At 41.8% G+C, this 121,896-nt stretch overlaps 1 protein-coding gene across 1 annotated transcript; it reads left to right on the forward strand.

Moving 5' to 3' along the window:
* Positions 1-13,989: 13,989 nt before the first annotated feature.
* On the forward strand, positions 13,990-104,089 carry LOC110526373 (polypeptide N-acetylgalactosaminyltransferase 18). The gene is made up of 11 exons (XM_021607289.3): positions 13,990-17,491; positions 61,434-61,629; positions 62,360-62,526; positions 71,354-71,537; positions 74,526-74,723; positions 75,187-75,301; positions 82,214-82,399; positions 85,324-85,461; positions 87,507-87,602; positions 99,429-99,593; positions 103,388-104,089. The coding sequence occupies exons 1-11, from the start codon at positions 17,254-17,256 to the stop codon at positions 103,532-103,534; spliced, it is 1,830 nt and encodes a 609-aa protein (XP_021462964.2). The 5' UTR covers positions 13,990-17,253; the 3' UTR covers positions 103,535-104,089.
* The last annotated feature ends 17,807 nt before the right edge of the window (positions 104,090-121,896 follow it).

Raw genomic sequence — 121,896 nt, forward strand, 5'->3', positions numbered from 1 at the left:
GAAGCTCAACAGTACTTTTGTGCTTATATTCTGTAGGAGGAACAAGAGCTCAAGCAGTAGAACTTTTTAGGTGTCGGTGAGCTCAAGTCAAGCACTGGTTGTTCAGTTAAATAATATCCCCCATGCACATGGGTCAGAACACTAATAATCTGTTCATGTAATTCTATCCCTGCTCATGGGTCTATCTTTATTGTGTTAATAATTCAGAGACTCAAAAAGCATCAATCAAATGGGCTAAATCATTAAATTGTCGAGAAGTCAGAGCCAGGAGAATCCTCACAATTGATTTTCTTCTCAAGTGTTCCTGCTATGCCTGTACTTAGATGCTATTACCGCTCAAACCCATAGGCTATTAGATTATCAAAGATCATGGTGACCTGATCAGGAAATTCAGTACATTTCTCAGGAAAATGCTATTGTTGTTCAATCCTCCCATAGCCGCTTGGTTACGATTTATATCCTCAAAATGGGATTTTCCTTTAAAATTGCATTTAAATATACTCACCATTGCTACTGGGTGTTCAGTCAAAGACAAAGTGTTATTTGCACACACTGATTTGTAAAAGCCTCTCTTCAGGGACAGAGTTTCCTCTCGTGTCCTTGTTTTCTGCTGCCCACAGAGAACATGGAGATAAGTGACAGTAACAAATTGGTATGAGAGATGAAGTGGCAGACACAAGGACGGGCAGGCAGGCGGCAAGCACCGACTGGTAGGCGGCCCTGAAAGCTTTTGTTTCACCAAGGCCTGTCGCAGACTTCTTGGTCACAGTTCTCAAGCTTTACAAGCTTTCCCCAATAGGTAAAGAGCTTTTCAACAGCAAGCTAGCTAATCACCATACCGTGGCAATTACAAAGACACTCACTGAAGATAAATGAGTGATATCATCTGTAATATTGTCAAACATTTATATGAATATGCTATATTGATCTGATATGTATGTCAATTGCTTTATAGGTCTAGGGAGAAATGAAAACAAGTTCCGCTGAGAAGGATCTGAGTCACGGTGGATGCAGCAATGACAGACAGGTATTAGAACAATGTTACATTTACCCTAACCCCTGGGTGCCTAGAAATGACTGAGGTAAGATTTAGGAGTGAAATAGGGCAAAAGTGACCAGGGGCTTGGAAGATCACTCTCAAATAGGCCTAGTGTACAATATTTGGTAAAAATGTCCTTTCCCCCTTGCAGAGATGGCGATGCATTAGGACAGAGGCAGCAGTGTTCCTTTCCTGTCTAAATGTCTCTACGCTATAGAAAACCCCCATGCAGTCATTATTACTGACATGATCTCCTGAAGAGGATCCTCTTGACAATGGAAATTTCCTCAGATGAGGCCGATAGGAGTCTGTTGAGAGATCAGGCACTGAGAATCATGGGTCAGTAATTAGACGCTGATCTACTCTGACCACATGATGTCTGGCTGCTCCTTGCACTGCTGATATGTGACTCACCGCTCACCCTGACATGTGAGTGAAAATGTGAGAGGCAATAGTACATTCAAGAGCAGATTGTGTCCTCTCCTCAGTGCTCTTCTTACTGTATACACCAGAGAAATGGAGCGGAATTGCTGCTTCCGCCTGCAACTCAAACTGAAAAAGAGGGGCAGAGGGATTTTCTCCCAGGTGTTAGTCCACTACTGTCATGTTATTATTGCTACTTTCTGGTTACTGGGAGAGAGCAGAGCAGAATTTGTACAATTTTTGTGAATGCAAATGTCGCGTTATCTCATAAAGGGCCATAAAAGGTAAAGAACTGCAGTATCAGCAAGAACCACAAGCTATAAGCACAGCACTATCTACACATAACATTCCAGTAGCATAGAACTGACATGCAGCTGTCTCCATGCATTGTTGGCCGGTTACTCGAAGTCTGTTGATCAGGAGGAGAGTTCATTGGATTGGATTAGAATAATTGATTAACCCAAAGCTGTACTTGACAAGGCTTATCAATTGGTTGTTTTTCCTCCACATAAAAAAAAGCACATTATGATTCAAACTAATACATCACACATCCAGCACAGATTAACCTGACAAGCATCTTTATATATCTATGTGGGACGAACACAGCATAAGTGTGCGGTTGTTCCTACATGATGCAAGGCGACATGCAGATGCAGTACTAAAACACCTCAGAGATAAATTGCAGTTTATTTGCCAAAACTTTAGTCTTATTTTGATTCTATTACAAGAGACCCCTATGATGTACAGTGGGGCAAAAAAGTATTTAGTCAGCCACCAATTGTGCAAGTTCTCCCACTTAAAAAGATGAGAGGCCGGTAATTTTCATCATAGGTACACTTCAACTATGACAGACAAAATGAGAAAAAAAATCCAGAAAATCACATTGTAGGATTTTTTATGAATTTATTTGCAAATTATGGTGGAAAATAAGTATTTGGTCAATAACAAAAGTTTATCTCAATACTTTGTTATATACCCTTTGTTGGCAATGACAGAGGTCAAATGTTTTTTGTAAGTCTTCACAAGGTTTTCACACACTGTTGCTGGTATTTTGGCCCATTCATCCATGCAGATCTCCTCTAGAGCAGTGATGTTTTGGGGCTGTTGCTGGGCAACACAGACTTTCATTGTCTCAATAACTCGAGCTCAGTGATAAGGTATCCTTATTTGACTCCTGACTGCCTGCAGAGAGAAAGGCCCCAGACTTTTGTTCCAGGGGACCCAACTATGCCCGTTAATGCTATTACCTTCAAATCCCCTGTGACATCACAGATGATTCTCTTCACATATTAATGTTCCTGCCTGTTGTTTCTCCTTGTTTCCTGATTATTTTCCACAATCTGAAGCAATTTTTTTTAAAGGCTCACATCTGGCCCCACTGAGCTTTCCCAGCATGCAGCATGATGAGAAAATTAAAACATGTCCCCTGCTAACTCCCCTCGTTGGTGACCTAAAGTGTCTGTTCCTCCTGTCTGAAGGCCTCTGTTTCCCTCCATTCTCTGGGCTCATTTATTGTGAACTTATCTGAAGCCAGTGAAGTCAGAAGAGACTGGCCAAGGGCAGGAAATGTAATATCCCTGTTCCACCTTAATCTCATCAGTGACCACCCATCCAACAGCTCAACAGAATGGGGCACAGATAGTAATGAAAAACAAACAGACATTCTCCTCTGGGTCCATTTACAGCTTAGATCAAGATGACGTATAACTCAGAGCTCTGCATCTGATATTATTATAGACGTATGACTTGTATGTGAATTTTGAATTTAAAAAAAACATATCTCTAAACATTGCAACAGCACTTTAGAAGTATGCCAGACTTCCAAAATACACATACACACACACACACACACACTGAGCTATACTGTCCAAAGAGGAAATTGGAGTCCATCCCCCAAAGACCTACCACGAAGACCAATAAAACTGCTTAGCTATTCAAACAACCTACACAGATCTCTTTAAAGGTGTTAGGGAAGATACTGTATAAAGTGAATTAGTTATGTATGCCAAACGCAGCGCCGTAATCCCTGCAGACGCACAAAAGGTACACATAGCACCTGGCTCCTTCCTGTTGCCTTTTAGTTTTCACGCTGTAATAAGCTGTGAGCTCATTAACGTGGAGCTGTGTGTTTGTGTTTACTATTAAGAGGATCCATTTCAAATCTTTAAAACCTCCATATAAAACCCTAGTCCACTCTTAATAATTAATATGCACAATGTGGAGAAGTTTAGAAAAATGACTCGAGCTCCTTGAGTTTATTTATTTCATCTGTGCCTGTGGCCTATAAACTGTGTGGATTGTTCATGCATGCAGAGAGTGGATTAGTCCCATGAATTATTCTTTGAATCACCCCACCACCACATTCCCTAGCTAAGAATCAATCGGTTGATTACTAAAGGGACTCATGGGACCCCAGAGCTTCCATCACAGTAGAGGATGCCATAACCCCATAATTAACCTGTATGAGTCCCATCAAAGTATTGCTCATGGAGATTGGCCATCATTGAACATTTTCTGACATGATAACGAAGTATGAGTGTTCTCTGGGGCTCAGAGGAAGGAGAGTGTCTGCAGACCAGCAGCCAGAGGAATACAATTACATCAGCACTGTTCACATCTGTAGGATCAAGTATCGTATTGTCAATAGTGTAAAAAGTACCCAATTGTAATACTTGAACAAAAGTAAAGATAACTTAATAGAAAATTACTCATGTAAAAGTGAGAGACCCAGGAAAATACTACATGTGTAAAAGTAAAAAAATATTTGGTTTTAAATATACTTATATATTGTATTTTTTTATTTAGTAAATTTTTTTGGGGGGGGGGATTTTGTCCTATAAGGAGCATTGGTGGCAAATCTGATGGCCGAATGGTAAAGAACATCTAGCCACTTGAGAGCACCCATACCGGCCAATCTATAAATTACGTCTCCGTAATCTAGCATGGTAGGATGGTCATCTGAATCAGGGTTAGTTTGGCAGCTGGGGTGAAAGAGGAGCGATTATGATAGAGGAAACCAAGTCAAGATTTAACTTTAGCCTGCAGATTTGATATGTGCTGAGAGAAGGACAGTGTACCATCTAGCCATACTCCCAAGTACTTGTATGAGGTGACTATCTCAAGCTCTAAACCCTCAGAGGTAGTAATCACACCTGTCTGGAGAGGGGCATTCTTCTTACCAAACCACATGTCCTTTGTTTTGGAGGTGTTCAGAACAAGGTTAAGGGCAGAGAATGTTGGACACTAAGAAAGCTTTGTTGTAGAGCGTTTAACACAAAATCTGGGGAGGGGACAGGTGAGTATAAGACTGTATCATCTGCATATAAATGGATGAGAGAGCATCCTACTGCCTGAGCTATGTTGTTGATGTAAATTGAGAAGAGCGTGGGGCCTAGGATTGAGCCTTAGGGTACACCCTTGGTGACAGGCAGTGGCTGAGACAGCAGATGTTCTGATATTATACACTGCACTCTTTGAGAGAGGTAGTTAGCAAACAAGGCCAAAGACCCCTTAGAGACACCAATACTCCTTAGCCGGCCCACAAGAATGGAAGGGTCTACCGTATCAAAATCTTTGGCCAAGTCAGTAAAAAAAGCAGCAGAACATTGCTTAGAATCAAGGGCAATGGTGACATCATTGAGGACCTTTAAGGTTGCAGTGACACATCCAAAGCCTGAGCGGAAACCAGATTGCATACCAGAGAGAATACTATAGACATCAAGAACGCCAGTCAGTTGATTATTGACAAGTTTTTCCAACACTTTTGATAAACAGTGCAAAATAGAAATAGGCCTGTAACAGTTAGGATCAGCTTGATCTCCCCTTTAAATAAATAAAGGATGAACCATAGCTGCCTTCCAAGCAATGGGAACCTCCCCAGAGAGGAGAGACAGGTTAAAAACGTCAGAGATAGGCATGGCAATTATAGGGGCAGCAACCTTAAAGAAGAAAGGCTCTAAATCATCTGACCCAGATGTTTTTGGGGGGTCAAGTTTAAGGAGGTCCTTTAGCACTTCGGACTCAGTGACTTTCTAGTGGGGCAGGGGAAAAAGAGGGAGGAGCATTGGGGCTTGTGGCATTAGAATGGGTGGGAGATGAGGAAATGTTGGACGGGCAATGAGGCACGGCTGAGTCAAATAGGAATCCTCACTTAATGAAGTGGTGATTAAAAGCTCAGCCATGTGCTTCATCAGTAACAACCACATCATCAACTTTAAGGGACATGGGCAGCTGTGAGGAGGAGGGTTTATTCTCCATGTCTTTAACCGTTTTCCAGAACATCTTGGGGTTAGACCCACAGAGAGAGAACTGCTCTTTAAAGTAACTAACTTTGGCATTCCGGATAGCCTGAATGCACTTTTTTTCTAATTTTTCTGAACGAGAGGCAGTCAGCCTGAGTATGCATGTGCCAAGCCTTTCGCCAAATGCAATTCTTGAGGTGGAGTAACTCTGCAAGATCACGGTCGAACCAGGGGCTGAACCTGTTTTAAACTCTAATTTTCTTAACAATATCACTGAAAATATCTAAAAAGAAGGTCCAAGCGTCTTCGACAGAAGGGATCAAGCTGATTTTATACCAATTTACAGAGGCCAGTTCATGAAGGAAGGCTTGCTCATTAAAACATTTTAGCAAGCGTCTATGACAAATCAGGCAAGGTAATTTCACTGTGCAGCAATTATGAACACAGCCTGTAAAACAGTGATCACTAAGGCCATTACAGAAAACACCAGACTGATACCTATCAGTATTATTTGTGAGGATAACATCCAGGAGAGTAGCCTTTTCTGGGTGTTTGGAGTCATACTTTGTGGGATTGGTAATAATCTGAGAAAGATTTAGCGAGTCCCATTGCTTTAGGACTTGGTCAGATGGTTTAAGCATGTTCCAGTTTAGGTCACCTAGCAGGACACACTCAGACTTAGTGTAAGGGGCCAGGAGAGAGGTTAGGGCAGGTAGGGTACAGGCCGGTGCTGATGGAGGACGATAACACCCAGCAACAGTCAACGAAGAGCTATTTGAAAATTGAGGCTAGTAACAGTAGATGGGCCAGGATGTATGTGTACATGCACATTTCCAGATATCATCTACAGTAATACAATCAAAGCCCGGCAGAGGACAGGGAGAGCAGTGTTGATTTATGACATTTGAATGTGCATTTGATGGCAACAAGATCATATTATACAGCAATTTCATCAAGTAACATGATTACAAAGCCAGGTGGTTAGAATAGGAAGGGAGGCCAAAAGTCAGTGTTTATTTTACTAGGCTAAGAACAAATTCTTATTTTCAATGACGGCCTAGGAACAGTGGGTTAACTGCCTGTTCAGGGGCAGAACGACAGATTTGTAGAAAATGTACCTTGTCAGCTCGGGGGTTTGAACTTGCAACCTTCCGGTTACTAGTCCAAAGCTATAACCACTAGGCTACCCTGCCGCCCCAGTGTAACCAATAGAGAGTCAGAATACAGAGTGTGGGAACAAACATAGTCTGTCCCAGAGTTGGGCAAACAAGAAAGTTCATAGTCAACAAAGCATGCAGTAGTCATGAGGAAAATAGCAAAAAGAAAAATGCAGAAGAAAAAAAAGATAACGACTTGGGGCTAGCCATTGTGAGTTCAGGGTCACTTGCCCCAACAGTGCCTGTGTGCTGGAGGTGAGCGAAAGCTCGGAGGGGGGTGTACCAGAGCAGAAGGTGACAGATCACCAGGTGGAATCCAAGCAGGAGTGCAGCAGGCAACAGGAGTAGGTGTCACGCCCAAGCTTTTATTTCTGGAGGCAGATTTCTTGTAGAAAATGCCAGTGGATGGACTGAACAGCAGGAGGAGGCTTCAAGGCCTCTGGATTTGGGTGGGGTAGCTTGCCATGTGTTGGGCTCATAGGCTTCGACACCTCTCACTTCACACCTCAGTGCTAATTGAAGTTGTATCTAGTCTGTCTGGTCTGTCTCATTTCCAGGTTGGGGCGGCAGGGTAGAGCGTTGGACTAGTAACCGGAAGGTTTCAAGGTCAAACCCCCGAGCTGACAAGGTACAATTCTGTCGTTCTGCACCTGAACAGGCAGTTAACCCACTGTTCCTAGGCCGTCATTGAAAATAAGAATTTGTTCTTAACTGACTTGCCTAGTTAAATAAAGGTAAAATAAAAAAAAACATGGTGTATTAATCCTTCCAGATCATTTTTTCCAAAATTAAGTAATAGATTTGGAGTTTTGATCTGGAGTGAATGTTATGCTGTGGAGGGTAGCATCCTGTATATGTCCCTGTCGAAAAATCCATGTTTATCTAACTCCAAATCTATCTTTTTGTAAAAAAACATGTTGAAAAATGTGAGAACTCACATGCAGCTGTGTTTCTCTCTCTCCCTCCACCTCTGTAGTAAATATAATTGCCAAAATATACTTTATATCAAAAGTAAAAGTACAAATAATTTCAAATTCCTTATCTTAAGCAAAACAGAAGGCACCATTTTTTTTACAGATTGCCAGGGGCACACCAACACTAAGTTACAAACGAAGCATTTGTGTTTAGTAAGTCTGCCAGATCACAGGCAGCAGGGATGACCGGGGAGGTTATTTTGATAAGTGTGTGAACTGGACAATATTTCTAACCTGTTAAGCATTCAAAATGTAATGAGCACTTTTGGGTGTCAGGATAAATGTATGGAGTAAAAAGTACATTATTTTCTGTAGGAATGTAGTGGAGTAAAAGTAAAGATTGCCAAAAATATAAATAGTAATGTAAAGTACAAATACAGTGCATTTGGAAAGTATTCAGACCCCTTCACCTTTTCAACATTTTGTTACATTACAGCTTTATTATCAAATGTATTAAATTAATTGTTTTACTCATCAATCTACACACAAAAGCTGATAATGACAAAGTGAAAAGGTTTTTAGAAGTTTCAGCAAATGTATAAAATATAAAAAACATAAATACCTAATTTACATAAGTATTCAAAACCTTTCGAGAATTTCCATTGATCATCCCTGAGATGTTTCTGCAACTTGATTGGAGTCCAACTGTGGTAAATTCAATTGATTGGACATGATTTGTAAAGGTAAACACCTGTCTATGTAAGGTCCCACAGATGAAAGTGCATGTCAGAGCAAAAACCAAGCCATGAGGTCAAAGGAATTGTCCGTAGAGCTCAGAGACAGGATTGTGTCGAGGCATAGATCTGGGGAAGGGTAGAAAAACATTTCTGTAGCATTGAAGGTCCCCAAGAACACAGTGTCCTCCATCATTCTTAAATGAAAGAAGTTTGGAACCATGAAGACTCAAGCTAGCCGACCAGGCCAAACTGAGCAATCGGGGGAGAAGGGCCTTGGTCAGGGAGGTGACCAAGGACCTGATGGCCACTTTGACAGAGCTCCAGAGTTCCTCTGTGGAGATAGGAGAACCTTCCAGAAGGACAACCATCTCTGCAGCACTCCACCAATCAGGTCTTTATGGTAGAGTGGCCAGACGGACGCAACTCCTCAGTAAAACAAACATGACAACCCGCTTGGAGTTTGACAAAAGGCATCTAAAGGATGATGAGTAACAAGATTCTCTGGTCTAATGAAACCAAGATTGAACTCTTTGGCCTGAATGCCAAGCGCCACGTCTGGAGGAAACCTGGCACCATCCCTACGGTGAAGCATGGTGGTGGCAGCATCATGCTGTGAGGATGTTTTTCAGCGGCAGGGACTGCGAGACAAGGGAAAGATGAGCAGAGCAAACAGGATAACGACCCTAAGCACACAGCCAAGTCAAGACAGGAGTGGCTTCGGGACAAGTCTCTGAATGTCCTTGAGTGGCCCAGTCAGAGCCCGGACTTGAACCCAATCGACATCTCTGGAGAGACCTGAAAATAGCTGGGCAGCGATGCTCAACATGCAACCTGACAGAGCTTGAGAGGATCTGCAGAGAGGAATGGGAGAAACTCCCCAAATACCAGTGTGCCAAGCTTGTAGCGTCACACCCAACAAGACTCAAGGCTATAATCGCTGCCAAAGGTGCTTCAACAAAGTACTGAGTAAAGGGTCTGAATACTTATGCAAATGTGATATTTCAACAACAACAACAAAAAAAGTTAAAAAAAGAAGTCTAAATCGGTTTTTGCTTTGTTGTTATGGGGTATTTTGTGTACATTGATGAGGTAAAAAAAAAAAAAAAAATCCATTTTAGAATAAGGCTGTAATGTATGGAAAAAATCAAAAGGTGTGAATACTTTCTGAATGCACCGTACCCCCAAAAAACGACTTACTGTAAGTAGTACTTTAAAGTGTTTGTACTTAAGTACTTTACACCACTGCATAATGTAGTTTGACAAGCATAGTTTAGTTAAGTATTGTTCTGTGTCTGGCAAGACTTTTTAGTTTTGTAATATTCCTCTCTAGCAAGTTTTCGCAAAGAGGAAATGAATTTCTAGCTAGAAGCACCATGGGTTGAGTCACATCCATGTTTGCAAGCTATAGTTCAGATTGCGTCCTTGGTACTTAAACAATAGACGTAAAACTTCCTACATCTGTTCACAGTGAATCATTGTTCTCTCTGTAATGTAAAGGTCAGACTATAAATATACAGCACCCGCTCCAGTGTAAGGTATGTTGATTAATGGACCCTGTCTCTACTGGCTTAGGGCAGTTTCTCTGAACCCCGCAAAGTCTGGGTCTCTGTCGAGATTGGGAGGCTGCTAGTGTTAGCTGCTGCATGACTAGGCCTACTAGCTTCCAGCTGTGATGGTGTTTCATCAAACGAGGACGATGGGGTAGCTTTGCTGATGTGATAATTTGGCACGAGCTTGATCAGATAAAGCTTTTTTTGGTGGCGTATTTGTGCACCAATTGGTCTTGACTATTGTTTATCCACCTTGAACAACTCACTCACTCTCCATCCGAGTTCGATCCGATTCACCTAACCTTTTGGAACTTGATAGGCAATAAGGTGATGAGGCCGAGGCGGGCTGCTGCCGGCGCTGTTGAGAAATAGGCTAATTCGATTCATGGAAACTATATTGTCTGACTCACCTACTGTAGATTGGACAACACAAGAATTTTAACAGTAACCCTCCTTTTTAATTTACATGTGAAAATTAAAAAGGAGGGTTACTGTCAAAATTATTTATTAAAAAAAATATATATATACAATTTAGACATAAATGTGAGATGACAGGCACATGGGCCCCAAGATTAATGACAACACACTGCTATGTCACTGCGGAAGCACTGTCAGGACTAGATGTATTGGGTTAAAGAGGATGGAGTATATTTGCATCATGGGCTGGAATAAGCAGCATGGGCTGGAATAAGCATAAATCTATTTAGACATTAGCACTTCATGATTTGATGGCCTCAAAACCTAAGGGCCATCTGTCAGCCATGTCTGTCATCAGAGTGATTAAAGACAGAGAATATCATATTAATAATACGGTGGTCTAAACCCAAGGAGAGTTGCCATCTGCTTTCTATACGCTTTGATTAAAGCGCTAATGCCATAACTTGAAGCAGAAGAGCTTAAGGCCAGTTCTGTACCTTGTTATGAACTGTGCAGGGTTAGAACTTAGTTTAAAAAACACTTCAACTGACCTGGAAAAATCCAAGTCTATGTTTTTTTTTAGGATAGTCTGAAGACTGATTTCCAAGACACATACTGTAATGTAGATAGATATGGCAAGGTTAAATGAAAGGAATGGAGGCTGGGCAGGAGTGGTGGGGTTGATATGAATTCTGATGTTAGTGGAAATAATCAGAGCCAGATGAAAATAAGCACTGCCATTTTACATCACACCCAGGTAGCCCTACAAGCCTCTGCCTCCACACTGTAGTAAATCACAGATGCAGTGGGCTGTATGCCTGTTAGCTGGGAGGAATGGACCACACTGATCATACTGTATAAGGGCCTGACTCATTCTCGCATGAGTGTGAAGCTGATGAGATGGAGCAGCAGAGGAGACCAGTGGTTGTTTGTCATGTCTCCTCAGGGCTGACACTGGGATCCAAAACAAATGGATCCCATCTTGCCATACAACTCTCCTTCCGTGGCCTCCAACTGCTCTTAAATGCAAGTAAAACTAAATGCATGCTATTCAACCGATCGCTGCCCGCACCTGCCCACCCGTCCAGCATCACTACTCAGGATGGTTCTGACTTAGAATATGTGGACAACTACAAATACCTAGGTGTCTGGTTAGACTGTAAACTCTCCTTCCAGACTCACTTTAAGCATCTCCAATCCAAAAATAAATCTAGAATCGGGTTCCTATTTCGCAACAAAGCATCCTTCACTCATGCTGCCAAACATACCCTCGTAAAACTGACCATCCTACCGATCCTCGACTTTGGCGATGTCATTTACAAAATAGCCTCCAAATTGGATGCAGTCTATCACAGTGCCATCCGTTTTGTCACCAAAGCCCCATATACTACCCACCACTGCGACCTGTACGCTCTCATTGGCTTGCCCTCGCTTCATACTCGCCGCCAAACCCACTGGCTCTGGGACATCTATAAGTCTCTGTTAGGTAAAGCCCCACCTTATCTAAGCTCACTGGTCACCATAGCAGCACCCACCCGTAGCACGCGCTCCAGCAGGTATATCTCACTGGTCACCCCCAAAGCCAAGTCTTCCTTTGGCCGCCTTTCCTTCCAGTTCTCTGCTGCCAATGACTGGAACGAACTGCAAAAATCACTGAAGCTGGAGACTTATATCTCCCACACTAGCTTTACGCACCAGCTGTCAGAGCAGCTCACAGATCACTGCACCTGTACATAGCCCATCTGTAAATAGCCCATCCAACCACCTCATCCCCATACTGTATTTATTTATTTATCTTGCTCCTTTGCACCCCAGTATTTCTACTTGCACATTAATCTTCTGCACATCTACCATTCCAGTGTTTAATTGCTATATTGTAATTACTTTGCCACCATGGCCTAATTATTGCCTTACTACCTCCCTTATCCTACCTCATTTGCAGACACTGTCTATAGACTTTTTGTACTGCATTATTGACTGTATGTTTGTTTATTCCATGTGTACCTCTGTGTTGTTGTATGTGTCGAACTGCTTTGCTTTATCTTGGCCAGGTCGCAGTTGTAAATGAGAACTTGTTCTCAACTAGCCTAGCTGGTTAAATAAAAAATGAAATAAAAATCTTGATGATCAAATATATTTAAATAACAATGCCCTCTATGTTCAAATGTGATGTGATTCTAATGGGATTATAAAGGAATACATTTGATATCAAATGATAAGCAGATGGTACATCTTCTAATTGTGTTTGCATAATGTCTTCCCCTACTGATCCTTACAAATTCCCCATCAACGCAATTGTTAAAGCTTTTTAATTCCCAGAGATGCTGAGGCTGCTTGGTGCTCTCTACTTGTGGCATCCTCTCTCTAATCAAGTTTGTAATCAAGGCCAGCCACACAGGCGGCCAGTAATTCATTCTGTTCTGAAGAGGCAGGGACTGTGAGTGTCCCACAACGAAGGTTGAGAGGGCAACTGCCACCTCCCTGCTGTGGCATAAATATGTTTGGTCAAACTCCTTAAGCAGTGCAGACGTCTGTCAGGGGCAAAGAACTGTCATAATTATTCGCCTTTAATCCGGTGTTGGAAACACAACTGGCCTGCTGGGGCAACATTCCCTGCCTCTCTTTCATCACATCTATTGTGAGTCTGGCCCTGCTGCAATCTTTGACTGGTGTTTGTGATGACTAAGACACTGAGTGCCAATGACCCTCTAGCTCTCCTTCAGATCATATTGAGAAATGTAGTTTTTGGTTGGATGCTGATACCAGACTTTGATACTGCCATTTATGCCCATTAGGAATCCCGAGGGAGAGGAGGCTGAGAAACTCGGTGCTTTAGCAATAGGGATCTACACAAAAGTCATATTCTGGTCACACTGCAACAAACCTCACAAGAGGACCATGGGGCCAGCGGGATTTATGAATACAACGTATAGAGTGGGCTGACCTGTAAAAAGGTATAAATTAGTTCCTCTTGATTGGCGACAGGAAAAGGGGGGTTGGAAGCTGCTCGTATCAGAGGAACAGTTGAGGCATTACACAGAGATCTGTCATCTCTAAAAGCAGCCAGCATGAAGAGGGAATCAGAATGGGTTTTGGGAAACATTTTGTTCCAACAGGTACACAACAGAAAATCCATTGGCCCCACTGCACCAAGAACATTATATTCCAGCAGATATGAGAATTACAGCATGATGCTTTGGACTGAGATTTTTACAAAAACCTCTCCACTCTGACTAGGTTCTGCGGAATAAGCCTGGCTTTCTGCTGTGCCCCTTAATTGAGTCTCCATTCTCTCCCACAGCTGCAGTGTGCTTGGCACTTACAAAACTGCCACTGAAGCCATTCACAAAGGGCCTGCACTCTGAGCAGATGCAAATACCAATTTTCCAAATTAAAGTTTCATACAACTAGACGATTTAAATTACATTAACGGCGTCACAACAAAAGGGAAAGGAAATTAGTGTACAGTGGGGCATGTCATTCGGGTTCAAGTCCAGGTTCTGGCTGGGCCACTCAAGGACATTCAGAGACTTGTCCCGAAGCTACTCCTGTCTTGTCTTGGCTGTGTGCTTAGGGTCGTTGTCCTGTTGGAAGGTGAACCTTTGCCCCCAGTCTGAGGTCCTGAGTTCTCTGGAGCAGGTTTTTTTTTATCAACGATCTCTCTGTACTTTGCTCCGTACATCTTTTCCTCGATCCTGACTAGTCTCCCAGTCCCTGCCGCTGAAAAACATCCCCACAGCATGATGCTGCCACCACCATGCTTCAACGTAGGGATGGTGCCAGGTTTCCTTCAGACGTGACGCTTGGCATTCAGGCCAAATAGTTCAATCTTGGTTTCATCAGACCAGAGAATCTTGTTTCTCATGGTCTGAGAGTCTTTAGGTTCCTTTTGGCAAACTCCAAGCGGGCTGTCATGTGCTTTTTTACTGAGGAGTGGCTTCCGTCTGGCCACCAGAAAGGCCTAATTGGTGGAGTGCTGCAGAGATGGCGGTCCTTCTGGAAGGTTCTCCCATCTCCACAGAGGAACTCTGGAGCTCTTTCAGAGTGACCATCAGGTTCTTGGTCACCTCCCTGACCAAGTCCCTTCTCCCCCGATTGCTCAGTTTGGCCGGGCGGCCAGCTCTAGGAAGAGTCTTGGTGGTTCCAAACTGCTTCCATTTAAGAAGGATGGGGGGCCACTGTGTTCTTGGGAACATTAAATTCTGCCTAATTGTTTTCGTACCATTCCCCAGATTTGTGCCTAGAAACAATACGGTCTCGGGGCTCTAGCACAATTCCTTCAACCTCGTGGCTTGGTTTTTGCTCTGACATGCACTTTCCACTGTGGGACCTTATATAGACAGATGTGTGTCTTTCCAAATCATGTCCAATCAATTGAATTTACCACAGGTATACTCTAATCAAGTTGTAGAAACATATCATGGATGATCAATGGAAACAGGAAACAGAAAGCACCTGAGCTCAATTACAAGTCTCATAGCAAAGTGTCTGAATACTTATGTAAATAAGGTATTTCTGTTTTTTATTTATAATAAATTAGCAAACATTTCTAAAAACCTGTTTTGCTTTTACATTATGGGGTACTGTGTGTAGATTCATTTTTATTGAATCCATTTTAGAATAAGACTGTAACGTAATAAAATGTGGAAAAAGTCAAGGGGTCTGAATACTTTCAGAATGCAGTGTCTATAGTAAAAGACAATGCAAAACGATGCGTCAAAGAATCGTTGTGGTGCTGAATATGTTATCTTTGCTTTACTGTGAATCCATTACTTTACAAAATAATGACACCATATCGTTCAAGCACTGAATCACTCGTTAGAGGGGAGGAAATATTGGCTTGCACCAGCACATTTGCATCCCTACGAGGCATAAAGTCAAAGTCTCAATGTCCCACTGAACTCACGCTGGCATCAGAGATCAATAGCCTTCTCAACCTTACAATATAATATTGTATATCCATCTTCCATGATGCCCCCCATTGAGCGGCTGTTGAGATGTTTCAGTGCTTATTACCGTTTTCAGGCCTGCAGGGGTGAAATCATTTTTAGGCCTGAGGGGTGACATTTCTCTCATGCTTTCATGTTCCAGAGGAATACAGGGGGAGAGGGATCAGGCCCTGTCTGATGCACACAGCAGGAGCAACTGGGCACACTGAGTTCCCCCCAGAAGGAGCCACTGTGCATGATGGGGTCAGTTCTAAGACCACTGATGGAAGGACTGGGCCAAATGCTTTCACCATGGTCCCTACCCAAACAGTTGTAGCCTGTTTCAAGTAGGCTTCTCACTCAGGGACACCTAAATGCACACAGCAAATATTGATTTCTGTGCCATTGTGCAATTAAGTATGTTGCTGTGCATGCAAGGATAATGTGTGTTCTAAGCGACTTTGATTATAATAATAATGATGACGATGAGGATGAAAATGGGAATGTGTTTCAGCACCTTATTGTTTTGTTTGGCTGTCTGTTTGTGTACTCCACTGTGTCCTCACATAGCGTAACTGTGATGATCAATCAAAATGTAGTAATTGGGTTGTCCAGTGTTCCTCCCTTTGGATAGAGAATAGACTTAATCTACGAGCAACAAGCAGGACACTGTTATGAGATAAACGTGTTCATTTTCTAACATGAACCTCTCCTGTTGAACTGATGAAGTAGTGTGAACAAACAATTATAATACACCTTGTCATTTAGGTCCCAGTGTCTCTATCTTGTGGCTTAATTAAGTATTGCTAGTGATCTCTCATGCTCAGTGCTTCATCCATTGGAAACAAAGTTGAATGTTCAATTTGCAGGGAGAGACACTGTAAAAAAAATAGGTCAAACATTTATTTGGATACAGAAACCATTAGGTGTCAACAATTACCATAAGCAATATGGGGATACTTTTATCACAAGTTCATGACATACCAACTGATTCCACTTTTCTCCAAGCCAGTCAGTCTGATTGTCAGTAAAGGTGGCTATATTTAATATGCTGTCATCTCTAGGATACGTTTACTAGGCCTACTCTTAGTATGTGACAGGTTGTGGATGACAAGAAGGCATGTGACAATAAATAAGTATTTGACAAGAATGTAAATGTCACATTTCGCTATATAAATGGTAGCCTAGGTTTAATCTTTTCCTTGATTGGAAAACAGTAAAATCAAACTTGAATCATTGTATGACTTCTTGGACTGTACAGTAGCCTACCTTGATGTCAAAATAGGAAAATATTGAAACAATTACAGTTAATAATTGCTGCGACATTGTAAACGAGCAATTACTATCTATTAATTATTAGCACAATTGAAAACGTTCACAATAAAACCCTCCCACATTCTAATCGAAATGGATAATTGTGGAAATGAATGCACAGTAGCCTATTACACAATTTCACTATCGTATCTCATTGGACAGCGGTTGAACGTATGTTCCACACGCCTTCTGTCGGTCGGTGAAATCGCGACTGGTGTGGATTTGCAAATTAAGCGAAATAGGGAACGTTCGTCACCAAGGCAATCAACTTTACTTTCCAACAACTGAGATATTTTTTAAATCTTTGACCTACCTATTTGGATTAAATCATAGCCTTCTGCGTGTGAAGACACAGTGCGGATATTGGCTCCGTTGCCCGCGTTTGCAGAACGAATTGCAACGTTGTGGAGTTGTAATTTATCCAGGTTGCTCTCAAGTGACGCGCATAGCACATTTCTATGATTTTGGTGGGCGACAGTCGCACTTGTCCTCTGGTAATCTGAATTTTGTTGGCTGTATGGAGGGATGTCGGGATGGCTTGCACCAGGAGAACCAAAACTTTGGTGTCTACATGCGTGATCTTGAGTGGCATGACCAACATCGTGTGTCTCCTCTATGTTGGATGGGTCACTAATTATATCGCGAATGTATACATCAAAGTCCCTATGCCTGTCCCAGAGAAAAAGTTAGAAGGCGACAAGAAGGGGGAAACCCTACGGATCATAGAAAGACTTGATCGACTTGAGAATGTGGTCAACCAGCACATACAAGGTAAAGTAACCACTACAGTGAGCAAGTATCCTTTAATTGGCATTTGATAGATTCTGAGTTGCATATGATTAATTGCATTGAATGCATGGTTTGTGATTTATTCATGATATAGGCTCGTTCACTTAGGTCGATATCTCCAAACGCAGCAAATAATGACATTGTTGATTTATAACATAAGATGACCATAACATTGTCCTTTGTGAATAATGTGACCGCCATTTGTCATCTCCTTACTTCGAATGGTGTGCCTGTCTGGACCATGTGACAGAAAGGGAAAAGGACAATGAGATCATTGCAAAGGCCATTGATACTCTGGGGGCAAAATTCCTAGTAGTCTATGCATTATAATTTGAACAGTGTTGGTGACCATAATAGCTTCTCCCACCATGTGAAATATACATATAATAAATGTATAGCTGCAGTTATACTCAACCTTATTGTTCCGTTTGCTGTCTCTCACATGCTGACGCTTAAAACCTTTTTCAAAACCCAAGTCTGTCTCCTTATACATTTTGGCATAATTGTCTATTTTTTTTTGCATCTGTTCATCAGGTTTATTATGAAACTCTTGAAGTTTGTTTTTATGTTAGGCCAATAGTAGAAAACAGTCTAATTCTCTCAGACTGTCTCAAGACTGTCTACAGTTTGTAGTGTAGAATGTGAAAACTAGCCCAGCATACTGTATGTATCTGCTACAATGTCATCTATTTTGAGCTATAAACTCCATGTCAAATGTACTGGGACTACATTTTGAAGGATGTTATGTCAATGTAATACGGCACACACAGTATAAACTGTACCCAAACAGACGTTGGTCTGTCTTCCCCAGACATAGCGTTGGAGACACTGTTGAACTTGCAACAAGTGAACTTCCACAGACAATTTTTTTTATACTGTACTTTATAGTATTATCATCTCACAAGCTCAAATGCAACAGAATGGTGCCATTAATTCAGTTAATCTAATGGGAAGCTGATATATATTTTTTTATTTTTAATATTTTTATTTTTTAGACCATATTGAATATCCTTTTGACTTTGGATTACTCTTGTGTTCTAGGGAATGTCTGGAATTCCCTTCTCAAATTCCTTCAGGCTTTGCCCCTCCATACTCCTACTGTAATTCTCTCCCTCCCTTTCTGTGTCATGATTTGAGCTTTACTATTGTCAACTTGAGAATAATGTTACCCAGGCTCTGATTTGAAGAGAGGACAGGTAGAGTATGAGTTACAGACAGACAGGGAGGCACCCATCCCTAGGTCACGGGCAGAGGTGGACTTCACTGAGCTATGAGGCACCGTACATAGTCAAGCCTGGCTGGTCAGTTGAGTAAACATTCTTTGTGGTGCCAAGACTACATTTCACTGTTTGGCACTGACAGAGAGCAGCCTGTTGAACAGCGCTCTGTACGTTTTCTGTGTAAGAGTGTCTGCCTATCTCCTCAGGAAATGTTTTGACTATTTGTGTTACTCAAAAGGGGAAATGTCGCATTAGGTCAGATTGTAAAGATCAATTCAATGTGGCACAGAACACAGCTGGAAGGACAGAATGCACTCTGTCTATAGCACTATACTGTATGGATGGAGGGTGGACTGATATAACATGCACTGTAACTCACCTGTACATGCATGTTGATTTGGAATGTATCATCAATCACCCTATTAGAGGTGGGCCTCAGGTTTGAGAGAGGTTTGAAGACATGGCTTGGGCAGGCATAAAATATTTTGATTCATTTTGTAGAATAGTAAACTAGGAAGACTACTACTCAGAACACATCTAGAGTTCTGTTTATCTTGCCAATGTAAGTGCCAAGAATGAAAACATTTCTAGTTTGCGTAGCTGACAAGTCCACACACGCCCACCATAAGTGCTGTTACTGCACTCTATGGCTTTCCTCATACTCCCAAAAGGCTTCATACTGTTAATGCATGTGTGTGAGGGTGCTGCTGTACTAAACGGACAACAACTTACACAGTCCTCTATTAATAAATGCGCTGCCATGACACTTGTTTACCCTGAACAAATGACTATCGTTCTAAACCATTTAGTATGTGACAACCAAATATGGACGGAGTGTTCTTGTACAGAGACATAACTGTGTCTTGCACTGTATAACACTGGGCATCATTCAGGCATCAACCACTCCGAATGATGGTGTTTTGTCTTGTAAGTGTGAAGTGTCTTTCCTCCTGCAATGTGTTTACCTGGCTTTTTATGAGCATACCAGCACTCACATTTTGAGCCACTCCGAGTGCTCCTCTACACAGGTAACTGCGAATTCACCTGAGGTCTTCTTGAGTCATCAAAAAGTGAATATGAATTTAGACATGACAGAACTCCAAAGGAGTTTTCTTCCATAAAGTACAGCTGTGCCTCAGACTTTTTTTTTTTTACTATAGATCTCCCCTCTGAACATGAGGAAATAAAAGACAGTATGGGTCTATTTAATGGTGATTGTTTTTGTGAGAAGGCAGTGGTCCTCTGGTTGATTTAACCTCAGGGGCTGTATATTACCCCTGGGGATAACTAATTAAATGGCGCTGATTCAGCGGGAGATGATGATGATGATGATGCCTCAATCAAATCAACCTGTCAAATCAATTGAAAAGCCCTCTAAATCATAATGAGTGTTTACTCTTGAGAAGAGGAGTGAGAGAGTGTGTGTGTTATACGCTCCTTGCTGGAGGGCCAGTAATACATGTTGTATAATGGAACAAGAAATGTATATCTGATGGTATTATCTTTTTGCATGGTTTTGGCTACAGAGCACTTATCTGCCTTGTTGCTTCCACTAAAATATCACTCCACATAATCTGCCATGCCAAGTCAGTTTGCCCCTATATCCTTTCAATTAAATATTGATTGACACATAACGACTGCAAGAGGCTGCAGGCGTTGATCAAGAGTCATAATGCTTAACTTGCTGAATATAGGTTAAATATGGATCGCAAACAAGTGGTTCTCTTGATCTAACATTAGGGCTGAACCGGTCGTGTTCCGCTGATCTGCTGACGGTTGGGAAGCTGCCCAAAACATTAATCAAATCATTGGCGATGCCAGGTTACTTTTGTATTTGTAATTGTTACTTCATGCATGAAAGACTAACATTTGATTGACATACTAGGGAAGTCTGTCAGAAAGTTTTCATTAGATATTTAGTTAAGTACCCTGCTTCCTTTCACTGACAGTCTTTATGTAGCCTACTCTTCAGAGACCAATGAATATCCTCATTTCAGAGCAGAATGCAGATATGCTGTAACCCTTTTCCCTCAAAGGGAAGTGCAGATACAGTATCATTCTCCCATACTTCCTTTTTTTTCTCTCAGAATTCCTCTTAGCAACTCCCACAACTCCCTTAGCAGGTTGTGGATTGGTAGAATGTGGGTGTCAGGGTAACATTAGTTCCATGATAATCAAGTAGAAATGTTGTAATTTCTCTACAGCGTGTCTGTTCTTTACAGAGCACAGCCTCAATGTATGTAGTGGTTTTGGGATTGTAAACTTACTGGAATGACAAAGATCTACCAATCCTAAGTGAATGTGGTGTCAGTGAAAGTGTGCTGAAGCAGAGCTGAAGTGTGACAGTGTGGATAGGGAGGGGAAAGGGAGTCTCCAGAATGTTGATTTCCTTTACCAGTAATGGAACGATTATTGAATTACAGTTAAACAAATGCACAGGAGGACGATTGCTAATGAAAACAATTAATTACCATGTATCCAGAGGGCAAAAACATCATGAAGAAAATCTGAATAAATTAGAAATTGTAACCTCCTTTGCAAGTATTTCAGTTCTGAGTTTCCCCTGACAATTTACTCTAAACAGGAAAATATCTATGGCACTTCTTCAAGGCTACTGTTCCTTGTTTATTTGAATTAAATGATAAAATAGTATCTTCATGTAATTGTTGTTAGTCACTACTCTGATTCTGAGGTAGATTCATGTCTCATTGCTGGAGAAGTGTAAGGAGGGGGTTATTTTTACGGTTTACTCCGTATCTGCTATAATATCTAGAAAGCAAAGTGCAGATAATTCAGGACAGCGTTTAGAAGTGTCCCACTGAAACAAAAGCGTTTGACAGCCCTCTCTGGCTTTACCTTGATTAAGATGGTCCCAATGCAGACTCTTCCTCTCCTCTACCCCACCATCATCCAAAGCAATTTGTCTCAGTCCCTCATATCTGCCCGGTCTATTTGCTAAGTGCACACATGGGCACAAAGACAGCTTGTGTTCCACCAGACAGGCTTTTTAGGGAAGGCTCATCTCCATGTGGCGAAACGAGGAAGCTGAGTGAAGGTGACAGTAACTTAGACAAATTGGAGTGCTTTGTTTTTACATGCTAGATTGTCTACCCATATTCATCTGCCATCCTATATACTTCATAATTCATGCCTCTGAGTAAGAAAGCAACATTTGGGTTTGAGCAAAAAATAACGTATTATTTCTGGAGTTCTACAGTCTTTCTAGTTTTCTAATACCCTATTAGTGTTTGTTGTATTAATTTATTTATGAGTAGGAATGTTTTCTCATAGAGCAGGAAACATACCAGGATGTACTACACAGGGGAAATGCACAAACACATTTTCTTATTTAGGAATTCATATAGAAACTCCCTGACAAGCATGAAGGAAGGGTTGGCACAGTGGTGCAAATCGAGGTCATACAGAGCACAGCACAGTCTGGCTGCATTCAAAAACAGGTCTGGAGATATTTACATATGTAGGATCTTAATTTGAGCCATTTCGCTACAGCAGGAAAATAATCCTGCAGCAACAGGAAATGTGGAGTATTATGTGGATTATCATGAATGGACATCTTTGTAGGGGTTGATGCATTTTTCAAAGGGAAAAGCAAGGGAATAAAGGGAAAATCAAAGGAAAATTCCAAACTTCAGAATCCTTTTTTAAACCTTAAATACACTACACGTTTTACATTTTCTGCATTTCAGGAAGGTTCTCCTGCAACACAGTGATCAAATTAAGATCCTGTATCTGTAATGAAGATATTATTCCGTAGGTAGTGTCTGCAGGTTAAGACATTTAAGGTAGGGTATTGCTGGAGTCTATTGGCAAAGAGGAAAAGAAGAGTTGTTCTTTATTGCATGCCTAATTTCTCTACGCCTCTCCCTTGTGAATCAGCAGATTACAGATGTAGGATCTTAATTTGATCACCCTGTTGCATGTGAACTTTCAAATGCAGTATATTTGAGGTTTAAAAGGGCTTCTGAAGTTTGACATTTTCACAGACATTTCAGACTGGATTTACCCTTATGAAAAATGTATCAACCTCTACAAAAATGTCTTAATTATAATCCACATTTCCTGTTGCTGCAGGATATTTTAACCACTGTAGCAAACTGGCTCCAATTAAGATCCTACATCTGTATTCTGCTGAACGTTGGTGTAAAACTGGATTGACAACCCAGAGACTGAAGGAAGAGATGACAGGAAGGAAGGAGGATACTCCGCAGGAGGCTGCATCACCAGTGACCTGCCCGGGGATTCATCGCTGTTAACCCTAATTGGGATGTTAATCAAAACGCGTATGTCTCATCTTGTCCCCTGCTCACTGGCTGCTCACAGGGCTCATAAAACAACCATAATAATCCATCACTGATACAGAAGTGAACCGAATGGACCTAACTAACTGTCATTGTTTGTTATTCTATGATAGTTATTAATTGGCACATGCGTAGCTGTGAGACTATTGAGGTTGTTGCTATGTCGTTGTTGAACAGTCAGTGAGTGAAACAACTCCCTCCTGCATCAGTGTTCTCATTACGGAGTGTACTGAGTAGAGAGGCTTTCTAACTTATACTAACTATTGAGTGTATGAAGCAGCCAATTACAGAGAAGCCACTTTTTTGCTCCCATATCTTGAGCAGGGGATTCTAATTAGCGGCAATGGGACCTAATTGCTGGTTAATTAGAGGGAATGAGGAACCTGTGAGTAGCTGTGAGTATCGGCCCAATCAGCCAGAGTTGAACATTCCCTGATCCTGACAGAAATTAGCGCTCCACTGCAGACAGGCATTTGTGCTGATGTATTGCAAGAGGGTGCTACTAAGGCATCTCATACCCACAGGATGTTGAAAATCAGCCTCAATTATCACCATGTCTCATTTGATAATTTTTACCCTGGAACTTAATTACTTAGTGCCGCTAAATTCTCCTGTTATCTAATTGTTTTTCAGGATTCCTCGCAAAACACCTGAAGGCAACACCCACACCACACAGGTTTATTTTCAGATGTTTATTAAAATCGCTATAGCAATTAGCATCTGGCCACTTTTGTCCACTGGGCTGAAACACGTCCTGTTATTCATAATAGTTATTACCAATCCATATAATCACAATCTGCCCTGTGCGCATTAAAGACATGCCTAAATTCATGCTGTTGTGTTTTCTCTTAGTGCACATTATTACTACCAATAATAGACTACACATTACTATCATTATATTGAACATGTTCCAAGTAGGGCTGTGGGGGTCATGACATTTTGTCAGTCGGTGATTGTCAAGCAAATAACTGCCGGTCTCACGGCAATTTACTGTTAATTAACATAAACACATTTAGCATCTCCTGGCTTCCACGCATAGCCTACAAGCCACTGATGCAACCTTTGGAACATCTACAGTTTAAAAAGTTTAATTAATCCATTTAATATAGACTACACCATCACAGTAAATCCATGATTAATTTTAGCCCGGTCTAAAGAAACATGATATGAAGAAAATGTAGTCTTTCAGAAGAACAGTACAGCATTCTGAGTTGTCCATATATTAGCCATATGGCTGTGGGCTACACTAGTTCATTTAGCAGACAAGAGTTGCTTAGATTCCACATTATTTTATAGTATGGAGAATACAATTGAACATAGCTGAATAAAAATTAAAGGATATTTTCTACAAATGATTTCCAAAGAAGTGCATGCTATTCTGTGTTAACAAAGAAACAGCTCCTGATATATGATTAATATCGAGTTATTTATGTAACTTTAGTTGTGATATAAACGTTGGGTTATATGTTTAGATTTAGGCATGAGCTCTGATTTGTTTGTTCTGCAGGCTGCACAAACTTCGTCAATCACTCATTCACAATTTGACAAGCATTTGATAATATTCTCAACAGCCCATTGTTCCAATAGCAGTTGGATATGTTTTGTCTTGTCCCGTGTATATATAATTTCTTCATATATATTTCGTAAATATTTTTTATCTCAATTTCCATCTACGGACTGAACGTACTCTCCTGCAACCCGCCTCACCCAATTTGGTACTGATCGGCTATTTTTTTTATACTTTAGAACCGGAACCCCCATCAGAAGCTTACTAGCTAGTCGTCAGTTAGCCCCTGCTAGCGGTCATCACCGTTAACTCGGACATCAGCCAGCCTCAGTCCGGTCAATTCCTGCCAGTCTGCACAGCGTGATATCAACCCAGAGCATATCGGACTGTTTTTTCTCTACTACCGCTCCGGATTCCTACTGCAAGGTCTGGACCTTTACACCGGATCATCGCAGCTAGCTAGCTCCTATCCGAGTGGCTACTCCTGGCTAACGTCTCTGTCCCGACGCAAGCACCAGTTAGCCTGGAGCTAGCCTCAAGCTAGGCCCATCTCCCGGCTAGCCGAAGAGGTCCATCAGCCAATTCTTGGGCTACAATACCTCTTTTGCCAATTTGCCTGGACCCGTTGCTGCCGACACGGAGCCCAATCCATCATGACTGGTCCACCGACGTAACCGTCCGAGGTGGATTCAACAGGCTCTTCCGTTGCGATGTCCCCTGTTTTGGTTAGTGATTGTCTTATTTCACTGTAGAGCCTCCAGCCCTGCTCAATATGCCTTAGCTAGTCCTTCTGTTCCACCCCCCACACATGCGGTGACCTCACCTGGCTTATATGGTGCCTCCTAGAGACACAACCTCTCATCACTCAATGCCTATGTTTACCTCCACTGTACTCGCATCCTACCATACCCTTGTCTGTACATTATGCCTTGAATCTATTCTTCTGTGCCCAGAAATCTGCTCCTTTTATTCTCTGTTCCGAACGCACTAGACGACCAGTTCTTATAGCTTTTAGCGGTACCCTTATCCTACTCCTCCTCTGTTCCTCTGGTGATGTAGAGGTTAACCCAGGCCCTGCAGCTCCCAGCACCACTCCCATTCCCCAGGCGCTCTCATTTGTTGACTTCTGTAATCGTAAAAGCCTTGGTTTCATGTATGTTAACGGTAGAAGCCTCCTCCCTAAGTTTGTTTTATTCACTGCTTCAGCACACTCCGCCAACCCGGATGTCCTAGCCATGTCTGAATCCTGGCTTAGGAAGGCCACCAAAAATCCTGATATTTCCATCCCTATAACATTTTCCGACAAGCGAGAACTGCCAAAGGGGGCTGAGTTGCAATCTACTGCAGAGAGAGCCTGCAGAGTTCTGTCATACTATCCAGGTCTGTGTTCAAACAATTCGAGCTTCTACTTTTTAAAAATCCACCTTTCGAGAAACAAGTCTCTCACCGTTGCTGCTTGTTATAGGCCCCTTTCAGCCCCCAGCTGTACCCTGGACACCATATGTGAATTGATTGCCCCCCCGTCTATCTTCAGAGTTTGTACTGTTAGGTGACATAAACTGGGACATGCTTAACACCTCGGCCATCCTACAATCAAGCTAGATGCCCTAAAATTATCAAGGAACCTACCAGATACAACCCTAAATCTGTAACTATGGGCACCCTCAAAGATATCATCCTGACCAACTTGCCCTCTTAATACACCTCTGCTGTCTTCAACCAGGATCTCAGCAATCACTATCTCATTGCCTGCGTGCGTCAACCGCTCCCTAAAACACTTAAGAGAGCAGGCCTTTCTAATCGACCTAGCCCCGGGTATCCTGGAAGGATATTGACCTCATCCCATCAGTAGAGGATGCCTGGTTGCTCTTTTAAATGTGCTTTCCTCACCATCTTAAATAAGCATGCCCCATTCAAAAAATGTAGAGCTAAGAACATAATTTTATTGATCACCTACCAACCAGTAAGAATTCCGGCTCTCACAGATCTGTTAGTTTTTGTTTAAAATGCAAATTAATTACTTAAACCATACAATGTGATTTTCTGGATTTTTGTTTTAGATTCCATCTCTCACAGTTGAAGTGTACCTATGATAAAAATTACAGACCTCTACATGCTTTGTAAGTAGGAAACCTGCAAAATCGGCAGTGTTATCAAATACTTGTTCTCCCCACTGTATGTATGTGTATATGTATATATACATATACAGTGCCTTGCGAAAGTATTCGGCCCCCTTGAACTTTGCGACCTTTTGCCACATTTCAGGCTTCAAACATAAAGATATAAAACTGTATTTTTTTGTGAAGAATCAACAATAAGTGGGACACAATCATGAAGTGGAATTACATTTATTGGATATTTCAAACTTTTTTAACAAATCAAAATCTGAAAAATTGGGCGTGCAAAATTATTCAGCCCCTTTTACTTTCAGTGCAGCAAACTCTCTCCAGAAGTTCAGTGAGGATCTCTGAATGATCCAATGTTGACCTAAATGACTAATGATGATAAATACAATCCACCTGTGTGTAATCAAGTCTCCGTATAAATGCACCTGCACTGTGATAGTCTCAGAGGTCCGTTAAAAGCGCAGAGAGCATCATGAAGAACAAGGAACACACCAGGCAGGTCCGAGATACTGTTGTGAAGAAGTTTAAAGCCGGATTTGGATACAAAAAGATTTCCCAAGCTTTAAACATCCCAAGGAGCACTGTGCAAGCGATAATATTGAAATGGAAGGAGTATCAGACCACTGCAAATCTACCAAGACCTGGCCGTCCCTATAAACTTTCAGCTCATACAAGGAGAAGACTGATCAGAGATGCAGCCAAGAGGCCCATGATCACTCTGGATGAACTGCAGAGATCTACAGCTGAGGTGGGAGACTCTGTCCATAGGACAACAATCAGTCGTATATTGTACAAATCTGGCCTTTATGGAAGAGTGGCAAGAAGAAAGCCATTTCTTAAAGATATCCATAAAAAGTGTCGTTTAAAGTTTGCCACAAGCCACCTGGGAGACACACCAAACATGTGGAAGAAGGTGCTCTGGTCAGATGAAACCAAAATTGAACTTTTTGGCAACAATGCAAAACGTTATGTTTGGCGTAAAAGCAACACAGCTGAACACACCATCCCCACTGTCAAACATGGTGGTGGCAGCATCATGGTTTGGGCCTGCTTTTCTTCAGCAGGGACAGGGAAGATGGTTAAAATTGATGGGAAGATGGATGGAGCCAAATACAGGACCATTCTGGAAGAAGACCTGAGACTGGGACGGAGATTTGTCTTCCAACAAGACAATGATCCAAAACATAAAGCAAAATCTACAATGGAATGGTTCAAAAATAAACATATCCAGGTGTTAGAATGGCCAAGTCAAAGTCCAGACCTGAATCCAATCGAGAATCTGTGGAAAGAACTGAAAACTGCTGTTCACAAATGCTCTCCATCCAACCTCACTGAGCTCGAGCTGTTTTGCAAGGAGGAATGGGAAAAAAATTCAGTCTCTCGATGTGCAAAACTGATAGAGACATACCCCAAGCGACTTACAGCTGTAATCGCAGCAAAAGGTGGCGCTACAAAGTATTAACTTAAGGGGGCTGAATAATTTTGCACGCCCAATTTTTCAGTTTTTGATTTGTTAAAAAAGTTTTAAATATCCAATAAATGTCGTTCCACTTCATGATTGTGTCCCACTTGTTGTTTCTTCACAAAAAAATACAGTTTTATATCTTTGTTTGAAGCCTGAAATGTGGCAAAAGGTCGCAAAGTTCAAGGGGGCCGAATACTTTCGCAAGGCACTGTATAATTCCCTCCTCCTGGCTGTAGCACTCCAAAGCGCCTCTCACTCAAATCAAATCAAATTTATTTATATAGCCCTTCGTACATCAGCTGATATCTCAAAGTGCTGTACATAAACCCAGCCTAAAACCCCAAACAGCAAGCAATGCAGGTGTAGAAGCACGGTGGCTAGGAAAAACTCCCTAGAAAGGCCAAAACCTAGGAAGAAACCTAGAGAGGAACCAGGCTATGTGGGGTGGCCAGTCCTCTTCTGGCTGTGCCGGGTGGAGATTATAACAGAACATGGCCAAGATGTTCAAATGTTCATAAATGACCAGCATGGTCGAATAATAATAAGGCAGAACAGTTGAAACTGGAGCAGCAGCACAGCCAGGTGGACTGGGGACAGCAAGGAGTCATCATGTCAGGTAGTCCTGGGGCATGGTCCTAGGGCTCAGGTCCTCCGAGAGAGAGAAAGAGAGAAGGAGAGAATTAGAGAACACACACTTAGATTCACACAGGACACCGAATAGGACAGGAGAAGTACTCCAGATATAACAAACTGACCCTAGCCCCCCGACACATAAACTACTGCAGCATAAATACTGGTGGCTGAGACAGGAGGGGTCAGGAATGGTCCAAACACTCACATGGCTCTCTCGGATATCTAAATTCTTATTAACCAATGCCCTTCACGTGATCAGGTCCGACTCCGGGATGCTGGCCTTCTAGGCAGAGTTCCTCTTTTCAGTGTCTGTGTTCTTTTGCCCATCTTAATATTTTCATTTTATTGGCCAGTCTGAGATATGGCTTTTTTTCTTTTCAACTCTGCCTAGAAGGCCAGCATCCCAGATTCACCTCTTCACTGTTGACGTTCAGACTGGTGTTTTGTGGGTACTGTTTAATGAAGCTGCCAGTTGAGGTCTTGTGAGGCGTCTGTTTCTCAAACTAGACACTCTAATGTACTTTTCCTCTTGCTCAGTTGTGCACCGGGGCCTCCCACTCCTCTTTCTATTCTGGTTAGAGCCGGTTTGCACTGTTCTGTGAGGGGAGTAGTACACAGCATTGTACAAGATCTTCAGTTTCTTGGCAATTTCTCACATGGAATAGCCTTAATTTCTCAGAACAAGAATAGACTGACGAATTTCAGAAGAAAGGTCTTTGTTTCTGGCCATTTTGAGCCTGTAATCGAACCCACAAATGCTGATGCTCCAGGTCAGTTTTATTGCTTCTTTAATCAGAACCACAGTTTTCATCTGTGCTAACATAATTGCAAAAGGGTTTTCTAATGAACAATTAGCCTTTTAAAATGAAACATGGATTAGCTAACACAACGTGCCATTGGAACACAGGAGAGATGGTTGCTGATATTGGGCCTCTGTATGCCTAGATATTCCATAAAAAAATCTGCCGTATTAAAGTTTATTTGTCACGTGCGCCGAATACAACACCTTACAGTGAAATGCTTACTTACAGGCTCTAACCAATAGTGCAAAAGAGGTATTAGGTGAACAATAGGTAAGTATAGAAATAAAAACTACAGTAAAAAGTCAGTGAAACAGTAGCGAGGCTACATACAGACACCGGTTAGTCAGGCTGATTTGAGGTAGTATGTACATGAATGTATAGTTAAAGTGACTGTGCATATATGATAAAACCGAGAGAAGCAGCAGCGTAAAAGAGGGGTTGGGCGGGGCACACAATGCAAATAGTCCAGGTAGCTATTTGATTACCTGTTCAGGAGACTTATGGCTTGGGGGTAAAAACTGTTGAAGCCTTTTTGTCCTAGAAATGGCACTCTGGTACCGCTTGCCATGCGGTAGTAGAGAGAACCGTCTATGACTGGGGTGGCTGGGGTCTTTGACAATTTTTAGGGCCTTCCTCTGACACCACCTGGTGTAGAGGTCCTGGATGGCAGGCAGCTTAGCCCCAGTGATGTACTGGGCCGTACGCACTACCCTATGTAGTGCCTTGCGGTCGGAGGCTGATCAATTGCCGTACCAAGCAGTGATGCAAACAGTCAGGATGCTCTCGATGTTGCAGCTGTAGAACCGTTTGAGGATCTGAGGACCCATGACAAATCTTTTTAGTTTTCTGAGGGGGAATAGGCTTGGTCGTGCCCTCTTCACGACTGTCTTGGTGTGTTTGGACCATTCAAGTTTGTTGGTGATGTGAACACCAAGGATCTTGAAGCTCTCAACCTGCTCCACTACAGCCCCGTCGATGAGAATGAGGGCGTGCTCGGTCCTCCTTTTCCTGTAGTCCACAATCATCTCCTTAGTCTTCGTTATGTTGAGGGATAGGTTGTTATTCTGCCACCGTCATGTCTCTGACGACCTCCCTATAGGCTGTCTCGTTGTTTTCGGTGATCAGCCTATCACTGTTGTGTCATCTGCAAACTTATTGATGGTGTTGGAGTCGTGGGTGAACAGGGAGTACAGGAGGGGACTGAGCACGCACCCCTAAGGGGCTCCAGTGTTGAGGATCAGTGTGGCAGATGTGTTGCTACCTAACCTCACCACCTGGGGGTGACCTGTCAGGAAGTCCAGGATCCAGTTGCAGAGGGAGGTGTTTAGTCCCAGGATCCTTAGCTTAGTGATAAACTTTGAGGGCAATATGGGGTTGACTACAGCTCAGCGTACAATGAATGGTATTCTCACATAGATGTTCATTTTGTTCACGTGGGAAAGGGCAGTGTGGAGTGCAATAGAGATTGCATCATCTGTGGATTTGTTTGGGCGGTATGCAAATTGGAGTGGGTCTAGGGTTTCTGGGATAATGGTGTTAATGAGCCAGCCTTTCAAAGCACTTCATTGCTACGGACGTGAGTGCTATGGGTCTGTAGTCATTTAGGCAGGTTGCCTTTGTGTTCTTGGGGACAGGGACTATGGTGGTCTGCTTGAAACATGTTGGTATTACAGACTCAATCAGGGATATGTTGAAAATGTCAGTGAAGACGCCTGCCAGTTGGTCAGCACACGCCCGTAGCACACGTCCTGGTAATCCATGTGGCCCCGCAGCCTTGTGTATGTTGACCTGTTTTAAAGGTCTTACTCACGTCTGCTACTGAGAGTGTGATCACAGTCGTCCGGAACAGCTGATACTCTCATGCGTGTCTCAGTGTTGCTTGCCTCGAAGCGAGCATAGCAGTGATTTAGCTCGTCTGGTAGGCTCGTGTCACTGGGCAGCTCGCGGTTGTGCTTCCATTTATAGTTTGCAAGCCCTGCCACACAAGATGAGCATCGGATTCGGTGTGGAATGATTCAATCTTAGCCCTTTTTTGACGCTTTGCCTGTTTGATGGTTCATCGCAGGATTTCTTGTAAGCTTCCGGGTTAGTGGCAGCTCTGCCCTTTTAGTTCTGTGCAAATGTTGCCTGTAATCCATGGCTTCTGGTTGGGGTATGTATGTACAGTCACTGTGGGGATGACGTCCTCGATGCACTTATTGCTAAAGTCAGTGACTGATGTGGTGTACTCCTCAATGCCATTGGAAGAATCCCGGAACATGTTCCAATCTGTGATAACAAAACAGTCCTGTAGTTTATCATCTGCTTCATCTGACCACTTTTTCATAGACCGAGTCACAGGTGCTTCCTGATTTTAATTTTTGATTGTAAGCAGGAATCGGGAGGAATGAGTTGTGGCCGGATTTACCAAATGGAGGGAGAGCTTTGTACGCGCCTGTGTATTGAGTACATGTGCTCTAGAATGTTCTTCTCTCTGGTTGCACATTTAACATGCCGATAGAAATTTGGTAGAACTGATTTAAGTTTCCCTGCATTAAAGTCTCCGGCCACTAGGAGCGCCGCATCTGGGTGAGTGGTTTCCTGTTTGCTTATTTCCTTCATTTGCTGACTGAATGAGGTCTTAGTGCCAGCATCTGTCTGTGGTGGTAAATAAACAGCCACTAAAAGTATAGCTGAAAACTCTCTAGGCAAGTAGTGTGGGCTGCAATTTATATCAATATACTTCAGGCGAGCAAAATCTAGAAACTTCCTCAGATTTCGTGCACCAGCTGTTATTTACAAATATGCACAGAACGCCCCGCCTCGAGTGTGCTGTTCTATCTTGCCGGTGCAGCGTATATTCCACTAGCTGAATATCCGTGTCGTAATTTGGCCCTGTCCTGTGCCTCTTGCTTGTTGAAGAAAAACTCTTCGTCTAATCCGAGGTGAGTGATCTCTGTCCTGAAATTCAGAAGCTCTTTTTGCCGTAAGATACGGTTGCAGAAACATTATGTACAAAATAAGTTACAAATAACATGAAAACAAAACATAATAGCACAATTGATTGGGCGCCTGTAAAACTGCTACCATTTCTTCCGACGCCATTTTACTACAATAGTCATTTACAACATCTACACTGTATTTCTGATTTAATTTGATGTTATTTTAATGGACAAAAATGTGCTTTTCTTTGAAAAACAAGGACATTTCTAAGTGACCGATCCTGATGATTCGTTTTGAAGCCAGAGCAACGTGCACGGATCGGTTGAAGCCCATTGAGTGCACCTGCTGTTATTGTTTTTTGTTGTAAACCACAGATGACTCAAAAGAGTTACTTTGAACAGATGTTGTTATGAGGGGGAAATCATCCATGCCTGCACTATCAAACCTCTCCATTCTGGCCAGTGGGCGGAGGGCAGTGGTTTAGTCATCTGTCTCAGACTGACTCATCTCGTAAGGAAGAACAGCGCTGTAGAAGCTAACAGAGACTCAAATTCAGCGTAGCTCACTCAAGAGACTGTTGTCTTGAAACAAAACATTGGATTAGGTTTAATATTTGTGTTTTAAAGATTTTTAAAGCAGTTTCCCAGGAACGGTTCAGGTAAGCTTCAAGGCAAGCTCCTAATCTGCTCTGCTCAGAAAGAAGACGCAATGATGTGTAAACTTTCCCACTGTGTGAACTTTGCCACCTGTGTCGGTATGTTTCGCCTCTGGCATTACCATGCGTCTTGTAACCTTTTGAATCGAGATAAAATTGCTTCAAAGAATATCAACCACTCTCATTATCCCATCCTGTTTTGATTACTTCATTCACCTTACATCAAAGATAAACCCTAATTATTTTAACTTTAAGTTGTGACATTAGCATGAAAGACAGTAGCCTTAAATTCTTATTTTAAGAGAATGATAATCTATTTAGCCTTCAAGTTCAACTCACTCTTCCTCTTCTCTCCAGTTGAAATTGAAAGCCCCTGTGACATTGGCATTTGCGTACGTCAGATGTGAGGACAGCCTGTTCCTCTGCTGTTTCAGTAAACTCTTACACTTGGGGTGTTGGTGTCAGATGCCTCATGTTGAAGAGCACAGACCACAGGGCTGGAGGAGGAGAGCCCTTTATACGTCTGTTTTCACAGGGAACCAATACAGAGACTACTCTGTTACTGTAGGACGTGATGCTAGTTGAAGTTATCAGGCCCGTTGAAGCTCAGAGCTTGCACCTGAATTGCATCAGTGTCACAGGGGACATCTTCCACATTTGACTACAGCAGGTGCATCAGGCAGAAACCATGTGGGGGTATTTATCATACACAATATTCAGGAGTATCAAATGTTTTCTGTTTTAAATGTTGTCTGAAAAGGTCTCTTCAACTTGTCAACACTGGTAATGTCCTATCCACCTTTCTAGAGCTGTCACTATGTCACTGCAGGCCATACCTCAAGGAATGCCCAGCGAGATGAGTGGTGTTCTGAAACATGTCCTCTCTACTCCTGAAATAGTCTGACATTTTACTTGTTCCAACAAATGCGTCTGGCACACAGGCATCACACATGTGTTTCTCAATCAGCATGAGGTTTTGCACATTTGAGAGGTATGGATCTGTAAACCTCATTACTGATATCTTTAGCATGTGTGGTTTCTATATTATACATCCTTATGAAACCTGCTTCTGCTGGCATTCTTTTTGAGCTGCTATTCTTTCTATTGATTTTGAATCTCTCCTATGTTCATCAAGGCCATCAGCCTTTATAGAAAAGTAGCCTACGCCAGTCAGAGGTTGAAGTGGAGCCAGAAACTTTGGTCAGAAGAGGAGTTTATGCCTGGAGTGCTCTGCTCTGCTCTGCCAGCCTCTCTCCTCTGCCTCTCTGTTCCTCTCTGTTCCGCCTCCTCACTGCACAAGTGCAAGCCATCAAATATTCACTGCTGCCTTTAGAATGCAAATGCAAAGTGTAAAAATAGATCCAATATGTTTTAAGGTGGTGATACTGGAAGGAATGAGTCATTACACATTCTCCCCAAAGATGCTTAAAATGCTGTTTGTGTTTGCATCCGACCGCCTCCACTGAATTGTGTGCCGAACTCTAATGGACTCAGGTTGAGCATTTCAACAGCGGTAGTGTTGGCTCGCTGCAGTCTGATTCTGTTGGACCCACAAAAGGCTCCTTTAAATGGTAGTGGTGCATTCATCAAAGAGGATAGCCTGAAGTGTATGATGTGGATCTGCTAGTACTTTGCGCACACATGACATGACCCCTCAGACCTCAGGTCTCAGGTTCAGGTTCAGCCTCATTAGCTACTCCCCCTCTCGATCAGTTATTTAATAAATTCCCTAAACCGCAATTATTCAGATAAATATCTATGTGAAGACAAATGGCACGGCGTGGAGAAGGTTGGAGGAATGTTAACAAACCTGATGCAGGTATTACATTCTAAAGTTCATTCCACAACAGTGTATTGTATTCTCTTATTACAGGTTTATCAACTCTGACGAGAATTCCACATTTGTAGAAAGGATAGTACAGTACTGCTCTGTAATAAAATAACAATTTGTCAGTTACATCTGCTACAAAGGGACAAGAGTGAGCTATGGAAATGAAAGTGCTAAAAACAAATTAGCTCCCTACTTTAAAAATGAGATGGAGAACAAGCTATGAAGGAAAATACTGTTTTGGTGCAGGTACAGCAATCTAGTGCAAAAATAATATTGCAATATATTCAAACTGATATGATACAATATATTGTAAAAAATAATATCCTGATGTGCTTTAATCCTTAACTGTATACATTTTTTTCGCTATCTCTAGTAATAACTCTACAGCCGGCATGCTGCACAGAGCACAATGCAAATAATGCCTATTTAGTAACCAGATATTCATTCTTCGGTCACAGCGTTGAATGTCTTCATGCTATGGTTGGAGAATATTGTCCAGCCACCAGCAGCTTGAGAAGAACAGAAAAGAGAATGGTCTTGATTTGAAAGGCTACAGGGCATTGTGTGTTACTTCTGAAAGCTCTAAATGGATACTTCTGAGCTGCCTTTCATAAAAACCCAGTTTGAAGCTTTGGAAAACAGATATTCTGACAAAACGTGATAGGAGGAATATAGCCACCAGGCAGCGCTTTGTCAGTCTGGCACAGAGGGCAATGGCAGCCGTCAGCGGCCAACCACTCTGTCTGACCTAAGGGGTTAGCAAAGCAGCACAGCGAAAACCTTCCCTCTCATGTGCTTTAGTGGGGCATCTGCAGAGTGGTGATAAGGAGTGGACTGTTTAATTTTTTTCCCCCTCACTGCAGACAGTTTCGAGTCAATTAAATCTCTCATAGCACTTTTTAGAATTTTAAGTTAGGGAAATTGTTTGGTTCAGAATTTGCAACCCCAGTCGTGATAGAACATGTTGTAAAATGATAGCTGGGCTTATTGTCATAAACCCCTCCAACAGTAAGGTTAGCATGGATGTGCTTTACTCTGATTACAAAATTATTGAACATCTAAGCATTTCTTCCTCTCACTGTGCTGCATATGCCAGGAGACTGCAATTTTCTTTGAATTAGAGCTACAGTTTAAACTTAATCTTATTGCATCTGAGTATCAGTGTTACTGCCAATTTCACATCCCCTAGTCAATTTCAATTCATCAAGTTCACCTCACATGGGAGTTTTACTCCATTTTAATGATTTTGAAGGTAACATTTCCTTCTGTAAATAGTTTGAAGAATGATGGCTCTAGTGTTTTTTTATGCCAGGAGACAGAAACAGCATAGACGTGCGTGATGTAGAATGCTTTATTCTCCAAAGTGCAGAGAAAGTTTCTTCAATGAATTCAAATGTAAACCGTAGGTGATGTCAACAAATGAAATGTCTTTTCTTCCATGGTTATCTATTGCTTTCTTGAGACGTAGTAGGCTGTGTATGAATATAAGTTTGTTTTCATAACTGTTCGCAAACTCTTCAGCACTCCCATAATCTAATGCCGCGTTCATGTGCTAGTCGTAACTAGGAAACTCGTACATTTACGACTTGCTAACAGGTTGTGGTTATACATGTGCCGCGTCCAACCAGTTAGCAAGTAGAACATTTCCCTACTTCCGACTAGCACATGAACGCGGCATTAACTGGTGGTCCATGCAGCTGCCGTTCCCTGTTGTGATTCACTTTAAAGAATGTGTTTGATGTGTCTGAGAGAGACTTTGCTAAGGAGATGGGTCAAACCCTCCAGCTTTGAGATAAATAAAAGTTGTCTGCTGTAGCAAGGTTGGTGAAATGGTAATTATCACAAATGAGAACGCTTTTACCTTTCCATAAATATTTAGAGAGGGAAAAACATCCATGAAAAAAATATAAGACATCTGAATGCGCATCTTTGTAGCCTCATTGAGTATCCTTCCACCTCAGGCAAACAAAGCGTAACGTTGTTTGTCTGGTACATACAATGCAGATTCAGCCAAGCACTTCTCCCTCAGAGGAGCCTAAAGCTCCCTGCTGGATGTCTGTCTCTGCAGCACACAGACTGAGCACACTCGGCAGCACAGAGCCCCCCCAGTCAGTCAGGCCCTGTTTAAAGGACAGTCTCATCCAGTCACCCCTAGCCTCCTCCCTCTTCCTTCCTGCTCCAGCCTTCCCCAGTCTCCTCCAGCCTCCTTCGGTCTCCTCCAGTCCTGCTCCTTCTGGTTAGAGAGCTAATAGCTTCTGGAAGAGGAGGGGATCTGGGCCTCATTGAGAAGGACAGGCCTTTTCATTTGGTGGAAGTGCTGTGTCCATTGGTCCTGTCACAGGGTTTCCATAGTCACCAGAAAGTTCATTAACCTCTTTGGAATATGTGGGACGGTAGCGTCCCACCTCGCCAACAGCCAGTGAAAGTGCAGGGCGCCAAATTCAAAACAACAAAAATCAGTTAAAATTCCTCAAGCATACAAGTATTTTACACCATTTTAAAGATAAAATTCTCATTAACCTTTCTGATCTCCCCATCCCGGATCCGGGATCGTGAATACAGACTCAAGCTCATTACCATAACGCAACGTTAACTATTCATGAAAATCGCAAATGAAATGAAATAAATATGCTAGCTCTCAAGCTTAGCCTTTTGTTAACAACACTGTCATCTCAGATTTTCAAAATATGCTTCTCAACCATTGCAAAACAAGCATTTGTGTAACAGTATTGATGGCTAACGTAGCATTTAGCATTAGCATTCAGCTGGCAACATTTACACAAAAAAACAGAAAAGCATTCAAAAAAATCATTTACCTTTGAAGAACTTCAGATGTTTTCAATGAGGAGACTCTCAGATAGCAAATGTTCAGTTTTTCCTGAAAGATTATTTGTTTAGGACAAATCGCTCCGTTTTCTGCGTCACGTTTAGCTATGAAAAAACCCCTGTATCCAGGATTGTGTAAATCTATCAGCAAGCTCATTAGCGTAACACAACGTTAACTATTCATGAAAATCGCAAATGAAATGAAATAAATATGCCATCTCTCAAGCTTAGCCTTTTGTAAACAACACTGTCATCTCAGATTTTCAAAATATGCTTCTCAACCATAGGAAAACAATCATTTGTGTAAAAGTAGCTAGCTAGCGTTAGCATTTAGCGTTAGCATTTAGCGTTAGCATTTAGCGTTAGCATTTAGCGTTAGCATTTAGCGTTAGCATTTAGCGTTAGCATCCAGCACGCAACATTTCAACAAAAACATAAAAGCCTTCAAATAAAATAATTTACCTTTGAAGAACTTCAGATGTTTTCAATGAGGAGACTCAGTTAGCAGATGCTCAGTTTTTCCAAAAAGATTAGTGTATTAGAAATAGCTCCGTTTTGTACATCACATTTGGCTACCAAAAAAACCAGAAAATTCAGTCCTCAAAACGCGAACTTTTTTCCAAATTAACTCCATAATATCGACTGAAAACATGGCAAACGTTGTTTAGAATCAATCCTCAAGGTGTTTTCCACATATCTCTTCGATGATATATCGTTCGTGGAAGTGTGCTTTCTCTCCTGAATCCCAGGAGAAAATGCCCGCACCTGAAGATTACGCACAAATTTAGACAAAGGACACCGGGCGGACCCCTGGAAAATGTAGTCTCTTATGGCCAATCTTCCAATGATATGCCTACAAATACGTCACAATGCTGCCGACATCTTGGGGAAACGGCAGAAGGTCTAAGCTTATTCCTGTCGCATTCACAGCCATATAAGGAGACATTAGAAAACAGAGCTTCAGAAATTCTGCTCATTTCCTGTTTCACGTATCATCTTGGTTTCTCTGTAGAATGAGTTCTGGGGCACTTACAGACAAAATCTTTGCAGATTCTGAAACTTCAGAGTGTTTTCTTTCCAAAACTGTCAAGAATATGCATAGTCGAGCATCTTTTCGTGACAAAATATCGCGCTTAAAACGGGAACGTTTTTTATCCAAAAATGAAATAGCGCCCCTAGAGATGCAACTGGTTAATCCAGCCACAGTCTGATTTCAAAAAATGCTTTACAGCGAAAGCACCACAAACGATTATGTTAGGTCACCACCAACTCACAGAAAAACACAGCCATTTTTCCAGCCAAAGAGAGGAGTCACAAAAAGCACAAATAAAGATCAAATTAATCACTAACCTTTGATCTTCATCAGATGACACTCATAGGACTTCATGTTACACAATACATGTATGTTTTGTTCGATAAAATGCATATTTATATCAAAAAATCTCATTTTACATTGGCGCATTACGTTCAGTTGTTCTAAAACATGCGGTGATTGTGCAGAGAGCCACATCTATTTACAGAAATACTCATTATAAATGTTGATGAAAATACAAGTGTTATTAAACATGGAATTAGATATATACTTCTCCTTAATGCAACCGCTGTGTCAGATTTTTAAAAAAAACTTTACAGAAAAAGCAAACCATGCAATAATCTGAGTACAGCGTTCAGACAACAAAGCAGCCAAAAAGATATCCGCCATATTGGGTAGTCAACATTTAGTTATAAATAGCATTATAAATATTCACTTAAGAGTGTTTTCTATCCAATACTACTAATAATATGCATATATTAGCAACTGGGACAGAGTAGCAGGCAGTTTACTCTCGGCAACTTATTCATCCAAGCTACTCAATACTGCCCCCTGTCACCAAGAAGTTAAAGTGGCTCTGTGGTAGAGGGGAGCGGGCAGGTTCAGTTGGAGAGGGGTAACCATTTAAATTCTGCTCTCTTTGTGCCCATATTACTCCCTCCGAGAGAGTGGGAGGAGGTGGAGACAGCTGTTTATTTTCAGACTGCATGCACCCTTATGGGTGCACCCTTATGGGAGACTTGTGGGGCTTGTTTTCCACCTTCAATGGCTGGTGACACATTCAGCCTGCTGGTTCAGTTAAGGAGGCTCTGCTATTAAACAACAACGACACTACTACCTCAGGCTATCATTCCACCCATCCCATCTCTCCTTGATGCAGCAAACCTGTTCGCACCGGCAGCAGAACAGAGGAGGCTGGTTCAGTAGAGCTGGGTTAGCAGAATATAATGCCAGACAAATCACACGCTTACTGTACTTCCATCAACTCTGTGCTTTGGTGAAGCAGGGTGGTGTACGTGTGATCCTAGAACTTATGTTCCTAGCCAAAAGCCAAGCACCAACAGAGCAGCAGTTCATCTGATTTGAAGTAATTGCAAAAGGCTCAGTCTGGACTGACCTGTACCAGATTCCCTTCAACATTCCCTCAGTAAAAATCTGAGCTCTCCCAACTTGAATAATTAATTGAAAACCAACACCAGCTGGAATAACTGATGTTATGATGATGAGAGATCCCAGTGATTGGGCCTGCAATCCAAATCCATGTGGACCTAGTGTTCTAGTATATAGGCCAGTGAAGTCTGTTTTTAGTTGCAGTGAGAAACGACTCCAGCTCAGGAGCACATCACAAGTGGTTGGTGTGACATCTGTAGAATGGCTGTTTTAAAGACAGCAGTCTGTTAATGAAATATTTTAACACAGCAGATTGAAGAAACCTTCAGTTGTCTCAAGTTCCTTTACACTTTACCTACTGGTGTCTAAATGAGTCTTCTCAAGTTCCTTTTTACTTTATCTACTGGTGTCTTCATGGATTGGTACAGGTAAAGGAATAGGTCATTCTGGAGCATGAATTCTAGATTTGTGTTTTTTGTTCTTTCTGTTCAAAGTTTTCTTTATAAAATATGTTGTCTCATTTGCTTGATACAATAATTAAGATTTAGATATGGTTTAGATTAGAGGTCGGAATGGCCGATGTTTAATTAGGGCCAATTTCAAGTTTTCATAACAATTGGTAGTCAGCATTGTTGGACACCGATTCTGGCCGATTTTATATTGCACTCAACAAGGAGACTGCATGGCAGGCTGACCACCTGTTACGCGAGTGCAGCAAGGAGCCTAGCTAGCATTAAACGTATCTTTATAAAAAAAACAATCAATCTTAACTAGTGATTGTTAACTACACATGGTTGATATTACTAGTTTAACTAGCTTGTCCTGCGTTGCAAATAATCATTGTGGTGCCTGTTCATTTCTCATCGAATCACAGCCTACTTCGCCAAACGGGTGATGATTTAACAAGCGCATTTGCGAAAAAAGCACTGTCGTTGCACCAATGTATACCTAACCATAAACATCAATGCCTTTCTTAAAATCAATACACAAGTATATATTTTTAAACCTGCATATTTAGTTAAAATAAATTAATGTTAGCAGGCAATATTAACTAGGTTGTGCAATGGAACAGCAATATTTAGACTTATGGATGCCACCCATTCAATAAAATACTGAACAGTTCCATATTTAATTGAAAGAATAAACGTTATGTTTTTTGAAATGATAGTTTCTGGATTTTACTATGTTAATGACCTAAGGCTTGTATTTCTGTGTGTTCATTATGTTATAATTAAGTCTATGATTTGATAGAGCAGTCTGACTGAGCGGTGGTAGGCAGCACCAGGCTCGTAAGTATTCATTCAAACAGCACTTTTCTGCTTTTGCCCACAGCTTTTCGCAATGCTTGAAGCACAGTGCTGTTTATGACTTCAAGCTTATCAACTCCCGAGATTAGGCTGGTAATACTAAAGTGCCTATAAGAACATCCAATACTCAAAGGTCTATGAAATACAAATGGTATAGAGAAATAGTCCTATAATTCCTATAACTACAACCTAAAACTTATTAACTGGGAATATTGAAGACCCATGTTAAATGGAACCACCAGCTTTCATATGTTCTCATGTTCTGAGCAAGGAACTTAAACGTTCGCTTTTTTACATGGCACATTCAGTTGAAGTCGGAAGTTTACATACACTTAGGTTGGAGTCATTAACTCATTTTTTAATCACTCCACACATTTTTTTGTTAACAAACTATAGTTTTGGCAAGTCGTTTAGGACATCTACTTTGCATGACACAAGTCATTTTTCCAACAATTGTTTACAAACGATTTCACTTATTATTCACTGTATCACAATTCCAGTGGGTCAGAAGTTTACATACACTAAGTTGACTGTGCCTTTAAACACCTTGGAAAATTCCAGAAAATGACGTCATGGCTTTAGAATCTTCTGATAGGCTAATTGACATCATATGAGTGTACATGTGGATGTATTTCAAGGCCTACCTTCAAACTCAGTGCCTCTTTGCTTGACATCATGGGAAAATCAAAAGAAATCAGCCAAGACCTCAGAAAAATATTGTAGACCTCCACATGTCTGGTTCATCCTTGGGAGTAATTTCCAAATGCCTGAAGGTACCACGTTCATCTGTACAAACAATAGTACGCAAGTATAAACGCCATGGGACCACGCAGCCGTCATACCGCTCAGGAAGGAGACGCGTTTTGTCTCCTAGAGATGAACGTACTTGGGTGCAAAAAGTGCAAATCAATCCCAGAACAACTTTTGGTACAAAAGTATCTATATCCACAGTAAAACAAGTCCTATATCCACATAACCTAAAAGGCCGCTCAGCAAGGAAGAAGCCACTGCTCCAAAACCGCCATAAAATAGCCAGACTACGGTTTGCAACTGCACATTGGGACAAAGATCGTAATTTTTGGAGAAATGTCCTCTGGTCTGATGGAACAAAAATATAACTGTTTGGCCATAGTGACCATTGTTATGTTTGGAGGAAAAAGGGGAGGCTTGCAAGCTGAAGAACACCATCCCACAGCATCATGCTCTGGGGGTGCTTTGCTGCAGGAGGGACTGGTGCACTTCACAAAATAGATGGCATCATGAGGTAGGGAAATGATGTGGATATATTGAAGCAACAGCTCAAGACATCAGTCAGGAAGTAAAAGCTTGGTCGCAAATGGGTCTTCCAAATAGACAATGATGCCAAGCATACTTCCAAAGTTGTGGCAAAATGGCTTAACGACAACAAAGTCAAGGTATTGGAGTGGCCATCACAAAGCCCTGACCTCCATCCTATAGAGAACTTGTGGGCAGAACTGAAAAAGTGTGTACGAGCAAGGAGGCCTACAAACCTGACTCAGTTACACCAGCTCCTTCACGAGGAATGGGCCAAAATTCACCCAACTTATTGTGGGAAGCTTGTGGATGGCTACCCAAAACGTTTGACCCAAGTTAAACAATTTAAAGGCAATGCCACCAAGTACTAATTGAGTGTATGTAAACTTCTGACCCACTGGGAATGCGATGAAAGAAATAAAAGCTGAAATAAATCGTTCTCTCTTTCACATTCTTAAAATAAAGTGGTGCTCCTAACTGACCTAAGACAAGGAATTTTTACTAGGATTAAATGTCAGGAATTGTGAAAAACTTAGTTTAAATGTATTTGGCTAAGGTTTATGTGAATTTCCGACTTCAACTGTATTGCACTTTTACTTACTTCTCCAACACTGTATTTTTGCATTATTTAAACCAAATTGAACATGTTTCATAATTTTTTGACTAAATTAACTTGTATTTATGTATTAAGTATTCATAAAGTATTGTTGTAATTGTCATTATTACAAATATAACAATCGTCCGATTTTAATCGGTATCAGCTTTTTTTGGTCCTCCAATAATCTGAATCAGTATCGGCATTGAAAAATCAATCAATCAATCGACCTCTAGTTTAGATATCATAGCAGACCCATTATTTGAACAATGTCACTCTTGCCAAAAGTTGTCTTGCTCTTAGATTAACTTTTCTTAAGCAGGATCCTTTGCAAAATATTTGTATTATCTTATCTCAGTATTATCTCTGTGATATAAATATCTAACTTATTAACCTGCAGGGCTTTGATCCAAGTTAGTGGAAATTCATGTTCTGTAATGGATCAAGCACCATAATTCTGTACTTATAATAGATTTTGACCACATAACTCTCTATTATCATCAGACAGATCTTGGCAGCTTTAGCCGCCTTGATCTCATTTCATTTGGCTCAGCCAAGTATTTATTTCCTGAATCTTGTGATCCAATCTAAAAGTTAAGGGAAGGAGAAATGTTATGGGCATGAAAGTCATTTTCTGCCTCTTTCCAGTCTTATTACCATATTGGAAAATATTCAAAAGGTTTAGGGAGGCGCAACTCTCGCTCTCGCTTGCTCTCTCGTGTATTAAAAACATTCAAGTATGCTTTGCTATTGGGCGTCTTTATCCTCTTATCCTCCCAGCATTATATTACTTTGGTTAATTGGCTATTATTGAAACTTTGATTAAAAAGTTATGTGACATTCAGATTTATGTTCTCAATTTTGAAAAAGTTTTTTGATTTCCATTACAATACTTAATTTGTGGCAGAGGAGAAACATTTTCAATGAGGTTTAGGTGGTGAGCAATCAAGGCAAGTAATAGCTTACTGGAAATCAATGTAGTCAAACATTAAGGTGCACATACTAGAACTTAATTTGATACAAAGTAAATGTGAGCCATGTTGACTTTTTATAGGTCTTTCATTTGAGGAATATTCAGTGCGTCCCTAGAGCTTATTGTATGTCATTGGTGTATTTGCTCTAGCCCTGCCAAACTTGTTAGCTGAGTGATGCGCTGTGAGTCAGACTGTCTGGCAACTGAGGACATTAAATCTGTTAGATGATTCCCAATAGGCTAGTATAGATCTGAGCAAATGAGACACAGGATAATTTACATAAGAAATTAGACTTTTGGGGGATATGCCTGTCCCATAAAGTTAGCAGTGTTTCTTGATACCCCTCTAGGTTTGCAGTTTTGTGGCGTAGCCAAATCAAATGAGAGTTTAAAGTGTAACCACACCTCCATGCTAATTTGCACTCACTAAAGCATGCTCAGTGCTCTCCATCTGTGACCATGTGACATTTAATCAAATGAATGACTCAAGGAGATATAAATAGCACCAGTGCAACAGATTTTTAACAACGCCCACACACATTATCCCACACTATCCATATTTCATTTACATTTTCAATGTACTTCTTTTAAATGTTCTCTTATTTCGTAGGTAGTAGTTTGTACCATACTCAACTCCTCGTCTCTCAGAAAACAAGATTAGACATAGATTTTGGGGTTCTAAACTTGAGACCGGCCCTCTGAAACTGCTGAATATTTCTGAGGGTGTATGAAGGTTTTGTAGCAATTTAAGATTGGGCAAATGGTGAGGAAATAGTTGACCGATTATTTCCTGAAGAATGCATCTGTCGCTGTATTTCCTGGTCTTTGTCCTAGAATAAACATGTATCGATCTGAAATACATTTCTTTGTTTGAAAAAATATCACCCGTTGTTGAGTTCTATACAAACATTGATCAAGGGTTTTTACTGTAAAAATCTTTGCTTAAGTGGCTGCTCTACCATCGAAAACAGACGAGAGGCAATCATCAATGGTACTTGAGACATGTACTGTAAAGATGCCTGTTCTTCGGTAAGAAGATGCACGGTATTTTCATATTGATTCCTGACTGTCTTTGCATGCCTTTGGCAACCACTGTTGTTCAGCCACTGTAATGTGTTGCTGTGAAATGTTTTGATTTGTTTCCTGCGGTGGTGAGTTTGTTTCTGAGCAGAGGCCATACCCTACACTGAAAATAGAAACCCTTCATGAGAAATCATGCTCAGAGCACTGTGCAGATGAGACTCACAAAGCAAAAACAGAATCTCTTTTTAAAATCTCCCTCTTCAGAGAGTGAGCACTAATCCACAGGCGCCAAGTGTAGTGGGAGTCAGATCAACATGATAGGAGGCAACAGGAGAAGCAACTCCACTGACTGGTTTAATAGAGTGACACATCTAACATCTAGTCTCTCAAAGACTGCTGTCTACTTCATTGAAGAGACTGAAAAATTTACACAAACATAAGGAACAAAACAATGTTTTTGTGCTGTTTTTTTAGCATGTACTTTGCTTTGGGGAGAGAAATGTCCCCTTCTGATGTTCTTGTTTATTTTTACATTATTTTTCATTTTGTAGCCTGGAATTGTTAGAATAGGCCATATCTATCATCTGTGAACCACCCATTGGTTTCCTAAGGGTTGTCAGGGATGGAAATGTGAGTGCCTTCCTGAAGGGCCTTGTGATTGTATTACTTTAATGAGCAGAAAGGAAGAAGGAGCAGGGTAAACTATAGTTTGTGGGGAGCAGAGACAACCCTACATCCAAACTCTGCCAGTGTGTATTTCCCCTCTCAGGAATAAACCCAGAGAGTAGGCCTACTCCCCACCACACCGGAAGAAATGGTGCCGAAAGAAATAGCAGCAGCTTTACTGGCGCCCAACCAATTCTGCTATTATGTGGGAAGGGTTTCCGCTTTTTGTAACTAATTTTGTATATAATGTTTCTGAAATCGTATCTTATGGCAAAAAAAGAGCTTCTGGATATCAGGACAGCGATCACTCGCCTCGGATTAGACAAAGATTTTTTTCTTCAACAAGCAGGACGCACAGGACATTCTCCGAACACCCGACAAGACCAACATCCCAGTTATTTGCAAGAGGAAGAGACCCAGGTACAGGTGACGCAGAGCGGGATGCCTCATAAGGATCCACAGAAGGCGAGTGGGAAAGCTGCCGTTACCGTCAATATTACTCGCCAACGTGCAATCATTGGACCATAAATTAGACGAGGTACGATCACGAATATCCTACCAACGGGACATCAAAAACTGTAATATCCCATGTTTTCACGGAATTGTGGCTAAATGATGGCATGGATATTCAGCTAGCGGGATGTACGCTGCACCGGCAAGATAGAACAGCACACTCCGGTAAGATATGGGGGGGGGGGGGTTCTGTCTATTTGTAACAGCTGGTGCACGAAATCTAAGGAAGTCTCTTTTAGATTTTGTATTAATTGCAGCCCACACTACTTACTATAGAGTTTTCAGCTATACTTTTAGTGGCTGTTTATTTACCACCACAGACCGATGCTTGCACTAAGACCGCACTCAGTCAGCTGTATAAGGAAATAAGCAAACAGGAAACCACTCAACCAGAGGCGGCGCTCCTAGTGGCCGGAGACTTTAATGCAGGGAAACTTAAATCAGTTCTACCAAATTTCTATCGGCATGTTAAATGTGCAACCAGAGGGAAAAACATTCTAGATCACCTGTACTCCTTACACGGAGATGCGTACAAAGCTCTCCCTCACCCTCCATTTGGCAAATCTGACCACAATTCTATCCTTCTGATTCCTGCTTACGATCAAAAATTAAATCAGGAAGCACCTGTGACTCGGTCTATGAAAAAGTGGTCAGATGAAGCAGATGATAAACTACAGGACTGTTTTGTTATCACAGATTGGAACATGTTCCGGGATTCTTCCAATGGCATTGAGGAGTACACCACATCAGTCACTGGCTTTATCAATTGCATCGAGGATGTCATCCCCACAGTGTCTGTATGTACATACCCCAACCAGAAGCCATGGCAACATTCGCACTGAGCTAAAGGGTAGAGCTGCCGCTTTTAAGGTGCGGAAGTTTATAAGAAATCCTGTTATGCCCTGCGACGAACCATCAAACAGGCAAAGCGTCAATACAGGGCCAAGATTGAATCGTACTACACCTGCTCCGACGCTCGTCTTACGAGACAGGGCCTGCAAACTATTACAGACTACAAAGGGAAGCACAGCCGTGAGCTACCCAATGACACAAGCCTACCAGATGAGCTAAATCACTGCTATGCTCGCTTCGAGGTAAGCAACACTGAGCCATGCATGAGAGCATCCGCTGTTCCAGACGACTGTGTGATCACGCTCTCAGTTGCCGACGTGAGTAAGACCTTTTAAACAGGTCAACATACACAAGGCTGCGGGGCCAGACGGATTACCAGGACGTGTGCTCCGGGCATGGGCTGATGTCCCTGATTGAGTCTGTAATGCCAGCATGTCTCAAGCAGACCACCATAGTTCCTGTGCCCAAGAACACAAAAGCAACCTGCCTAAAAGAGTACAGACCCGTAGCACTCACGTCCATAGCTATGAAGTGCTTTGAAAGGCTGGTAATGGCTCACATAAACACCATTATCCCAGAAACCCTAGACCCACTCCAATTTGCATACCACCCAAACAGATACACATTTGATGCAATCTCTATTGCACTCCACACTGCAGGTAGGTAGCAACACATCTGCCACGCTGATCTTCAACACTGGGAACCCCCCAGGGGTGCGTGCTCAGTCCCCTCTTGTATTCCCTGTTCACCCATGACTGCATGGCCAGGCACGACTCCAACACCATCAAGTTTGCAGACGACACAGTGGTAGGCCTGATTACCGACAACGACGAGACAGCCTATAGGGAGGAGGTCAGAGACCTCCTGCCTATAGGGAGGAGGTCAGAGACCTGGCCAGGTGGTGCCAGAATAACAACCTATCCCTCAATGTCCCGGAAAAGGAGGACCGAGCACGCCTGCATTCTCATCAACGGGGCTGTAGTGGAACTGGTTGAGAGCTTCAAGTTCCTTGGTGTCCACATCACCAACAAACTAGAATGGTCCAAACACAGCAAGACAGTCGTGAAGAGGGCACGACAACCTATTCCCCCACAGGAAACAAAAAAGATTTGTCATGGATCCTCAGTTCCTCAAAAGTTTCTAAACCTGCAACATTGAAAGCATGGTTGCATCACTGCCTGGTACAGCAATTGCTCGGCCTCTGACCGCATGACACTACAGAGGGTAGTGCGTAAGGCCCAGTACATCACTGGGGCTAGGCTGCTTGCCTCCCAGGATCTCTACACCAGACGGTGTCAGAGGAAGGCCCTAAAAATTGTCAAAGACCCCAGCCACCCCAGTCATAGACGGTTCTCTCTACTACCGCATGGCAAGCGGTACCGGAGTGCCAAGTCTAGGACAAAAATGCTTCGCAACAGTTTTTACCCCCAAGCCATAAGACTCCTGAACAGGTAATCAAATAGCTACCCGGACTATTTGCATTGTGTGCCACCCCCAACCCCTCTTTTACGCTGCTGCTACTCTGTTTTTCATATATGTATAGTCACTTTAACTATACATTCATGTACAGTGGGGCAAAAAAGTATTTAGTCAGCCACCAATTGTGCAAGTTCTCCCACTTAAAAAGATGAGAGGCCTGTAATTTTCATCATAGGTACACTTCAACTATGACAGACAAAATGAGGAAAGAAATTCCAGAAAATCACATTGTAGGATTTTTTTAATTAATTTATTTGCAAGTTATGGTGGAAAATAAGTATTTGGTCAATAACAAAAGTTTTTATCTCAATACTTTTATATACCCTTTGTTGGCAATGACAGATGTCAAATGTTTTCTTTAAGTCTTCACAAGGTTTTCACACATTGTTGCTGGTATTTTGGCCCATTCCTCCATGCAGATCTCCTCTAGAGAAATGATGTTTTGGGGCTGTTGCTGGGCAACACGGACTTTCAACTCCCTCCAAAGATTTTCTATGGGGTTGAGATCTGGAGTCTGGCTAGGCCACTCCAGGACCTTAAAATGCTTCTTACGAAGCCACTCCTTCGTTGCCCGGGCGGTGTGTTTGGGATCATTGTCATGCTGAAAGACCCAGCCACGTTTCATCTTCAATGCCCTTGCTGATGGAAGGAGGTTTTCACTCAAAATCTCACGATACATGGCCCCATTCATTCTTTCCTTTACACGGATCAGTTGTTCTGGTCCCTTTGCAGTAAAACAGCCCCAAAGCATGATGTTTCCACCCCCATGCTTCACAGTAGGTATGGTGTTCTTTGGATGCAACTCAGCATTCTTTGTCCTCCAAACACGACGAGTTGAGTTTTTACCAAAAGTTCTATTTTGGTTTCATCTGACCATATGACATTCTCCCAATCTTCTTCTGGATCATCCAAATGCTCTCTAGCAAACTTCAGACGGGCCTGGACATGTACTGGTTTAAGCAGGGGGACACGTCTTGCACTGCAGGAATCGAGTCCCTGGCGGCGTAGTGTGTTATTGATGGTAGGCTTTGTTACTTTGGTCCCAGAGTTTGGAGTGTGACTGTTTGAGGTTGTGGACAGGTGTCTTTTATACTGATAACAAGTTCAAACAGGTGCCATTAATACAGGTAACGAGTGGAGGACAGAGGAGCCTCTTGAAGAAGTTACAGGTCTGTGAGAGCCAGAAATCTTGCTTGTTTGTAGGTGACCAAATACTTACTTTCCACCATAATTTGCAAGTAAATTAATAAGAAATCCTACAATGTGATTTTCTGGATTTGTTTTCTTTCTCATTTTGTCTGTCATAGTTGAAGTGTACCTATGATGAAAATTACAGGCCTCATCTTTTGCGGGGGCACTGGTTGGTTATCTGCATTGTGTCCCACCACCCGCCAACCCCTTTATTTACGCTACTCTCTGTTTATCATATATGCATAGTCACTTTAACCATATCTACATATACATACTACCTCAGTCAGCCCAACTAACCAGTGCCTGTATGTAGCCTCACTACTTTTATATCCTCGTTACTGTATGTAGCCTCACTACTTGTATATCCTCGGTACTGCATATAGCCTCGCTACTGTATGTAGCCTCACTACTTTTATATCCTCGCTACTGTATGTAGCCTCACTACTTTTATATCCTCGCTACTGTATGTAGCCTCACTACTTTTATATCCTCGTTACTGTATGTAGCCTCGCTACTTTTATATCCTCGTTACTGTATGTAGCCTCGCTACTTTTATATCCTCGTTACTGCATGTAGCCTCGCTATTTTTATATCCTCGTTACTGCATGTAGCCTCGCTACTGTATGTAGCCTCGCTAGTGTTATTTTTCACTATCTTTTTACTGTTTTTATTTCTTTACATATTATTCACCTAATACTTTTTTTGCACTGTTAGTTAGAGCCTGTAAGTAATCATTTCACTAATGTCTACACCTGTTTTTATTCGGCGCACGTGAAAAACTTTGATTTGATTCTTCCTCCCCTACTCCCAGAGAGAGAACAATGTCAGGAAGATGTGTCAGCTGCTGATGTGTTCTAATGAGAGAGTACCCCCTTTACAGACCCAGTCAGAACTTCATCAGTCTCCACTGGGCCCAAGTATGACAGAGTACACAGCCTCCCAACCTGTGAGCACGTTAATTGGCTATTCGCTGTAAAATGTGCTTTCAAGCTAGCGGGCTCTGGCACCAACCAAACTACAGTCGTTGAGAGAGAAGTGATACAGTATGTCACGGCACTGAGCTGAGCCGTGTGGAGTTGGAGTGTAAGCTAATTGTGCATTTATTTTCACAGGAGAAGTCTTGTTCTGTGAAGATGTGAGTGGTAAAGGGCTTTGACTGTTGAAGGGGGGGAGGGTGGTGATGGCTGGATTGGAGTTATGTAACCTTGTAGCATGAATAGATGATGAGCGGTAGAAGTAGTGGCTTTGTACACACAGGGAATAACAACAGGACTCCACCTCCTTATCCCACACATACTAGAGTTTTCCATGTCAAGACATGATTATGCAGTACATTAAAATAGCAGCACCATTGGTTCTTTATTTAAGCATCAATTTAGCATGTCGAAGGTAATGTTTGTGTTCTGGTCCAAGTTTATTTTGGTAATAATTCCTGGCAGTGTGCATAAGCCAAAGTATTCCATCTGTCTGTCCACACGGTATGCTGACGCTGTTCAATGGGCCAGGTGCCCCTCTTGTACACTAGTAGCACACTAGTGTCTTTTCAACACCCCAGCTCACCTGAACACCTGCACAGCCAAACACACATATTCAATGAAAAATCCACCAAATAACACAAATTCCTTTAATTGAGAGTGTTAAATAACATTTAATATGTACACAAATGTTTAATTTTGGTATTACAATAAGGTTGGTAGCAACATGGAAAATGGTTTTGGGAATCTGTTGTAGCTTAAGTTGACTACAAAATCCACAAATCAAATCACATTTTATTTGTCACATGCACTGAATACATCAGGTGTAGACCTTACTGTGAAATGCTTCATTACAAGCCCTTAACCAACAATGCAGTTCAAGAAAGAGTTAAGAAAATATTTACAAAATAAACTAAAGTAAAAAAGAAAAGTAACACGATACAATAACGAGGCTATATACAGGGTGCACTGGTCCCGAGTCGATGTGTGGGGGTACAGGTTAGTCAAGAGAATTCGTCCATGTAGGTAGGGATAAAGTGACTATGCATAGATAATAAACAGTGCGTAGCAGCAGTGTAAAAACAAAGGAGGGGGGGGGGGGGGGGGGTGGTGTGTGTCAATGTAAATAGTCTGGGTGGCCATTTAATTATTCAGCAGTTTTATGGCTTGGGGGTAGAAGCTGTTATGCAGCCTTTTGGACCTAGACTTGGCGCTCTGGTACCGCCTGCCGTGTGGTAGCAGAGAGAACAGTCGATGTAGCGCCTTACCGTCTGATGCCGAGCAGTTGGTCAGGATGCTCTCGATTGTACAGCTGTATAACTTTTGGACGATCTGAGGTCCCATGCCAAACATTTTCAGTCTGCTGAGGGGGAAAAGGTGCTGGAGTTGTGCTTGGCCATGCAGTCGTGGGTGAGCAGGGAGTACATGAGGGGACTAAGCGCGCACCTCCAGTGTTGAGGATCAGTGTGGCAGATGTGTTGTTACTTACCCTTACCACCTGAGAAGTCCAGGATCCAGTTGCGGAGGGAAGTGTTTAGTCCCAGGGTCCTTCGCTTAATGATGAGCATTGTGGGCACTATGGTGTTGAACACTGAGCTGTAGGTGTTCCTTTTGTCCAGGTGGGAAAGGGCAGTGTGGAGGAGTGCGATTGAAATTGTGTCATCTGTGGATCTGTTGGGGCGGTATGTGAATGGAGTGGATCTAGGTTTTCCGGGATGATGGTGTTGATGTGAGTCATGACCAGCCTTTCAAAGCACTTCATGGCCACCGACGTGAGTGCTACAGGGTGTTAGTCATTTAGGCAGGTTATCTTCGCTTTCTTGGGCACATGGACTATGGTGGTCTGCTTGAAACATGTAGGTATTAGACTCGGTCAAGGAGAGGTTAAAAATGTCAGTGAAGTCACTTGCCAGTTGGTGCGCGCATCCTCTGAGTACACGTCTTGGTAATCCATCTGTCCCCGCGGCGTTGTGAATGTTGACCTGTTTTAAAGGTCTTGCTCACATCAGCTACGGAGAGTTTGATCATACAGTCGTCTGGAACAGCTGGTGCTCTCATGCATGCTTCAGTGTTTCTTCCCCCGAAGCAAGCATAAAAGGCATTTAGCTCATCTGGTAGGCTCGCTTCGCTGGGCAGCTCGTGGCTGGATTTGCCTTTGTAGTCCGTAATAGTTTGCAAGCCCTGACACATCTGACAAGTGTCAGAGCCGGTGTAGTAGGGATTCAATCTTAGTCCTATATTAACACTTTGCCTGTTTGATGGTTTGTCTGAGAGCATAGCGGGATTTCTTATAAGAATCTGGATAAGTGTCCCTCTCATCTGTGTGTAGAGTAAAGCAATGCAATGCTCTCTCTATGGACTGGCTGGTGGCTAGCTAGTTAGCAAACTACACACAATAATACCAAAGACAATATCAGCATGTAACGTAGCTAGTTAGCTGTAAAATTGCCAAAACAAATTACACTATCAATTTAGTCTACAATCGCATCATGTTCAACCTGCAGATCAATGTGCCTCAGAGTGGGGTCAACATTTGCAACAGCAGATATACTTTTGAGAAGATGGGAAACGTTGCCCATGCTATGTCAATGAACAGCACAATGCATTCTGGGCAATTTTGGGACAAGGCGTGCTCTCCTTCAAGGAGTGAATGGGAGTCTATTGGGCGCTAGCTCATAAACCCAACATTAGCATGAATTTTGGCAACAATTACATTATAAATATTTTCAGAGATGTGAGATTAACTTGTAATCTGTAGTATCGTATAGTTTTGGAATCGTGCCATAAGGGACTTTGGAGGAAAATAGGCACGTTTCTCGACATATACACTGACTTTGAGAAGGGATTGTGTGACCATTAGCTTAGCAACTGCGTGACACCGCATGGCAACATGAGCACAATTGGTTGACAGTATGCTGGGTGGGGCATTTATAAGGTCCATCATTCAATGGATTCCTGTCTATAATATTTCTGGCAACATGCAATGCATGGACTAAAGAGGCAGACAAATAGGAAAAATGCGCTAAGCCCTCCATTTGAAATTACACATTTCTCAAGGTTGGAATATCGCAGAAATATGACCAATGGGTCATTCGAGAGAAGACATCCTCCAATTATGGCATCGGCTAGTGTTGACATCTGACGTGCGAAAACGTTTATCATAATCTAAAAGTCGTATTCCTATTAAGTTCTAGTGTAGTGAGAGCGAGTTTATCACAGTGTTGCGTCGTACCGGACGGATTTCTGGGTAATAAAGTTACACACAAGGGCAATTTATGAGGGCCTAATGTGTGTACTGAAGGTGTACATTTTTCCTTTTATTTATTTTTTGACAGGTAAAGATTTACAGTGTTTTTGTCAACACAACTTCGCCTCAGTGAGTTACATTGTGTGCAGGGCCTCACGTTGAAGTCGTCAAAGACAAACAGTTCCTGGTTGAAATATGTTCCCCCTGCGAGGCAACTGGGAGTTGTAATGTGATTTCTTCACTTTATCTCTTTTCATCATCTTCAGAGTACTCTTATCACAGTGATTTCATCAGATAGGATACTGTTAGTGTTTTGTGGGGACAATGTAATTGAAAATGATGGCATGATATGATAGCTTTAAAATATAATAATACTTAGTAGTAATTATTTAATTGGGTTGGAAAGGGGATGTAAAGGGTTCATGTAAACCTTCAGTGTGTTTTCTTCCCTCTGTCTCTGCTGACCTCGCCTCACTCTGCTGGAGAGCAGCTTTAATCCATCATGTATATCATCTGATAGTGTTTGATATGGTGTCTCGTGGTACAGCAGCACAGATGAGTGCTGTTGAGTCTTAATTGCCTATTATACCCCAGACAAGACATTCATCTCACTGAACAACTGAGGGGAACAGTGATCGGCAGGCAAGAGCGGAGCTCTGGTGCAATATCTTATTGTTCTGAAATCCCTGTTTTCCCATATTACAGCAGAAATCCTCCCTCCGTACGGTTCGCCCTGGGTTGATTCTGTGTGTTCTGTCATGGAGGTTAGCATAGGGAACTCATGTTTTGCTGCAGCATACAGACCTGCTCACTGTATCTAACTTTGTCTCCCTCTGCGGTGGACCTCCTTTTGTAAACCTTCCCCTCGCCTCTCGTTGCCATAATCCCTTCGCTATATTGTGCCGTTTGCCTTCCTGAACCAGGAATAAAGGCACTTTGTGTGTCCTGTTTCCATCTTCATGTTGTCTCTCAGCCTTCCTCCTCTGTGGATGTGCCACAGTAAGCACATGGCCCTAACTGACTTGTCCTGATGTACACACAATGGAGCGCACTGACTGACTCACTTCACCAGGCTGGGCTGCTGCTGATAAGGTCTGGGCCTATGTTGCTGCTCTCTGTGTCTGGACCAGAGCCATCACAGTTTAAAGCAAAACCCCGCTGGGTCCCCCTTCCTGAGCCCTTCAGAACCCACCGCATACACACAGACACACAGACACACACTCCCACCCACAGAGAAACAAGCCAGGAGCGAGAGACCGGCAGGGTATTTCTCTTCCTATTACAGGAGTTGCAGTTGTAGGCTACTTAAATGGAACCGCTCAGTATTAGCTGAGGAACGCTCAACTCTGTTCTCTTATAATGAGGCGGAGTTGCGTTTTGACAACTGGTCATGCGATTTGCTATCAACAACATTGAGCCACCATCAGTCTACTTGTTAAAATGTAAATTCTGAAAACGCTTACTTGTACCTATGTTTGTCCTGTACAACTGTGGTCCTTCCGCTGTGTGCTTAAATTCATGCTTTTAATAACTTTTATTGAATACAACCACCAACTTTTTCCTCATTTGTGTTACTCATCTCAGTGTGAATGCGCTTGGTAACTCAATGTTGTTGCTAGCAAATCGTGCGACATGCTATCAAAACTCAGCATTCCATAGCTAGACATGTATTGACATGCATCCTCCTTTCCTTCTACTCTCCCTCTTCTTCTCCTACTGAAACATCAGTTTATCTGCTTCGTGTCATGTTTTTGAGATATGCATTTCTTCTGCCTTCTACATTTTTTTAACGTCTTGTTTTGATGCCAGAGTGCTATGAGTTGTTGAACTGTGATTGGGACTTGTATGTGTCAGCAGAAAGTGGGATAATACAGCCTCCCGGGCGGCGCAGTGGTTAAGGGCGCTGTCCACCAGAGACTCTGGGTTCACGCCCAGGCTCTGTCGTAACCGGCCGTGACCAGTAGGTCCATGGGGCGACACACAGTTGGCCTAACGTCGTCCGGGCCGGTAGGGAAATCCTTGTCTCATCGCGCACCAGTGGCGACTCTGGCGGGCCGGGCGCGGTGATTCCTCCGACAATTTGGTGTGGCTGGCTTCCGGGTTGGATGCGTGCTGTGTTAAGAAGCAGTGCGGCTTGGTTGGGTTGTGTATCAACCTTCATCTCTCCCAAGCCCGTACGGGAGTTGTAGCGATGAGACAAGATAGTAGCTACTAAACAATTGGACACCATGAAATTGGGGAGAAAAAGGGGTAAAAAATAAATAAAAAAGTGGCTAGCAATAAGCGTTTAGAAATATATGAATGCATTCATTTATAATTCATTACACAGACTTGGTTCATAGTGTCAAACTCAGTAACACTATCTTTTGTCTTTGAGGCGATCATCACTGATCACCATTTTTTTTTTGTCAGAGATCACTGAGCATGCAGTAGAGTTCCTCTACTGTGTTCAATGGGCATGAGAGGCTGCCTACATGTTTGAGGGGTTTTTGCGTTCTTGTCCCAACAAAAGAGCCTTTGGGATGACACACTGCCCAGACTGAGCCAGTACAAGTTGCCTAGGTTACCCTGTCTGCAAAACATCAACCCCCTTACCCAGCCGGGGCTCTAGGCTTCACTCCTGAGGAGAGCATCTCAGAAGGCCTAATTAATCACCAACAGTGGTCACATGAATGAGCCTGGAGGCATGTTTGCTGGGATTGGCAGACTTTTAGAACTTCATCCCTGTCTGAGCCTAATCACGGTGTTCTTCTCCCATCAAGAATGGAGGCATTCCCTTGTTCATCAAAGCAAGCGAAATGTTCAATGCTGCATGTTTAACTTACAGCTCCAGGCATTATAGTGCCCTCCACTAATATTGGCACCCTTGGTAAATTATAGCAAAACCTTTTTTTATCCTCTTGGTCTTTCATTCAAAATATTCACAAAAAATCTAACCTTTTTTAATTAGTCAAATAATTGAAAGACAAAACATTCTTATCATAAAACAAATATTTTTCTCACTTTTGAAATATTTCCAAAAAGCTCTATTTTGGTCTCATTTGACCATAGAACCGGGCCCATTGAAAGTTCCAGTAATGTTTGATAAAACTGTAGGCGCTTGGGTTTGTTTGACAGCGAAGGCTTTTTATGGCAACCCTCCCAAACAACTTGTGGTTATGTAGGTAGCGTCAGACTGTAGTTTTGGAGACCTTCTGACCCCAAGACCCAACTAACTTCTGCAATTCTCCAGCTGTGATCCTTTTAGATTTTTTTTTGGCAACTCAAACCATCCTCCTCACTGTGTGTGGGTGGGGTCAATATAGACACACGTCCTCTTCCAGGCCGATTGCTAACATCTCCAATTGCTTTAAACTTCTTCATTATTGCCCTGATAGTGGACATTTTCAACCGTTTTCTTATAGCCATTTCCTGATTTGTGCAGCACCACAACCTTTGGTCGCACATCATTACTGTTCTCGGATCTTTCCCATAGTGATGAATGACTATGGGAACTTGGCCTGTGTGTCAACTTTATATTTACACTACTGGTCAAAAGTTTGGACACACCTACTCATTCAAGGGTTTTTATTTATTTATTTATTTGTACTATTTTTTTACATTGTAGAAGTAGTGAAGACCTCATAGTGGAGACATCAAAACTATGAAACAACACATAATGCCAAGTGTGCAAAGCTGTCATCAAGGCAAAGGGTTGCTACTTGAAGAATCTAAAATATATTTTTATTTGTTTAACACTTTTGGTTACTACAGGATTCCATATGTGTTATTTCATAGTTTTGATGTCTTCACGATTATTCTACAATGTAGAAAATAGTAAAAAAATTAAGGAGAACCCTTGAATGAGTAGGTGTTCTAAAACTTTTTACCGGTAGTATATACCCCAATGACAGAAGGGGCGAGGGAAGAATTAATTAATTTTAAATGGACCGCCTGGAAATTCGTCACTCGTTCGTCCCACAGTTGTGTTTTCAGTCATCATGGAACCACCGGTAGCTGTTGTGTGTGTGTGTGTGTGTGCTTTGTATGCGCTACAGTCAATTATGATTACATTTCATATCTTGGCTAGAAGCCAACGCATCCGCAGACATCGAACACTATCCGACGATATCAAGTAAATCGAAAATTACAATGTATTACTGTTGATGGCAGGGAAAGTTGTATGCGCTAGCTAACATACAACCAAAAATAAACATTACTTTTACAAAGTTTTTTTGCCATCGTGCATTAGTAGCAATTTCTAACTTTTTTTACATGTATTTTTTTACTTAACACTTGTATGTTGATTGTTTAATTAAAAAAAAGTTTTGGTAGACTTAGCGAATGTACAATTATTGCAAATTGAATTATGGGCTGTTTCTGGCCCTGGAGTGAACAGAATTGTACACTCGCACACTTTATCTCAAACTAGGGCTGAGGGGCTTACATGCTGACCAAACCGGACATGTGTGTGCACCATCGCACGCATGTTGATTTTGTCCACCCACACCAGAAGCGATCAGGGCACGCAGGTTGAAATATCAAAACAAACTCTGAACCAATTATATGAATTTGGGTAAGGTCAAAAAGCATTAAACATTTATGGCAATTTAGCTAGCTAGCTAATTTGTCCTGGCATAGAAATATTGTGTTATTTTAGCTAAAATGCACAAGGTCCTCTTCTCCGACAATTAATCCACAGATAAAACGGTAAACCACAGATAAAACGGTAAACCAAATTAGTTTTTTGTCATCTCTCCTCCTCCCTTCAGGCTTCTTTTTCTTCTTTGGACTTTATATGGCGGTTGGCAACCAACTTTACAGCATTACTACAAACTACTGGAGTATGTTCCTAAATTAATCTTTCAATCACCCACGTGGGTATATTCTCCTGAAAACCAATGAGGATATGGGAGAGGCCGGACCTGCAGGCGTTGGGCATCTCAAATAGAACCAATTTCTATTTTAGCGCCTGGCCATGCAAATGCTCGCTGAGGCGCACGAGCAGTGTGGGTGCAATAATTTGAATAACATGTATGTGTACATTTATTTTGCAATGCTCGCACATGCAACACGAGCAGTGTCATCAACATGATGTGTTGCCAACTTCCCTTGCTTGGCTAATTGTTTGGACTGACAGCAAAGATGGCCACGGGGATTCCACCAAGGGCATAAGGCCAGGGTAAGTGGAGGAGGGGTGTGTCTTTTATGAGTTTGAAACGCAGCCAATAACTAGGTTGTTTGTTTCATAGGAAAGTCCAATGCCGCTCTGCACACTGACTCAAGTAATATGATTAAATGCTATACTTTCACTATAGCAGGCTAGCAAGGGCAGAGATGCTGCACTGATTTTTATAAGGCAGCACTGTGTTCCTGATAGAGACCTTTACCTACAGATAGACAGACCATTGGAGGTACTGTTTTCTGTCTCTGGAAGTATACCATTCAATCTGAGGTAAACAATAATCAACCATCTGCTATGTTTATTTTGAGTTTTCGATAATTCATTAAAAGCACATATTTCCTTCTGAATTTGTTGGATGTATAACTTTAGCATTACTTGTTTATCTATTCTTGGTTTGGAAAACACATTTGATACCTGGAAAATAAATGGAAGTGTTTTTTTCCCCACTGTCAAGCTTAATTTTTGTTTTAACCATTAACAGTGGGTTTCTGTGAAAGGGTAATGGTTCATTGTCATGCAGTCATCAAACAGATTCTCATAGTGCTGTTGTTTCAAGTCTAATTCTCACCCCATTTTTTTTTTTTTCAATATGACCTCATGTTAGGGGAAATGTAATTTGTCTTGTCAAAGCAATTCTTTTAGCCTGCTGAGTTCATCTGGAGATAGCTGGAGGCAATCTAGATTCATTGGCCATCAGTCTCAGCGTCCTGACCGGTGCCTCTGAAGCTGCTCTCCCTTAATGTTACAATGGCCGCGCACACTCTGCCTTGTTTTGTGTATAGAAACCAATGACTACTCAGTGACATTCCCACCTCCCCTGTGTTACAAGGTATTGGCTAAACCCCTTAAACAAAGACTGTCCTCCTGCTAAACTTGAGCCCCACTGTGGTCACCATGTGAGATGTGTATTTGACAAGAAATGGGAGACCTTGTAGGCTTAAGGTCATCACAGCAGCCAAAACAGAATGAGCAGATTGAAAACCTACAGCTCTTCAGCTTGATTTTCTGCAGTTTTAACTAGGATCATTCTGGATCCATTGAAAGCTCCTAGATAGACACACTACACTGAACCATCGTAACAACCTTTTCCACTGATCCCCTTTAAAGTAATTTATGATGACGCGACATTCAAGATTTGCACAAATGTATTGAGTCTTTTTTTTCCTTGTCTTCACAGCGATCATAAATGTAATCGAGCTGTACAACAATGTCACATTCAAATTACACTGCAGCGTTCAGCTTTACAGAGCTTTCAGATGTATCATTCTGTCCTCACTCTAACGTAGAATCCCTCCACACTGGGATTTAAAGGAATGAGTGCATTAAATGACAGCCCTGGGGCACTCGCAGTGTGGCTGTGAGAAGAGTCATAGAGGAAGACGCAGGATCTATTTAAATTCAATTGGATTCCAGGAGTAAACACTGTAATCACACGTACCAACACCGAGTCTGTCTGACAGCTTTAATGTTTCACTTTATCACGCTCACTGGAGCCTTCATTTTTGTCGACTTGGTTAAATGTGTCTTTTGGTTTACAAACCACTAGCCCGTGGCTGCGTTCTGCGAGGGCTCTCATCACAATGCTTGACTACATCTTTCTCAGTGACCATGGAAATCTATCTTGAAAAGCTGTATAAATGGGTAGTCTATTTTCTATCATTGCATACGAATGTAATACTATACAATTATTTACTCAACATTCGGAACTGTATATTGATATGAGTATTGTTACTGCTTTCTAAGGTGTGATAGCTGTGTGGACATAAGCAGTGTAACATCAATGTATTTATTAATGTAAGAGCTCTACTAAGTGTTGTAAGGGCAGTTACATTGACCTTGTTATTGAAGCGTTCCTCTCACCCTCAGTAACAGGCAGGGACTATGTGTGGCTGGCTCATACAAATATATATTTTTTTTCTCTCTCTGGCTCCCACAGAAACCCCCCTGAAAGGAGAGGATGTTCTAGGAGACAAATCGTTTTCTGACTCGTCCCTGTTTGCCCACTGGGGTCAGGAGCTGAGCGCTGACAGCCGCAGGGTGGCCCTGAAGATGTTTCAGTACTACGGCTACAACGGCTACCTCAGCGACCGCCTCTCCCTGGACAGAGCCATCCCAGACCTCAGACCTGATGGGTAAGCTGAGCTATCTGAATGAAGCACTGAGAATATCACCCACTTAAACTTCTGCTGTCCCCCATCCAAGTCATACCAGTAGCCCAGGGGCTAACAGGACCTTCATATCAAGATTTCACTATGGTCTGACTATAACACACTAGTTGTGATCGTTTTGGATAGACTATACGGAAGAGCACGCATTAGTCCCCACTTGTTTGACTGTGTAGAGAGCATAAAAAACAAAGCTGCCTAGTGGGTTTTCATGTTGAGAATATGCCTCTGCATTTGACTCAAGCCTTCACTGTTTTGACAGGCAACAGAGGAGGAAAGTGTTACTTCAAAACAGCGGGGTGCAATTTTATCTCCCATGATTACCAACTCTTGTCTACCCAGTAGGAGCATAAAATACCCTCACTCTCCCTCTGTCTATCTGTGGTTCTCACACTATAAAGTTACATTGTGAAAAGTGTCATCTTATCCCATTGTTTGCTTCACATATGCTTTTATCTGGATCACACTGAAATACACATTGTATTGTTGCTGTCACATCTGCTGTTGCGTTTGGAGGTCTGCCAGGGACATTAACATAACAACCACCTCAACATTGAGACTACAAATTGCCGAAGTGTCTGAGAAACAGACTAATCTTTTTAATATAGCTAGAATGTTATTGCTATGAATGTCCACTTCTCTAAATCAGGTCCCTTCTTTCCACACTCCGCTCACAATAGGTCTGTTTTCTCCCCAGGTGTAAAAACATCACGTATCCATCTAACCTCCCTCAAGTTAGCATTGTGTTTATCTTTGTGAACGAGGCCTTGTCCGTCATCCTGCGTTCCATCCACTCTGCCATGCACAGGACCCCCTCCCACCTCCTCAAAGAGATCATCCTGGTTGACGACAACAGTGACAACGGTGAGCATCATTAGACTATAGAACTGAAATGATCCATGATGAAAGTGTATTGCAACCAAGTGTTTTGTCTGAAGCAGCCGTAGCTTGCCCATATTTTGTTTGATTGCCTTTTCCTTTGAGAACTTGAGCAGTGGTACTTTTCTTTCGCTCTGGGCCTTTGCTCTGTTGGCCTCCAGTTTCTGTGGGAATCTTCTAGTCTTAGTAATTACCCCTTTGTTTCCTGTAGACTATCTCTAATCTAGCTCTTTAATGTCCTTAATTATGGGCTGTGCTCACTGGATTTAAAGGATAGGTGAAAGAATACTAATTAGCAGGAAAAGCAGGGAGATCTGCCAGATGGTAGATTACCATCCAAAGAGGTTGTATTATGGCCTCTCAGCTGTGTGAGTCCACTGGTTCTGAGCTCTGTCTCAAACTGTGCCTGGTTTAAAACACCAGCTGATCCGATGGAGTCTCACCACAAGCACAGTCTTTTAAAACAGTGCAGCCGTATCGATGAGCGGCCTGTGTCTACTGTTACTAATGACCACTGTCACACAGACTGGTGTGGAGGGGAAGGCTGATTAAAGATGAAGCCAGCTGTGAGATGTAGGCAAACCTCCTGCTGTTGTAGAGTTTGTGCAGGACGACATCACTAAAAGTCAATAATGCCCGCTATCAGTTGGTGCAGACTGCTGATTGGAAAGAATGCTGTTGGGTGGGTCAGTGGGTTGGGTCAGCCAGAAGAACCTCATACTCTCCCTGCTGGGATAAGAACTAATTTAAAGATATCCCTCTTTCTCTTTCCTTTTCTCCCTCGCCTCTTTTCTCCTCTCTATCCTGCTGTGCACTCAACCTCCTGCACCCTTCTACTAATCCATAGGTACCTGAGGCACACTTTATTGCCTCTGCGAGTTGACAGCCTCCTGGGACAGTCCATTATTACCTGGGTATGGGGGGTAGGCTGAGTGCCCCTGTCTGGAGATGCCATGGAAATTCCAAAGGTTGTTGCCATCCTCTCTCAGCTCAAGTGGATTACCGTGTCCCATGGAGTCTTTGATTTTATCACGTAATTGGGAGGCAGAGAGCAGCCCCTGAGGTCCCTCGGGAAAGCTAGTCACGCTGTGACATTTTACTAATGGCATTGCAACCTGTTTGCCTGAGCATTCTGTCAGATTCACTCTGATAGATTTACCCTTATCATTATCGTCATGATTTCTAATCTTATCTCTACTAAACGTTGTCATCCTGTTGACCCGTGGTGCTGCCGAGGCCGTTTCAGGGGGTCACCATCTAGCTGCGGTCCTCCAGCATCAGGAGCATCATAATGGGAATCTCTGTCTGCAGAGCGAGTTCACCTCCACCTCCACCCAGCATTAGCATGCAGGAGACACTGTGACCGTTGAGGGGAAGAAGGGCCAATTTGCCTGGCTGATTGGATGATGTACCCTGCCTGAGGAAGACATGTCTCCATGCCACAGGGACTCTGACAGGTGTCCAATCATCTGACTGATTGGAGGAAGGCTCAAGATTTCATTGGAAGCCAAGCAGGATTTGGATTGGCTGCCAATGACTCCTCAGTGTTTCAACATTGAGCTACACACTACTGTATTTAAGGATAATTGTTAACAGCAGAACTTATATTGTTTGGAATGTTGTCAGTCCTTAGTTGAACCTGTGATCTTGTGTATTTCTCTGTATTCAAATTAGCATGAGGTCATCTGACAGGGTTGTATCACAGAGTGAGTTTCTAAATGATTATCATTACGAACAGGCAATGAGAACCCCTTAGGTACATCCTAACAGACAGAGTAGAATATCTATGAGGGTGTCATGCCTTGTTATCCAGCTACTCTCCATTGCAGGGAGAAAGGCCTTATATCACAGGGCAAGAGCAAGAAGCATGAAGGAGGATCCATCTTTGTCCATCTACTCTCTCTGTCACTCTCTGGTCCCTCATCTTCTCTGACTCCATACATCAGTCCTCTCTCGCTCTCTCGCACTCGCGCTCTCTCTCTCGCTTTCTTTTCTCTTTCCCTCGCTCTCTCGGTCTGGGCGGAGTGATGAGGATTTGTTCATGTATTACATTCACAGCCCTGACAGAGTTGCCAACCCAGGCTCATTTTGAGTGATGGATGGCAGCCTCTGTGTCTCGCCAACTCCCAGCTTTTAGCTACAGTACATACAGAAACTTTGACTCAACAACAAGGATTGGGTCCATCCCCCCCTGGATTATAAACTCCTCAACTGTGCCCAATTTAGAAAGACACATTTGGAATATTGGAAATGGCTTAACAGTGAGTTCCAAAAGTATTGGGAGAGTGACAAATTTGTTGTTGTTTTGGCTCTGTACTCCAGCACTTTGGATTTTAAATAATACAATGACTATAAGGTTAAAGTTCATAAATTAATTTGAGGGTATTTTCATCAGCATACTAAACAAGCTGACAGTCTGCACTTTAACCTCACGGTCATTTTATCATTTCAAATCCAAAGTGCTGGAGTACAGAGCCAAAGCAACAACAGTCAGTCCCAATACTTTTGGAGCTCACTGTATATCATCACCTATTCATTATGCTTCTTATACAGACGTAGGATCTTAATTTGAGCCAGTTTGCTACAGCAGGAAAATAATCCTGCAGCAACAGGAAATGTGAATTATGATGTGTATTGTAATTAATTGATATTTTGTAGGGGTTAATACATTTTTTGTAAGAGAAAAATCAAGTCTGAAATTTCGAAGTGGAAATTACAAACTTCAGAAGACTTTTTAAACCTCAACACGTTTTAAAGGAAAGTTATCCTGCAACAGGGTGATCAAATTAAGATCCTACATCTGTACTGTGCATTTGCTTTTATAGCAACCTATTATGTCCATGATTCTGCAGTTGTCTTCATCTTTTTCCACAAATTTACAAAACAGAATATTTATCAAAGGAACTTTGAATCTATATGAAAAACACTTTGCACTTGATGACTTCACAAATTGAGAGGATGTTGCAGTTTTGTGCAGCTGGGTACTCCCACAGCTCTAACTGTAGGACTGTGCCTATTACATTCAAACATGAGAATTTCATAGGGAGCTTCAGTTAGGGTATCAGTCATAAAAGATTGATATTCTTGGTCATCAGCCGTTCCCAGGGTAATGAACCTGTAACTCCATGTGCTTTATTATGATTCATTAGAAACCATTACACTTCATCATTATTTTTTTCAATTCACACACATCTGATTCTCTTAATTATTAATTGTATAAAACAAATGACTTAAGGCGGCTGATGAAACGTCATCAGCACGTGCCCTTAAGGTGCCAATTGCTTTCCTGAGGAGACTGATAAAGGGAATGATCTGAACAGAGAATGTCATTTAGCTACTCCCCATTCCATCACTGAACTGATATGTGCCACTCTGAAAGCATTAACACAATTTGTGAAACATCTAGCAGCTTGTAACCAACGCTCATTTTCTGAAATGGAACAGCCCCACCATTCACAGCACGTCCAGTTGGGCTATTGAACTTTCCCCAAAGATCGATGAGGGACAAATTTTGCTCAAGGATAAACAAAACGCTAGTGCGCTCAGCCAAAAATAACAACTATTTCAAGGGCAATGTGTTGTGCTTCAAGGCAGCAAACAAGGTTCTCTCAGAACACGATCTACTTGACCTGAACTGGGACTGCATGGTGCTGGAGTGGTTATTATAAATAAATGTACCATTGTATTATAAAATAATCTAATTCAGTCATGTACTTTTTCAAATTCTGCTGCATGTATTATATTTGCTGAAAAATGTATCTTAGGTCTAGTAGAAATCTCGTGTTTTTTTATTTTTTATTCAGTGAGATTCTATAGTACCTGGGTAACCGGGAAACCTAATGAGAATGTGTGGTGGTTGTTAGATGTTTTAGTGAATGTTAGGAGAACATTCCAAGGATATTTCATCAAAAACATTTTGGATTAATGCTTTTGGGATGTTATCATCCGAATGTTCCCAGTTTGCTGGATCGCTACAAATGCTTTCTCAAAGGTTCTTCAGTCGATCTCGGTGGAGCGCAATCCCCGTAGCGTTGTGTTGTAATGTGTGTACTGACTGAAAAGGGAACCACCCAGATAGGCAGGGAGGCCTTCTGTCCCTTTCTCTGTGGATCCATTAGTGTTTACAGTAAGTCATTACTCCCAGGTGGACTGTTTAGTATGGTGACGTGTGATTATTGGATTATGGCTGCCAGCCATACACAGCACAGTAGTTGTAGTGCTTAGGGGTCCCTCTGTTCCTGGCCTGTAGTCATACCATCTGGTGAACATTGTGCGAGATGACTGATAGCTCGTCAGATGCAACCAAGCAGGTGCCTGGTGGTGGTGTGCAGAGTCATTTACCACATCTTTCGACTTTATGATTCAGCAGAACGCTGAGACTTGAACAAAGACTCTTCCAACGTGCCCATCTTCATACTGTAGGCATTTCTCTGGAAGTTTACTCAACACAGCTCATTAAAGTGTATTTAATATTCTTTGTAATTGACTGAAACCTTTGGATTGGCTGGCATTTCATCGGCTGCTATTCCCCAATGTGTGATTACTCTGAATGTAAAGATTTCCTGTCCTGTAGAGTGAATTGTGATGTTTCAGGTTAAACCTGCGTGCTAACTGGAACTATCTGTCCGCTGACGTCAGTTGATATCAGGTGGTTGACCTTGTGTTTCCTTCAGTTGGAGACTTGGCTTGACATGTTGATTAGTAAGCCCTTTACAGGTTGAAATGGCAGATTTGGACACTGATAAGTGCCTAAATTGGAACGCAGTGGCTGCACAGTTACATGCTATACATGACGTCAGAGCTCAGGGTCTTTACAACTCATTATGGGTTTTGAAGGACTACCGTTCTGAATTTGAGCTCCGCGCACGACAAATGTTTTTCTTCTCATTAACAAAAGTTGAAGGAGAGGCAGCGTGACAACATTTCAGTTGACATATGTATATTCACTTTTCAATTCACATCAGTAACAGAACGTCATGTGCCGCAAGAGGGTTCGGCGCTCGGCAACGGACATTTTACCGTAAATATTCCTATGAACTATCCCAGTAGACTATAGCCACAACCAGTATGCTTCAACTATGCAAGCCACGTTTCATCTTAACCAGATTAAACATTTGAAAAATGGAAACAAACCACATTCTCTTGAATAAGGCAACAATTCACAAGCATGTGCAGACGATAAGTTGGGCCAGTAACCGAAAGGCTGCTGGTTCAACTCCTCGAGCCGGTAAGGTGGAAAAAGCAAGGCAGTTAACCCCCAGCAAAAACAGCTCCCCCGGGCACCGATGATGTGGACGTTGGTTAAGGCAACTCTTGACAGATGAGCTCTTCACAGATGAAAGCAGGTTCACACTGAGCACATGTGACAGTCTGGGGACGCCATGGAGAACGTTCTGCTGCCTGCAACATCCTCCAGCATGACCGGTTTGGCGGTGGGTCAGTCATGGTGTAGGGTGGCATTTCTTTGGGGGGCTGCACAGCCCTCCATGTGCTCGCCAGAGGTAGCCTGACTGCCATTAGGTACCGAGATGAGATCCTCAGACCCCCTGTGAGACCATATGCTGGTGCGGTTGGCCTTGGGTTCCTCCTAATGCAAGACAATGCTAGACCTCATGTGACTGGAGTGTGTCAGCAGTTCCTGCAAGAGGAAGGCATTGATGCTATGGACTGGCCCGCCCGTTCCCCAGACCTGAATCCAATTGAGCACATCTGGGACATCATGTCTCGCTCCATCCACCAACTGGATTGGTTGCACCACAGACTGTCCAGGAGTTGGCGGATGCTTTAGTCCAGGTCTGGGAGGAGATCCCTCAGGAGACCATCCGCCACCTCATCAGGAGCATGCCCAGGCATTGTAGGGAGGTCATACAGGCACGTGGAGGCCACACACACTACTGAGCCTCATTTTGACTTGTTTTAAGGACATTACATCAAAGTTGGATCAGCCTGTAGTGTGGTTTTCCACTTTTAATTTTGAATGTGACTCCAAATCCAGACATCCATGGGTTGATAAATTTGATTTCCATTGATCATTTTTGTGTGATTTTGTTGTCAGCACATTCAACTATGTAAAGAAAAAAGTATTTAAGAATATTTCATTCAGATCTAGAATGTGTTATTTTAGTGTTCCCTTTATTTGTTTGAGCAGTGTATATATGACGTTACCGCGTCGTTTCCCCTGACCAGCCCAGATTTAGGCTATCTGCAGCTGGTGTTGTTCTAGGCTGTAGTTGATAAGCATGAGTTGGAAAATCATGAGGCATATCAATGCATTTCTTTTTTGAGGTGGCGGGTATGGGGTCCATATAAAACAGCTCATCGCAACTCCCCAGTGAATTTGCTTATATAGTTTACTCATGTTTTCAGTCATAATTTGTGTGTGTGTGTTTATATATGAGGCGTCACTAAAGTCCCGGGTTCGAATCAAGGCTGTATCACATCTGGCCCTGATTGGGAGTCCCATAGTGCAGTGCATGATTTGCCCACCGTCGTTCGGGTTTGGCCTGGGTAGGCTGTCATTGTAAATAAGAATTTGTTCTTAACTGACTTGCCTAGTTAAATAAAAAATTGAATAAAAAATGTCTCTGCTTGACACTCACCATTAAGGAGATTGGGGGTAAGGCCCTGCTATAGACTAGTGTCCTGTCCAAGGGGTTTACTTGTACATCAAGCTGCCTCATGCTACAGAAACAGGAGATGGCACATCAGGAGCCTGTTCCAGCTTGCACAAGCCAAGGCTACTTACTTACTTTACTCTGGGACCTGTGATGCCACCTCTGAAATCACCACATAATGTTAAAAATGTATATATCCTTTTTGTATGATCTACTATTGACATTATACATTTATGTTGGTGGTGGGGATGGGCTTCCATAGTTTACGTGGCTCAGTGCAGGTAAAAACTCAATAAAATCTTATATTAGGAAAATGTCTACATTTGAGCGGTTTCAAAAGTATTGCTCTAGGAGTGTTGGGCTGAACAAAGAAATTCTGTTCCCACTGCCTTGCTTCAAGGGGGGCAACTGTCAGGTGAGCGTTGTGCTCTCCCTCTGAAGGTAGATGTAGAATGTTTGCAAGTTCACATTATTAAAAACAGTATAGCCAGGGTATTCTCTCAACCTCTAGAAAATCGGTTGTGGTGTGAAAAGGGTCAAAGTTGCCCCAACCACTCCTGCTAATTGGGCAACTTTTTTTGGTTGTTTGAGTGATGGAAATGGTGTGTGCATATGACGAGGACTCAATGTATTTTGAAAAATGACATTTTGAGGATTATAATAAATACTGCTTTGATGTCACACAAGCAAGCCAAATGTGCACTTCACATTTCCATATCATAAAACTCATGTAATATACAGTGGTTTATGATCAGTTGCAAGATGCCATGGCATTAGACACTGGGCTGTCCTAAACAGAATGAGCCTATGTTTGTTGTATTGTGAATAAAAAAAAATTCACAACCACACACAGAATGGAGTCATGCACTTATGACTCCATTCTATGTGCACACAAATGACAATCCTGCTTTTCTGAATTGCCTTGTGAAAGCCTAACACTGTAAGATCATATTTTATAATTTAGCTAGTCATGCTGGCAATAGAACAAGCTTTCAAATTATGCCCACCCTAACTCAGCTTCTGATTTGTAATGGATCGTTTTTGAATTGAGTAAACAACAGCACTTTGTGTGATGGCGGGGATGCAGGTCTGTGTTCCAAACAAAACGACTACAAGTGTGCTTGCTCTAGTTCCTCAACAGCACATCTAGGAGAGCAATAAAAAGCACCTTGTAGTTGAAGACTCTCCTTTGAGTCATAAAAGTGCATTGAAATAACTTAGGAACTGTGCAGACTTTGGAGAGGTGTGTGGCCATTTTGAGACACCAGAAAGACCTCTTACTCAAACCCTTGTAATTATGTTGCATCTACCCCAAATTTCCCATGAACATTCTTATCATATTACTGAATGTATCCAGAGTATTTACAGATTTTGTTGTCAACAAATGTGGCAAAAAGTCCAGTAAATAAAATCAACAGTGTAGTGTTTGGATTGAGTCTTGTGTCAGGTGAACTCTCCTCACCTTTAGTGACTAACACTAATTTCCCCATAATCTCCAAATTGTTCCCTTTTAATTGCTACCATGGTTATGCATACAGTATGCTTTCCATGTTTCTTCTGTAAGAAACATTTGAATTTAGCCCTATAGGCCAATACCCATGAGTGTAAGGGGTTAGAGAAAAACAGTCTTTGGTTGACCTCTATAGCAACACTTTACAAGCCGTGGCACTATGCCACCATCTTTATTTAGGCCCATTCATTTCCATAAACCTACAGTTTGTGTGACTCAAGCTTAATGTTGAACTGATGATGTAGTGACTTGTTGGTTTGTCGAAAAGTGAAATACTGTACTGAGGCCAAAAGCACCAACTGTGCCCAATTCCTGCTTTTACTTTCACTCTTTTGATAGAATTGCGGTTTGATTCTTCAGGATTGCAATATCCCCTCATGCACAGCGAGCCCTATGGAGCCCTACAACTGGAGGCAACTTCTTTGGTCTAGTGATCAAAGCAGTGGAGCATGAGTGCTTTTGGCTGCCTCCCCCTACCCTTAAATACCCCAAGGTGGATAAGATGGAGTCTATTGGGTGTGGTGTAGGCTATGTATCATCAGTAGCCTTTCTTACTTACCTCAGCAGAGATTGAGGAAACTCTAGGTTTAACACATTATTGTGTGCATATGTGTGTTTGCGTGTGTGTGTGCCTAATCATGTGTGTTTGTGTGCATTCATTTCTTGTGTCTGTGTGTGTCCTTTTTAGATGAGCTGAAGGAGAAGCTACAGGACTTTGTGTCTGAGACCAACAGCCAGCGTCCCGGCTTCATCAAGGTGGTGCGCCATGATAAACAGGAGGGTCTGATCCGCTCCAGGGTGAGTGGGTGGAGGGCGGCCACCGCTCCGGTTGTGGCCCTGTTCGACGCCCACGTGGAGTTCAACATAGGCTGGTGAGTCACATGACATACACACACACAGTACATTAACACACTTCCTTACACTGATTTGTGAAGCATATGGGTTCTCAGCTACAGCACTCTATGGCCATGCTCAAAGCCACATTTGATCGAATACTTTTTTTTATTTTTATTAAAAAATAAAAATATTCACCTTTATTTAACCAGGTAGGCCAGTTGAGAAAAAGTTCTCATTTACAACTGCGACCAGGCCAAGATGAAGCAAACCAGTGCGACAAAAACAACACAGTTACACATGGGATAAACAGTCGTACAGTCAATAACAAAATAGAAAAATCTGTATACAGTGTGTGGAAATGAAGTAAGGCAATAAATAGGCCAATAGTGCCGAAATAATAATTACAATTTAGCAATTTACACTGGAGTGCTGTATGTGCAGATTAGGATGTGCAAGTAGAAATACTGGTGGGCAAAAGAGCAGAAAAACAAAAACAAATATGGGGATGAGGTAGGTAGGTGGTTGGTTGGGCTATTTACAGATGGGCTGTGTACAGCTGCAGCGATCGGTGAGCTGCTCTGACATCTGACGCGTAAAGTTAGTTAGGGAGATATGTCTCCAACTTCAGTGATATTTTTTTTTGCGCAATTCGTTCCAGTCATTGGCAGCAGAGAACTGTAAGGAAAGGCGGCCAAAGCAGGTGTTTGCTTTGGGGATGACCAGTGAAATATATCTGCTGGAGCGAGTGCTACGGGTGGGTGTTGCTATGGTGACCAGTGAGCTGAGCTAAGGCAGAGCTTTACCTAGCAAAGACTTATAGATGACCTGAAGCCAGTGGGTTTGGCGACGACTATGTAACGAGGACCAGCCAACGAGAGCATACAGGTCGCAGTGGTGGGTAGTATAAGGGGCTTTGGTGACCAAAAGGATGGCACTGTGATAGACTGCATCCAATTTGCTGGGTAGAGTGTTGGAGGCTATTTTGTAAATCAAATCAAATCAAATCAAATTTATTTATATAGCCCTTCGTACATCAGCTGATATCTCAAAGTGCTGTACATAAACCCAGCCTAAAACCCCAAACAGCAAGCAATGCAGGTGTAGAAGCACGGTGGCTAGGAAAAACTCCCTAGAAAGGCCAAAACCTAGGAAGAAACCTAGAGAGGAACCAGGCTATGTGGGGTGGCCAGTCCTCTTCTGGCTGTGCCGGGTGGAGATTATAACAGAACATGGCTAAGATGTTCAAATGTTCATAAATGACCAGCATGGTCGAATAATAATAAGGCAGAACAGTTGAAACTGGAGCAGCAGCACAGCCAGGTGGACTGGGGACAGCAAGGAGTCATCATGTCAGGTAGTCCTGGGGCATGGTCCTAGGGCTCAGGTCCTCCGAGAGAGAGAAAGAGAGAAGGAGAGAATTAGAGAACGCACACTTAGATTCACACAGGACACCGAATAGGACAGGAGAAGTACTCCAGATATAACAAACTGACCCTAGCCCCCCGACACATAAACTACTGCAGCATAAATACTGGAGGCTGAGACAGGAGGGGTCAGGAGACACTGTGGCCCCATCCGAGGACACCCCCAATGACATGGCCGAAGTCAAGGATCGGTAGGATGGTCAGTTTAATGAGGGTATGTATGGCAGTGTGTGTGAAGGAGGCTTTGTTGCGAAATAGGAAGCTGATTCTAGATTTAATTTTGGATTGGAGATGCTTAATGTGAGTCTGGAAGGAGAGTTTACAGTCTAGCCAGACACCTAGGTATTTATAGTTGTCCACATATTCTAAGTTGGAACCGTCCAGAGTAGTGATGCTAGTCGGGCAGGCGGGTGCGGGCAGCGATCGGTTGAAGAGCATGCATTTCATTTTACTTTTGTCTCCTGAGGTATAGCTAAGAGTTGCCAGTGTGGTGGCATGACATGTCTATGATGACAGTGTGGCAGGTAGTGTGTGAGGCCTACTGTAGGCCCTACACATACTTCCCTGGGGTACAACGATCATTGCTCTGACAGAGTTCTCATACCGTCGAATTGTGGTCTCAACAGCCTGACCCAAATCTGTCAGGGCCGTTTGAACAGCATCCAAAATATTTCTGTTTTTAATTCGGTATTAAACCTACATAGCACAAATGGCATCCCTCAGGAATGCTTTTACCTAGATGTGCACTTGCTACAGGCCGATTCATTGTTTCAGTCTGAAAACTTGGCAGGAGTGCCTACGCACATGGTTTGTTCAGAATACAATAGATTCATTTTCCAAATCAGCTTCTACAAACTAATCTGTTTTTAGTGTCACACACTAGATGGGTGCAGTGAAATGTGTTGTTTTACAGGGCCAGCCATAGTAGTACAGCATCCCTGGAGCAAACTAGGGTTAAATGCCTTGCTCAAGGGCACATCAACAGATTGTTCACTTTCTTGGCTCAGGTATTCGAACCAGCAACCTTTCGTTTACTGGCCCAATGCTCTAACCGCTAGGTTACCTGCCACCCTGTCTCTACTTGTAACTATTGGTATATAGCTAATCCAAGCCTTTACTGAGCATGATTGCACAACTATTGTATACTGTTTGCATTTGTTTTTTTGTGCTCATTTTGAGAAGTGAATCATTAACACATCTATGCTCTATTCTCACATTTCTTTTTTTCCCAGTGGCTTAAACTTTACATATACATTTTAGTAATTTAGCAGACGCTCCTATCCACAGCGACTTATAATTAGTGCATTCATCTTAAGCTAGCTGGGTGAGACAACCACATATTACAGTCATCGCAAATACATTTTTCCTCTAAAGTAGTTATCAGCAAAGTCAGTGCTAGTAAGATAATACACATTTTTTATATTTGACATTTTTGGACCCTTAGTTACAATGGACCCTGGATCTTTTTTTAGGGGTTGTTACAGAAAGTTAATTGCAGAGTTTTTATTCATTGCACATGGTCCTCATTTACATGTGTAGGGTAGGTAATTGAGCTTCTCATGTACTCAAACTTAATTGCATTCTACTATGTGTTTGAAGGGCTGAGCCTGTTCTCATGAGAATTCAGGAGGACAGAACACGCATCATCTCTCCGTCGTTTGATAACATCAAATACGACACGTTTGAGATTGAAGAGTACCCACTGTCTGCTCAGGGCTTCGACTGGGAGCTGTGGTGCCGCTACCTCAACCCACCCAAGGCCTGGTGGCACCAGGCCAACAACAGTGCTCCAATTAGGTAGGTAGAAATATGGGGACTTATGAATATATATTCTTTCAGATCTTTTGTATGCAGGCAGAATGTGATGGTTGCGTTGTTTCATAACACCTGTTAAAACATGCAGTGTGTGTGTTCTGATTTACAAGGCAAATGCATACATACAGTATACATGCCAATTAAGTATCCAGGTGTATTAGAATATACTGTAAGTAATGGGAACACAATATTCTTTTGATAGAGATATACATTTTATTTGGGGTAACAGTTTGTACAAGATACCAAGAGGATGACACATGAAAGTGTAAAAACACTTATTTCCTCTTGCAGGACAAAAACAGGATATAACGCATTGAAATATACATTGATTGATTTAATTTGTTCATGCCTCCAAGTTATTATTTTTTTAGTTCAGTAAAGTATCCAGTAGGTCGACTAACACATGTAAATACATGTTGTATCTATTCCATGTGTGATGGTGTAGGAGCCCTTCTCTGATTGGCTGCTTCGTGGTGGACAGGCTGTACTTTGAGGAGATTGGCCTGCTTGACGAGGGGATGGAGGTGTATGGGGGCGAGAACGTGGAGCTGGGCGTCAGGGTGAGTAATAACGCCACATCCAGCAGGCACAGGGCATTGTTCATTTAGGTAATGGCTCTGATCCTGGGGAATTAACAATGATAATAATCCACACTGTTTTTGGCAGCCCTACCTTTTTATGTAAAGTGTCCTCTGGCTCAAAGCGTTGTGCGGTCTGTAATTAGAACACATTAACAATGTATAGTAAGAGGACTAGGAGGAGTTATACCACCCCAAACTCATTTAATTTTTTTCTATTTCAGTCTTTAAAGGCCCCCTTATTTCCTAGCAAAGAAAAATGTCAGATTTAAATCAACACCTTTAATACACTTCAAAGACTGCTTTGGGTTGTGCCAGTTATATTTCTTTGTGTTAATCTTACGTCATATTTCCAGACTGTCGAGCATACCTCCAGTCAAGTATATTCCCTGTATGTGTGAGTGATGGTCCATTCCCCTGCCTCAGCTCTCTCTCCGAGGCAGACTCTGTGTGATCTCAGCAGTACAATGAGCAGATGGGCCAGAGGAGGCACGACTTCCCCAGGGAGGTCTAATAATAACCCTGCTATACTCACTGTACACATACCGCCACTAAAACCGCAATCAACTCCAACAATAACACCCAGAGACGAGACAAACAGTCTTCCTCCAGCTGTACCTTTTAGATGACAGTAGAGAGAGAGAGCGAGAGAGAGTTGATGCCAAAGTGGGGAAATATCCATCCTCTGTAATGACAGATGTAATCATCAGTCACTTTTTAGGAAAGAGGAGGGAGATTAGTCCCATAAGTCATTTTCCTCCAAAAAATGACATGCTTTTAAGATTTGGGGCTTGATAATGGCCCGCTGATTGCTTTCTGCTGAAAATGTTGGTGATTTTTATCACCTACATAATACATCAGTGTCCTGCATACTGCTATGTACAAACAGTTGATGAATAATTTCAGGTAACTACCTGCTGCTTGAACCCCGTGCTGTTTTAATGGCTGGGGTCTGTATCTGGACTGAGTCCTATAGGAAGTGACCCCTGGTCCTTGGATGGAGGGTTAATGTGGCGTAGCCTGCAGCCCTTGTCTGTGTCCTGGATGTGTGGACTGATGGGAGGCATTGGTCTGACAGAAGGAGATGCAGTGAATTGAGAGCTGCAGGACTGGAGCCCATTGATTCCCTGGAACTGATCCCCGATCAGCAAGCGCACTGAGCTCCATCAGGGCCGGCCTCGTGCAGCATATTGGTCCTGCCTGCAGACCACCTGCCTGCACACACTCGGACTGACAGCAGAACAGCGCTAAGGGACATACACAGAGATACTCACACACAAGGCCAACACTGCTGCACAGCGCAGGTGACCTCTCTGGTCTAGGCTTGGGCTTAATCTGTAGGGGGATGACCTGGGTGTATCAGGATGACAGCTGCACCATGTTCACATTCTGTCACTGGAAGAAAATATACAAGGATCATGAAATGTCATATGAATGGCATTTACAATGAATGGTGTTCATTTATTTAATGTATGTGTCAGAGTCTTAACGTAATCGTCCCCTGTGTGCTGCTTTAGCTTGCAGAATGTGTTGCTAGGGAATGGAAATAGAGGAGCTAGAGGGCACGACATGTTCCTGTCCTTTCTGATGAAAAACCCAACTGTAGACGGCGGCCAAATCTAAATGATTTTTCTGAAAGATAATCCCTCAAATTTAATTTGGTAATTAAACACAAAGCAGAAATGTACTTTGTTGTGCTAGATGGTGAGAATTCGGGTTTAATATTTTCCCGGTATTTTACAAATGTTCCATTCTGAGCATAAATCACTTTTCACCCGAGTAACCTGGAATTTCCCGCCAAAACCGGGAGTGTCATTCAAAAGCATTATAAAGTATATAAATTGGCCTATGTCTGGATTTGATTAGAGCTTTGATCGAAGAATTCAAGCCTGAGCCATTAAATCAATTGTATGAGCCCTACATTAAAGACATTTAATGAGCCCATGCCCAAAAAAGCCCAAACAAGCCCAAATGATTGTGCCGTTCAATTTCTTGGCAATTTCTCGCATGGAATAGCCATCATTTCTCAGAACAAGAATAGACTGACAAGTTTCAGAAGAAAATTCTTTGTCACTGCACAAATATTGATGCTCCAGATACTCAACTCGTCTAAGGAAGGACAGTTGTATTGCTTCTTTAATTAGAACAACAGTTTTCAGCTGTGCTAACATAATTGCAAAAGGGTTTTCTAATGATCAATTAGCCTTTTAAAATGATAAACTTGGATAAGCTAACACAACGTGCCATTGGAACACGGGAGTGATGGTTGTTGATAATGGTCCTATGTATGTCTATGTAGATATTCCATAAATAATCTGCTGTTTCCAGCTACACTAGTCATTTACACTAGTCATTTAAAAATCCTACAATGTGATTTTCTGGATTTTTTTTCTTCTCATTTTGTCTGTCATAGTTGAAGTGTACCTATGCTGAAAATTACAGGCCTCATCTTTTTAAGCGGGAGAACTTGCACAATTGGTGGCCGACCTAAATACTTTTTTGCCCCACTGTATATACCTTGCATAATATTTTCCCTTAATGTTATTAGTCTACCTCCTCTTTCTCTCCTATTTTTGCTTCATTCCTTCCTCATTTTTAACAGTTACATGAAATAAGTTTCGTTGTCCTTCATCATTCTATTGACAGAATTAGATGCAGAAGGCTTTCACTTCTCTTCATGAAGATTGAATGATTATGAGTCTGAATAAATAACTGCTATAACCTACCGCCATATCGCGTTCACTCTTCTGGCTGCGATATTTAACATTCAGCAAACAAGCTTCTATCCCTCTTTGAATAGTCTATTGGTATAAGAAAAGCTAATCCAGCAAACCATTCTAGTCTAGATTTTCCTGCATGGAACTCCAAGAGCAAAGGAGCATTTTTTAAGGAGAGACCAGCGAGCACAGGTACGTGTGTATCGCGCAAGAGCTTATTATGCATAACCCATCATTAATTAGCTAAATATAAGGCTAATACTGCATTGAATGTATTACCCGAAGATGTAGGCTTTTTTTTTTTTTATCCTCATCAATCTACACACAGTACTCCATAATGCAAAAAAAAGATTTTTAGAAATGTTTGCTAATTTAAAAAAATATATAAAACTGAAATATCACATTTCCATAAGTATTCAGACCCTTTACGCACCTAGGCAGGGATTACAGCCTCGAGTCTTCTTGGGTATGACGCTTCAAGCTTGGCACATCTGTATTTGGGGAGTTTCTCCTATTATTCTCTGCAGATCCTTTCAAGCTCTGTCAGGTTGGATGGGGAGCGTCACTGCACAGCTATTTTCAGGTCTCTTCAGAGATGTTCAAGTCCGGGCTCTGGCTGGGCCACTCAAGGACATTCAGAGACTTGTCCTGAAGCCACTCCTGTGTTGTCTTGGCTGTGTGCTTAGGGTTGTTGTCCTGTTGGAAGCTGAACCTTCGCTCTGGAGCAGGTTTTCATCAAGGATCTCTCTGTACTTTGACTCCATTCATCTTTCCCTTGATCCCGACTAGTCTCACAGTCCCTGCTGCTGAAAAACATCCCCACAGCATAATGCTACCACCACCATGCTTCACCGTAGGGATGGTGCCAAGTTTCCTCCAGATGTGACACTTCGTATTCAGGCCAAAGAGTTCAATCTTGGTTTCATCAGACCAGGGAATCTTGTTTCTCATGGTCTGAGATTCTTTAGGTCCCTTTTCGCAAACTCCAAGCGGGCTGTCATGTGGCTTCCGTCTGGCCATTCTTCCATAAAGACCTGATTGGTGGAGTGCTGCGGAGATGGTTGTCCTTCTTGAAGGTTCTCCCAACTCCACAGAGATATTCTGGAGCTCTGTCAGCGTGACCATTGGGTTCTTGGTCCCCTCCCTGACCAAGGCCCTTCTCCCCCAATTGCTCAGTTTGGCCATGTGGCCAGGTCTAGAAAGACTCTTAGGGGTTCCAAACTTCTTCAATTTAAAAAGGATGGAGGCCACTGTTCTTGGGGACCTTCAATGCTGCAGACATTTTTTTGGTGCCCTTCCCAGATCTGTGCCTCGACACAATCCTGTCTCGGAGCTTTACGGACAATTCCTTCGACCTCATGCCTTGGCTTTTCAACTGGGGGACCTTATACAGACAGTGTGCCTTTCCAAATCATGTCCAATCAATTTAATTTACTACAGTGGACTCCAATCAAGTTGTAGAAGCATCTCAAGGATGATCAATGGAAACAGCATGCAGGTCAATTTCAAGTCTAATAGCAAAGGGTCTGAATACTTTTGTAAATTAGGTATTGTTCTTTTTATTATTACTTTGCAAAAAAAAATGTAAAACCTGTTTTCACTTTGTCGTTATGGGGTATTGTGTGTAGATTAATGAGGAAAACCTGTATTTCTCAATTTTAGAATAAGGTTGTCGTAAACAAAATGTGTAAATAGTCAAAGGGTCTGAATACTTTCCTGATGCACTGTAGATATTATATATATGTGTGTATATATGCATATATCTATCTATATCTATATCTATCTAACAGAATTAGCTACTATATTTTGGATGCGATTTGAAGCCTGGTGGAGATGTGTAAATTAGACACGCATTCAGTCTCTATATTGCTGTAGCATAGACTATGCAGCAGCAACTGTAGGCCTTCCTGTCATGAGAAAAAAAGTTATGATGAAATGATAGCGCGTCTCACAATGCGTGTAGACCTGTCTGTCCACACCCTGAGTGTTGATTTACCATGCAGAGGCCGTAGAGAAACCAGGTTTAGACATTGCATATAATTTAACAGTTCCATTTCATGCTGTTCACATGAATTATTTATTATAATTCACCGGTAACCGGGTTCCCGCCATTCAACCCCATTGAGAATGTATGGCTTTGCATACATATTCTTTATTAACACCTGCACATTTAGGAAAATCAACACATACTGCACATAATGAATATTAATGTAGCCTATGTGTCACACACAAGTCATTTACTGAGCATCAGGTAAAAACAAAAAGTTAAGTTCCCATAGGCTTTGAGACTGTTTCACTATATTAGTTATTGTAGGCAGGAAATATTCCATAGATTCCAAAGGCACTTACACGCTGTATGTTGTGAACTGCTCCGTTCAACATCCTATTCACAATGTTGACGCAATAAGCCAATGGCTGGAAAACTGTCATAACACACCCTCTGTGTATACACAGTATACACAGCTCCTGTATCATGAAATGCAATCTTGACGACATGTAGGAGAGAGAATGAGTGGGTTGTGAAATGGTTTTCCTGAAGGTTCACCTGAGGTCATGTGTCTGTAATCTGTCTGTCTGAGGTCATCTCTCTGTATCTGGCGTGTCCATACTCTGCACAATGCCGTAAGGGCTGAGAGATCAGAGGATGATGATGATGATGATGAGAGCAGTTTTTGAGGAACTTTACTGCACCTCTCCAATCAAAGAGTGATGAAGATTTCTGTCTGTATTTTATTAACACCAGTTCACTCAGGTCAGGGGAAAAGATCGACATACATGTACGTGACTTTTTCACAGATGCCTGTTTTGCACCTTCACTTTGTATAGTAGAATCTCCAGATGGGGCAATGGGACTGTGGGTGTTGACATTGCCAGTTGGTTAGTTTGCCATGGAGAAATGAGCACAGCAAACAGAGGCGAGGAGGTGACTCTGGAAAGCAAGACTGAACGCCTCTGTGAGAGAAAGTGACAGAGTGCCTCGTCCTTGGAAATAGATCACAGCACAGCAGTCACAGACATCATCAATTACATGACTTGCGTCATTGAGCTGTATCACTCCTATAACACTGTAGTCTGACTGTTGTGGTCTGTAACTGTGTGTTGTTCTGTGTGCACTTGTTTCTCTGTGTGTCCTGTTTCGTATCCCCTGATAGACGACTTAGAGATTTCTGTGGCTGTCCCTGAGTGCTATAAGTAGACATAGGAAGGTAAACTCCTTGCAGACAGCGGGAGCCGATCTACTCTCCATGCCAGTTCATGCAGTGCTGTGGGCAGCAATGTAGGAAATGATAACATTACGGAATGAGCATTACCTTTTCCAGAAAATCTATCAGAACTTTGGAACAACATCAGAGCTTTGAAGTACATGTTTGCACATAGGACCTGATAAGAGGAGATGTGGAATGAACGTCGGTGTGCAGGAATTCTCAGGATGGAATGTTAGCCCGGTTAGATGTCAGTTAGTGCTGTGCTGTGGAGGGAGTCGAGAGGAGACGAGAGGCTATGAGCTCTTCAGGACCAGAGATAAACAGGCAAAGCACAGAGCCACAGGGGACAAAGAGCAGAAAGTTTTATCACAACATAGTGAATCACAGCATTACACTACGTCTAAGAAAGAACAGGAGATATGGCCATATTGTAGGAATGTTGTTACTGAAATACTGAATTCTCCCTCTCCCTTTTTCTCATTCGCAAACACTCTCTCTCTCTCTCTCTCTCGCTTCCTCTTCCCCTCTCTCTCGCTCTTGCTGTCTCTCTCTCTCTCTCTCGCACTCCTAGCAGCCATTAATCATGACGTTAAGCATAAGGCACTGGGACTCCAAATGTCATCACATATCAGCAATTAAAACTGTTAGACCACTAAGTCAGACACAGCATGTCAGATGTCAGTGAAGACATGGTGCTCCTTTTTGATGAGGCTTCTGGCACACTCAACACCTCACAGTACTATCTGGATGAAGGAGTCTCCAGGTTCTCCTCTTCCTGGATGCATTTGACAGGCTTTTTGGATCAAGTGGAGAGGTGGAGCTCATGTAGCCCTGTCAGCCTCAGAGTAAGAGGCTTCTGATCTGTCTTTCTACTGGAGCACCCTCTGGAGCTCTAGGTCTGCTCTGGGTCTTTTCCTGCCCGGCAACATAATTAACCAAGCTTTGCTCTGTCTTTTTATGTGTAATACCAGGTGTGGCAGTGTGGGGGCAGTGTGGAAGTCCTGCCCTGTGCCCATATCGCCCATATAGAGCGTGCCCACAAGCCCTATACTGAGGACCTGACGTCTCACGTGAGACGGAACGCCCTGAGGGTTGCGGAGGTCTGGATGGACGAGTTTAAGAGCCATGTGTATATGGCCTGGAACATCCCTCAGGAGGTGAGAGTTTGTCAGCTGCTAACTGAACCAGGGCTACTGAACCATGTCTAATGGAGGGTGGGCAAGAGGTCAGGGTGGGAATATTGTCTCGCTAGTGGGGATTTGTAAATAAAGAGTGATGTATAGTGTAATATGTTAGTGTAGAGGTTTAGGATCTTCATTTGATCACCCTGTTGCAGGAGAACGTTCCTACAATGCAGGACATTTGAAACTTGTAGAGTATTTGAGGTTTTAAAAAGGCTTCTGACGTTTGTAAATTCCACTATGACATGTCAGACTTAATTTTCCCTTATGAAAAATGTCAGCCCCTAAAAGAAAGGTGCATTAATTATAATCTACATAATTAAAATTTTCTGTTGCAGCAGGATTATTTTTCTGCTGTAGCAAACTGGCTCAAATTAAGATCCTACACCTGTATTGTGAAAAGAACTGTTACTAAAGTTATTTTTGTAGATCCCAATTTTATATGGCATTGTGTGTGTATATATACAGTTGAAGTTAACATACACCTTAGCCAAATACATTTAAACTCAGTTTCACAATTCCTGACATTTAATCCTAGTAAAAATTCCCTGTTTTAGGTCAGTTAGGATCACCACTTTATTTTGAGAATGTGAAATGTCGGAATAATAGTAGTTATTTATTTAACCTTTTATTTCTTTCATCACATTCCCAGTGGGTCAGAAGTTTACATACATACACTCAATTAGTAGCATGGCCTTTAAATTGTTTAACTTGGGTCAAACGTTTTGGGTAGCCATCCACAAGCTTCCCACAATAAGTTGAATTTTGACCCATTCCTGCTGACAGAGCTGGTGTAACTGAGTCAGGTTTGTAGGCCTCCTTGCTCTCTCACATGCTTTTTCAGTTCTGCCCACACATTTTCTATAGGATTGAGGTCAGGGCTTTGTGATGGCCACTCCAATACCTTGACTTTGTTGTCCTTAAGCCATTTTGCCACAACTTTGGAAGTATGCTTTGGGTCATTGTCCATTTGAAAGACCCATTTGTGACCAAGCTTTAACTTCCTGACTGATGTCTTGAGATGTTGCTTCAATATATCCACATAATTTACCTCATCATTTATCCTCATAATGCCATCTTTTTTGTGAAGTGCACCAGTCCGTCCTGCAGCAAAAGCACCTCCACAACATGATGCTGCCACCCCCTTGCTTCAGGGTTGGGATGGTGTTCTTCGGCTTGCAAGCCTCCCCATTTGTCCTCCAACAATGGTCATTATGGCCAAACAGTATTAATTTTTGTTTCGTCAGACCAGAGGACATTTCTCCAAAAAGTACGATATTTGTCCCCATGTGCAGTTGCAAACCGTAAACCTGTCTTTTTTATGGCGGTTTTGAAGCAGTGGCTTCTTTCTTGCAAGAGTGTCCTTTCAGGTTATGTCGATATAGGACTCGTTTTACTGTGGATATAGGTACTTTTGTATCCATTTCCGCCAGCATCTTCAAAAGGTCCTTTGCTGCTGTTCTGGGATCGATTTGCACTTTTCGCACCAAAATACGTTCTTCTCTAGGAGACAGAACGTATCTCCTTCCTGAGCAGTATGACTGCTGTGTGGTCCCATGGTGTTTGTACTTGCGTACTGTTGTTTGTACAGATGAACGTGGTAGCTTCAGGCATTTGGAAATTGCACCCAAGGATGAACCAGACTTGTGGACTTCTACAATTTTTTTTCTGAGGTCTTCGCTGATTTCTTTAGATTTTCCCATGATGTCAGGCAAAGAGGCACTGAGTTTGAAGGTAGGCCTTGAAATGCATTCACAGGTACAACTTCAATTGACTCAAATGATGTCAATTAGCCTATCAGAAGCTTCTAAAGCCATGACATCATTTTCTGGAATTTTCCAAGCTGTTTAACTTATAGGCACAGTCAATTTACTGTATGTAAACTTCTGACCCACTGGAATTGTGATACAGTGAATTATAAGTGAAATAATCTGTCTGTAAACAATTGTTGGAAAAATTACTTGTGTCATTCACAAAGTATATGTCCTAACCGACTTGCCAAAACTATAGTTTGTTAACAAGACATTTGTGGAGTGGTTGAAAAACAAGTTTTAATGACTGCCACCTAGGTGTATGTAGACTTCTGACTTCAACTGTGTGTGTGGTGTGTGTGTGTGTGTGTGTGGCCCATACACACACACACACAACTATAAATAAATATTAGCAGAGATGCCTGGTGTTTCTTTGAACAAAGGCTGAGTTGATTAGATGCTTTATAGTTTTCCTATTTGCACTCAATACTCACAATTATGTAAAAACTCCTTTCAAATAGATTAGCATCAGCAGGCAAATCTCCAAATTGATATCGATACACTGAGTTCTGCTATTCTACTCAACAAGCTTGGAGGGAAATTTGGCCTCGGGATTAGCCTCATTAATTTATTATGTCCAAACGTATTAGAAACCTATTCCATTTCAAGTCACAGCTGTTGCTGTTTTGTCTATTAGACTCTCGTTAGTCCGTTTATTGTATCTCAGAAGGATGCAAGTTTCCTCAATTGCAGTTGATGTTGGATCTATCAGGTCTGCTTCAGCTTTTAAGTTTGTCAGTGAGGCAGCAATTAAGATAATTTGGGTAGTGTGGACAGGAGCGGCAGCTTGCTGCAGAAGGAAGGCTGGGCCAGAGCGTGGCTGTTGCAGCGTGAGGACTCAGAGGAAATGGCAGATGATGTTAAATGATGTCAGTCACTGAGTCCTGCGGTTCTATATACAAGGAACATGAAAGGCTCGCAGGAGTTATGTCACATGGCCTCTCTGAAATCAGTGAAACTGGGAATGTGATTCCTCTTTCCACCTAAGAGCTTGGCACATATAATCTTTCCTATGCATGATATCTTTATGAATTTGTATCTTTACAGCAATCCAGGTCAAACTGTTTATCTCTGTGTTTATGTGTGTAGGACTCAGGAATAGACATTGGCGATATCTCTGAGAGGAAGGCCCTTAGGAAGAGGCTCCAGTGTAAGACGTTTCGGTGGTACCTGGTCAACATCTACCCAGAGATGAGGATGTACACAGACACCATTGCATATGGAGTGGTAAGCAACATGCCCTCTGCAAAAAAATTGCGATGCTATGTCAAGTAAAGTCTCTACAGAATAAACCATGCGGTCCATGCCTGAACAAATAATCATCCATTGAGTTACGATTTGGATGACTGCAGTTAGGAATACATTCATTTCACAGAGATATGCATTTCTGTGGCAGCTTGGCTCTAAAACACGTGGACATGCCTACCATAGCCTCAGTCTTTGTGTGTACTGCCAGGGTTGGCACGCTTAAGCTTGGGCAATGTGGACATGATGTGGAAAAGGTGCAGGAACTCAGACTCTGGGAGAAGACAGAAGACTTGCTGGAGATTATACAGTACACAGACCTGCCCAAGTGCTAAAGCTTTATTTTTCCAGTCTACTCAGAGGAATCTGTCCATTGTGTATGCACATAGAGTAGAGTCTATTGTTTATACACGCATACAGTAAGAGACAAACCATTGTATAGTATGCATATACACTGAGTATACAAAACATTAAGAACACCTGCTCTTTCCATGACACAGACTGACCAGGTGAATCCAGGCGAAAGCTATGATCCCTTATTGATGTCACGTGTTAAATCCACTTCAATCAGTGCAGATGAACAAGATGAGACAGGTAAAATAAAGATTTTTAAGCCTTGAGATGGATTGTGTATGCATGCCATTCAGAGGATGAATGGGCAAGACAAAATATTTAAGTGCCTTTGAACGGGGTATGGTAGTAGGTGCCATGTTCACCGGCTTGTGTCAAGAACTGCAACGCTGCTGGATTTTTGACGCTCAAAGGTGTCCTGTGTGTATCAAGAATGTTCCACCACCCAAAGGTTATACCATTGAGTATGCACATATTGTTGTGCAGTGGTGGGGCTGGTGAGCAGAGCTTGTTTTATGTCACCTCCTCTCACAGAGATCTGCCTGTGTGGAATTCTCAGCAATGCTAGACAAATGTTTCTGAATTTGTATTCTGGCCATGAGGGCACGCTGGCAGTATTTATATTAGCAATTCATGTTCAACACAAACAGCTTTATTTCTGTGGGGCCACAGTGCATTAGTGCAATATGCCTGAATCTACAGTGACACACCCAAAAAGCAGTCTCATTGGAGTACGGTCTTCATTTCATGGTTGGTTTCTTTCTCTGTATTTCCATATTATTATGAAAGGTAGTAAGACACAGAGAGGAAAATAGGTCAGCCTTATTAAAATGTATTCAAGTAGTAAGTGGGTTCAAAAATAGAATGTCCTCATTACTCTGCATTTGCTAGGTGCATTTTATGAACTTGTCAATCATTTTTGTCAGAGAATTCATTATCTAGAATGCAGACTTTGTTCAGCACTGCATTTGAGGTCAAAGGTCATGCTACACCCCACACTGACAAGCAGCCCCAGGTTTTATTCACTCATGCATGAACCTTGCACGTTATAGTTTTTTCATTTCATGGAACCTGAGTGAAATGGTTAGATGTTGTCTGTCAGACTTTATTCCATCATGTTCGGTCCCTGACGAGTATCCCAGGTGCTGCCTGGCATTTTAATGATCAGCTGACAGAATGAGACATATCCTGTGCCAGTGGGGAGTTGACAGGCACAGTCTCTGACTGTGTCCTTGTAATGTCATATCCGTACCTAATCCTGTCCTCACGGAGAGCAAGGCAAACACATCTTAATCCGCCCAGCCACCAATCCCTGGCTCCAGAGTACCTCCCCTCTCCTCACAAAAACCTGTTGACTGTATCTGTAAAATAAATACTGCTACATATTGAAATAATTGTGCAAACACCAGGCTTCATGTTTGGATTACAAGTTCCATTTATGTTCTATGTCATGTTGTTCTGCAAAGAACAGAAAATAGTTCCCTCCATGTGTTGTTTTGAAGTTATACCGGAAACCTGCTCTCTGGTTTGATTGAATAGGGAGCTGTGATGGCAGAAATATTTGAATTGTTTCAAGGTCTCATCGATTCTCTGTCACACAGCTAACCTCTCCCTGAACTAGCCGATTGAGTGACATGTCAAATTATGACTCCCTTTGTGATCATTTCCTCCCTCAGCTGAAGAACTCTCTGAAGAGTGACCTGTGTCTGGACCAGGGGCCGGACACCGACAACATCCCCATCCTGTACCTCTGTCATGGAATGACACCTCAGGTTAGATCCCCCTCGAGCCCTCTTCAGCCCACATCACTACATCACATCTGTCTCTGTGTCAAATCTCCCACATGTGTATAGCCCGCCTTTTTTTTATCCCTCCTTTTGACCCTTTCTTATCTTGCATAAGGCTTATCAGTGAAATTCAGTCCACGACTCTGCTACAGTACGATTGGTCCCTTTAAAGAGCTATTATTGTATGAAACGTGTCTGATCTCTTTTATGGCTTAGTAAGGGCAGCACCTGTGATCTACCAGCTGACCAGCAGGACTCCACTTATCATTCACCACACTGCTAAGGGCCCCCACATCCACCATGGGCTTTATATCTGAACTTCATTCAATCTGAGAGAGAGAGAGAGAGAGTATAAATAAATAATCCAAAAGTGTTTATAAAAGGTATACTTTCCCGGTCTCCAGACAGGCATTAGCAGTTAATTCCAGGAAGCCACTACAGTGCTGTTGAGATGGAGAGCATCCCCTGACACTGTTTCTATCTGGGTCAGGCTGGCAGAATGATACAGCCCTATTTCAGCACAACTGCTGTCTCTGCACTATCTCACCTCTAACAATTTCCATAATGTTGTGAAAACTGAGAAACCATGGACTATGTAAATGTTAAAACAAAAATTGAAACTCAAATAACTTTCTACAACGGCTACCTAGTTGTATATTTTTCTGCCATAAATATGCACAGCAGTAATTTCTTATTAGAGCTTTGGTTCTATTGTTTCTGAATGTACTTCTCTCAAGTTTGCAGAAGGTGAAATTTTAGGCCAGGGTGAGTGTTTATACTTGCACATACTAAAGTCGGCTAGCACCAACCTTAGCCCAGGCCAACTGTAGCTGGTCCTGTTCCGGAGCAGGGTTAGCATCGACTTTTCGGGGCTAGCCCCAGAATAGCCAGCCAAAATAGGCAGTGTGAAACAGGGTCAAGAACAATGCCTGGAATGCTCACTGTCCAATCACAAAAGCTGCACGGTCACTTAATTTACATATTCTTGTGATGATGCCTCTAATGCATTCTACACCATTTAGTAAATTCATACTATTTCAACCTTCCATCTGAGGGAAAAATATATATATATATTTGGTTGCTATGCCTAAGGAATGATTGCTATGCAGGCTGGTTAATGTCTTCTCACTTAGCCAACTAAAGCTACAAACTCTACAGCTGGAAGGGCAGCATATGCTTAATTTTCTTTGCCTTTTTATATGTTTTGTATTGACATTTAATTTGATATATCCATGATAATAATATTGTTGCATAATTTGGCCTGGATCAGAAAATGTATTGATTTTTGTTCATGCACAGCATTCTCTGTGTAGACCTACAGGGGCAAGATCGAATTTCAAAATTAAAACATTGTTTCCGAGGTTAGACAGGCAGACAGCAAGGTTTATACAAACCATCACTGTTGGAAATCAAATGATTGACTAGAAGCAAGAGGAAATCATGTGCTAATAAATGTCTTATTGCTTATAACATTGGTTGCGTGTCATAGATATAATGTTGGTTGCATGTTGTGTTTGTACTAACGTACAAAGCCCAGGGCTTTGGAATACAAGTGTGAATCCTTAGCCCGGGGCTCAAGCTTAGCCCAGGATGAACAAATGCTTGTGTGAACACATGCTAAGTCAGCCCAGGGCCAGACTAGCCTGTGGTTTAGCTAGCCACGGGCTAAGAACAATGCCAGAACAACAAAGAATTTTATGTGATCCTTAACCAGACTAGAATTAGTATTTTCTAATGATCCCCAGTTGGTATTCACGTAATATTAAGGAATTCCCCTCGACCACATTATTTTCTATTGACCCCCCCATTGTAAGAGAGGCAACTTCGTAATCTATTTTTATTTATTTTTCTGTTATACATGAATAACAAAACATGCTGAAAAGCTGCTGTATTGCTCAATGTACATGTAGCCAGGTCAAAAATCACAATTTATGGTTCGTAATTCTTCCACGTAGGGAAATGGAGCCTGCGAGAAGAGCCCTGTGGCTTCAGGCTATTCGGTGTGGGATAGTGGGAAATGTAGGGATACAGTGTCCAAGTAGGCTACACGTAGCAATGTGTGTAAAAAACATTTAATCACAGGTAAGACATTTAACTTGTTAAGTACAGTCTGCTTGTTAATTCTACTCACTACTTGTAGCTGTATAGTCTATTTGTTTGTGGTTGGTCTTGGCTAGCTTAATGTTTCGGTCGGTAGCCAGCTACAGTAGCTAGCTAGCACTAGTGGCTGCTAGCACCGTCATTAAAAGGGGCTTGAGAGATGTAGCGAGTACTTTTGCTAAGTAGTGAGAACACTAGGGAGCAGGCAATATTTAAAAGTAATCTTTAGACATGGTGTACTTTTCTTAAATGTAGTTTTGTAACTGACTAAAACGGATAACAACAAAACAAATTGTTTGAATAAGGTCAAGTTTTTGCCATGAGCCAATGGGATCCAAACGAGATTAAAGCATTTGCATCACACAAAAACAGTACATCATACAGCACATTATTACACCACTACACTTAGGTTGGAGTCATTAAAACTAGTTTTTAGACCACTCCACAAATGTGTTGTTAACAAACTATAGTTTTGGCAAGTCGGTTAGGCAAGTCTACTTTGTGCATGACACAAGTCATCTTTCCAACAATTGATTACAGACAGATTATTTCACTTATAATTCACTGTATCACAATTCCAGTGGGTCAGAAGTTTACATACACTGAGTTGACTGTGCCTTTTAAACAGCTTGGAAAATTCCAGAATTATTTAATGGCTTTAGAAGCTTCTGAAAAGGCTAATTGACATCATTTGAGTCAATTGGAGGTATACTTGTGGATGTATTTCAAGGCCTACCTTCAAACTCAGTGCCTCTGCTTAACGTAATGGGAAGATCAAAATAAATCAGCCAAGACCTCAGAAATAAAATTGTAGACCTCCATATGTCTGGTTCATCCTTGGGAGCAATTTCCAAACGCCTGAAGATACCACATTCATCTGTACAATCAATAGTACACAAGTATAAACACCATGGGACCATGCAGCCATCATACCGCTCAGGAAGGAGATGTGTTCTGTCTCCTAGAGATGAACGTACTTGGGTGCGAAAAGTGCAAATCAATCCCAGAACAACAGCAAAGGACCTTGTGAAGATGCTGGAGGAAACGGGTACAAAAGTATCTATATCCACAGTAAAAACGAGTCCTACAGTGCCTTGCGAAAGTATTCGGCCCCCTTGAACTTTGCGACCTTTTGCCACATTTCAGGCTTCAAACATAAAGATATAAAACTGTATTTTTTTGTGAAGAATCAACAAGTGGGACACAATCATGAAGTGGAACGACATTTATTGGCTATTTCAAACTTTTTTAACAAATCAAAAACTGAAAAATTGGGCGTGCAAAATTATTCAGCCCCTTTTACTTTCAGTGCAGCAAACTCTCTCCAGAAGTTCAGTGAGGATCTCTGAATGATCCAATGTTGACCTAAATGACTAATGATGATGAATACAATCCACCTGTGTGTAATCAAGTCTCCGTATAAATGCACCTGCACTGTGATAGTCTCAGAGGTCCGTTAAAAGCGCAGAGAGCATCATGAAGAACAAGGAACACACCAGGCAGGTCCGAGATACTGTTGTGAAGAAGTTTAAAGCCGGATTTGGATACAAAAAGATTTCCCAAGCTTTAAACATCCCAAGGAGCACTGTGCAAGCGATAATATTGAAATGGAAGGAGTATCAGACCACTGCAAATCTACCAAGACCTGGCCGTCCCTCTAAACTTTCAGCTCATACAAGGAGAAGACTGATCAGAGATGCAGCCAAGAGGCCCATGATCACTCTGGATGAACTGCAGAGATCTACAGCTGAGGTGGGAGACTCTGTCCATAGGACAACAATCAGTCGTATATTGCACAAATCTGGCCTTTATGGAAGAGTGGCAAGAAGAAAGCCATTTCTTAAAGATATCCATAAAAAAGTGTCGTTTAAAGTTTGCCACAAGCCACCTGGGAGACACACCAAACATGTGGAAGAAGGTGCTCTGGTCAGATGAAATCAAAATTGAACTTTTTGGCAACAATGCAAAACGTTATGTTTGGCGTAAAAGCAACACAGCTGAACACACCATCCCCACTGTCAAACATGGTGGTGGCAGCATCATGGTTTGTGCCTGCTTTTCTTCAGCAGGGACAGGGAAGATGGTTAAAATTGATGAGAAGATGGATGGAGCCAAATACAGGACCATTCTGGAAGACCTGATGGAGTCTGCAAAAGACCTGAGACTGGGACGGAGATTTGTCTTCCAACAAGACAATGATCCAAAACATAAAGCAAAATATACAATGGAATGGTTCAAAAATAAACATCCAGGTGTTAGAATGGCCAAGTCAAAGTCCAGACGAGAATCTGTGGAAAGAACTGAAAACTGCTGTTCACAAATGCTCTCCATCCAACCTCACTGAGCTCGAGCTGTTTTGCAAGGAGGAATGGGAAACAATTTCAGTCTCTCGATGTGCAAAACTGATAGAGACATACCCCAAGCGACTTACAGCTGTAATCGCAGCAAAAGGTGGCGCTACAAAGTATTAACTTAAGGGGGCTGAATAATTTTGCACACCCAATTTTTCAGTTTTTGATTTGTTAAACAAGTTTGAAATATCCAATAAATGTCGTTCCACTTCATGATTGTGTCCCACTTGTTGTTGATTCTACACAAAAAAATAGTTTTATATCTTTGTTTGAAGCCTGAAATGTGGCAAAAGGTCGCAAAGTTCAAGGGGGCCGAATACTTTCGCAAGGCACTGTATATATCGACATAACCTGAAATTCCGCTCAGCAAGGAAGAAGCCTCAGCTCCAAAACCGCCATTAAAAAAAGCCAGAATACAGTTTGCAACTGCACATGGGAACAAAGATCACACTTTTTGGACTTTCTGGTCTGATGAAACAAAAATAATAACATTTTGGCCATAATGACCATTGTTATGTTTGGCGGAAAAAGGGGGATGCTTGCAAGCCGAAGAACACCATCCCAACCGTGAAGCACGGGGGTGGCAGCATCATGTTGTGGGGTTGCTTTGCTGCAGGAGGGACTGGTGCCCTTCACAAAATAGATGGCATCACGAGGAAGGGAAATTATGTGGATATATTGAAGCAACATCTCAAGACATCAGTCAGGAAGTTAAAACTTGGTCGCGAATGGGTCTTCCAAATGGACAATGACCCCAATTATACTAGCAAAGTTGTGGCAAAATGGCTGAAGATTATCAAAGTTAAGCTATTGGAGTGGCCATCACAAAGCCCTGACCTCGATCCTATAGAATTTTTGTGGACAGAACTGAAAAAGCGTGTGCGAGCAAGAAAGCCTACAAACCCGACTGTTGCACCAGCTCTGTCAGGAGGAATGGGCCAAAATTCATCAAACTTATTGTGGGAATCTTGTGGATGGCTACCCGAAACGTTTGACCTAAGTTAAACAATTTAAAGGCAATGCAACTGATTGAGTGTATGTAAACTTCTGACCCACTGGGAATGTGATGAAAGAAAGAAATAATTCTCTGTACTATTTTTCTGACATTTCACATTCTTAAAATAAAGTGTTGCTGACCTAAGACAGGGACATTTTACTAGGATTAAATGTCTGAAATTGTGAAACTGAGTTTAAATGTATTTGGCTAAGGTATATGTAAACTTCCGACTTCAACTGTATGTACGGTCACTGTGGGAATGATGTCATCGATACACTTATTGATGAAGCTGTTGACTGAGGTGGTATACTCCTCAATATTATTGGATGAATCCAAGAACTTATTCCAGTCTGTGCTAGCAAAACAGTCCTGTAGTGTGGCATCCACTTTTGTATTGAGCAAGTCACTGGTACTTCCTGCTTTAGTTTTTGTTTGTAAGCAGGAATCAGGAGGATAGAATTATGGTCAGATTTTACAAATGAAGGGTGTGGGAGAGTTTTGTATGCGCCTGTGTGTGTGGAGTAAAGGTGGTCTTTTTTTCCCCTCTAGTTTTTTTCCCTCTACAAATTAGGTAAAACGGATTTAAGTTTGCCTGCATTTAAGTCCCCAGCCACTAGGAGTGCCACTTCTGAATGAGCATTTTCTTGTTTGCTTATGGCCTTATACAGCTCTTTGAGTGCGGTCTTAGTACCAGCATCAGTTTGTGGTGGTAAATAGACAGCTACGAAAAATATTGATGAAAACTCTCTTGGTAGATAGTACAGCTTATCATGAGGTTCCCTACCTCAGGCGGGCAATACCTCGAGACTTCCATAATATTAAACATAGTGCACTAGCTGTTATTGACAAGTAGACACACCACCAACCCTCGTCTTACCGGACGTAGTTGTTCTGTCCTGTCGATGCACAGAAAACCCAGCCAACTGTATATTATCCCTGTTGTCGTTCAGCCTCGACTCTGTGAAACATGAGATATTGCAATTTTTAATGTCCCGTTGGTAGGATAGTCTCGAACGGAGCTCATCCAATTTATTCTCCAGTGATTGCACGTTGGCCAATAGAACAGATGGTAGAGGTGGGTTATCCACTCACCCAACAAATTCTCATAAGGCACCCCGATTACCGCCCCTTGTACCTCCGTCTTTTCTTCACGCAAATTACTGGGATTTGGGCCTGGTCTCGGAGAAACAGTGTATCCTTCACTTCGGATTCATTAAAGAAAAAAATCTTTGTCCAGTTTGTGTAATCGCTGTTCTTATCTGAAGCTCTTTTTGGTCATAAGAGATGGTAGCAGCAACATTATGTACGAAAGTTTCAAACAATGTGAAAAAACAAACAAAATAGCACAGTTGGTTAATGGCCTGTAAAACGTCAGCCATCCCCTCCAACGCCATTCTCTAAAAGTCTTTCATACATTGATTGGTCAGTTATGCATGGATGTGTGGGATTAGAGTTTGTTGGCATGACATGCCTAATTTTGCTGATCTTGCCAGTGAAAAAAATCATTGAAGTAGTTGGCAATATCAGTGGTTTTTTGTGATGATTGGGCCATCTGATTCAATGAATGGTTCGCCTTTTTGCCCAAAATTGTATTTAAGGTGCTCCAAAGCTTTTTACTATCATCCTTTTTATCTTTATTTCATGGTACAGTTTGTTCATTTTACTCACACAATTTCTCAATTTACAGTACGTTTGCCAATTTGGCAATTGCTTATGTCTCTTCCCTGTCAACCATACAATTTTTAAATTCCTCATCAATTTATGGGTATTTAGCAGTTTTTACAGTCATTTCTTAATGGGTGCATGCTTATTAGTAACTGGAATAAACAATTTCATAAATGATTAAAGTTCAGTGTCTGGTTGGTCCTCATTAAAAGACACTGACCAGTGAATACTATTTACATCTTCAACATAAGATCAGTACAAAACCTCTTGTATGATCTCTTAAACACTATATTATGCCCACATGTTGGTGTTCTTAGATAGGGCTACTATGATCACTACATCCAGTTTAGAGCAGATTTCTGTAAATACCCTGGTAGGTTGACTGACAGCCTGAACCAGGTTGCAGGCACTGGTTACCGTTTGAAGCTTTTTTTTGAGTGGACAGCTTGATGAAAGTCAGTATTTAGGTCACCCAAAAAAGATATCTCTGTTGATATCACACATATTATCCAGGTTCTGACTGTTAGTACTTTGTGATCTATGGCAACTTCCCACAAGAATAGGCATTAGGTGAGGCAAGTGAACCTGTAGCCATATTACTTCAACAGCATTTGAAATTAGATTCTAAGTTTTAAAGGAATATGACTCTAAATATAAACAGCAACACTTCCCCCATTTGGTATTCCTGCCTCTAATGTATATTTTATAGCCACGTATTGCTACCACTGTATCATCAAAGGAATTAGCTAAGTGAGTTTCAGAGATAACATTAATATACTGGCTATCTGTTACTAGCAAGATATTGATTTCATCAACCTTGTTTCTTTGGCTACATACAGTATGGTAATGTGGGCTATTCAACACTTTTCTGTGTTGCGTTATTGTTTTTATTGCTTTGCTGGGAGGTTTATCAGAGGTAGACATGACAGTGATATTTATATTTGCGCTGATAGTGCAGGTGAACTACTCACAGTGGGCTTCCTACTAGAGCAAACCCTATCAGTGCTAACAGTATAACTCTGTTTTCATAAGCGCATGATTACTGCTGACAATTGCTGTCCGATTGACGGAGGCATTCAGGGGAGTTAGAGGAACATAAATTAGGTTACTTACATTATGACTGATAACTCTCTTGGGAAACTGTACATTTGCAGCAGCACTACGACATCTCAGCAACACAATGGTAGGGATTATTTAAGCAGGGCTTGGGTCACTGATAAATCATTGTCTCAACGCAGCCTTGAAATGGGAGGACAGGGTCCAAGCACCAAGATGATTTGGATGGACTCCGTCACTCCTGTAGAGTATCTTCTGTTTCCAAACGGTGTCAACGTTATCTATAAAAGTTATGCCAACAGAGCTACAGTAATCTTTTAGCCAGATGTGTAGTAAAAAGTGGTCTAATCCTTGAAAGTGAAGCTAAAAGTTGCATCCACTGTCATCCTTGCCTATTCAAACATCTCCATGGTAAACCATTCACACTCATTGCACCTGTATTGATGTTTTACGCTGGTTTGCAAATGAAAGCTCTGGAGGAATCTCCTGTGATCTCTTACAAGAAAGACAGTCAGAGCTGATCTTTCCCAAGATGCCTTGCACTCTTTTCTTAACAAATAACTTCAGAGAAAACATGACACCAAATCTCACATCCCGAGAGCAGGCTAATTTAAGAACTCATTAATGTTAGAAATCTGTTCAGATGTCTCTGTTGAATAGTTGTCGGGTTACAGTGCTGTTACTCCTTTTAGAATCCGTTTTCATTTCACACCACTTCTGATGCAGTTTTCTTCCTGCTTTACCTCCCACTGATGGTGACGGACTGAATGATAGTTTTCATTTTTTTGTTATTTTCCCTTTTTAAAAACTTTTTTTTTTTACGAACTTATACATACGATCATCAACTTACAGGCGCACACAAACAATGGCGCCATCTTTTCTATCGAGATCCGCATGCTCATACCCCCATCCCTAGTACCTGCATTATTGTTTGCCAAATGGCCTTAAATTGTACCAATTAGTTTTTCTTGGTCACCCATGCTATTTCAATAATAAATGTTTATTTTTTTCCATTGTGTCTAAGATGGCAGATTGATTGATTGACTTCCACGTTTATAGTATACATTTTTTCAAGATGAGTGATGATAAAATAATCGTCCTGTAAAAAACCTGAAGGCCCGCACGCTGTTTCTGCTCCCAATTCACCGCTTGGACTGTTTCGATCCGAAGCTGATCTTCGTCAGGTCAAACAGACTGAGTGCTCACATCCAAAAATATACACATTTCACCTCACATGACCGTTACGCACATGATGCATGGTTGGTGTGGAAACCATTTTAATTTCACTTTTGCGCATAGTCCATCATAATTAATCACACGGGTACTGTACATAAAGTATTATATACATACAAAAGGGTCCAAGTTCAAACCTAGGCAACAGTAATGAGATTACGTTGGAAACTGTTACCAGCGCATTTAACCATTCCACGTGGAACGAGCAGTGGCCATAGATATAATTAGTGACCTATTTCAAAAACAACTTGTGTACCTCTAATAATTTAATATCAGTAGTTACAAGAAAATGTATGTACAAAATGACCAAGTTGAGACCAATATGCCAGAACAAATCAACGTGACATATTCATGTAAGTAATGGTCTAATACATAACTCTTGGTTCAGACCTTTAGGAGACATGGCCGACATAGTGAATCCAATACAATTCTCTTCATAGTAATAGATTATCACAATCCCCCCCCCCCAAGAGTTTTGACATGTTCGATACCAATGTATTGCAGAGAGCACTCCATGAAATCCACAGCCACAGTGTTTCTCTGATCAAGAGTCCTGATATTACTATGGTGTTCTGCTATCCCTGTTTCAAATTTTTGGTGGAACACGTAATGTTACCCTTAATCTTAATGGCCTTGGCCATGATATGTGATTGAACATTGTGCATTGTTCGTAAAGTTACACGGGGTACATCGGCCACATCTGTAATTACCGTCCAGCACATTGTCTAGGAAGGTGCTACGTGGCACCGGTGGAAGATCAGACGTCACCACCATTTGACTGATGTTGAGGAGGGGTCGAAAGACTACCCGCGGGGGTTCTAAAAAGCCTATTTTCCAGTTGTGAATCAGGGCTCAAGTAGAGTATTGAAGGAAACTCTGAACTCGTTGGTCAAGACGGGCAGGGTGGTTTGGGTGTGAGGATGTCATTCTGGGTCCTTTTTTTTTATCATCCCTTGCGCCATGCAGCCATTCCTCTGGGTAATCCTACTGTCTGAAAAGCTCATCCAGACAGTCGGCTTATTTGTCATAGTCACTCTGTGTACTACAGATCCTGCGTATGCAAATGTATTGGATGATAGTGTTGTCAGCACTCAATCTGTTTGACCTGACGAAGATCTGTTTTGCATCAAAATGTAGACGACAAAGCTGAGAATTATTTGAAACTATCTACATTTGTCAGTGCAAAATTACTTTTAAATTCTGTCATGGAAATAAATGTATTTCCTGTTACCAAGTCATTTACGGTTGCTCTGCCTTTAGTTTTCCATGTGGGCCTATTTTTTGATGAATTATGAAAAGCTATCCAAGGATTGTTCCATAGGGTTGAGTTTTAGGGAGTGATATTGGTTCTTGTAAAATGTTTAATTTTCTTCCATATCATTATAGTTTTCTTAACTATGAAGTTGTTAATGTTCTTAGCTTTATTCTTGGAAAATAGACAAGTAAAAAGATTCTGGGGGTGAGCATGTGCATCTTCAATATGTACACATTGTTCCTCTTTAGTGCATTTAACTATATGTGGCAAGTAAAAGCCTTGGGTGGCGAGTTGATACAATCCCGAGTCTGGAAGGTTTAAACCACCATTGGACTTGGGAAGAGGTAACACTTTAATTTTTATTCTACGACTGAGTATGCTTTTTTAAAGAATGTCGGTGGTGGGGTAATTGGTATTACCAAAAAAAAAAAAAAAAAAACTTTGGCAGCAATGTCATTCTATAGAGATGTATTCTACCTGTAAGATTGATGGGATAGTTTTCAAGGTGGCATACAGTGTGTTTATGACAACTGTAAACCCCTCCTAATGTAACCCTGTGCTACCTACCACCTTCATCCCCACCCCTATCCAGCTGTGATGTCCTCCCTCCCCTCCAGCTGTTACATTCCCCCGCCTCTCCCAGGGTTCTAGCTACCCAACATGTCTAGCTACCCCACATGTGCAGACAAGCCTCCTCATCCCTCATATGCACTGTGATGGAGTCAGAGCACAGATGTAGCTGCCATCTGTAGCACACACACAAATAACTCTGCTGCTCCGCTCAGTTCAAACAGATGCTTTTTCCTGCCACTGGTGTTTTACGGCCTGTTGGCTAAATATGGGCACTCAAGTGCCCTTGGAAAATACGGTCTGGAAGACCGCATCAGAGTGTAATTAGAAGTGTTTGGGCTAGCTCGTCGATTTGAACTGTTGATGGAGAGCTCTCCTCTCTATAAACAATAAGCCATTTCCCACACGGTGCGATTTCCTGCCCTGTGCTCCAGTCCAGTGAGGTTAGCTGCATGAATAGACATGCCATATGGGTGATGTAAGTCCTAGTGAAAAGCCTAAAACAAATCAACATTTTGTGAAATGCTTGAATGCCTTCCAGCTCTCAGTAGCTTATGTATGTGCTGTCTCTTCTGTCATTCCAGAATGTGTACTACACCAGCACTCAGCAGTTACATGTAGGGGTGCTCAGTCCCACCATCGATGACGATGACAACAAGTGCCTGGTGGATGTGAACAGCCGACCGCGCCTCATCGAGTGTAGCTACGCCACAGCCAAGCGCATGAAGCTCCACTGGCTATTTACTCAGGTAAGAAACCATACAGACCTGACCAACAGACTGCTCACTGAATATAGACCAGCAAGTGATCAAAAATGGCAGGTCAATGATCTAAATTAATACTTTGTTGCAAGGGAGTTGGATCATTAGTAAAAGTGGCACAAGTGGAGGTAGATATCTTGGGTACATTTTAGTGTGTAATATTCACAGAAGTCCATGGCTCTGTGCTCAGTGTGGTTGGGTTGGTCTCATTAAGGAGTATCACAGGAATAAGAGTTTTACGGTCCATAGACCTCTCCACATTCCTCCAAACCATTTAGACGTGAACAGTAAATACATCATAATGACTCTCTCTGTCTTCATTATTGAACTGGCTCACTGAGCACAGTGGCCTGTAATGAGGGCCACATCAACATGGCCTGAAGAGTACTGAAGTTTTGAAGGTGCAATTAAAACCGTTCTGATCATTGTTCAGTGTCGTCATAATGCATGCACTCAAAATATCCACTCAAAGTGGGGTGCTAACCTTGAATTCAACTTCTGGGAATTGTGTTTACAGATAAAGATGTTTTCTCCATTGGTGGATCACTTATTTATTTTGGGTGGATGCCCGCACAAGTTCTAAACTTGTAGGTTCTGTACCTTATCCCCCCAAAAAAAATTATAAGGAGTGAGACATTGAAAACATACTATACAGTAGTATGTACTGTATGTCAAATGCCTGGATTGGTTGAATCTCTAGCACTAAAACGCCTAAAAGTCAAGGTATTGTCAATATTGGATTCAACCTATTTCCGTCTATAGTTTTGACATTAGTGTGATATCTTGTGAACTCCTGTTGTATGTTCCGTTCAAAGGTTTTCATTGAAATGCTGCTAAGCACAGTTTTACATCTTAATGCAATTTTTGTTTGATTATGTTGGAGGGATCATTGTTGATGGAACTGTGTCAAATTCTTAGTTAGAATGTACCGACCTGGTTTCACTGAAGTATAGGTAGCTCTGCGATGTAAAATGATTTAAATGCTTTGTCTCACGTGTCATGACTCTTCTGTAGGTGGTTTCTTGGTTTAGCATTGTATAATTCAAGAAGGAATGGAGTCAGACACCATGCATTATTGATCACATTTCTGCTAGATATAGTGTGAAATGTGTTTTACCTCAAAAGGAAGTAGGATGCATCGATACAACTCAAGCATAGGGTTGTACGGTGCTGTAGCGAGGAGGAATGTTCCCATTCTAGCTTAACCGTTTCCATCTCGTAGAATTTAAGTGTGGTGAGGAGGAGAAGAGCAGCAATCAATGCCTCTCTCTTGTGGTTGAATGTGCCTGACAATTGTGTGACTTTTCTTTGCTTTAGAGCCTTATAGTGGAAATTCAACAAGTGAAATAATTGTGATGTATCTTGGGAAGCAGAAGAAAATAAGTGGGTGTTTTTGTATTTGTAAAGATTTTGTCAGCAGTTAAGGTGGCTGCAGCGTGGGCTGAAGTATGGAGACACAGAGGGTTTAGGTGTAAAGAGCCCTGCTTGGGAGACCGTCTTAACACGCTGATTAAACACATCTAATTAGCTTTCTGTTCATCCTCAGTGCTTTCACTGACTCGATGACAAGTGCTTCTGTTTTCTACTATCCTTTGTACTTTTTTACTACATGGTGTATATTCTGCCTCTCATGTTGGTCTACCCACTGTAAATACGGCCTCCTTATGCAACACACAAACGCATGCACACACAGACTCCCAAACTGTTCACTCAAAAATAATCAATTAGATGAAAAAACACAGGAGAGTTGGTTAACCTTTCACCCCTGCTTGTGAACCCAGGACCATTATCATTCTGACTCACTGGTTCACTCTCTATAGCAAATCAATATGTTGGTTTTGCAGCAGCCCACGGGATCAAGCACAGGGAGCAAACAGGACTGGTCCTCTGCCAGTACAGAATTCAACCTCAGGCCTCGTATTGTAATGCAGCCTCTCCTGGAGAGAACGCAGGCTTTTTAAGCACCCTGAAGGTTATAATGGTTATTGGTGTTGACTTCCCAGATAGAGAAAGGCTGAGTAATGCTGATATTTGTTGCTGTGTGAGATTGTTCTGAAGTGTTCAGTGACTCACTGGAATTCAACTGCCTCAGAAAATATTTGCTATTTAGCCATGTATAGCCAAAGCATCAGGTCAAGAACATTATGCCGAAGCCCTGGGGTAACTTGGCAGGCTTCCTGCTGCAAGATGGTAATCTTGCAAATATGAGTAGAATCAGGATGAAATTATGAATATTTTCTGTAAATAAATGCGTGTTTTAGCAGTTTGGTAGATGCCTCGTAAATATTTCAGGAAGTGCCTCTGGCAAAGTATGATAATGACAGAATGAAAAATGAATGTATTATTGTTTTATATTTTGAAACAACTTCAGATGTCTAAACACAGTCTTAACAATTGATGAATAAATACACCAGCAATGATAAGAAAAATGTGCAACTTTTTTCATATGTGACTTTTTGGTTCTACTGCATTGTGTAGCTCAATTTGTTTTCTTTGTCATATCTTATTTGCAGGTAATGTTGTTTTCCTTGGTGCATATAGCCTGGAATGAGTCCATGTGGCCAATGAGGTGTATCTAATGGCTAATGTTTTTTTCATTTGGTTGAACATATGGAATCCACCATGTTATATTTCATGCTACTGTACATTTGACAACCAGTATTACACGTGGAGATGTTGATTACTGATGAAAGACTATTAGTGAATATGTAAACTGTATCCGTCCCCCATGTATTTGACAGAATGCACTCAAGCAGATAATTGTTTCATTCCATAGCTTTTAGGCATGCAAGACCTGACAAGCACTCTTAACTAAACAGACAGTATTCTATTCTAATGAAAACCTATCATATCCTGAATCAGTGACATCAACTAGACTCTGTCATTTTGATGAATTCACTTTCAAATTAACCTGACCAAATCCTCAGTATGCTGTATGTGCAACAAAACATTAATGACAAGTTGACAATGAGATCGCTTAGAGGTGGTTGTTGACTCTGCGTATAAATATTAATCCCTCATAAAATGTCCTCTTAACTATTAATTGTTAAGTGCAAATCTTAAGGATGTGTATTGGTCTGAATTTCTGAACCTTAACATGCCCTAGCCTCTTTCTTATTAGAGCATCTAATCTTGAACCAAAACGAAAGCCCATTTTTAAAACGGTTGCCTTTCCAGTTTGAGTCATCCTTCTTCCTGACTGAGAGGTGATGGGAGATTTTCTGGCCCCGAAGTTACACATAGATAGGGAATTTATCTGATCTGTGCAGTAACTCCCATCGCACTGGTCCCCACAGTTGAGTCCAACCCAAAGCTTTAAGGCCTCCAATACATGTGAGAGACTCTCCGCTCTAACAGATGGCAAAGAGAGATGAGATGGAGAGACACTTCGACACACACGATTCCTTAGGTGACAACGATTGAATGACAAAGTGTAAGGTTTTTTTTCTCAGGTGACGTGTGAAAATGTTTTCTTCTCATCTAATGCTGTCTTCTGTTATCACATAATCTTGGGATTCCTACTGAGTGCTACTGAGTATAATGGTAGATACCATCAGCATGCTCATGAAGCAAGAACAACACTCTATCTGGGAAGGCCCCAGTGCTGGCGCCAAAGGGAAATCCGTACAAAACAGCGCTGCGGGTGCTTGTTAAGCTATACACATCAACCCCATCCATTAATTCATAGCACTGGGGTTAAGGTGACACAGCAATCAACGACATGCACACCAATGATGCTGTCGCATCCCACTGTAATTTGATCTACCTGTTTTTCCTTTCAGGGAGGTTCCGTTCAGAACAGGAAATCAAAGCGATGCCTTGAGCTGGTGGCCAGCAATGACAACGAGTTCGGGTACCAGCTGGCCCTTCACAAATGCACGGGACAGAAATGGTCCATCACAAACACACTGCCTGGCAGTGCCCTATGATGGGCTCTTCTGAGAGAACACTGGAAATACTGTAGCACACTGGACTGGGTGGGGTGCTTATTCTGTTGCTCCTCTGGACTTTCTGTTGTGGATAAAGGAGAATGGTGTATGGTTAATGACAGGCATCGGAGGACCATGATGTCTTTTGTTCACCAGTTGACATCACATGATAAATGTTAAACATTTTCTTTCGCCTATGGATCAGCCATAGATGGTTGATATTGTGCATTATGAGATACTACAACGTTATGAAACATATTTTGTTAAGAGTGTAGTTGGTTTTCTGTTGACTTGAAGGTTGTACTGGGTTCTATATGTTCATTGTTGTACTTGGTAAATAACTGCTACTGTGTAGCAAGCATTAGGAAAAGTTCTCTGCTGTTTTCTTTTCTTCTAGTGTCTCAGGTTTGTAGGATAAGTTTATTATGCGATTAAGCTGTACAGTTTTGGGGAATTGCCAACATGTTGGAATATATATATATGGAAATAATATACTATTTTCTAAGTGTAAATATTCAAAATATTTATAATATGTCAGTAAAAGTACTGATGCTATATGAATGTGTTGCAGTGTTTTTTTTTCCCCAATGGTACAATGTTGAGTGTGCCCTTTCCATGTAAACAGCCACCAGCTGTTCCGTATGTGCGTCTGTCCCATGTGACACAAGGCAAATGTCATGTAATCAAAATGAATGTGTGTCTTTCCCCTTACGCTCATGCCTTTAAGGTTATAGCTCTCTCAACATACAGAAGTGAATCATTATGTTCACTTTTTTAATGGATGCGGATTACACATTCTATTAATGATCACATACAGATGTAGGATCTTTATGTGATCACTCTTTTGTTGTTGAGCAGCAGGAACTTGTAGTGTATTCGAGGTTTAAAAAGTATTCTACAGTGTCACATTTCCACTTTAAAATGTCAGACTTGATTTGCCCTAATGAAAAATTATCCACATAATAATTCACATTTCCTGTTGCTGCAGGATTATTTTCAAAATAATATCCTACGTCTGTATACTCTTTTATGGTTTTGTGCAATAATGTATCAAAAACATTTTGCGAGCGCACACACACACATACATACATACATACTATACACACAGGGAGAAAATTGGAGAAATTACATCTCGTCAGTTTCTCACAGTGATATCAGTAGAAGCAGACAGCAGTCTAGAATCAGGGCTTGTTTCTGTCGAAGCCTTTCTATTCTGACTGTTGTGTGTACCCGGGGAGGAGAGGAGTGGCACATTCGGTTTTCAACATGCCAGTCCTCATTAACATCCACATTCATGCCGGGCCAGGGGATGCGTGCCATTAAATATACATGTAAACCCACTTTCATCAGAGCTTCCTTCGCCAACAGATTTAAATCAGGAAAATATTTTTTTTGCGTTCTCAAATTCAAAATGGAATTGATTTTCCAAAGGTTGCGAACTGATATGCACAAACCTCATGTGGAAAACCATATTCATTAACTCAAATTTTGCCACAGTAGTTGTATTGCTCTAAATTCATAAAATAATGCAGAACCACATACAGTGAAATCTTCAAACAAATCTCACGTTCAGTGAGATATTCAAATCTTTGAATCTCAGCGTGACATTGAGTTATTTATGACACTGGAGCTCTTCTTGTTAACGCATACAGTAGGTGGCCTTTTTGCATAATGTTAATCGTGAATCTTTAAAACCTTTCAGATGAGCATAATGATGAGAGAGCACCTGCTTTGAAATGTCCTCTTTAGACTGACAGTAAAAGCATTAGCATTCACATACCGTGAGAAATGTAAGTGTGACTTATTATATGATGACAACATGGACCTGTTCAATCAATCCCAGTAACAGTGATTATAAGATACCTAAAAAAAGCATGTGCATCATATGAGAAATAGTATTACATTTTATATATATATATTTTTTTTTTACAGATATTATACAAACTTTACATAAAGATACTGATTTCATTCCTGGATATGTCACTGAGTAATGACCATCTTGCTTTGACAACTGAACATTTTTTCCAATATCTAAAATTTGGGTTTGATTCTAGGAATGGCATCGCTTCTTGTTTTTTGTTTTTTTTTCATCTGAAAACCAGAGCTTTCTGAGAAATCTAGAATTCCTAACCCAGTAAAGCAGTGGTGTCTGTGTGCGTGAGACGGTCCCATTACCCTTACCCACATTTATAATTCAGGTTTCTGCCTCTTGGGAGAAAGGCAATGGGAGAGCGCACCGCGATAATCATGCACACTTGCAGTTACGGCTGCCTCTGACACAGCCGCAATAAAAAAGAGTGAGAAGAGATATATTCTTGGCACAAAACAAGCCCACTGTGATCGGGGGAATCAGAAAAGGTTTGGGTAGCAAATGGAGGGAGTCGGCGCCTTGTCTGAATTGAGAATGAATAAATGTCCCACAGGACTCGCTGGAGGAGAGAGTATATCAGTTGTGGATCCTGCAGGTAAGATACAGGTGGCTAAGTGAAGCAGAAGAGCCACCGCAGGAGGGCCCAGGGGATACGAGAGACATATTGGAACTGGGGTTGGTGATGGGGAGCCAACTTTCAATTAAATCTTGCTCAAAGTAAAGTCATTTGTCATCTCTATATTGCATATATATTTCAAGCCTGCTGAGCTGTAAAAGAGACCGATTTATAGTCAAATAGCTTTACACTGGTTTAGTGTGAACCTACATCTAACACATAGGGGCGGCAGCATAGCCTAGTGGTTAGAGCATTGGACTAGTAACCGAAAGGTTGCGAGATCGAATCCCCGAGCTGACGGGGTGCAAATCTGTTCCGACCCTGAACAAGGCAAGACAAGGCAAGATAATATAGAATTTGTTCTTGCAAAGTAAAATGTCCCTGTTTAGTAATTTTCCGAATCTAAAGTGCATTTTATCCACACCGTCTCTGAGGATGTTTCATGTTGCCATTAATACTATCCTTGAATGCCTTGAGCTATGCACAGGAACTGACTGACAAACATATTGTGGTCTGTGTGTGGTACAAAGGGGACATGAGAAGAACATTTACGAGGTGTGCTGTGCACTGATGGATAGCTTTCCAAAGGTTCACATGTATTAAAAAGGCAACCACAATAGCATGCAATACCATCAGCTTTTTTTTAGGTTAGGCCCCTTGTACATCTCAGACCAAACTCAAACCATATCTGAAGTGAATTCAAGCCATGCAACTCATCCATAAACTACTCTGAAAGTATTTTTTTAGTCCTTTCCCATTTCCTCACTGTTTTCACAGTGCTCGTTTCGATTGGGCATCCACTAGTGCAACTTCAAAGCTCCTCCAAAGCAAATGTCAGATGGACTGTCTGTCAGTAGATCGATACATGTTATTGAAGCAGTCGGTGTTAACTTCTCTGCTCCAGATAGAGCAATGAAGCTGAATAGTACGGCTTTCTGTATTTGTCAAACTTCTGGATCATCACAGAGAGGCAGAAGGAGCCTTGATAAATCATAATGCTAATTTCCTGGGCCTCACTTTCTTGATGCTTATGGATTACAGCAGTATGCTGGATGACAGTGTACATTTACACAAGGCTCACACAGTATGTCTGTACACCTCAATTACTGCCTAAGAACATTTGGTTGTATGACGGCGCCTGCAGTGACGGATTGTGCCATTGCCCAATGGAATGGTGTTTGAATAAAGAGTTCCAATCCTCTAAATAAAGGTTGGCTCATCTTTTTATACCAGTGCGTATACATTTCTATATCAGCACTGTATACATTTCTATAGTTATTATACCAGCCCTCCAATTGCACCAAACCCTCCTGTGGACTGTTGTGAAATTACTTTTCTCTTGTATATAACTACACCCTCTGTTAAGCTCTGCGTGAATAAATCAAGCTGAAAATTACACAGGTATCTTGGCGTCATGAAGCAGACAGATTTGGAGCAAGTCTGCAAATGAATTCATCACATACTGAGAGGAGGGAGAACCGTTTGGAGAGTCAGCGTTTCTCTGTTCAGCATGAGCTCATCACTTGGAGAGACTATCCTGGGAGGCAATATAAAGAGTGAGTGGATCTTTATTGAAATAAATAGACATGCACACAGCTCAGAAAACCTCTCAACACAACCAAATATCAATTGCAATTAGTGTGTAGGAATATTTCATGCAAAATACCTTGAGATTTTGGTGCTGTACTGAATGTTTGATCTTAAAAAGTGCAATCAAATATGCTGATTTATATTCAAAATTAATCATAGATTGCCTGTTAGGCAAACAGCACCTTTCAAGTTGGAGTTCAATATTTCAATGGTGTTTACTTTGCAGGGATAAAGACCCATTTTATGACCACCTGGTGGTGAACTTCTCTCGGCGGTGCACACAATACAATAAGCCCTAATCCTCTGTATATTGCAGTAGGAAAACCATCAATACTTCTGAATGGCCTTGTGACTCAGCTTCATAAAATACATTGCTTATGGCATTGAAACTCATAATGTGCTTCCTGGCGATACATATTGGGTTTAGAGTCCTAGTTTGCACAATGATTTATAAATGTCTGAGTCATTTAGAATTTTCAGGGTTTTAATGTGAACCTCATCCTTGAAGTCTGCAAAAACAGAAGCACGACCAGAAGCTTTCTGTTCCCCTGCCGTTCCTAGTTTAGTTAATATACTTTTGATCAACATCTCAGCTCAACTTTGTTTTCCGTGCGCTTTACCGGTCTGTGTAATTAAATCATCTACATATGAGAGATGAACTTCTCCTTCATGGGCAAGGTTGATCTTTTATGTAGGCTACTGATCTTCCTCTAAAGTAAAAGTTCATGCAATGACAATATTTCTTTATTTATCTACGTCTCTGCCTTTGCATGATCAGTAATCTTCTCACTTGAGCTGTAATTCTTACAGTTAGAGACACTTTGACATGACCTAATTTATGAGCAGGTTAGCGTTTTTAGCGTTCATCATGAATCTTGTTTTGGAAGCAGTTCTGCAGAGTGGTCACTACAGCCACAATGTCATAAAATCTGATTTTAAACCGAACCCTAACCTTAACCACTCTACTAACCCTAATGCCTAACCCTAACCTTAAATTAGGAACAAAAGCACATTTTAGCAGCTGGCCCATCTGGCGGAAATCGCTCAGTTCTGCCTCCAGGACAAGACTCATGGATAGATGATAACTGAAAGCAATACACTGCAACTTTGAAGAAATCCATTAGTTTATACATTCAGAGTGCAGGGGAGGTCTAGCCCCCCATCAGAAGACTGACAGTTCTCAGTGGTGTTGGGGGGGGGAGGGGGGGGGGGCAGATAGGGGGACAGGTCAGCTCAATCACTGGGGTAGTGTTTTCATACAGCTGAGCTAAGGTTTGCTTTAATTGGAAAATGAACAGGGATATGTCAGGAATACATTTGTCAGCACATCCCCATGCTTGTGTCAAGTAGGGATCACATAACAGTGACATGGGGTGAATAGATACAAACAGAAGGCAACACTAAATGAGGCCTCTTACTAGGCTGGCCTTCTGAGGCTGACCAGACCAGGCGCCAAAAGATTTAAACAGAGGTTAGACACTTGGCCCACAATATAAATTGTCTGCCTTGTACTGTATGTGTGATATGATTTGATTTAGGTTTCATCTTGGACAGATATTGCAACCTGAGTAATCATGCTCACTCTGTACGCTAGACACAGGACCAAACCTCACCACAGCATTAATCACATTCATATTGTGGTTTGTATTCTCAAACAATATGAACATATCCACATAGACAGATGCCTCAGTAGGAGCCAGGAGGTGTGTGGTATGAGTAAGTGTCTACTGTATATGTGTATTTTCACATGTGATCACCCCAGGTTCTCTTTCATCCCTTCTCCTTACTTTCGATGATTGTCTGATGGCTGCGATCCAAAACACAATAGGGGAAACTGTGGCATGGAGGACGGAGCGTTACCTTTGTATTAATATGCTGATAGAACTGTGTGTGATAACAAGCTCCATGCCTCATAGATGCTGCAGTATTACCCTCTGCGGTGCAGGTTTTATCCTCCTCATCCCGCTAATGCAACCTGGCTGCAGAACTGATTAGGCTGCCTGCAGACAAACCTGCCCTCTGACACATTGTTTCAGATTAGCAGTTTCCCAGGGAGCAAATTGCCCACAAGCCTGGAGATGATAGCTTTTGATATGACAAAAAAGGGTTCAGGTCTTAAACTATTTGTTGCCCATTGTTACCCATAAATACAATTAGATTATAGAATATAATAGCTATTGAGATTGTCAGTGGGTGAGATTGTGTTTTATTACCTCCGCTAAACATACAGTATAGATTGGAAATGTACTGCTGCACTCAGGGTTAACAATGTAATTGTATTGATTATGAAAAGGATTTATGGTTTGATACTGTTAAAGAAACCAATAATTGCACTCTCTAAGGGATAAACATTCATTTACAGACATGCTGATCATATTAGTGTTGAGTTTGTTGGGTAGAAGAATAGAGTTAGAGTCTCTAGGTCAAAACCATACAAACACTAGGCATAGATTTATTATGCCTCTCACTCCTCCTTCCCCACTGAAACCATTTGACCTGAGTAGCATGAAACAAGAGGCATTCACATTGAGCAGCTGTGATGTTGTTTCCTTGGCCGGAACAAGGGATGCGACAGATGCTGAGATAGTTTGATATGCTAATGATATCTGTCAGGAGAAAACTGTAAGCAGAGGAGGGTGTTTGATACTGCACAACAGTGGGCAAGGTCACACACACACACACACACACACACACACGCCAATGTGCAAGTACAAAATATTGATCCATGCCAGCACTCTACCCAGAGAGACAAAGAATGTGTGAGACAGAAAGAATACGACGGGCGAGAACGAGAGAGAGAGAGAGAGAGAGAGAGAGAGAGAGAGAGAGAGGAGAAAATAAGAAGTCATTACTGTAATTAATTTGGGACGATGTGCTCATATCAGCGCTAAGACACAGTAATGGAAGCCCTTGAAGTTAGGACTGTGGAATGACCACACAAGGAGTGCCAGCCAGGGAAGGATGAAGTGCAAGGCCAAGTGCTGTGAGGTCATTCAGAGTGGTGCTCACAGTGACAGCCTGATGAAGTCAGACTATCAACTTTCTGAGTGCTCTAGCAGTATATCAAACATATTGATAATTGTGCCACGTATTGAGCTACACATTGTGCCCTTGCCACATCTCATGAGAGAGCTCATTTGGATGGGCCAGGATTATTTCCTTGCCTTTTTTAGTATTGTGAGATAGATATAGTGACAGGCATCACCAGCCTTGACAAACAAAGTGTGTGTGTGTGTGTGTGTGTGTGTGTGTGCATGTGCGAGCATGAAGTGGCTGTTTGAAGAGGCAGACAGACACGGTGGTCCCTCTGCGTCTGCCTCCTACACCGCCTGTCTGTCTACAGGAATGGAGCACCCAGAGAATTAGGCCACTGCCAGGGGGATGACAGCTCAGTGACACACCACTCCAACAGCATAACACCACATCTGAAAATGTCTTATTCTGTCAAACAATCTGTGTGTTGTACTTGAATGAACTCTAATATGCGATATATGGGCGTGACTTTTGGAATGTTTTGAGTTGAGTAATAATCAAGGTACTGTAACAGACACATCTCAGGGGTTTTATTTTTTTTAATTGGATTTTTTTATTTTTTATTTTTTTACCCCTTTTACTCCCCAATTTCATGGTATCCAATTGTTTAGTAGCTACTATCTTGTCTCATCGCTACAACTCCCGTACAGGCTCGGGAGAGACAAAGGTTGAAAGTCATGCGTCCTCCAATACACAACCCAACCAGCCACACTGCTTCTTAACACAGCGCCATCCAACCCGGAAGCCAGCCACACCAGTGTGTCGGAGGAAACACCATGCACCTGGCAACCTTGGTTAGCGCGCACTTCAACCAGCCCGCCACAGGAGTCGCTGGTGCGCGATGAGACAAGGATTTCCCTACCGGCCAGACCCTCCCTAACCCGGACGACGCGGCCAATTGTGTGTCGCCCCACGGACCTCCCGGTCGCGGCCGGTTACGACAGAGCCTGGGCGCAAACCCAGAATCTCTGGTGGCACAGCTGGCGCTGCAGTACAGCGCCCTTAACCACTGCGCCACTCGGGAGGCCTGGGGTTTTTAATTGAGTAGAGTTAGGTACATACACACAGGATAAAGTGCACAGAGTATCCTATATTAGGGTATTATTTTAACACTTTATTCATCCCTCTACTCTTCTTCAGTTTAACAGCATGAGCCTTGTCATTATATGCTTCCTTTTCAATTCACATTTGCTTAAAACATTAGTTCCCTACTGCAATGTATTGTTTTTTTTATTATCCAGGCGTCACTCAAAATACAATCTGAAACCATATATTTAATGACACGAGAAATGTCACTTATTTGTTGGCGAAAAAAGCCTAAGCCTCAGTAAATTGTTTCCTAGTGACTAACGCACTGAGCAAAATTAATTATACAGTGACTGCACAGAGCTCAGAGGAAAGTGAGAGACAAGCCACCCAGGGAATGAGTCTGCAAAACTTTCCAACCTTCTCCTCTGGAATCTCATTTGAATGTAACTTTAGAGCCCATCAGTCTCAATCTTGAGGAAACAAAATCAATAGAAACTGGGCAAAGCAAATTGAACCAGAGGAAAGAGGGGTGGTAAATTGTCTTAAAGCCTTGTTTCTCTTACATAGTACTTCACCAAACTGGATACATGTTTAAAGTGTTATAGATGTCTCTGACTGTGAGTAAGGTGCCCGAATCAGAGTGTGCAGATTTGTAATTGACTTCATTAGATAAGGAATTAGGTAACATCTCAAATGTTTTCCACATCGAATTGGGAATATGAATTTCAACATATCTACCCAGAAATTGCTTTATTCCATTTTTTATTTTAATGCATCCCTGAAATGTCAGCTGATGGCCACTAGACACAGGAGTTGGCCACTAGATTACTATTTTTACACATTTGCCATTACACAGTCTGTCTATTCTTCATTATAATTGGATTTAAGCTAGTGATGTCTATGTTACCCCAGCATTGTGAGATGGGGGAATATTGGGATCACTTTATTACTCAGGCAACAGGGGGGAGAAACATGTTAATGAAAATATAAACATGAGAGGAGAAATAGAATTAACCTAATATTCTCTCGCAAAAGTTTGTCATTTCCCGTTTTACTTCTGGGGGGAATTACCTTTGTGTTAAGGAAGGAAGCGAAGTCTCCTCCCTCGCAAACGGAAACTCTCGGCCAAACCCCCACTTCCGCTAATTTCATCCGTATTTATCATGGTCAAAATGGAAATGTTTGTTTTCAGGAATTTTTACAATATAGCCAATTTTGACTTGGCTGTGTGGCTGTGACATTGCCCAATCCTGATTCTCCAAATAATCAATGACGAAAACCCCAAACCAAGAACTCCTGCTTCTCGTAATAATATTTGAAATACAATGTAACTCTCTAACGCAGAAAACTGGTATCCAGTGTTTAGATGCACCAAGCAAGCTTGGCCTCCTGGGTGCCTGCTATGCTGGATAGCAATCCAGACATCAGTCAGGAAGTTAAAACTTCTTATGGCTGGGGGCAGTATTGAATAGCTTGGGTGAATAAGGTTCCTGCTACTCAGGCCCAGTTGCTAATATATGTATATTATTAGTAGATTTGGATAGAAAACACTCTGAAGTTTATAAAACTGTTTGAATGATGTCTGTACGTATAACAGAACTCATATAGCAGGCAAAAAATCCAACCAGGATGTGGGAAATCTGAGGTTTGTAGTTTTTCAACTCATTGCCTATCGAATATACAGTGTCTATGGGGTCATATTGCACTTCCTACGGCTTCTTTAGAGTCTTTAGAACCTTGTTTGATGCTTCTACTCTGAAGGAGGGGGGAATGGGAGCTGAATGAGTCAGTGGTCTGGCAGAGTGTCATGAGCTGGTCATGCGCGTTCACGTGAGAGTTAGCTTGCGTTCCATTGCATTTCTGAAGGCAAAGGAATTCTCCGGTTGGAACACCATTGAAAATGTATGATAAAAACATCCTAGATTGATTTTATACATCGTTTGACATGTTTCTACGAACTGTAATATGACTTTTCTTCTGAACTTTCGCCTGGACCTGCCTGTGCGTCATGTTTGGATTTGTGAACTGAATGCGCAAAAAAAAAGGAGATATTTGGACATAAATGATGGACTTTATCGAACAAATCAAACATTTATTGTGTAACTGGGATTCCTGGGATTGCATGCTGATGAAGATCATCAAAGGTAAGTGAATATTTATAAAGCTATTTCTGACTTCTGTTGACTCCAACATGGCGGATATCTGTATGGCTTGATTTCTTGTCTGAGCGCCGTACTCAGATTATTGCATGGTTTATGTTTTCAGTAAAGTTTTTTTGAAATCTAACACAGTGGTTGCATTAAGGAGAAGTATATCTCTAATTCTGTGCATAACTCTTGTATCTTATATTAAAGTTTATGATGACTGTTTCTGTAAATTGATGTGGCTCTCTGCAAAATCACTGCATGTTTTGGAAGCAAAACATTACTGAACGTAACTCGCAAATGTAAACTGAGATTTTGGGATAAAAATATGCACTTTATCGAACAAAACATACATGTATTGTGTAACATGAAGTCCTATGAGTGTCATCTGATGAAGATCATCAAAAGTTAGTGATTCATTTTATCTCTATTTCTGCTTTTTGTGACTCCTCTTTGGCTGGAAAAAATGGCTGTGTTTTTCTGTGACAAAGGTGCAGACCTAACATAATCATTTGGCATGCTTTCGCTGTAAAGCCTTTTTGAAATCGGACACTGTGGTGGGATTAACAACCGGTTTATCTTTAAAATGGTGTAAAATACTTCTGCTTGAGGAATTTGAATTATGAGATATCTGTTGTTTTGAATTTGGCGCCCTGCACTTTCACTGGCTGTTGTCATATCGATCCCTTTAACTTGTTATGGCTGCAATCCCGATATCGGGATAAGTGTCATCAACAACCGCTGAATAGCATAGCGCTACATACAATAAATATTACTATAAATATTTATATTCATGAAATCACAAGTGCAATATAGGAAAACACAGATTAGCCTTTTGTTAATCCACCTGTCGTGTCAGATTTTGAAATTATGCTTTACAGCGAAAGCAATCCAAGCATTTGTGTAAATTTATCGATCGCACGATAAACATTAAGTACACTTAGCATCAGGTAGCTCGGTCACGAAAATCAGAAAAGCAATCAAATTAATCGTTTACCTTTGATGATCTTCGGATGTTTTCACTCACGAGACTCCCAGTTACACAACAAATGTTCCTTTTGTTCCATAAAGATTATTTTTAGATCCAAAATACCTTTGTTTGTTTGTCGCGTTATGTTCAGATATCCACAGGAAAGAGCGGTCATGACAACGCAGACGAAAATTAGTTTCCATAATGTCCACAGAAACATGTCAAAAGTTTTTTATAATCAATCCTTAAAATATATAATCGATAATATATCAACCGCAAAAAAAAGGGAAAAGCAATACCTATCCAAATTCTGTTGCGCGAGCAAAACTCATGTGACCACTTGACGCGATGTTGTCGTTCTGGCTCATTTTTCTAAATAAAAGCCTGAAACTGTTGACATCTTGAGGAAGAGATAGGAAAATAAATCTGGTTCATATCCCTTTAAATTCAGCAGGGAGGCTATGGTACATGGAGTTTTCAAAATAGAAGCCACTTCCTGTTTTGATTTTCCTCAGGGTTTCGCCTGCAATATCAGTTCTGTTATAATCACAGACAATATTTTGACAGTTTTGGAAACTTTAGAGTATTTTCTATCCAATACTAATAATAATATGCATATATTAGCAACTGAGACTGAGGAGCTGGCCGTTTACAATGGGCACCTTTTCATCCAAGCTACTCAATACTGCCCCTGCAGCCATAAAAAGTTAACGGGATCTAAGCCATAAGAAGTTTTAAAGCTTGGTCGCAAATTGGTCTTCCAAATAGACAATGATGCCAAGCATACTTCCAAAGTTGTGGCAAAATGGTTTAAGGACAACAAAGTCAAGGCATTGGAGTGGCCATCACAATGCCCTGACCTCAATCCCATTGAATATTTGTGCGCTGAACTGAAAAAGTGTGTCCGAGCAAGGAGGCCTACAAACCTGACTCAGTTACACCAGCTCTGTCAGAGGGAATGGGACAAAATTCACCCAACTTTTTGTGGGAAGCTTGCCCAGAAATACAGTTCGTTATAGCTGTGGATCAGCCTATCGTAAACAATCTAATGTAATAAACATATGCATGCACTTGACTGCTAGTGCAGTTTTGCAAGGGACAAGGACAAGATTAGATGCTGCTATGGGACTGAAGGACAACTCGCCCCCAAAAGACAATCAGTCATCCGCGATATTCACACCTCCATGGCAGTCAGATAACGAGGGAGAGAAGCATGGCTGGGTAGAGTTCACATGAGGATGAAAGCTCTCTGACAGGACAGAGATAGTGGTCAATAGAGGGGTTGCAGTGATAACAGTAGGCATGTGGCCACAGGAGTGTTTTCTTCAACTTTTATAGTTGTTGTGAGGCTCAATACAATGCTGAATAGCAGCATCTTCTGAATGTCTCACTGTGATACAAATCATTTCTGTTCAATGACAAACAATATTGGTAACCAGGGGTGCAACTTTGGTTTTAGAAGTCGGGGGGGACATATCCTGTTGGAGGGATATATCTTGTCGGGGGTTCTGGTGGTCCTCCCTCAGAATGATTTAGGCATCTAAAGCTAATTTCCTGCATTTCTACACAATTTAATATGACCATTTTGGGGTTATTTTGGTGTTACTTTTTGTTGTAAATAACAATGTTTCTAAACACTTCTATCCTGAATGTCTCCTTTACCCAAATCCAGATAGCAGATGTTCTGAAAGAGCTGCAAAACCTGGACCCGTACAAATCAGCTGGGCTTGACAATCTGGACCCTCTATTTCTGAAACTATCCGCCGCCATTGTCGCAACCCCTATTACCAGCCTGTTCAACCTCTCTTTCATATCATCTGAGATCCCCAAGGATTGGAAAGCTGCCGCGGTCATCCCCTTCTTCAAAGGGGGAGACACCCTGGACCCAAACAGTTACAGACCTATATCCATCCTGCCCTGCCTATCTAAGGTCTTCGAAAGTCAAGTCAACAAACAGATCACTGACCATCTCGAATCCCACCGTACCTTCTCCGCTGTGCAATCTGGTTTCTGAGCCGGTCACGGGTGCACCTCAGCCACGCTCAAGGTACTAAACGATATCATAACCGCCATCGATTAAAGACTATTTTCTCTGTATATATCAATGATGCTCTTGCTGCGGGCGATTCCCTGATCCACCTCTACGCAGACGACACCATTCTGTATACTTCCGGCCCTTCCTTGGACACTGTGCTATCTAACCCCCAAACGAGCTTCAATGCAATACAACACTCCTTCCGTGGCCTCCAACTGCTCTTAAACGCTAGTAAAACCAAATGCATGCTTTTCAACCGTTCGCTGCTTGCATCCGCACGCCCGACTAGCATCACCACCCTGGATGGTTCCGACCTAGAATATGTGGACATCATAAGTACCTAGGTGTCTGGCTAGACTGTAAACTCTCCTTCCAGACTCATATCAAACATCTCCAATCTAAAATCAAATCTAGAGTTGGCTTTCTATTTCGCAACAAAGCCTCCTTCACTCACACCGCCAAACTTACCCTAGTAAAACTGACTATCCTACCGATCCTCGACTTCGGCGATGTCATCTACAAAAAAGCTTCCAATACTCTACTCAGTAAACTGGATGCAGTTTATCACAGTGCTGCAGCTTTACATAGTCCACCTTGGCCAGGTCGCAGTTGTAAATGAGAACTTGTTCTCAACTAGCCTACCTGGTTAAATACAAAAACAAAAAAAATGAATTGTGAATAATGATGAGTGAGTAAGTTATTTATTTAATACTTAACCTTTATTTAACTAGGCAAGTCAGTTTAGAACACATTCTTAATTACAATGACGGCCTAGGAACAGGGGGTTAACTGCCTTGTTCAGGGGCAGAATGACAGATGTTTACCTTGTCAGCTCTGGGATTCAATCTTGCAACCTTTCAGTTACTAGTCCAAAGCTCTAACCACTAGGCTACCCCACACTACAGCACCCCAACCCACCACACCCCACTCAGCTTTAGGATCTTAGTGAGTGAAACATTCATTATTGGTTTCAGGTGTGTTAGGCCAAGGCCAGAGTGACAACCAACAGTATGACAGACCCCCAGGGCCAGGACTGAGGAGCCCAGCAGCTAGGGATTGCCTAAATAGGTATCTCACCTGATGTGGGCATCATTAATAGCTTCTACCAGGTCTTCTTTACATTTTTATTTGACATGTTTTGTGTTATTGGGAAAAGTCTCTAGCAACCATTGATACAGTTTGGAAACTAAAGAGGTTTGTCAGACTGCCTTAAAATAGTTTCAATCTTTGAAGCTTCTGTATTCTCCCGTGTTTTCTGCACAGAGAGAATAAAGTGTTGCAGCTGCAAAAGCTCACCTCAGCGCCGTCACAGACTGGTCTTCCCTGGTTGCCTGACCCTGCTAAGACCCCTGTCACCATCTGATCCTGCTCAAATGAGGCATGTCAAAAATTACTTTGGTGTACATTTATACATTATATTATCTAGGAATAGAATCAATGGTTCAACAATTGAAATGACCATTATTCCCAGATTCCAGACTGTAGCCTACCCATCAACTCAAGATGGAACTTTGTATCCATTCACTGATTGTTATAATATACTGCAAAATTCTGCTCCATAGACTGGTCTTCACTGGCTGTCTGACCCGGCTGGGAAAACCTGTCATCATCTGATCCTGCTAAGACATGATGAGCATAGTGTTGTGTACTAACTGTGCACCATGACAGTGAAGCCTGTAGAGCTGTTTAGACTGTGTCAGTGTGAAAAGTAGGGAATTAGCTAGGGAAACTGACAGATCAATAACATTACATTGCTATACCGACCCCCCAAAAACTCACATTGCGCTGTCAAAAACCATCTGAATATCGGTCTTCAATCATTTGGCCGCTGGTTTTATCGTTTGATTCAGGTCGAGTGTTATTGAGGCATAAATAATAGCTGTTAGCCAACTTTTGGCTAGCTCTAATGGTATATCAACTGGCAAAAAAGAGCCAAGTAAATTTACTTCTGTTGAAATGGGACAAAACAAAGTCTACAAAACATTTCCATACACACAACAGCTGTTAGATACTCCTACCTGACAGATAGCTAGAAGCTGGAGCTGAACTGGCTGTGCTCGCTAGCTAGCTCGTTCATTCACTTCAGACAGAACTTCAGTCAAGAGGGATGAAACCCGACTGCTCTGCGGCGTCCGCATGGTCCTAAAGCACACCGATGCCGCTTTTTGTATCATAGTGCAATGATAAAACCGGGGGGTGACAAAAATATAATTTCAGAATGTGGGTGGGGGTCATGTCTCCCCCGTCCCCAGTGAAAGTTGCGCCCCTGTTGGCAAGAATTGTTTGTTTCACACTGCCTGCATGGTTGTTTTACCTTGTTTTACCTTATTACTTTGAAAAGCAAGAGATAAATAGACATTGTAGTTCAAGAATATCACCGGCCCCGCCTGACAGGAGCTGTAATCACAGTCTCAGAGTACAGAGACAACGGAACACCACACAGAGCGAGGGGTACTTGACAAAACCTTGTTTTACTTCCTCTGTTTAGAAAAGGTTGACACAGAACATTCAGCAGACCAATTGCCTTTGTGTTCTCAGTCTCATACTTTCTGTGTTAACACCACCTGTGATTTATTAGAATGTTTTTCTCACCAAGCGATGTTTGACTGGAACTTCAGCTCTCCTGTCTCGACAGTGAGTTATGGTACTAAAGGAAATAATTAAGCAAGCGCCTCTCCTCTACTTCTCATTCCCGGAAATTGGATCGGCACAGCCCAACCACAGTGAACATCAAAGGAGCCTTTTCCAGCAGGCAGGGAGTGGAACCGTCTCAGTATCTGAAGATGTGGGTTTGATTTGATTGCCAGAGCCTCCTCATCTCTTTGATTATCCATTACTCAAGCTGTGTTTGACCTTGATGACTCAACCAATTAATTATGACAGGAAATCATTTGACACGAAACTGTCATAGCCATAAAGGAATAGTATGGGGAGTAAACATTTCTGATGTATATTTCATTATAGCTCTACCTGAGATGAATTCCGTCAAACTGTCTTTTTTTTGTTTGTTTTTTTACCCCTTTTTCTCCCCAATTTCGTGGTATCCAATTGTTGTAGTAGCTACTTTCTTGTCTCATCGCTACAACTCCCGTATGGGCTCGGGAGAGACGAAGGTTGAAAGAAGCACTGCTTCTTAACACAGCACGCCTCCAACCCGGAAGCCAGCCGCACCAATGTGTCGGAGGCTAGCTACACCGTTCACCTGGCAACCTTGGTTAGCGCGCATCCCTACTGACCAAGCCCTCCCTAACCCGGACGACGCTAGGCCAATTGTGCGTCGCCCCACGCCCCACGTAACCGGTCGCGCCGGTTACGACAGAGCCTGGGCACGAACCCAGGGACTCTGCAGTACAGCGCCCTTAACCACTGCGCCACCCGGGAGGCACCTGAAAGTAGTCTTACCAGACTTTCCCTTGATTGAGTTTTTATGTTTTTGTAACTTCTTGAATCATCAGGAAGTTACAGTCGTTGTTTGGTATTGTGGGGTAGAAAAATGTGAATTTGACTTCACTTTTATGATGTGAGGCAGGTCAGGTTGCCTGTAGTGATGTAGTGATGTGCTGAATTAGAGAGAGAGATGGTTGAAAGGAATGGAGGAATTAACAAGAAAGCATCAAATCATTTATTTGTATATCTCTTTATTATCCAGAAAGGTGAGAGTAGGGTCAAACAGTGTTCTTTTTCTATTAATTCATTACTGAGATTAGATATGAAATGTCAATTTAATTAACTCAAGTTTATTACTGAAGATGTGTTTACTTTACAGTCATTAAACGGCAGAGGACATCAGGTTTAACCGAAAGAGCTTATGGGTATGCTCGTCATCGGCAAGGACTAGAGAGTCTTTTAGGATAAAAAGGAAAAGAAATCGAGCTAAATTGCTTAGTTTTCCTCTGAGTATTTGGCAAACATTGCTATCTGAGGTGGTGCCTTTACAGCAAGGTCGGAGGGTCCTCCTGCCTACTAATTCAAACTCTGATCTTTGAGACGAGAAGGGGATCAAAATAGACTAATTAGGAAATGTAATACATTATTAGAAAGTTTATGTTTTGAGAGACAGAGAGACAGTTCTGCTTGCCAAGTCTTTGAGATGCTGTGTGAATTCATGCAGAAGAGAGATTGGGAAACAACGTAGTCTTAGTGCTTACTGATTCTGGATAATTACGATGAATAAACTTCAGCTCATTCAGATAACCTTGATAAACATGCGTGCCCAACATTGTCAATCTCTGTGTGTCATGATCAATACTGAATATATATAACTATTTAAAGCTGGGATCCACAAAAGGGGAAACAGTGGCACTGGTCGCTTCAGGGGCACTTGTTATTGTTTTTGTTATGTTGACTAAACAGAGGTGAGGAGCATCCTAATGGAAGTGAACAGCATGTTTTAAAAACTCTGTACATATTCCGCTGTTCTAGATGTCTGAGATGGAAGAAAATGTGTTTGTTGTTTACAATAACTTCTTTATTGTTGTAATATCCCAAACAGACATGGCAGTTTCACAATTAAGGATTCCAGCATTAACTCTGGCTCAGTGAATTGAAACGGCACAGTGTGAGAAAATATCTTTTTTAAGAAAATGATTGAATGATTATGGAATCAATCTAATTGTACCCTTTTTGAGATGTATTAGGTAGTAGTCAATTACTGGGCAGGGCAACCGACCTATGAAAGTGGTCTTGGGTAATGGTAGGGGAATAGTTACATGCTGATTTGTCAAATTACTCAAAATGAAATGCAAGCTATTTCAATTCAGAGTATATTCTGGTATCAGCAGTATTGAGGATTCTTATATGTACAGTGTGGTAGATTAATATTCTGTAATTGGGGGAAGCGACCATGGAGGATGAGACCATCAACTCAGAAGTGAGAGAGAGAAAGGGAGGAAAAGTGAAAGAGAGCAATGAACAAAAGCCTTTCTTGGCCTGAAATCTCATCGCTGTTGGAAAATTTCTGTCCCCATCAAGATTAGTTCAGCCTGAGTGGTTTAGTCCCTTACTGAAATAGAGTGCCTTCAGAAAGTGTTCACAAACTTGGACTTTTTCCACATTTTGTTGTGTTACGGCCTGAA

Source organism: Oncorhynchus mykiss, chromosome 6 (assembly GCF_057628025.1).
Source record: "Oncorhynchus mykiss isolate SJ-2025 chromosome 6, ASM5762802v1, whole genome shotgun sequence".
In the NCBI taxonomy this organism is placed as follows: domain Eukaryota; kingdom Metazoa; phylum Chordata; class Actinopteri; order Salmoniformes; family Salmonidae; genus Oncorhynchus; species Oncorhynchus mykiss.

What these genes read in the sequence shown, in the direction of transcription:
- LOC110526373 (XM_021607289.3), top strand. Translation starts at nt 17,254, where the DNA reads ATGGCTTGCACCAGGAGAACCAAAACTTTGGTGTCTACATGCGTGATC. An exon ending in GTGGAGTTCAACATAGGCTG is followed by an intron (nt 71,538 to 74,525) that starts GTGAGTCACATG and finishes ATGTGTTTGAAG; the next exon opens with GGCTGAGCCTGTTCTCATGA. An exon ending in ACACCATTGCATATGGAGTG is followed by an intron (nt 85,462 to 87,506) that starts GTAAGCAACATG and finishes TTCCTCCCTCAG; the next exon opens with CTGAAGAACTCTCTGAAGAG.